The sequence below is a fragment of the Oryctolagus cuniculus genome, chromosome 4, assembly GCF_964237555.1.
Source record: "Oryctolagus cuniculus chromosome 4, mOryCun1.1, whole genome shotgun sequence".
NCBI classification, from domain to species: Eukaryota; Metazoa; Chordata; class Mammalia; order Lagomorpha; family Leporidae; genus Oryctolagus; species Oryctolagus cuniculus.
This window is the reverse complement of record NC_091435.1, coordinates 2,912,032-3,048,930: the sequence shown is the minus strand read 5'-3', so window position 1 is coordinate 3,048,930 and position 136,899 is coordinate 2,912,032. Positions and strand designations below refer to the sequence as shown.

Sequence of the window (136,899 nt, the reverse complement as noted above, 5' to 3'; positions counted from 1 at the left end):
TCTCCCACGTGGGTGCAGGGGCCCAAGCACTTGGGCACCTTCCACTGCTTTCCCAGGCCACAGCAGGGAGCTGGATCAGAAATGGAGCAGCCGGGACTGGAACCGGTGCCCGTATGGGAGCTGGCACTGCAGGCGGAGGCTTTACCCGCTGCGCCACAGCGCCCCCCCTTATGTAGTTGCATTGCTCTGCACAGGAGCGGTGGGGGCTGTTCCCCGTCTTCGGCTGCGTCACTGTCGGCCCGGCGTCTGCGTTGCTGTTTGCTGTCTGTGCCTTGTTCTTGTTGGGCAGGACGGAGCTTCCCGCATCGGGCTCGTGGGCCCGGTCCCTGGGCACGCATGTGAAGGGACCCTCTGTCCCGGCTCTCCTGTGAACCTGGAACCTTGATCCAACCCAGACTTGGTTTTTCCAGTTCTGTTTTGCTTCCAGCGACTCAGTTAGGACACTTGGAACGGGAAGCAGTCAGTCCTTTAACGGCCGTCTCTGCCTCGGCGGCTGCAGGGCCGTGAGCTTCGTCCTTTGAGTTGTGTGCGCCCGCTGGGTTACGCGGGCTGAGGAAGCCGTGCAGGGGCCACCTTCCTCCTCGAGGCTGTGCCCAAGTCACCGCCGCCTCCGTGACAGCTGGGTTCCCGCCGGCAGCAAGCAGCGGGGAAACCAGGCGCTGTGGCGCAGGCAGGATGGGAAGGGGCTTCTGCCTGCCTGGTCCAGTCGTGCAGGAAGGCGTAGCCAGCCCGGGTGGCGTGGTGGGTCCCTGCGCCACCGGCCCAGGTTCCTCCGGCCTCTGCTTTGCCCCTGTGTGTGGCGTTCATGCCGGAGCTGGTATCCAAACAACTGAAACAGTGTTGCTGCTTAGTAATTATTTGTCGAATAAACCGGTGAAGGATTAGTCCAGGTTGCTGCTGGAGCTCCAGCCATTACATCTGTATCCCAGCCAGGAGGAAGGGGGGGTTCTTCCTAGAAGGTCCTCACATCATTCGCTGCAGGGAGCGAGCAGAGGCTGCGCCTTCAGCACCCGGGTTCCTGGCTGAAAACCTGGGGCTCTGGGGACGTGGAGAGGAGGGCGCGGGGGAGCCTGCCTGCCCGGCTGGAACGGTCAGCCAGCCTGCTCACCATCCCGGCCCGCTGGGGGCGCCCGCACACACCGAGCCCCTCCGAGTGCAGGACGCGGACTGCGCACCTCTTCTGCTTCAGCCTTGCGCTCTGGGCGCTCAGAGCCGGGGGCGCCTCTGGGTCTCCCGCTGTGGGAGTCCTGGGGCGGGGGCACAGCTGGCCTAGACCAGGCCCTGGAGGGCCCCCATCTCTGCGCCCAAGGAACTGCCTTCGTCTCCACCCCTGCCCCGTGGCGGGAGAGTGGGCAGTGACCCTGGGCTGGGAGCTGTCTGCCCATCCCCCCCCCCCCGCCCCCTGAGCAAGCCACGCCCCCTTCCCCCCTAGGAGTGCCCTCCTCCCCTCCTCCCCAGCCAGGTCACCTGTAGCAGGCCTCTGCCCTGTTGTCTCTCAAGCCACGGTGAAGGCCACGGCCACTCAGGAGGCTGGGCCTGCTTGCACCGGGTCTCGGCTTAGCCTCCCCGCAGGCCCTCTGTCCGGGGGTCCGGGGGTCCGGGGGTCTGGGGCCCCGGGAGGGCGCTGCGCAGCCCCAGGCCTCAGCCGTGCCTCGTCTGGGCAGCCGTGCACTTGGGTTTCATTTCTGCTTCAGTAGTTGCTCTAATTGGAACTCTCCCTCCCTCCCAGCATTCCAGAGGCGTTGAGAATGGCACCAGCAGATTCAGGCTCCAGAAGCAAAGCTTGAACCACGAGAAGAACAGGCCCCTGGTAAGCCCCCCGCCATGCCCTCGCGGCCGCCCGCTCCCTGCAGGCTCGGAGGCGGCGCCCCGGCGTCTCCCGTGCGGCTCTCTCTGGACGGCAGGCTGCACTCTGTTAATCTGTTAATCTGACTGTTAATCACACCTGAACGCGGTTCAGCCACTCAACAACGGGCGCTGTCCCGGGCGGGGGACAGGGGCACCGGGACGCTTGGTCACCTGCCCTGAGTGCCCGGCCGTGGGGGAGTGGGCGTGCCCCAGGCCTGCTCTGAGGGGGGCCCGGGGGCAGAGCTGTGCAGGAAGTGAGGGGACAGCGTCAGGCCTGGCTGGGCGAGGTGAGGGGACAGAGTTGTTCCACCCCTCCCCCGCTTTGCAGCCGGGCACTGAGGCGTTGTGCACCTGCCTGGTGGGGGGGGGGGGCACAGTGAGGCCCAGCAGCCTCCCCGGTGGCTTGTGGGTGGACTCACGTCACCTCTGCCTGGCTGACCCCTCAGCCCCTAGGGACACAGTGGACCTGTTTTTTTGTTTTGTTTTGTTTTGTTTTGAGATTTATTTTATTTATCTGAAAAGTAGAGTGACAGAAGGAGAGACCGAGAGAGAGAGAGAGAATCTTCCATCTGCTGGGTCACGCCCCAGATGGCCACCATAGCTGGGGCTGGGCCAGGCTGAAGCCACGGGAGCCCAGAACTCCATCCGGGTCTCCCACATGGCCGCCAGGGACCCCGGCACCCCTCCGCTGCTTCCCAGGGGCATCAGCAGGGAGCTGGGTTGGAAGCAGAGCAGCCGGGACTCGAACCGGTGTCCTGGCACTGGGTGCCACTGTCAGCTGGGCTTAACCCGTCGCAGCACTGCCCGCTTTTTTTCCTTTATCACTTGGAGAAATGTATTCGTGGTGGTCAAAGCGCTACACCGGGGAAAACCGTACCGTGTGCTTTGTGGTCCTTGGGTTTGGGGCTGGCACTGTGGTGTCACACGGGCGTCGGTTCAAGTCCCGGCTGCTCCACTTCCGATCCAGCTCCGTGCTCATGGCCTGGGAAGCAGCAGAAGGTGGCCTGAGTGCTTGGGCCCCTGCACCGCGTGGGAGACGTGGATGCTGTGCCGTGCTCCCCACGTGCCTGTGTGTGTAGCGATTTCGTGTTTCGTGATTTAGGACCGACAGAGAGACCGACAGACAGCTGCAGAGCTTCCTTCGCTGGTCCACAGCCCCCAGGAACTCACTCCAGGTCTCCCACAGGGGCGGCAGGGACCCAGCCACTTGAGCTGCCACCTGCTGCCCACCAGGGTCTGCGCCGTCGGTTGCCAGAGCAGGGAACTGAGCCCAGGCACTCGGCCAGGGGGCGCGGGGTCTTCCCCGCGAGGTCAGACACTGGAGCCTGGCTGTGTTCTGACAGCCGCCTTGCCCTCGGGAACAGTGCACAGGCTGAGGCTCCACCCCCACGCGAGGTTCTGCAGATCCCGGAGGGGACCCTAGCAGGCAGATGGAAACCTGCCCGCCCAGAGGCCAGGAGGGGTGCCCCTCGCCCCCGGCCGAGCGCTTGGGAAATCTGCCAGGTTTCCTGCCCAGTCTCCTCCAGAAACGAGCGGCCGGGATTTGGTGGCAGGGAGCCTTGGCGGGGACGCAGGCCCAGGGCTTGCGCTCCACCGTGGCCCTTCCTGCTCACACAGGAGCAGAGGGTCTGGGCCCAGGGCCCAGGGTGGCCAGGCCTGTGGCCGCTGCCATCGCCACTCTCAGGTCAGAGCGCCCCCTCCTGGCTGAGGCGACTCCGCGCACGGTGTTGTTTTTCTGTGGCCAGCATCTCATCCAGGTCTCAGGAGTGCAGTTGTCAGGGGGTGGGGCCGCGCCCAGAGCCTGCCGCAGGGCCTGGGGGCGGCTGGGCCTCCGGTTCTCAAGCCCCCGGGGGAGTCCCGTGTTTAGCCAGCGCTGAGACCTGTGGATCTGACCCCCAGACCGGACAGCTCGCGTAATTCTTGCAGGAAGCGGGTAATCCCAAAACGCAACTGTAGCTCTTCGCTTCCGTATCCCTTCCTGGAATGGCCGCGGGGAAGCCGCTGGCGTTCACGCCTGGCATTAGCTGTCCCCGGCCTGGACCACCAGAGTGTGGTTAAACGTCAGGTTGCTAGTCAGAGGCGACCCTGGGCCCCGAGCTCGCACTGGCACTGCACCCACACAGGCTGCACCTGCCGCACCTGCCACTCAGTCCTGAATTTCTGGTTTTCGCTGGAAGAGAATCCTGAAGATCCAGGGTGAGGGCCCAGCCCATCACCGCTGCTTCTTCCAAAGCTGCGCTGCGTTCGGAATCCACGCGCAGAGGCTGCAGGGAGATAAATTCCGCGAAGCCAGTCTGGCTTCGTGGAGACTCTGAAGGTGTCTTGTTCATGAACTGTGGACCTCCGGCGCTTTCACGAAGGACTGAATTCACACGAACTCCACTCGAGGCGCCCCGAGGCCGGGGCCCCTGCGGAACGTCCGGATGTCGTGAGGGGCCTCAGGACGCTGACGCCCGGGGCCTCGTAGGGAAGTTCCGGCTGGCGTTTCCGCAGAAGTCACCTGCCTCCCCCCGGCCCCGTGAGGCCACTGGCAGCTTAGCCTCGCGCGTTTCTTCCCGGAGCAGAGCCCACAGCCACCAGGCTGCAGCAGACGGCTAAGCTTCCTTGGCGGCCTGTCCCAAAAGCCCAGTTTGGAATGAGGCGCGACTCCCCCTGCAGGCCACGCGGTGTTGAAAACTAAGTGGATGGCAAAAACTTTTGTACCAGAATAGACTCATCTTTTTTAAAAAAGAAAAAACAAGATTACTTATTTGAGAGGCAGAGTTACAGAGAGAGAGAGAGAGAGAGAGAGGTCTTCCATCTGCTGGTTCACTCCCCAGTTGGTTGCAATGGCTAGAGCTATACCAACCCGAAGCCAGGAGGCAGGAGCTTCTTCCAGGTCTCCCACATGGGTGCAGGGGCCCAAGGACTTGGGCCACCTTCTACTGCTTTCCCAGGCCACAGCAGAGAGCTGGACAGGAAGTGGAGCAGCCGGGACTCGAACCAGAGCCCCTGTGTGTTCCGGTGCCACAGGCGGAGGCTTCACCGCTGTGCCACCATGCCGGCCCCTGGACTCACCGTTTAATTCTGTGTTCCCCGCGCCATTGACCGCGTGCCCGTGGTGTTTCTGTGGGCGTCCTCACCTTCCTCTGTCACCCATGGCAGCCCCCTGCATTCTCTCACCTTTTCAGATTCCTGTCTCTGGGTGGGAGGACCCGGTGTGTCCGTGCTGCTCTGTGCTGCGCAAACGTGACCACGGTGGGAGACGTGGCCGTGAGGAGTGTGCCCTCACCCTCTCTCTGTCGCAGGACCCAGAGATGCAGTGCCTGCTGCTGTCGGATAGCAAGAGCTCCGCGCACGCCAGCCACATGGTCGTTCTGCCCGGGGACAGCGGGAGCGGCGTGGCCGCCATCAGCTTCCTGGGGGCCCTGAGGATTCCAGTGAGTGCCCCCCGGGGTGGAGGTGGGGTGAGGGCGAGTCCGTCAGCCATCTTGAAGACGCCATCCCAGCCCGGCGTTCCCCGGGCTGGTGAAGCCCCGGCGTGGAAGGCGGAGCAGCCGGGAGCTGCTGCCGCGGCCTTTACTTGCCCCCACTAGGCTTCCGTTGTTCTGAAAGGGGTTTGCTCTGGTTAGAAATGCAGTATTTCATGGACAAATAGGACTCTGGTCTTAAAGGGGAAAAAAAGAAAAAATCCGGCTGCTCTAGACCGGCACCTGTGCGACGGTGGCTGGGGAGCTGAGGCCTGACCCCCGACCCCCCACCCCCGACCCCCAAGCCCATCCTTCTGGGCACTCACCCGCTACCCTGCTGGCCCGGAGGCCTCGGGAGGGGGCGCGGACCTTGGTGCTGCTCTGAGCCCCAGCTGAGCCCAGCCCCGGGAAGTCCGTGCGGGTGCTTGGGAGGGGCCTGCAGCACGGAGAGGACCCGGCCCCGGGGCTGAGTGCCCGCGGGAGGACAGGCTGGCGGACACGCGCTCGGTCTGCCAGCCCCGCGGGCCTGCTGGGGGACAAGGGGCCACGGGGAGCACAGACACGGGAGGACGGGAGACTGGCCCGCAGGGAGGAGGAGGGAGCGGCTGTGCCGCGTTGGGGGCGGCAGAGCCGACGACTTCCCGTGGCTCCTGGTTTTTCCGTTCCTGACTCCACCACTCCCACAGCAGATAGTGGGGAGCTGCAGAGGGCGAGGAAGGCGGGGAGCAGCCTGTGCCAGGGAGCCAGGTGGCACCGGCTGTCCCAGGCGCGCCGAGGCCAGGCCATGCCCGCTGGCACTGTCACCTGCCCAGAGCGCTCCCACACAGCCCAGCCGCCTTCCCCAGGCCCTGCCTCAGGTTCAGGACAGAGAGTGCTAGCAGGGTCCGGGAGACACTGGGTCCCCGCAGCGGAGCCTGAGCCGGCGGCAGCCCGCGGAGAGCGCTGGGCCGGGCCCCTGGGGCAGCCTGAGGTTTGAAAACCCGTGTCCCTGCTAGCAGCTGGTGACCTTCTGCGCCACGTGGCGCTGGCTGCCCCAAATGCTGTCTGAAAGTAGGGCGCACACTGGCAATGCCATTGTGGGAGGCGTATGGAGGTGGGGGCAGGCTTGGGAGGCCTGGGCTGCCTGCCTGGCTGTGTGCTGCTCTGGGCATGAAGACAGCTGATTTCCCGGCAGCCCGGTGCGCAGGCCGGCGCCTGGGGGCACACAGCGACTCCCGCGCGTGTCCCCGCACGCCTAGGGCAGTGCCGACGCTTCAGTTTGCTCCATTTCAAAGCGAGAGGAATCGAATGTGCACCTTTGCCCCGTTTTGACGGGGGTGCCGAGCCCAGGTAGCCTGGACATGGGCGGGGGAGGGGCAGGTCCCAGTGCTCCTGGATCCCCCGCCCCTGCTGTCCTAATGGCACCTGCAGTCACTGTGCCACCGGTGCTCACCCCACGCCCATCTCAGGGGTCCTTCCCTCCGCTCGCCGTTGTCCCCCGCATCCCCTGCTGTGTGTCACGCGTGGCAGAGTGGCGGCCCCAGGCCTGGCGGAGCCGCTGCTGTGTTTCGGGGCAGTTGCGCAGTGCTCCAGGGAAGAGGACGCACTCGGACCCTGGACCACCCCCCGCCACGCCCTGCTCTGCCTGAGCTCCCGACCGGCTCATGCCAGAGAATCAAATGGCCGTGTGTTTCCACTGGAGAGAGAGGCCGACTCTCCAGCTCCAAAAGCCGCCGTGTGCTGGGAGTGCGTCCCTGCCGGCCACGTCTCCCGCCGGCTCGCACTCCTCCCGCCCTGGACAACAGGGCCGTGGCCAAGCCCGGCCAGGTCTGCGGAGGCCGGGCCAGCGGGCGGGCGCTGTGGCGGGTGAGGCCAGCCGGCCGCCTTCTCTTGCAGGGCGTGATCGAGTTTTCTCTGTGTCTGCTGTTCGCCAAGCTGGTCAGCTACACCTTTCTCTTCTGGCTGCCGCTGTACATCACCAGTGTGGGTGAGTCCCCCCGGGGCCCAGCCGTGGGAGCTGCCCCTCCTTTGCTCCTCGGCTGTCTGCAGCCCCGTGTGGGCCACACGGGTGCCTGGAGAGCCGTGCTCTCGAACTGCACACGGAACACAGTTCAACACAGAATTCAGCTCTCAGACTTCCCAACCGCCGGGGCCTCAGGGCTGGCACGTGGCGTCCCAGCCGTGGCTCCGTGGCTCTGTGGCTCGGGGCCCTTCCTCTTCTGGGGCCGCCCGCACTGAGCGGGGGCAGGGCCGCTGGGATCCGAGCCAGGAAATCCTTGAGGAGCTGACCCAGGCCCTGCTTCCTGGAGACGCACGTCTCCCCTTGCGGGGACGGAGGGGCGGGGACACTGTGGCTGGGGATGGGGACTGGGGGGGTGGAGCCTGCCCCTCCGCAGTGTGGGCCCCCTCCCTTGTGTGTGGCCCCCAGGAGAAAGGCGAGCGGGGATCAGCGACCCTCAGAAGAAGGGCTCGCTGCGTGGAGGAGTTGGAACCACAGGCTGATGGTGGGGGTGGCCGGGCCCACAGCAGCCTCTGGGCCCTGGGTGTTGGGGAGAGCGAGGGGGAGGAGAGCCCCTGCTTGTCCTTGTCTCCTGTAAATCCGAGTCGGCCAGCCATTGCCACGGGCCTGCGTCACGGTGTCGCAGCTCCCTGGTCAGCCAGCCACCCAGCCATCACCACGGGGCCTGCGTCACGGTGTCGCAGCTCCCTGGTCAGCCAGCCACCCAGCCATCACCACGGGGCCCGCGTCACGGTGTCGCAGCTCCCTGGTCAGCCAGCCACCCAGCCATCACCACGGGGCCTGCATCACGGTGTCGCAGCTCCCTGGTCAGCCAGCCATCGCCATGGGCCTGCGTCACGGTGTCGCAGCTCCCTGGTCAGCCAGCTATCACCACGGGGCCTGCGTCACGGTGTCGCAGCTCCCTGGCCAGCCAGCCAGCCAGCCATCGCCACGGGGCCTGCGTCACGGTGTCGCAGCTCCCTGGTCAGCCAGCCCCCAGCCATCGCCACGGGGCCTGCGTCACACTCGCAGCTCCCTGGCCAGCCACCCAGCCATCGCCACGGGGCCTGCGTCACACTCGCAGCTCCCTGGCCAGCCAGCCACCCAGCCATCACCACGGGGCCTGCATCACGGTGTCGCAGCTCCCTGGTCAGCCAGCCATCGCCATGGGCCTGCGTCACGGTGTCGCAGCTCCCTGGTCAGCCAGCTATCACCACGGGGCCTGCGTCACGGTGTCGCAGCTCCCTGGCCAGCCAGCCAGCCAGCCATCGCCACGGGGCCTGCGTCACGGTGTCGCAGCTCCCTGGTCAGCCAGCCCCCAGCCATCGCCACGGGGCCTGCGTCACACTCGCAGCTCCCTGGCCAGCCACCCAGCCATCGCCACGGGGCCTGCGTCACACTCGCAGCTCCCTGGCCAGCCAGCCACCCAGCCATCGCCACGGGCCTGCGTCACACTCGCAGCTCCCTGGTCAGCCCCCAGCCACCCAGCCACCGCCACGGGCCTGCGTCACGGTGTCGCAGCTCCCTGGCCAGCCAGCCAGCCAGCCATCGCCACGGGGCCTGCGTCACGGTGTCGCAGCTCCCTGGCCAGCCACCCAGCCATCGCCACGGGGCCTGCGTCACGCTTGCAGCTCCCTGGCCAGGGCGCCCCCAGAGCTCACTCTGCCGTTTTCCTAGATCACCTGGATGCCAAGAGAGCCGGCGAGCTGTCCACCCTGTTTGACGTGGGCGGGATCTTCGGTGAGTCCCACGGCGGGGGCGGTGCTGGGACCCCCTGGGGACAGCCAGGGTCTCACAGTACCCGAGCCGCCGAGGCCATCAGCCCGCAGAGGCCTGCCCGTCTTCCTGAGCCGGAGACAGTGGGTGGGGTGGGGGCCCTGGCAGGTGAAGGGGCTACAGCAGGGTGACTGAAGCCCACCCTGAGCCTGCCCCAGTGCCCCGGGGCTGTCACCTTCCCCAACAACCCTGGGAGGCCCAGAGCGGGGGTGGGGGGGGCCACCCTGGAGTTCTGCACCCAGGTCACACCTCGCCTGCCCCTCCCCCTTGCAGGTGGGATCCTAGCAGGCGTGATCTCCGACCGCCTAGAGAAGAGGGCCTCCACCTGCGGCCTCATGCTGCTGCTGGCCGCGCCCACGGTCAGCCCCGCCCCCACCCTGGGGGTGCTCCCGCCTGCCCCTCCCCCCAGCCTACCTGGTTCGCTGTGCTGTTCCTGCTCTTGGGCAGTGAGGGCCCCTCTCTGGTCAGTCCCCCGTCTGGCAGTAGCACTGTGAGCGGCAGAGGACGGAGGAGCGTGGCCTTGCTGTTTCCTGTGGTGACACAGTGACACTGGCGGTGACACTGCCACCCCAACCCTTACACTGTGACTCCTCACCCGTCTGCCTCCCTAGTCTGTGACTGTGCCCAGAACACAGTCAGGCCCAGTGCTTGGTCAGCGTGGCCCTCGCACACTAAAATGGTGACTGAGTGTCACCAGGCAGAGAAGCCGAGGAGGCCACGGGCCTCACACAGGGCCCCCAGGGAAGGCTGCCCAGCGCCGACCCCATTAGCCCAGGAGCTCCGTGGGGATCCTCCTGCCTCCTGCGGTCAGCCAGAGTATGGCCCAGGGATGCTGGCTGGGCTGTGGCCTGGGTCCCATGCTGGGGGTGTGGCCTGGGTCCCATGCTGGGGGTGTGGCCTGGGTCCCACTCTGGGGGTGTAGCCTTGGTTCCATGCTGGGGGTGTGGCCTTGGTTGCACTGGCTGGGGGTGTGGCCTGGGCCCACTCTGGAGGTGTGGCCTTGGTTCCATGCTAGGGGTGTGGCCTTGGCTGCACTGGCTGGGGGTGTGGCCTGGGTCCCCCGTCTCACCGTGTCTGCCTGTTCACAGCTGTATGTGTTCTCCACCGTCAGCAGGATGGGTCTGGAAGCCACTGTGGGTGAGTACCTGGAGCCTTGCTGCTTGCCCCGCGGCCTGGGGAGAGGGGGTGGGGAGTCAGTGAGGGAGAGTGCGGCCTGGGGAGAGGAGGTGGGGGGTTAGCCAGGGAGCGTGGGCTGCTGTAACCGGAGCAGGTGCCCGTCTGGGGCAGAGGCGGGCACTCCTGCCCCAGGCACAGGCTGGCTGTGTGCGGGTTTGCGAGCAGGTCGGGGGGTGGGGGCAGGTGCAGGCTGCCTGGTCTGGGCAGTGCCGAGCCCCGGGTGCCCAGAGCAGGCTGCTCAGGCCAGTCTGCACCTGGACACAGCCCTTGAGTGGCCCCTGCAGGAGCGCACAGCACCCGCACCCGCACCCGAGGTAAAGGCCAGGCCTAGGCTGGCTCTTGGGCTGCTGCAAATGGCCAACCCCCTGGCTCGGCGACCTGGGAGCCGGGGCAGGGCCCAGTCCATCTGCTCCCGGCTGGCTTCCATCAGCCACCGGGGCAGTGACGTCACCCTGGGGGACCAGTTGCACGCTCCCCGCCGACGGCACTGACAGAATACACCTCCAGCAGTAAGCCAGCGGTGGGCATGCACAGGCGTGGGTTGGGGGCGGTCCCAGGGAAAGTGACCCAGAAAGCAGCTGCCCGGGACTGTGTCGGCCGCCTCCTGTGGGCAGTGAGAGCGCTCGGGCCAGGTGTGACCGGCGCGCAGCCGTTCCACGGTCCCCGTGGGGCTGGCAGGACGGCGGCACCGAGACCCACGTCCTGGTGGCGAGAGCCGGGAAGCTGCCTGGAGTCTCCTGCCAGGTCCTGAAGCTTCGCGCAAAGGCCTGTGTGCGGAGAGATGGTCCCCGAAAGGCACGTCGTGGGCCCGCAGTGAGCGTGCCGTAGCCACTGTCGTGACGAGAAAGCCGCAGCCGGGTCCAGCTGAAGGGGGCAGGGCGGCCAGGTGCCAACAGCGGCTGCCGCCCCGGGTGGAGGAACCGGAGCCCGCACCTGGGCCCTCGGGCACCTGGTACTTGAACAGCGCCGGGCATGGCGGGAGGCCAGTGGCGCTGTGTGGCCGCCCTGCCCCCCCCCAGGCCGAGCCGCGCGGTGCTCCCAGGGTGCACTGCTCCACGCTCAGCACCCCTCTGCTTCCCACAGCCATGCTGCTGCTGAGCGGAGCCCTGGTCAGCGGGCCCTACGCGCTCATCACCACCGCCGTCTCCGCCGACCTGGTGAGTGCCCGGGCCATCATCCGCGTGGTCTCGGGCCCCTGGCAGGCCCACGGGGAGGAGCGGGGGAAGCTGGGCTCCTCCATCTCCATGTCCCGAGTCACAGACCCAGAGGGACAACCCCGCCCCGCCCCCGGCCATCTCTGCGTGGGGGGCCTTCCTCCATGGCCTTCATGCAGCCTGCTGGGGGCGGGCGCGAGCAGGAGACGCGCGTCCATGTGGGCGTGGCAAACTGCTAGGACCCACACCAGTCCCATCGGGGGCCGCCCTCGTGGGGAAGAGGGAGGATGAGCTTTTGCTGCTTTATCGGACTCTGAGAAAAGTGGGCTGGGGGTGGCTTCTACTGTGTGTGTCTCCCACGTGGGTGTTTACGCTCACAGCTTGGGCACAGTTTGTCCCGGGCGCTGCTGCCCCAGTTTCTTCTCCTTTTGTCGTCCTCAGTGGGTGCTGTTGACCCCGGCCTTGTGCCCCCAGCCAGGGCGCAGCCCTCGTGCCTGGGTCGCTCGGGCCCCTCGCCCTCCCCTGGCATGTGCTGGTATTGAAGCACACAGAGGGGTCTGGCACGCACCCCAGAGAGACCCCAGCTGCCGCCGCAGCTCGGGGCAGGGGCGGGAGTCGTTCAGCTCCCGTGCTGTGGTGCCCGGGCGGGGAGCAGCGCTCTGGGCAGGGGTCCCGGGGGGGTTGTGACTTCAGCGCCCTTGCAGCTTGGCTGCCCCGCGAGGCAAGCGAGGGGGGCCTGGGATGGAGCGGAGCGGGCTTTGCGATGGAAGCCATGCTGCGTGATGAACTTGGAGGCCGCCGTCCCCGGGCGGCCGGGCTCTCCCGCTTCTAAGCCGCTGAGACCTGGTTCACCTTGGTGTTTGCTCTCCTCCAGGGCACTCACAAGAGCCTGAAGGGGAACTCGCACGCCCTGTCCACCGTGACCGCCATCATCGACGGGACCGGCTCTGTAGGTGCGCAGACTCATCCTGGCCGACAGGCGCCCCGGCTTCCGGTTGCCTTGGGAGCGTCAGGGTCGGCTGACCTTCTCACACTGCGCGAGGTCAGCCCGGGGCGGCCAGCCTGTAGGGCTGTCCCGTGTGGCTGGGCGGTGTTGGAGGTGAGGCGGGCACAAGACCAGCTGGACCAGTTCCCCAAGGTCGGGGCTGCGGGCGGTCCCCTGGCTGCGGTCACCGTCCTGTCGGGAGGGGACACACGTACAGAAGGGGTGGTGCCAGGAGAAGCGTCCTCCCGGAGCACGCGGGACCCCGGCGGGTGGCGTGTTGTGGAGCACAGGAAGATGAGGACAGGCGGTGGGGGTTGCAAAACACCAGGCCTTCCCAGCCCGCCAGCCAGAGCAGGCCGTGGCCTTGGCCTTGCCCTTCCCCCACCTCTGCAAGCAGCAGTGACTGCTCCCCGCCAGGCAGAACCCCGCCTGCACCTGGCCCTGGGAGCCGGGGAGATGCCCCTGAACCTGAGGCGTTGGAGGCTGCGGGGTGTGGAGGCTCTGGGGCTGCAGCCTGGTGTCGCCCGGCCCCAGCACCTGACCAGGGAGCTGGGTGAAGGAGCTTGGGGTGGGTGGGGAGGCAGACTGGGGTCTCGAAGCAGAAAAACCAGTGATAGGTAGACCCGGGCGGCTCAGAAAACCCAGCTCAATCAGAGCCCGGCTCTCCTGCCGCCCTGGGGGACGGGCTGGTGTTTCCCCTCGGCTGCCCCCTGCGGCCTTGTGCTGGCCAGGTGGCGGGTGTCCACGGGACGTGGCCTTGTGCTGGTCAGGTGGCGGGTGTCCACGGGACGTGGCCTTCGTGCTGGTCAGGTGGCGGGTGTCCACGGGATGTGGCCTTGTGCTGGCCAGGTGGCGGGTATCCACGGGACGTGGCCTTGTGCTGCCCGAGTGGCAGGTGTCCATGGGACGTGGCCTTTTGCTGGCCAGGTGGCAGGTGTCCACAGGACATCACCTTGTGCTGGCCGGGTGGCAGGTGTCCACGGGAAGTGGCCTTGTGCTGGCCAGGTGGCGGGTGTCCACAGGACGTGGCCTTCATGCTGCCCAAGTGGCAGGTGTCCACGGGACATGGCCTTGTGCTGGCTGGGTGGCAGGTGTCCACGGGACGTGGCCTTGTGCTGACCGGGTGGTGGATGTCCACAGGACATCGCCTTGTGCTGGCCGGGTGGCGGGTGTCTATGGGATGTGGCCTTGTGCTGGCTAGGTGGCAGGTGTCCACGGGAAGTGGCCTTGTGCTGGCTAGGTGGCAGGTGTCCACGGGAAGTGGCCTTGTGCTGGCTAGGTGGCAGGTGTCCACGGGAAGTGGCCTTGTGCTGGCCAGGTGGTGGATGTCCACAGGACGTGGCCTTGTGCTGGCAGGGTGGTGGATGTCCACAGGACGTGGCCTTGTGCTGGCCAGGTGGCAGGTGTCCATGGGACGTGGCCTTATGCCGGCCAGGTGGCAGGTGTCCACAGGAGGTGGCCTTGTGCTGACCGGGTGGCAGGTGTCCATGGGACATGGCCTTGTGCTGGCCGGGTGGCAGGTGTCCATGGGACGTGGCCTTCGTGCTGGCTGGGTGGCAGATGTCCACGGGACATTTCTGGGTGCCCATTGCTGTGTTCCCGGCTCAGGGCCCAGCGTCCTTCCACTGCCCACAGCCTCCCAGCCTCTATGCTGCTGCCCACAGATGCCAGCGTGGCCCCTGCACGGGGCCTTTGCACGGCTGTGCCCTGGGTGTCCCCGCCCCGCTGCACAGCTCTGTACCCGTGTCTGCTCAGTGAGCCCCCCTCTGTCCACAGCACTTCCTGCCTTGGCTCTGTCTGGCCTCCCTCTGCTGGGGGAAGCTCCTTGGGGCTGGGAGCGGCCGTGGTGGTCTCTGCTGCGTCCCCCCAGCAAGAACTGACCCTCCGATCCCGGGCAGCGGGGATCTCAGGCCGGCCCTGGAGGCCGGGCTCCTCGGTAAGGAGCGGGGTCCACAGCTCCTCAGGCAGGGCCGCCCCCCGCATCTCAGGATCCCCGGCTCCGCACTCCGGCTGCCTCTCCAGGGCCGGCCGCTGTGCCCTGCGCCCAGTGCAGCCTGGGCTAAGAAGCTGGGCTGTGGCTGCTCCCCCTAGAGTCAGCCCAGGCTGGTGTGGGGCCTGGCGTGGGCCCAGTGTGGGGCCTGGCGTGGGCCCAGTGTGGGCCCTGACGTGGGCCTGGTGTGGGCTCTGGCATGAGGTCCTGGCGTGGGCTTTAGTGTGGGCCCAGTGTGGGCCCGGTGTGGGCCCGGTGTGGGCTCTGGTGTGGGCTCTGGTGTGGGCTCTGGCATGAGGCCCTGGCGTGGGCTCTGTGTGGGCCCTGGCATGGGCCCTGGTGTGGGCCCAGTGTAGGCTCTGGCATGGGCCCAGCCTGGGCTCTGGTGTGGACCCTGGCGTGGGCTCTGGCATGGGCTGTGGCGTGGGGGCCCTGGCGTGGGGCCTGGCATGGACTTGGCGTGGGGGCCCTGGCGTGGGGCCTGGTGTGGGCCCAGTGTGGACCCTGGTGTGGGGCCCAGCATGGACTTGGCGTGGGGCCTGGCATGGGCCCGGCGTGGGCCCCTTCACTGCACAGCTCCAGAGATGACTGAATGACGGACACCTTTCAGGGTCCCTCGTGGGGCTGGGGCCAGGGCCGGGACTAGGACAGGGCAGCCCAGTGCCCCCCATGTGGAGTTCACCCACCATTCTCGCTGGCCCACAGAGCAGCAAGGAAGCTTCCAGAAGCCTGGAGGACCTTGGAGGAGGGCAGGCAACTCGGGCCCAGTTAGCCGTGTGACCGAGAGGTCGCTGTGGATTTGTGACTCCCTCGGCTCGCCGGCTGCCTGAAGCTAATTTGGAGCTCGGCTGGCAGCCCGGTTGCTATTTTGAGGCAGAGGATCAGAGTTTAAGGAGAGGAGAAAGTACACAGGCAGGTGACGAACCCGTTTCCCTGCTGTTCTCTTAACGTGAGGGGGCAGAATCGCGTGGCTGCAGATGGAGGCTGTGCGTCCGCCCGGACATGGGAGGCAGCCTGCCAGCGCCACCCAAGCCGCCTACAGGGGCCCCGAAGCGGCCGCCGCCGTGGTCTCTGCAGCACCCATCCGAGCTCCCCCGGGCTAGTGTGCCACTGTCACGGGGCGGGCGCCCTGAGCCGTTACCATGGAAACGACATGCCGCTCGTCCCCCGTGAGCGCTGCCCAGCGAGGCCGCAGAGGAACCGCGCGGTGTCAGGAGGAATTGCTTCCCGCCAGGGTCCCCCGCGTGCGCCCGGGGCTGACGTCCACGCAGTGACGCGGGATGAAGGGAGGCCGAGCTGACACACAGCTGGCCAGGCACTGGTGGGCAAGTGACAGGGCAGGGGTCCACGTGGGCTGCAGTCCGTGCGCTTCCTACAGAGTGGCTGCCCACAGCCCTGCCTTTTCCGGGGTAATTTGTCAGGGACAGAGAGAGACAGAGAAGGAGCTCTGTCCCCGGGTTCACTCCCCAGTCGGCCATAATAGCCAGGCCCGGGCCAGCCAGGAGCCAGGAGCTTCTTCCAAGTCTCCCACACGGAGGCAGGGGCCCAAGCACTCGGGCCATCTGCTGCTGCCTTCCTCCCCGGGGTGTTAGCAGGGAGCTGGATTGGAAGCGGAGCAGCCGGGACTCGACCCAGCGCCCTGGGACAGGCCACCGGCACTGCAGGCGGGTGCCTAACCTGCCGCACGGCCAGACAGCCCTGGGCCTGGGATTTTCTCCGATTTCCTGTGTTTGAGGTAAACATGAGCAGGCCACCTGGGAATTCTTCTAAGAAAATACAGGTGCGCATCGCTGGGTGACTGGGACGCGTTCTGCGAAGGGTGTTGTGGGCAGTTGCGTCCGCCAGCGGTGTTGCTGCCCGGAGACGCCAGGCGGCGCGTGCTGGCCGTGGGTGAGCTCGGCAGGCACTGGCAACTCGCCCGGTCCGCGTCCACCGTGGGAGGCGCTCCTGGACCGGTTCTCGGGAGCTCAGCTTCAGAGGTAGGAGCCGGGTGAGGATTCTTCGTGCTCAGGACCGCGCTTGCACCCGAGAAACCGTCCCGCGCCTGTATCCGGCTGCACTCAGTCCCGGTGGGAACACGCACCGAGTGCGTGCCAGGCGTCCTTACACACGTGTGTGGGGGCTCTTTCCCTTCTTTGTTCCTGCATCTTTTAGAACTCGTTTGACATCATTGTAGCGCAGCGCTGTGGCACAGCGGGCTAAAGCCCCGGCCTGCAGCGCCGGCATCCCGTGTGGGCACCAGTTCAAGCCCCAGCTGCTCCGCTTCCAATGCAGCTCCCTGCTAATGGCCTGGGAAGGCAGTGGAAGATGGCCCAAGCGCTTGGGCCCCTGCGCCCGTGTGGGAGACTCGATGGAGCTCCAGGCTCCTGGCCTCAGCCTGGCCATTTGGGGTCCGACCCAGCAGACGGGCGATCTCTCTTTCTCTCCCTCTCCCCCTTCTCTGCAGTTCTGCCTTTCAAATAAATAAATAACCTGTTTTAAGTGTTTTTACTTGTTCGTTGGAGAGGCAGGGGAACAGCTACAGAGAGCCCCCCCCCCCCCCCCGGCTCACTCCCCACGTGTCCTCCGGGGCTGCACAGGCCAAAGCCAGGAGCTCAACCCGGGTTTCCACGTGGCTGACGGGAACCCAGGTGCCCCGCCGGGCTGTCTCAGCAGGCAGCAGGCGTCCGCGGTCAGAGCCGGGAGGAGAAGCGGGTGAAGCCCGGCGCTCCGGCGTGGGCCGCAGCGTCTTCCCGGAGCCCTGACTGCTAGGCCAGTGCCGGCCTCTGGGCTCTAGACCGCAGGGACGTCGCGCACTGTGCCAAGAACCCAGACACTTCAGGGCGTCTCTGCACACTTCTCCTGCAAGTACTGAACGCGCGCACGCGCACTCAGCGCGCACGTGCGTAGCTTCCCCAGCCACTCACGGTGCAGTGCAGCCCTGCCCCTCGCTCGGGGCCACTCCGCGGGCACTGCCCCGTGCGCGACCCAGGGCTCCGGCGCCTGGTTTTGACTTGGCCCAGCCCTCACCATCGTGGCCGTCTGGGGAGTGAACCAGTGGTTGGAAGATCTCTCTCTGTCTCTCTAACTCTCTCAAATAAATAAATATTTAAATATAAAATAAAAATTGATTTTAAAAATCATAATTAACCCTAACCCCAATGTATCTTTAGAAGTGGTTCCAGAAAAAAGATGGCACTGGTTGAAAACACACACGCACAGACTCGCACACACACACACACACACACACACCTGCATCCACATGCACACTTATACACACTCATTCACACACTCAAACACGCTCACATCCACACACACTCATACATTCACACACATGCATTCATACACACACTCATTCACACACTCATTCACACACACACACTCATTCACACACACTCATACATTCATACACACACTCATTCACACACACATACATGCATTCATACACACACTCATTCACACACACATACACGCATTCACACACACTCATTCACACACACATACATGCATTCACACACACACTCATTCACACACACATACACACATTCATACACACACTCATTCACACACACATACACGCATTCACACACACTCATTCACACACACACTCATTCACACACACATACATGCATTCACACACACTCATACATTCATACACACACTCATTCACACACACACGCATTCATACACACACTCATTCACACACATTCACACACACACTCATTCACACACACACGCATTCATACACACACTCATTCACACACATGCATCCACATTCACACTCACACTCACACCCTCACTCGCGTCCACACTCACACTTGCGTTCACACCCGCGCTCGCGCTCACACGCCCTGCCAGCCCTCTTACCTAGCGGTGTGAGGGAGGGTCCGTGTGCCGGCCTGGCTGGTGTCGGTTGTCCTGCCCAGAGCCCGCCTGACCCAGCCCCACGCCTGTGTGTCTGCCTCGTTGCAGGAGCGGCGCTGGGCCCTCTGCTGGCCGGGCTGCTCTCCCCGTCCGGATGGAGCAACGTGTTCTACATGCTGATGCTGGCCGACGCCTGTGCCTTACTGGTAAGGGCTCCCCTGCCGGGGCAGCCACGGCGGGGGCGGGCCCGGGGCCACGTGCCGCGGGAGGGGCAGCTCCGCTCAGAACCAGGCAGACTCTGTTGCCCTGTAGTCTCAGGGGGACCGCATAAGGTCAGGGGCACTGAGCGCCTTGGCTTTGGCCTCTGCCCAGTCAGCCAGTGAGGGCGTGGCCTGGGCGTGGCCTGGGGCCTCCCTGTGCCACAGCTTCTGTCTGTCTAAGAGGGCCAACGACAGCGGCGGTGGTGGTGATGGTGTTGGGTGTGGGGGGTGGTGGTGGTGATGGTGATGATGGTGATGGTGGTGGTGGTGGTGGTGATGGTGGTGGTGGTGGTGGTGGTGGTGGTGATGGTGGTGGTGGTGGTGGTGGTGGTGGTGGCTGTGGCTGTGGCAGGAGCTGAAAGAGATCATGCCCAGACCTGGGGAGCACAGCCTTGTCCCCCACAGCAGCCGGCAGCTGTCCACGTCCCCCACGGCAGCCGTCACTGTCTACTCGGGGAGCACACCCTGGGCCCCCACGGCAGCTGTCCACTCGGGGAGCACACCCTGGGCCCACGGCAGCTGTCCACTCAGCACGGCCTGGGCCCACGGCAGCTGTCCCACCCGGGCAGCGGCCTGAGCCAGGTCCCAGCCGGAGGGACAGAGCGAGTGCGGGGGCAGAGGCGCTGCCCCTCTCCTCGGGGCCCCTGCTTCCTGCTCCCCCTGTGCTGAGAAGGTCAGGTTCTCCCCAGGGAGAGGACAACACGGACGCGGAGGCCGTCGGACGCCTGTCCTCACCAGCCGCTCACTGAGAGCCACGTCTGTCTTCCTGCCTCACCAGAACAGGAACCCAGGCTTGAGCCCAGGAAAACTGAGTTGAGAATTCTAAATATCAGTGCTGCAGATTAAATGAAAGTCTTGTACCAGTTCTGTGGGGGCTGGGAACGGAGTCCCTGCTTGGGACCAGCACAGATCTCGGCTCAGAATCAGCAGGGCAACCAGCTCCGCAGGCCATTGTGTTTTTAAGATGTGTTTGTTTATTTATTTGAGAGGCAGAGTTACAGGGAGAGAGAGAGAGAGAGAGAGAGAGAGGTCTTCCTTCTGCTGGTTCACTCCCCAGATGTTCACAACAGCTGGGACTGGGCCAGGCTGAAGCCAGGAGCCAGGAGCTCCATCCAGGTCTCCCATGTAGGTGCAGGGGCCCCAGCACCCGGGCCATCTTCCACTGCTTTCCAAGGTGCGCCCACTCTGTCTCCCACTCTCTGCCACTCTGCCTTTCAAATAAATAAATAGATCATTTAAAAAGATGTAAAGAAAGGAACTGAACTAATGAGGGAAAAAGACACTGTCAACAATGGAGAGCCAACTTGAAAAACCACCCGGTGGAAGGTTCTGGAAATGAGAAGTGTGGAGTGTGGTCTTCGGCCCAGGAGTCAGTGGGCAGGTTGAGAAGGCCAGAGAGAGACCGAAGTGGAGCAGCCGGACGGGCGTCTGCCCAGAATGCAACACAGCAGTGCTGGGAACGCGAGACGCAGGCCGGGGAGCGGTCCAGCCGGAGCAGGACCTCTAGGGGCCAGAACGCAGGGGCTGGGCTGAAGCGCGATCTGGAGAGGAAGTAGCTAGAATCTTCCAGGCTCGGGAGAGGAACAGGCGCTTGGAGTCAGGAACCAGGTGGACACAACAGTGAGAGCGGAATGACAACACTTGAACAAAGACGCCCCCGCTGGTTGCCATGGCGATGGCTGCCCTGGCGATGGTTGCCGGGGAGGGAACCAGGGCAGAGGTGAGAAGCAGGGTGTCCCTAAGGCTGTACATGGAATAGAACCCGGCCCAGCAGTCCGGTTCCCGAGCAGAGCATGGTTTTGTGGCCGGACTAGTTCCACCTTAAACACGACCCGAACGCAGAGCCTGCTCCAGGGTCACAGCCCAGCCACGTGCGTGACCAGGCCCTCGGGCTGGAGGGCACCTTGGGGAGAGAGCCGCCCAGCCTGGGCGCTGCCCGCAGTGGCCGCAGCAGGTCTGCGTGGTGACCACTGGGCGCAGCGGCCGGCCACCCCGCCGGCAGTAACAGGCATCCTGTCTCTGTTGGCTGCAGTTCCTGACCCGTCTCATCCACAAGGAGCTGAGCTGTCCCGGGCCAGTGGCGAGTGACCAGGCTCCGTAAGTCCACAGTGAGACCCCGTCCTGGGAAGCCCTCCCGAGCAGAAGGGGCACACGTGTCCCGCCCTCCCTGTCTTCCAGTGACTGCCCCTCGGGGGCTGGCTGAGCTGTGGCCCCACCCCCAGCTCTGCCCCCTTCTCCTTGGCCGTGGGAGCGGTGCGTGGGTGTGTCCGTGTCCAGCAAGATGGCTGGTGGGGGGGGGGGGACGCTGGCTGTCCCCGGGCGGGGGGGCTGCTGTGTGAGTCCAGTGTCTGCCGTGACCCTGCTGTGCCGTCCTCCCTGCAGACTGAAGGAGCACTGACCGCCGAGTGGCCCCAAGGACAAGTTCAAGTACAGGGTCCCGTGTTGGGGAGGACGTTTGCCGTTGCCTTTTGCACACACACCCCGAAGACGTGCAGAAGCGACTTGAGAATTCCTGGTACTGTTCACACGACTCGTGGCGCCTGGGGAGCCGCTGCTGTCCGGCTGCCTTAACCGAGCCCGAGGGCGGGTGGCCCAGCCAGCCCCGGGCCCACACCCGGGTCCGTGACGGCCCCGTCCCCGTCAGGTGCTTCCGCACAGGGCGTCGGGAGCCGGGAACCTGCAGCGCGGGAGGAGCTGCGGGACCTGGTGCTGGCAGCTGGGAGAAGTGGGGACAGAATGCGGCCCCACTGCCTGCCCGAGGGGTCTCCACCTCCCGCCCGCCCGCCCTGAAGCAGCAGGCCTGGCCAGCTCCGAGCCACAGGAGCGTGCTGTCGCCCAGGGTCACCGCGTGGCTGGTCCACGTGGGCTCCGGGGCGCGGCAGAGCCCGGGGCGGGCTGTGTGAGGCCGCAGGGGGCCGTGCACTTGGCCTGTGTTGCGGGGCCTCTGAGCTCCAAATGGCTTTGGGTTATTTATTCAGACGCCAGGCCTTCCCTGGCCGTTTGTTTCCTCGGTTCTCTCGCTAAGTGCTCATCTGACCTTTGAAATAAAATGATTTTTTACAAAAACAAAACCAGACAAAACCAGAAAGCCCCGAGCGGAAGGCGTAGACGACTACCTGTGTGCACACATCCATCACCTCGCAGGCAGAGGCTGCGCTGGACACCGCGGGGCCTCGCAGGTGGAGGCCGCGACCACCGCTAACAGAGCCCCCAGCCCCCACCCGGCTCCCAGCGGCTCGACGGTAGCACAGAGGCCGAGCCCCGGGTTCTGCGGGCGGTGCGGAGTGGGGGCAGGGCTGCCGCGCGGCACTGCCCCGTGGGGGCTTCACACCCTCTCAGGAGCGGAGGCGGGCGGGGCGCGGGTTTGGGAAGATGGCTCCGAGGAGGACCTGGGCTGTGGAGACCACGCGGGGACACAGACCGGCGTGGAGCTGCCTCGGAAGCTGCCGTCACCGCGTCAGCGTCCGTTTCCTGAAAACAAGCTCACGCGTTTGCAGCTTCCTGCCAGGGCCGGTGCTGTGGGGCAGCAGGTGGGGCTGCTCCTGCGGCACCGGCACCGGCACCGGCTCAGGTCCCGGCTGCTCCGCTTCCCGTCCAGCTCCCTGCTGATGGCCTGGGAGGGCCGCGGCGGACGGCCCGAGTGCCAGGGCCCCTGCACCCACGTGGGGGACCAGAAGAAGCTCCCGGCTCCTGGCTTCAGCCTGGCCGAGCACAGCAGCCGCTGGCTTTTCCTCCTTCCCTTCACTCTGCCTTTCAAGCAGTCTTCAAACAAAAAGAGCAAAGAGGCGCTCTCGAAGGCCCTGAAGCTCACAGCCTGCGCCCGCCTCCACTCCCCCTCCCTCTCCCCGTGGTTTATCTGCAGCTCGCTGGGACCCAGGAACACACACTCGGCTCTGCCTGCGGACAGGGCGCCTGCGCGCCCCCAGCCGGACCCCTTCCCACGCTCTGTAGGGGCTGCTGGCCTGGGCTGCACATTGGGGAGGGGCTGGGGCCAACTAGGGCAGGGACAGCCCAGCCCCTGCCCTTCCGAGACGGGGCTGGCGGCGTGCCCGGCCCTGACCACCACGAGTCCTTGCTCAGGCCCCCCGGGGACAGAGGGCGACCCAGGGTCCAGGGCCTGCCCTGCACCCCCGAGCCTGCACAACCTAGGCAGCTAGGAGCGGGGGGGGGGGGGACGGGGAGCAGAGCTGAGACCCCCCAGGGGCTGAGGTCCTAGGCTCAGCGCGGGCTCTGCGGTCCAGGGGGCGGAGCCCACAAGCCCTTTGTGCTTTGAGGGCCGGCTTTCAAGGGCCCTGGCACAGAGCTGCACTTAGCACAGAAACTAGGAGGTCAGCGAGGAATCAGGCCCCTCGGATCACCAGCTGGTTCAAGGTCAGACGCAGGAACCCCCACTCTCCCCTCTGCCAGGACCACCCTGGCTGGAAGCCTCCTAGGAAACCGTGGCCTGGTGGGTGTGTCCAGGAGGTCATCCTGAGCTGCCACTGTCCCTGTCTCCAGGCCACCGGGCCACAGAGGGGGTCCCTGCAGGCAGAGGGCACGGTGGGGCCAGCCCTCGCCTCTTCCGCCAGCTTTGCCATGGCTGTCTCCACTCTGAGCCCACACCCCCTCCTGTCTACCTGCTGTGGGCACCCTCCCCCTGCCCCCCGTGTCCCCACACGGCCTCAGGAAGGAGGGTGCAGCGTCCCCCCTCCTTGCACTCACTGTCTCTGTAGGCTCCCGGCAGCCCTCCTGGGAGGAAGGGGGCCTGAGCATGGGACCAGGCTGCCCGTGGACCCCAGACCCTTGAGACCACGGGGGGGGGGGGTCTCTGAAGGGATACGAGACAAGAGAGGGAAGGAGAGGCCAGGCAGTGGTGGCCCAGGAGAGCCAGAAGCTTGGAAAAGGGCTGGGACAGGGCGATGGGAGGGCCTGCTAGGCCACGTGTCCTTGTGGGGGGCAACCCCTGGTCTGGGATCTGGGATCCGTGGCCCATGATCTGTGGTCCGTGGCCTGTGGTCCATGACCCGTGGCCTCAGGGCCCATGATCTGGTCTGTGATCCCGAGAGCCGGGCTCTGCCTCTGAGTGAGGGCGTGGGCGTGGGAAGCGGGGCCCAAGGTGGGCACAGGGAAGTGAGGTTGGGAATTAGGGAACAAGAGGCGTGGGAGCTGTCACAAATGGAAGGGCGGGGAGTGCAGAAAGCCACGGCAGGTGGCGAGGAGCAGGCTCAGCTCTGGTGGAGACAGGCCCCCAGCGAGGCCCACAGGCACGGCGAGGCCCACGGCAGCCCAGGCGGCCAGGGACCCGGGCGCTGCGCAGTCTCCAGAACACTGCTTCCTGCCACAGAGCGGGACAAAGGGCCCCACCCAGGCGTGGCGACCACGCCCCACGGCCACGGCCGCCACCCAGAACCCACGGAGGACGCTGCTCCCACCCGGGCTCTGAGCCTTGGGTTCGCTTTGGTTTCCTGCAGCCCGGAATCCTGCCGCCACCAGAGGGCCTCCCAGCCCGGTCTCAGCAGCCCCCGCGGCTGGAGCCGGCTCCCAGCGTCCCTGCTGGCCCACAGGCGGGCGCTCAGGGGTCCCTGGTGCCTCCCACCTCCAACCCTGGGCCTGGCTGCCTCCTACCACCACCACTGTTGCACACCAGAGGTTCTCCTGGCTTCCCGTGTCTCAGAGAAATCAGATGTGTGCAGCGGCCAGGGTGGGCCCTGGACAGAACAGGCAGGAGACTGGAGGGGGGGACCGGGTGGGGGGCAGGGGCGCAGGGTGGGGGCGGGCACTCGTTCACCACCCACAGCTCCGCACTTCCCACCAGCTCCTTCCCCGCTTCGATAGAAATGTGGAGAAGCAAGGTCATGGAGGGCGGTGTGCCCACGCTCCCTCGCTCCCTTGGGCGCACGCTGGCCAAGCCCCACCCCCAGGGCCCACAAAGCCAGGCTCCCTCGGGTCTGACCAATGGAGGCTGCAACAAACCAGCCTTCCCTGGGACTTTTTAAAATTTATTTTACATCTCCTTTTCCAGGGATTCTCAGCGATGCGGGAAATTAGGCAGTAAGCCCCTGGCGCCTCGCCCGGCCCTGCAGCCGCCAGCGCCCGCGTTTGCTGCCTCGCTCCTCATCCTCGTGGGTCATGCTGGGTATTTTCCAGTGAACGCTGGGAAGGAGCCACTGTGCCCTCAACACAGCCCCCCGTGCACCACGCTGGCTCCACAGGCATAACGACCGGGCGTGGGGCGTGACACGGCGGCACAGCCACACGGCACAGCCAGGATCGGGGCTGCCAGTGGCTTCGCCTGTGGGGGGGGGGGGGTACAGCAGTGACACGAATGCCTGGAAGGGTGACAGCGAGCCCAGGGCGGCGGCATCTGCCCGAGCCTGGAGCAGCCAAAGCTCCCACCCGCGTCACCGTTAGAAACCACTCTCGAAAAGCCAACATCCCTAGGATGCCGAGAGCAGAAGGCACGGCCGGCCCTCCCAGCCACAGGAGCCACCGCAGAGCTGGCAACGCCAGGGCCCTGGGCCTGGGTGCTGCCCAGGACTGGCACCTCCAGCAGTGCTCTCGGTGACGTGGGTGACCCCCTGCAGGACAGCCCCAGCTCCCTGCCAAAGCGTCCCTAACCACACACACTACAGGGCTCCCGGATGAAGCTGGGACGTGGCCCTGAGCTGGGACCCGTGCAGGAGCGTGGGTGCTGCCGGTCTCTGACCAGGTGCTCCGGCTGCAAGCTGGGAATGACCGGGACTCCGGGACTCCGGGACAGGCTCCTGCGTGCAGCCAGGGCGGCAGGGGGCAGCAGCTGTGTGTGCATTCCTGAGCTCGGTGGGGCTAACAGGAAAGCCCCCACCCCGGCACCTCTGTTGTCCTCTGTAGCTGTCCCCGCGTCCCTGCCAAGTACTCAGAACCCTCGTCGCCCCTCTAAGCACCTGCACTTCCACTGTCAGCCCATGTTCCGTGCTCGGGGCAGCACGTGGCCCTCCTGGCCCGGGCAGGGTCGCCTTGGAAGACCCTCCCTCTGTGCCACGGTGACTGGCTGCACCTCGAGACGAGCCCGGGACAGCCCTGCCCGGAGGCGTAGGGGTCACCCCAGGGGCAGGGAGGCGGCTATGCCCATCGGCAGCGTCACTTGAGGAAAGTGTCGCCTGTGAGCCAGCGTCGCTGCGGCCGCTGGGGTTCTACCAGGGCTGTGCCCCCCCCACTGTCGGCTGGGGTTCTACCAGGGCTGTGCCCCTCCCCCTCCCCCACTGTCGGCTGGGGTTCTACCAGGGCTGTGCCCCGCCACTGTCGGCTGGGATTCTACCAGGGCTGTGCCCCCCACTGTTGGCTGGGGTTCTACCAGGGCTGTGCCCCTCCCCCTCCCCCACTGTCGGCTGGGGTTCTACCAGGGCTGTGCCCCCCACTGTTGGCTGGGGTTCTACCAGGGCTGTGCCCCCCCCCCACTGTCGGCTGGGGTTCTACCAGGGCTGTGCCCCCCCGCCGCTGTCAGCTGGGGTTCTACCAGGGCTGTGCCAGGGCGAAGACAGAGCGGCTCTGGAGGAGGCATCACCAGCCCAGGGCCCGGCCGGGTTTGCACCGAGCAGCACGGGCGGAGCCGGGGTGGGGGCACCCTCGAGCCAGGGTGGCCACAGACAGCTCAGCCAGGTGCGTCCTGCGAAGTCTCACACCCACGTCCTGAGGCAGGATCAGGGTCGGGGAGAGGGAGAGACAGAGAGAGGGAGAGAGGGAGGGAGAGTGAGAGAGGGAGAGAGAGAGAAGAGGGGAGGGAGAGAGGAAGAGAGGGAGGGAGAGAGAGAAAGAGACAGAGAAAGGGAGAGAGAGAAAGGGAGGGGGAGGGGGGAGAGAGAGAGGGAGAGAGGAAGAGAGAGGGGGGAGAGACAGAGCGAGGGAGAGAGAGAGGGAGGGAGAGAGAGATGGAGAGAGGAAGAGAGAGGGAGGGAGGGAGAGAAAGGGAGGGGGGGAGAGGAGACAGAGGGAAAGGGAGAGACGGTGGGAGAAGGGGGAGAGAGAGGGAGAGAGGAAGAGAGAGAGCGAGAGACAGAGAGAGGGAGAGATGGAGGGAGAGGGAGAGAGAGAGAGGGAGGGGGGAGAAAGAGACAGACAGGGAGAGAGACACACACACATACAGAGAGAGGGACAGAGAGAGGGAGAGGGAGAGAAGGGGGAGGTCCTCCCCCAGGGGCTCACTCCCCAGGTGGCCGTGGCACGGCTGGGGCTGGGCCAGAGGAGCCGATCTTGCCGTTTCGCTGTCACATTTTCTGTAGGGCTTCGGGCGCACACACGATCACACTAAGGAAGCTGCCTTGTTGTCTGGCTGCCGAGAGCCCTTTTGTTTGTCAATCACAAGGATACGTTAAGTTTTCTGAGATTCCCCCATCTATTAAGATGATTCAGTCATTTGTTCAATGGTTATAAAAATATTCACATTTTAGGCCGGCGCCGCGGCTCACTAGGCTAATCCTCCGCCTGCGGCGCCGGCACACCGGGTTCTAGTCCCGGTTGGGGCGCCGGATTCTGTCCCGGTTGCCCCTCTTCCAGGCCAGCTCTCTGCTGTGGTCAGGGAGTGCAGTGGAGGATGGCCCAGGTGCTTGGGCCCTGCACCCCATGGGAGACCAGGAAAAGCACCTGGCTCCTGGCTCCTGCCATCGGATCAGCGCGGTGCGCCGGCCGCAGCGCGCTGGCCGCGGCGGCCATTGGAGGGTGAACCAACGGCAAAGGAAGACCTTTCTCTCTGTCTCTCTCTCTCACTGTCCACTCTGCCTGTCAAAAAAAAATATTCACATTTTATTTCTGTTTCTAAAAACGATTTGTTTAGTTATTTATTTGAAAGGCAGAATGACGGAGAGAGATCTTCCTGAACAGGAGTTTTTTCCCAGATGGCCACGACAGCCAGGGCTGGGCCAGGCTCACCTGGGTCTCCCACGGGGCTGCGGGGCTCCCAGCACTTGAGGTACCAGCTGCCACCACCCAGGTGCACCAGCAGGGAGCCGGGCGGGACGTGAGCGGCTCAGATGGCCCCTCCCGTGTGCAGGGGTCCCCAGGGGCCGTCAGTTTCAGGAACGTTTCAAATTTGCTGGCAGAGTCGTTCATAAAGCGCTTGTGTGCGTGAGAGTGAGTGTGTCAGTGTGTGCGCGTGTGTGAGTGTGTGTGTGAGTGTATGAGTGTCTCGGGTGTGTGTGGCCAGGGTGAGTGTGTGTGTGTGAGTGCCGGGATGTGAGTGTGTATGTGTGCATGTGAGTGTGTCAGTGTATGAGTGTATGGTGTGGTGTGTGTACATATGAGTGTCTCGGGTGTGTGTGTGTGCTGGGGTGTGTGTATGAGTGTGTGTGTGTGCGCATGTGAGTGTGTATAAGTTTCTTGGGTGTGTGTGTGTGCACCAGGGTGTGTGTGTGAGCATGTAGGTGTGTGTGCTCTGGGGTGTGAGTCAGTGTGTGTGAGTACATGAGTGTATGGTGTGTGTGTGTACGTATGAGTGTCTCAGGTATGCGTGTGTGTATAAGTTTCTTGGGTGTGTGTGTCTATGTGAGTGTGTGCTGGGAGTGTGTAGGTGTGTGTATGAGTGGAGTGTGTGTGCCTGTGAGTATGTGTGTATAAGTTTCTCAGGTGTGTGTGAGTGTGTGCTGGGGTGTGTGTGTGAGTGTTTGCTGGGGTGTGTGTGAGTGTGTGCTGGGAGTGTGTGTGTGAGCGTGTAGGTGTGCGTGTGTCCTGTGAGTGTGTGTGCATAAGTTTCTTGGGTGTGTATGTCTATGTGAGTGTGTGCTGGGAGTGTGTGTGTGAGTGTGTAGGTGTGTGTGTGAGTGAAGTGTGCCTGTGAGTGTGTGTGTATAAGTTTCTCAGGGGTGTGTGTGTGCTGGGGTGTGTGTGAGTGTGTGTGTGTGCTGGGGTGTGTATGTGAGTGTGTGTGTGAGTGTGTGCTGGGGTGTGTGTGTGAGTGTGTGTGTGAGTGTGCATGTTCATGCGTGAGTGTGTGTGCACGCGTGGGATCCTCCCTTCCAGAGAGGCGCTCGGTGCTGTCGGCCTCCCTCTCCGCGGCCTGTGCTCTGAGCTCTGAGTTCGCCCTCAGCCCCCGCCTGCTCCCCTGAGGTTCTGAGCTGCGACGGTTTATCATCGTTCAGTTCCAAACACTGAGAACTTTCCCTCTGCAGTGTGCCCGGAGTCGGGGTCTGTAGGGATATTCCACTCTGGCACGGGGGCTTCTGTTCCCCTCTGTCACGCTCAGAGGACTTCATCCGGGCATTCAGGCTTCGGGACCTGTTGCTGCTTCGCGGTCGGCTTTGCTAAATCCCCAATGTGCCTGAGGAGTGAGCCCGTGGCAGGGCTGGGCCGAGGCTCCCGCTCCAAGGCGCCCGGAAAACTCGGGGAAACGCGTTGAGAGAAAACCACGTGATGTCTAAGTTTTTGCACCGGAACGCGCTGATCTCGTCATCTGTCTCCGTGAGCTTCGGGAAGTGCCCTCGGGTGCACCCGGCCAGGTTTGCTGATTCTGCTAGAACGTTCCACGTCCCTACTGATATTGTTGTCAGCGTTACCTAGAATTAAGAAAAGCAGTGTGTTACCATCGCCTGCTGTGGGGCTGGCACTGTGGCGCAGCGGGTTAATGCTCTAGCCTGCAGGGCAGGCATCCCATGTGGGCGCCAGTTTGAGTCCCGGCTGCTCCACTTCTGATCCAGCTCCCTGCTGTGGCCTGGGAAAGCAGTGGAAGATGCCCAAGTGCTTGGGCCCCTGCACCCACATGGGAGACCCGGAGGAAGCTCCTGGCTCCTGGCTTCAGATCAGCCAGCTCTGGTCGCTGTAGCTATTTGGGGAGTGAACCAGCGGATGGGAGACCTCTCTCTCTCTCTCTCTCTCTCTCTCTGTAACTCTGCTTTTCAAATACACAAACATTTAAAAAAAAATAGTCTGGATACTGAAGTACAGATGGCCCAGCCACTGAGCAGGCTGTAGGGGCCGCCCAGGGTTCAGGACGAGTGTCCCCGGGTGACAGGCCAGCTTGCTCTGCGGAGGACCTGGGCAGCGGATGGGAGAGCGGCCAGAGGCGGCCACGGCCTCGCTCTCCAGCCAGCACCGGCAGCAGGAGCCTGAGGCCGCCTCGCCTGTGCTCTGAGCCTCTGCCTGCTGTTCCCAGCCCTGCAGGCACCCCGGGCCCTTCCGGGGTGGCCGACACCTGCTGGGGGTCCCAGCCAGCCTGATCCCCGGGAGTGTGCCATGCTGTTGGGTCATCCGATCACCCATCCCCCAAACGTCAGGGCCGGTCAGAGCTGAGCGAGCAGAAGCTGCTCTGGGACCGGCGCCGGCTCGCAGCCCCAGGGTCCAACAGGGAACTCCACAGGGCAGAGCAAGACTCCAGGGGGAGGGGGAGCTCTGGGGAGGGCAGCAGGGAGGGTCACAGGGTCACAGGGTATGAGGTCATGGGGTCACGAGAAGTCTTCACGCCCATGGTCACTTCCGCCGCCCCCCACCCCCGCTCTGAGTCCCACAGCCTCGCAGTTCTGAGTCCGGGTGTCTTGCTGGCGGGAGGGGCAGCGGCTGGCCCCGGGCCTCGGGAGGCCGGAGCTGGGATTCCTCCCCCGGACGAACCAGCCTCTTCCTAAGCGGTAGTGCTGCCACGGCGCTCGCTGCTTAAAAATAAACCAAAGTCAACCTTCCCGGGAATGCGGGGGCCGGCGTGTTCCTGCAGAACAAGGGGTGCCCAGGCCCTGGAGCCGCCCCAGGAGTGGGGGAGGGGCAGGGTCACAGGCCCCAGGCTGTGCCCGCTCACCGCCGCCAGGGCGGCTCCCCTACTTCTCAAACGAAGACCACGAGGCTCAGAGCCACAGCTGTCCAGCTGAGCCCACCCATGCCGCCAGCTCCTGTCCTGGGCACCCTCCTCTCGGACCCGGGTCCATGCACAAATCAGACTCCGCCTGCTTTTCCAAAAGGGACTTCTCTGGGCTTTGCAGGGACACGGGGACCTTGGCACTTGTGACACCGGCAGGGGGCGGCACTGACTCCCCGGTGGGCTGTCCCACTGCCCCGCGCACCTTGTCATCGGCCGGCCCAGGTCAGCGCTGGGGTCCACGGGGGCCTGTGGCTTGACGAGGATCTTTCCCAGGCTGAAGCTGGGGAGGCGGCGCTTTGCCAGCGCGGCCTGGAGACGAGGCCGGAACGGACCCGAGTCCCTGGATTAGTTCCCCATGCAGGCTGACAAACGTGGACTCCACGCCCCCCGGAAGCCGTGGGGGTCACCGCAGTGACTTCGGGTGGCATAAGCCGCTTGTTCCAGCGCGTTCTGTCTGCGTCAGGCTGAGGAGGACCCAGTACCTGTGCCTGCTGCACACGGCTCCCGCGTCGCTGGCTCTACACACAGTAACGGGTTCCAGGAGCGCACGGCCGGGCCACCGCACACCCGCGGCTCAAGCCCCCTTCTCTGGTATACAGTATTCCAGCGCATTGCAGCAAAAGCTAAAACCTGGGCCGGTGCTTTAGCACGGTAGGTTAACCCACAGGGGCGCTGGTTCAACACTCGGCTGCTCCACTTCCAGTCAGCTCTCTGCTGTGGCCCAGGAAGGCAGTGGAAGATGCCCAAGTGCTTGGGCCCTGCACCCACGTGGGAGACCAGGAAGAAGCTCCCGGCTCCTGGCTTCGGATCAGCTCAGCTCCGGCCTTTGTGGCCATGCGGGGAGTGAACCAGCAGAAGGAAGACCTCTCTCTTTCTCTCTCTCTCTCTCTCTCTCTGCCTCTTCTTCTCTGTGTAACTCTGACTTTCAAATAGATAAATAAATCTTTAAAAAAAAAAGAGAGAGAGAGAGATAAGGAAAATCTCAGAAGTTTTCTTTTAAAAAATAAATCTTCAAAAAAAAAAGAGTTGCTTGGTAGAGGGGGCGTGGCTGCTTCCGGGCAGAGCCATGGTCCCCTTGGCACTGCCTTCTGCGCGTGGCCCTGCTCTGCTGGCACAACTGGGCCTACCTGGGGCAGAGGGGTCCTCTCCCGTCCTGGGACTCCTCGAGGGCTGGGCTGTGTCTGCTGGGTGCATTGCAGGTGCATTGCAGGTGCCGTTTGTTAAGGAGTGAGCGAGTGCAGTGAGAGGTGGAGGATGGACCGAGCCTCTGTGGTGCTGTCTCTAGACATGGACACACACCCCCTTCCACCGCCTGACCAGTGGCAGAGGTGGCAGCCGGGTTCTGTGCCAGCTTCCGTCACATGCAGCCAGGACTAGGTGTGCTGGGGGTGGGGAGCCAGGTCTTCAAGTTCAGTGGGCACGGGCGTGTGAGGACGGCTCGGTCCTGAACCAGAGCCGGCTGCGCAGCGCCCCGCTGAGGGCCGGCAGCCAGCAGCTGAGGGGCCCGCCTGTCAGTGTGTCCACTCAGGGTCAGGGCCTGCCAGCCCCGAGCTCAGGCCGTGACCAGACTCAGACGAGCGCCGAGAGACGCAGAGACAGCCCCGGCTCCCAGCGAGGGGTGGGGAAGGTGCCTGAGGCAGAGGCACAGACCCTGTGCAGGGAAGAGGGAGGGGGCAGGCTGGGGGTGCCCCTCTGTGTGCTCAGCTTCATGGATGGTGCTGACCAAAGGGCCCGAGGAGAAGGCCTGGGTGGACGGAGCACAGAACCGGGTAGAACTTTCTAGGGGGAGCGTCAGACATGCAGTGCATGAAGAAATAAAGCGTCTACCTTTCCCAATACTCAGAGGCCTCGCTCCCTGGTGCCGCAGGACAAGAACAGGTGCACCTGGTGTGGCTCCTGACGGCCCCCGCGGAGCTGCTGGAGGCTGGGCGCCAGGTGGTTCACCTTCGTCGACGTCCTGCCACGTTCATTTCTGCTCACGACCTCTGACCCCTTCTCAATCAACCTGGTACCCAAGCACACACACGCCCACTGCCAGCGGGGGCACCTGGTTCGTGGGCAATCTTTTCAGGTTTTTTAAAAATATATTTATTTACCTGAGAGACAAAGTTCAGAGAGAGAGAGAGAGAGACTTTTATCCGCTGATTCACTCCCCAACTGGCTGTGTCGATCTGAAGCCAGGAGCCAGGAGCTTCCTCCAGGTCTCCCATGTGGGTGCAGGGCCCAAGCACCTGGGCCATCCTCCACTGCTCTGCCAGGCCACAGCAGAGAGCTGGGCTGGAAGAGGAGCAGCCGGCTCTGTATACCAGGGCTTCACCCGCTGCGCTGCAGCGCCGGCCCCAGCACAACTCCTACTTGCACACCACCTGGCTGCTTCTCCTGCCCGCGCCGGGCCTCAGGGTGCGGGGCCTTAAAAACACGGCCTCTCCCATTTCAGCCGAGCTTCTGTCATCCGCATTTCCATTTTGGGACAAGCCGTCAGTCACTGCCGCCCTGATTTGCACAGCTGATGGGAGACAGCTGGATTGTGGCTGCCGCCGAAGCAGGAACGCGAGCTGTCCCTGTGGGGTCCGCCCAGGCCTTGGGCAGCAGCTTGATCACCTCCCCTTGCGCTGAGGTGCTCGGCAGCCGAGGTTCCCACTGAGCCATGTGGAGGGACCCCCAAGGCAAGGGAGCTCCACCTCCCAGCCGCAGCCTCCAGCCACAGCCACGAAGCCCCCGGCCCCCGGCTGGATCCTGAACCTGCAGCCATCCGTGGCTGGAGGCAGTCAGTGCTTGGGTGCACACTTTTAAAATGCAGAGTCTCAGGTCCCCTCAAGAGCCTGACCACGGGGCCCCCGCAGCCGCATCCTCCCCAGACCCCCAGCACATCCCTCCGGGCATTGAGCCCGCTCCCTAGGGGGAGCCTCTGTGGGCTGAGGACCCGGCGCCCCCAGCTCCCCGCACCCGCTCCCCAGGGTTTGGAGCACCTTCCCGGGAGCATCTTGGCTCGGAAGAGAAGCCTGACTTTTTCTGGAAATCTTGAAACAATGTAGCTAATTTCACAGCAGTAGCTATCACTCTTCCAGCGAAACACAGTTGCGCAATTGCTTCTCCTGCCTACAAGTCTATAGGGTGACATTTCACACGCAACAGCCACCGGCAGCCAAGTCTGCCGGTGCTGGGGATCTGGCCGGCGTCTGCCGAATAGCAGGTAGGCAGCCACTTCCTCTGCAGACGCGGGCATCGTGAGCCGAACCCCCGTTCAGGTATCCCTAACACGTAGGCGAGACAGCAGCAGGACCCAGCCTCCCACCCCTCGCTCAGGGCGTCCCTGCCCGTCCCTCGGGACAGCTGGCCCCGCAAGACGCCAATCGCCAGACTCAAGCGGTATTTACTTCTCCAGTTGCCAGTGACATCCGGAGCGGCTCATTTCGGGGACTTCTGGGACCAGGAAGGGAATTCCAGGTGTTGAGCTGGAGTTAACCACCGCCTGTGGGGACACCCCCAGACTTGTGGGCACCCACCCGGCCCCCGTAAAAGTCCTCCCTAAAATCATGGCATCGCTGACCATCAAAGGAAGTTCACGGGCACCGCCCAGCCAGGAGCCTGGATGCGAGCCGATCACGCGCCTCTCAGCCCCAGTCCCAGTCTCCGAAACCTTCACCTCCAAGTCTCGGGGTGCCAGCTCCCCGCTCTGTGCTCTGCAATCGACACCCGCCTTCTTCCAGCCCCCCGCCCCGCTTTGTTCTGTGCCTCGGGCGACTGGACCCAGGCTCGGGGGCTCCAGAGCGACGCGGAGGGGTGGGGGGAGGTTCTCTGCTCCATGCCGCTCAGGTCCCAGGGGCCTGGGCTCCCACAGCCTGGCCTGGACACGGCCGACTCCTCGGTCTCACGCTTCCGGCCTCCTGTACTGGGAGAGAAGAATCAGGGCGTCTGGATGGAGGCAGCCGTGCTCATCCCCGGCGAGTCCTGGGAGTTCAGCCCCCCCCACCGACAGGGGACCTCGCTGGCGGGTAGCACCCCCACCCACCTTCAAATCTAGCTCTCAGGCCAAGCTGGGCCACACCGGTGGGCAGTGCACAGATGGCCTGGGGGGGCGGGGGTGAGAAGAGGAAGCTCCAGCCAGGCTCCCCTGCCAGCTGCACTCCCCGGGGGCTGGGCCCGGCCCACAGCCTCTGCCCCCCGAAACCTGCTCCCCACGCTCCTCCTGGGTCAGTGGGTGGGGCTTTTCTTGCCCCTCTGCAGATTACTCACATCATTCGCAGGCCACACTCAGTATCAGCTTAGAAATCAGTCAGCTGGGGCCGGCGCGGTGGTGTAGCGGGTAAAGCCGCCGCCTGCAGTGCCAGCATCCCATATGGGTGCTGGTTCTAGTCCCGGCTGCTCCTCTTCTGATCCAGCTCTCTGCTGTGGCCTGGGAAAGCAGTGGAAGATGCCCAAGTGCTTGGGCCCCTGCACCCACATGGGAGACCCGGAAGAAGCTCCTGGCTTCAGCCTGGCCCAGCTCCAGGTGTTGCAGCCATTTGGGGAGTGAACCAGCAAATGAAAGACCTCTTTCTCTCTCTCTCTCTCTCTCTCTCTCTCTCTCTCTCTCTGTCCCCCACCCCCTGTAACTCTGACTTTCAAATAAACAAACAAATCTTTAGAAGGAAGAAGGCAGGAAGACGGTGAACATAGCGTTCCCCGAAGTCCCGGCGGAATCCATGCTGACCTGCGCCCGCAGGCTTCCCTGTGGCTGTGCTTCTGCGCCCGACCGTCCCACTCAGCCCTGAAGGGAGCCAGCACCAAGCTCAGAGCCACGGGACATTCCACGCATGGACAGGAAGCCGGGCCACGTGCGCCGAGGCCCGTGGGGCGTGGAAGCGAGCGGGCACTTTGCTCTGGCACCATCATTGGCCGCCCACGGCTGGGCTTAGTGTGTGCAGACACGCTGTAGAGGCGACTCCACCCGCGTCCGTGCCTCCGGGGTCACCACGTGGCTGCAGGGCTGGGCTCCATGACCACTCAGGGCACGTCTTAGGACTTTGAACCTCAGACGTATTTGGAATTGTGTGCAGATATTTTAAGGCAATCAAGCCCACGACTGTAACATATTCAGGCTAAGGAATTAATGAATATTTGGGCTTTATGTAGCTGTGATGTGGGCCACTACATAAAAGATTTGCTTGCTTTTATTTTTTTTTCAATTTTGGGTCATTGATTTAGACGTGGGGCATTTCAGAGAAATCTAACTAGATTTCTTTTCAGTACTGAATCACTGTTTATGAGGCTATAATTACTTAGATATTTGGGAAATTTATCTTATTTTTTAAAAGATTCATTTATTTATTTGAAAGGCAGAGACAGAGAGAGGTCTGCCATCTGCTGGTTCCCTCCCCAGATGGCCGCAATGGCCAGGGCTGGGCCGATCGTAAGCCAGGAGCTTCTTCCGGGTCTCCCATCCGAGTTCAGGGGCCCAAGCACTCGGGCATCTTCTGCTGCCTTCCCAGGTGCATCAGCAGGGAACTGGATCGGAAGCAGAGCAGCCGGGACTCGAACCAGCGCCCATACGGGACACCAGCACTGCAGGCTTTACTCGCTATGCCACAGCGCCGGAATTAATCTCTGTAATTAATCACAGAACTGAAGCTTCCCCATGCAAATGAACTGTGTGCAAATGTGTACCTGCAGTGGGGCCGGCGATGTGGTGCAGCAGGTTAACACCCTGGCCTGCAGCACCGGCATCCCATATGGGCGCCGGTTCAAGTCCTGGCTGCTCCTGTTCTGATCCAGCTCTCTGCTGTGGCCTGGGAAAGCAGTGGAGGATGGCCCAAGTCCTTGGGCCCTGCACCCACGTGGGAGACCCGGAAGAAGCTCCTGGCTCCTGGCTTTGGATCAGTGCAGCTCCAGCCTTTGCGGCCAACTGGGGAGTGAAACAGCGGATGGAAGACCTCTCTCTCTTCTCTCTCTCTTTCTCTGCCTCTCCTCTCTCTGTGTAACTCTGACTTTCAAATAAATAAATAAATCTTTTGAAAAATGTATATATGCAGCTGAAAACGCTGGACGGTGGCTGACACGGAAGCCAAGGCCCCTCCAAAGGAGTTGCAGCGATTCAGCACTGGGATGGATTCAGGCTGAACTTCAAGGAAGGAAGGAGGAGTTATTCCAGCTCTCAAACCCGATAAGGCGAAGACGACTTTTTAAAGCTTCAGAACTGTGTTTCCGGAACAAAAGCCAAGGCTGGAAGTGCCAGGATCCTGGCATTCCACGCGGAGGCGGACAGAGAGGATTCTGGGCCAGCGCGTCTCTGAGCCTGAGCGTCCAGCACCGGCCTGGTGTCCACCTCCTCCCTCCCCACCCCCAGTGGTCAGCGGACCCCCTCCTCCACACCGAGCCCCTGCAGCACCCATTCCTGGGCTGCTGGGGCACGAGTGACGACGGGTCCCCTGCCCCTGCCCCCGTCCCCTGACCCCTGACCCTGCCCTGGGCAGCAGGTCAAGCACCAAAGAAGCTACAGAAGCCTTGTGGAGGTGACCTCCTGATCTTGGCCCAGCCACAGAGTCCCGGCCTGACCTCCAGGGAGTCGGCCGCTAGGGCCGGAGACGCTCCTGGGGGCCCCGGGGGCCGATGCGCAGTGGGAGTGGCTGGGCAGGGACAGGAAGGTGCGTTGGAGACCAGGGCAGCAGGCATAGAGGCCTCCCTATAAACTCTGCTTCCTGGCGGGCCCCAGCCTCCGCCCCCGGCCAGCCCCGCAGCCTCCAGGAAGCTCCGGGCATCGGAACTGGCCCTGGTCCTGCCCAGTCCCTCCCTCTCCCTGGCCATCCCAGCAGTCACCTCCCCTCCCCATAAGGTCCCCCCCATCCCAGGCTCTGAGCAGCCTCCTCTCTCTGTCTCTGTCTCTGTCTCTGCCTCTCTCTCTCTCTCTCCCTCTGTCTCTCTGTCTTTCTCTCTCTCTCTCTCTCTCTCTCTCTCTCTCTCTCCCTCTGTCTCTCTGCCTCTCTCTCTCCCTCTGTCTCTCTGTCTCTCTGCCTCTCTCTCTCCCTCTGTCTCTGTCTCTCTCTCTCTCTCTCTCTCTCTCTCTGCCTCTCTTTAACTCTGACTCACGACTGATCCTTCCAGTCACCTGGCAAAGCCGGATTCCGGGAGATCCTTTTGTCACTGCTGACGTGGGGCAGGCAGGCAGCCAGTCAGGGCCCCTGAGCTGCAGGCTCCCGCAAGCCCCGCCCCCGACCATGTGTAGTCTTATCTCCTACTTGTCAATCAGAACGCGCCCTGTCCCGGGATTCACCTGTTTCCTCCAGGGCTTGGGGAAGGCGCCACGGAAATGTGCACATTAAGGTGGGATGTTGTGGGGGCATCATACCCCCCCCAGCTGGCTTTGCACCTGTAGAGGCACCGCCTCTGACCTCAGACAAGGGGGGCTGGGAGGAGCTCTCTCTGTTCCCACCCCCTCCCCCGGGCCCACCACCCTCTCATGCCCTGTGTGGGACAACCTGCGACCCCATGTGCATGTGTGTGCTCGTGTGTGTGCTCATGTGTGCACATGTGTGCACACTCATGGATGCATGTATGTGTTGCACATGTATGTGTGTGCACGTGTGTGACCATTTTCTTGCCTCTTGAGTAACAGTGCCATTATGTGTGTCACACCCAGAATTCCTCCCTCTGCATGAAGATCTGGGGAAGCCTTGCAAACTGCGCCAGGGGGCCCCGTGTCCCAGTTTCATGCCACCATGCATTGCTGTCGGGGGGCCAGCGTATCCCACCCAGCCGTCAAAGGGACGTCAGCTGGCCCGTGGCAGCTCCTCTGAGTGACACACGCAGGCTGGTGTCACCGACCTCCTCACCACATTCGGGGGGCTCTGGGCCACAGCCGTAGCTCACAGAGCAGGACAGCCCAAGCTGAGCGTAAGTGTGGCTCCAAGGTGTGCGGGTGCACGTCAGCGTGTGTACATGCAGAGGCCTCAAAGAAGCCCAGGGAATGAGAAGATAACTACCAGGGCTGGCGCCTGCAGCTCCGCATCCCATATGGGCGCCGGTTCAAGTCCCGGCTGCCCCACTTCCGATCCAGGTCTCTGCTATGGCCTGGGAGAGCAGTGGAAGATGGCCCAAGTGCTTTGGCCCCTGTACCCATGTGGGAGACCCGGAGGAAGCTCCTGGTATTGGATCAGCCCGGCTCTGGCCGTTGCGGCCAACTGGGGTGAACCAGTGCATAGAAGACCTCTCTCTCTCTTTCTACCTCTCCCTGTAATTCTGTCTTTCAAATAAATGAAATAAATCTTTAAAAAGAATAAATACTTAAAATGCACCTGTTTATTTGAGAGGCAGAGGGACAGATGCTCCCTTCCGCTGGGGCCGACCGGGTGAGACTAGGGGTGGGGGGCCCCGAGCAGCTCTCCCATGTGGGTGGCAGGGACCCAGCTCCTGGGCCACCCGCCCTGCCTCCCAGGGTCTGTTTCCGCAGGAGCTGGAGGTGAGAGCACTGTTTGGTGCGTGGCTCCGGCACTGTTTGGGACCCAGACGTCTTCATCACCGTGGAGCAAACTCCCGCCCAGAGGTCTTGGCTACTGCGCCCCCTCTCCAGCTCAAGGAGGAACGGCTCATTCTAGAATCAGGGCAGGAGACAGACCAAGAGGAGCCTGGAACATCTCAGACAGCCAGAACGTAAGGAAGCTACAAAGCAAAGAAAAGGAAACCAAAACTGATAGCGACGGCGCCAAAGACGCAGTCGCGGCGGGGAAGGGCTCCCACGGCCACAACCGCAGCGATGGAGCGGCCCTAGGCTCCAGCCCGGGGTCACAGTGGGTCCCCATGAGTCCATGCTGGCACCAGTCAATGACAAGACACAGTGGAGGACAGGCAGAGTCCTGCGCGGGGAGAAGCTCCCCACCCTGCAGTCCAGGCGCCCGGTGGACACGGGCGGTGGCACGTCCTGCGGCCAGGGTGTAGGACGTAGGTGGGACAAGGTCTTGTCTCCGGGGTCTTCCTTCCAAACAGTGACCAGAGTCATCCCAGCTGAGCCGGCCAGATTCCCCAACACTGTCGGTCACCAGGAACCAGGTGGCGACACAGGTGCTTGGGTCCCTGCCGCCCACCCGGGACACCTGGCCACGTTCCTGGCTCCTGACTTCAGCCTGGGCCGGCCCGGCTGTTGTGGGGATCTGGGGGAGGGAACCAGCAGGTGGAAGACCTGTGTGTGTGTGTGTGTGTGTGCGCGCGCGCGTGTCTGTCTCCTCCTGATGGAAGTGACCACACACAACACAGCAGCAAGGAGAGGCTGAGGCTGCCGCGCGGAGCCCACGGCAGGCTGACTTCCCAGGGAAACACGGTTACTGCGGCCTTGGATCTGGAGCTCGGCCTGGGACCGGGGTCCGGCCTCTGGGCGTGCTGGCCTGCTCGCTGGCAGGGTCTGGGGCGGCGCAGGCCACCCCACGGGCAGAGGCAGGGGGCCCGTGTCTGTCTCTGCGTCTCCATGCACTTGAGGTCTCTCTCTCCTCGTGAGGCCACCGGGACTCAGTCCCAGCCGCCCCACTTCACACCTCCATCCAAGCTGACCGCGGCCAAAGGCCCCGCATCTCAATGCCGTCATCGCGTCACAGTTCCATTGCTCCATGAACTTCAACCTCCTGCCTGAGTGCGGTCCGCGCGCGCCCTGCCTCTGTCTGCCGTGAGCACCAGGGACGGAGCCGTGGGGAGGTCAGGAGCTCCAGGCTCAGCCCCGCAGCTCCTGTGTAAACCTGAACTTGACCCTCAGTGAGTGTTTACTGTAAAAGGATGGGTCGCAAGGACCCGGTGACTCGCAGGTGTCACTGTGGGGGGACGCCCGAGCACGGGGGTCAGGGCCGCAGGGACCTGGTGTGGCCCCCCGCAGGCTCTTGGGAAGGCCTGGGGCTGGCGGGCAGCAGGCTCCCCGCAGTCCTGGCTGCGTGGACGGCGTCCATTGTGGGGGCAGCAGGGGACACACAGACAGGCGGGGCTGAGTCCCTGGATCTGCTCATGGCTGAACCCAGACTCCCAAGTTCCGGGCACCTCCACCGGCTCCAGGGACCTTCCGGGGGGGGGGGGGCCGCGTGTGCGCCATCACATGGATGGAGACTTGCACTGGGAATCCCTGAGATGAGCTCGGACCCGTGTTCTCCCACAGCACCGCCTTCCCCGTGTGTGGGAGTCGCACACACTCGGTCTTTGTGCCTGGTGTATCGTGTGATGGAGACCTGCGTGCCCTAACGTGACGCTGTAACGTGTGGCCAGTGCCAACCCCGCTCTGCCCCGGCGCCTGGAAGAGGGAGGTGGACATTGGCCCTGGAACAGCCACGGTGACACCCACACGTGCCCCACATCCACAGTCACCGAGCCGCTTCTGTACAAAAGCCGGATAAATGGGGCCGGCCGGTCACCAGGGAGACGGCCGCGGAGAGTGGCTGGCCCACGTGGTGCCCCCGGGCGTGCTTGGCTGTGGGCCCCGGCGGGGCCGTGTCCAATCCGGAAGGCAGGAAGGGACGAGACCTGGGGTGTCTCCGTGCCTTGGTGTGGGGGAGGGGGTCCCCATGAAAGGGCAGAGCTGCCCCGAGCACCACCACATACGCACGGCTGGACGCCGCGGGTCGGGGGCACGATGGCTGTTGCTGGCAGCTCCCCGATGGGGAGCAGAGGTTTAGGGGGAGGGTTCACGCACTCCGGAGGGGGCTCGCCAGCGTCCTTACACCTCCGCTCCCAGGGGGAGAGAATCGCGAGCGCCATGGCAACGGGGATCTGGCTCAGGCCGGCTCTCAGCCCCGCTCACGTGCAGGAGCAGGCACATAGCCGCGTGTGGGCTGAGGGCTGGGGGCTTTGCACACCCTGCACCAGGTAGTCCCAAGAAGCCCCCAGCCCCCACCCCACGGAGGGGAAGCCAAGGCTTGGGGAGGTCCCGCAGGCTGTACGGGTCACCCAGCAGGCAGCCTTTGTGGGGCCCCAGCAGCACCTGCCACCGGCTCCCCGCGCACACAGCAGCTGCTCGGGTTCCTGTGCCCTGCCTCTCCCGTTGGCCTCCCCACAGCCGCGCCCCAGCCGCACCCTGGCCGGCCTCCCTGCCGCTGCCCCCCACCTGCAGGCTCTCCTGGGAACCCGGCCTGTGCGGGAAAGCGCCGGCTCCTCCAGGCTGCCCCAGCGCCGCAGCCCGAGGGATTGCTCCGGCTTGTTCTCCATGTGCCCCCGGGATCTAAGTCCCTCTTAGTGGGTGGAGCTCGGCTGTCTCATCCCCCGGACAGCCTCGTGCTGACCTCTGCCAGCGCCCGCGCTCGTCCCGGGGTGGGCGGTGTGTGACTGATTCTTGCTGGCGTTTCTGTCCCCGCTCCGTCCACCTGCACGGTCTCCCCCCGGCCCCCAGCCGACTCCCAGCCTCGGGCCCACGGAACGCTGGCTCGGGGCTGTGTGCGGTGGACAGGCCCGGGGACTCCCACTGGCCGCTCCAGCCAGACTCGGCCATCACAGCTGACGTCCCAGGCTTCCACCAGCCCCCTGACTCCGCCTACTGCCCCTCACCAAAATTCTCAGCAGAAGCATCTTCGGAACCCTCCAGTCTCTTTGGCCACACTGGCCGAGGAATGTAGTCCCCGTTCCTGGTCGGGATGAAGGGAGGGGCCTGGGGCACGCTGGACGACTCTGGGCTGCCACTTCTGACCCAGCTTCCTGCTAACGCACCTGGGACAGCAGCGGAGGACGGCCCAGTGCTTGGGCCCCTGCACCCACGTGGGAGACCCGGAGGAAGCTCCTGGCTCCTGGCTCCTGGCTTCGGATGGGCACAGCTCCAGCTGTTGTGGCCAACTGGGGAGTGAACCATTGGATGGAAGACCTCTCTCTCTCTCTCTCTCTCTCTCACTCCACCCCTGTCCCCTGCACCTGCCTTTCAAGTAAATAAAATAGATCTTTTTTTAAAGTTCATGGAAATGCACATGGAACTCGTGCATGGATCTCAATTTTTCTGCACCACAATAGACTTAGCCTTTTTTTTTTTTTTTTTTTTTTGACAGGCAGAGTGGACAGTGACAGAGAGACAGAGAGAAAGGTCTTCCTTTGCCGTTGGTTCACCCTCCAATGGCCACCGCGGCCAGCGCGCTGCGGCCGGCGCACCGCGCTGATCCGATGGCAGGAGCCAGGAGCCAGGTGCTTTTCCTGGTCTCCCATGGGGTGCAGGGCCCAAGCACCTGGGCCATCCTCCACTGCACTCCCTGGCCACAGCAGAGAGCTGGCCTGGAAGAGGGGCAACCGGGACAGAATCCGGCGCCCCGACCGGGACTAGAACCCGGTGTGCCGGCGCCGCAGGCGGAGGATTAGCCTAGTGAGCCGCGGCGCCGGCAGACTTATCCTTTAATTACACTTCCCACAAACACTGTGAAGTGTGCTTGTGTGATCTGTCACTCATGCGGGGGCGGGACTTATTAGCTTGGCTTTGCAGGAGGCAACGGAAGGACCAGACCCTGCTGGGAGGGGCACTTGCCCCCTCCTTGGTCCACATCAACCCTGGACTTGGGGGCTCTTCTGGGGAGGAGAGAGAGGGGCTCCAGCAGGAAGTGTCTCCCTCCTTTGAAGAGGTAGACACTGAAGAAATTAATCACAGACGCACAGGAGGCACGGACTGAGTTTACCAAAACACATCCGAGCTGCGGCCCCTACCGCCAGCACCGGTGCCTTTGGAAAGCGTGCCCAGGACTGGAAGTCATCCAGAATACATGGGACGCGGCCACGCTCTTAGGGGGCTACAGATCTGGGCCTGAACCAGCAACCCAGCCTGGGGCTGTGCCGGACCCAGCTCAGCGGGTGTCTCCTGGGTCCTTGGGCAGCCTGCAGTGGCTCCCACGGTCACCCTGGGCTTCCGGGTGCAGGAGAAGCTGCGAACAGAGCATCAGCACCCCAACAGGACCGTGGCCTTTAGCTGGGCCCGGGCCAGGGGCCACTACCGAGCAAAGCGCTCCGGTGACGGGGAGGAGACCGTTACAGAACAAGGACGCGCTGGTGAGCAGAGACGTCCTGGGCAGGGGCCAGAGGTCCTTCTCCAGGCGGGCCTGCCAGCCCGGCCCTGGGGACACACCGGGAGCCCTGCTCCAGCGTTCCCTGGCCTGCTCCCCAGACGGAAGCAGCTCCCTCTGTACCTGGACGACTTCCTCCTCTCTGCTCACCGCGGGGCGGCAGGGAGGGCAGCCGCAGACAGGGTGGGGCTGGGGTTACTGTGCACCTGCGTGACCTCGAGGCTCCCGAGGGGACCAGCCCCCGGCAGGCCGGCACGTGAGCTCACGGTGGGAGTGTACTGGGGGCAAGCCCAGCTCTTCACGCCGCTGAGCGAGGGCCCCCGGGGAGAGTGTCCGGCACACAGAGGCCAGCGGGGCCTCAGCGACCAGGTTAGCGTTCCAGCGAGGCAGGTGCAAGTGGCTGCAGCCGGGCCCAGCGCCCGGTGCCTCCAGGACTCGACCCAGCCAGGTCTGGAGGCTGCAGTGCCAGCTGGCCCTGGAAACGGGTGAACCCAGGGCGTGGCTGGGGCAGGGGCGCCCACGTCAGCGGGGGCAGCACCTGTCCTCCCTGGGCGGCCAAGGGGCTTTCCTAGGACTGCTCCTGCCAGCCAGCTCGGGACCAAAAGCTCTGCACTGGTCCCCACCCGACCTGGGGTCACCCTCACGGACGGAGCCCGGCCCTCGCCCTGACAAGTGCAGGCTCAGCGGGGAAGATGAGAGCCCGGCTGCCCGGTCCTCCCGTCGCGGCCAGGCCCCGGCTGAGGGCTGTGCACGCCGTGCCCCGGGCCCAGTCTCCAAAGACGCTTCCCGTCACTGCTGTCCCCACCCGGTCAGTGAGGAAGCCCGGCTGAGAGGGACTTGGTAAACAGCCCAGGGTCACTCCGAGAGGCAGGGCCACGGGGTCCCAGGGAAGAGCCCCTGCCCCCGCACCACAGTCCTGTGTCTTCTGGTCATACAGTGACACCTCAGTGGGCCGTAAGTGACGAGATGAGCCCAGGAGGAAAAAGGGGGGCGTTGCTCCCGGAAGAACCACAGAGAGTGGACAGAGAGTCTGCTGTCTGCAGGGTGCAGGGTGCAGGGCAGAGGTCCTGAGAGAGGAGGCCAGGAGGCCACCAGGGAGGGGACAGGAGGCCAGGGTGAGCCATGCTCACGGGTCACGGAAACTCTTAATGTGCCGCCTTTGGAAGTAAAGGGAAAAGCAGGAATGCTATTTGGGAAGTCACTCAGGGTCCAGGTGTGTCACCCTGGGAGGTCACACAGGGTCCAGGTGTGTCACCCTGGGAAGTTATGCAGGGTCCAGGTGTGTCTCCCTGGGGGGTCACACAGGGTCCAGGTGTGTCTCCCTGGGGGGTCACGCAGGGCACAGGTGTATCACCCTGGGAGGTCACACAGGGTCCAGGTGTGTCTCCCTGCGAGGTCACACAGGGTCCAGGTGTGTCTCCCTGGGAGGTAACACAGAGTACAGGTGTGTTTCCCTGGGAGGTCATACAGGGTACAGGTGTGTCTCCCTGGGAGGTCACGCAGGGTCAAGGTGTGTCTCCCTGGGAGGTCGCACAGGGTCCAGATGTGTCACCCTGGGAGGTCACACAGGGTCCAGATGTGTCTCCCTGGGAGGTCACACAGGGTCCAGGTGTGTCTCCCTGGGGGTCACACAGGGCACAGGTGTGTCTCCCTGGTGCGTCACTCAGGGTACAGGTGTGTAACCCTGGGAGGTCATACAGGGTACAGGTGTGTCTCCCTGGGAGGTAACACAGAGTACAGGTGTGTTTCCCTGGGAGGTCATACAGGGTACAGGTGTGTCACCCTGGGAGGTCACGCAGGGTACAGGTGTGTCACCCTGGGAGGTCGCACAGGGTCCAGATGTGTCACCCTGGGAGGTCACACAGGGTCCAGGTGTGTCTCCCTGGGAGGTCACAAAGAGCACAGGTGTATTTCCCTGGTGCGTCACTCAGGGTACAGGTGTGTCACCCTGGGAGGTCATGCAGGGTCCAGGTGTGTCACCTGGAGCTCACGCAGGGCACGGGAAAGCCACTGGAATGGACTGAGAGAAAGGAGGACCCTGGACCGGTCAGCTCCGGGAAGGCAGGACGTAGGTGTGGCCGCCGGGCCCGCCCTCGGCACCGGTAAGTCCTCTCAGTCCACGGAATGGCCCAGCCTCTCCGCCTCGTGTGGCCTGGACAGCTGCTGCTGTGTCAGCTTAGCCGTCCGTCACTCCCAGGTCCAGGGCAAGAACAGCCTCATGGAGCAACCAATTTTTTTTTAATTAAAAAATAAAGCAAAGCAAAACAAAACAAAACAAAACGCCCGGAGCCCGCTGCTGTGGACACAGCCGTTTGCTCCACCTGCCCGAGCCAGCTCCTCTCTGGGGGCGACTCCAGCGCTGCAGCCTGGCGTGCAGAGGGTGGGGCAGGCCTCGCGCTGCCCGGGGGCAGGGGCGGCCACGCCACGAACGCCGCATGGTTTCCGGTTTGTCCCCAAATGCATCTAAGCCCTTCCTGGAATAGGCATTCAGCCAGCGGTTAAGACGCTTGTGTCCCAGGTGCCACGCCCCGCGCCCCACGCCCGCGCCCCGCGCCCTGCGTCTGCTTCGGGGCCTGAGCTCCATAACCCCAGCCCCGCCCCAGGAAGCCAAGTCCTTGGGTTCCTGCCACCCACTCGGGGGACCCGGATGGAGTGCCTGGTTTCTGGCTCTGGCCTGGCCTGGAGCAGACCAGCGGATGGGAGCTGCTCTCTGTCTCTGTCTCTGTCTCTCTCTCTCAGACTGTGCGGCTCCCCGGCCTCCGTGCTCCTGGCCTAGTTCCGGGTTTTGGTGCCCTTCCAGCAAAGCCCTGCGATTCCATTAGCGGCCCCGATCTCGGAGATCTGGGTCACTTCTTTCCTTTTAATTTTCTGCTATAAATGACAGCCCATTAGTAAGCAGACAAGGAAGTCAGAAAAGCTACAGGAAAAGTCAACAGTGGTCTGGTTCCTCAGACACATAAAGCCGTCCTGGGAAGAAAGCACAAGGTCAAAGACACCGACCCCGAAAAAGCTTGTGAGATATGCAACAGTCAGGGGTACGTCCTCTTTCTTTTTTTTTTAAGTTTACTTATTTATTTTGAAAGTCAGAGTTACAGAGAGAGACAGAGAGGCAGAGAGAGGGAGGGAGAGAGCGAGCGAGCGAGCTTCCGTCTGCTGTTCACTCCGAACTGGGCCAGGACAAAGCCAGCAGCCAGGAGCTTCTTCCAGGTCTCCCACGTGGGTGCAGGGGCCCAAGCACTTGGGCATCTTCCACTGCTTTCCCAGGCCACAGCAGAGAGCTGGATCGGAAGTGGAGCAGACGGGACTCGAACCGGTCCATATGGGATGCCGGCGCCCCTGGCTGCTATGTGGCAATGCCAGCCCCTCCTGTCCTCTTCAAAAAGGAGCTAGTAAAAGTCAGTAATAAGATATTTTACACTAGCATCGAGGCGAAAGAGACGCATCTCTGGGGAAACACTAACGGCCCACCAACAGAGGTGCCCGACTCTCGTATAAACACAGAGCTGGAAATCAACTCACTTCCCTCGCGAGACGGGAAAAAACAGGACCCAGCCTCTCTCATGCTGGCAAAGTGCAGCCCAGGGACTTCTCGTGGTACGCTGTGGGGGTTGAATCGCCTGCAGGCCCCTCGGCGAGCTCACAAACCCACACGCACCTTCCACGGTGCACGCAGAGTAAACCACCCACGTCCACCCCCAGGCTTCCTCCCAGGAGCCAGAGCCGAGGGACAGCAGCGGCACGGCCTTCCGGTGCTGCCGCCGGGGAGACGCACGCTTCCCCTCCAGGAGCTGGCTTGCGACGCAGGCGCATGCGGCTGCAGGAGAGGCCAGAGCAGGGCCGGCTCCACCTTCTGACCTGCTTGGGACTTTGGCTCTTCCGGCAGGTTGTTGGAAAGGTTTACAACCGGCAGTAACTTCGTAATCACGCAATCGGTAAACGGAGCCAGGCTGAGTGAGTGTGCACCGATCACAGCGCCCGGAGCCCCCGGGAGTCCCCTCCCTGTCACCAGAGCGAGGGCACAGCCCGACATTGTCCAGGCACAGTCACCAAGTTCCCAGAAGGCTGACTCCGTCCCAGGCTCCCCAGCCCATGGGCAGGGCCAGTCAGCTTCTTGCATTTGTACCTGGATTTCGCACCTCCAGCGGCCAGGCCAGGGAGGTTCGGGATGCCCCCAGGGGACCCGCGGGCCATGTGGTGGACACAGAGGGGCGGCGGCTCCAGGATGACGGCAAGAGGCTGGAGCCAGAGCAAGGCCACAGCCCGGCAGAAGAGGACTGGGAGGAGGCATCGGCCCAGAAGGAAGACCCCCCCAGCCCCCGCTGTGCACCTGTGGGTCACGTGACAAGGCTCAGGGGCACCCGGTGGCGGCTCACACGTGCTGATGCCACGTTTCTGAGTGTCTGGGGGCGGGGGGGGGGTCAGAGCAAGGCGCCGCCCGGCCTCTTGCAGACCCCCAGGCAGGGCTGGGTTTGGCACCATCAGCTCCTCTGCACCACCGGCCCTCAGGAGCCAGCACCGGCCTCGCTGGTGCCAGCTCACAGCCGGCAGGCCGTGGCTCGTCTCCGCTTCCGTCATCAGCTGAGCCCACTCCTCCTGCTGGTTCTACTTCCCTGGCTCATCCCCGCCGTGGCCCACTCCACCCCAGGATCGTAGAGAGGGCTGCAGCCGCCCCCCAGCTCCGGCCCCTTCAGTGGGACCCCTGGCAGCCGGACCTCGGGCCGCCCCCATGCAGTCTCCTGTGCAGCCCCCACACAGAGCTCCCACTGGTCCTGTGCAGCCCCCCCACAGAGCTCCCGCTGTCTCCCCAGCCCTCCCTGACCCTGCGGCCCCTCCAGCCCCTCTGGCCACTCCCTCCCTCCACCCCAGCCATGCCAGGGCCCACACCAGGCTGTGTCTTCCCTCAGCTACACCCAGGGACCCTCTCCTCAGCCCCACCAGGTCCTTCCCCAGGGAACCTGGGCTGGTGCAGTCCCCACCCCGCATCCCACACTGCACCTGGGCCGTGTCTCCCTTTTGCCCCATCCGGTTGCTCCACCGCACCAAGACGCCAGCTCCTCTGGCCCGGGATCTGTGTGCTTTGCTCCCTCTGCACCGCAGGGCTGGGAACAGCCCCCAGCCAGGAGTCAGGGAGGCCGGGGTCCCTGGTCGGGGTAACCCCAGCTGCCTCGCTGACTGTCCCACCTGTCTCCCAAGCTGGGCAGGACACACACTCGGCTGTGGGTGACGCCCAGCCTGGGCTCTGGCCTCTCCCAGGGGCTTCTGAGAGGCCAGAGGACAGCAAGGGAGCCGAAGCCGCGAGGCACCTGCTGGCGGGGAGAGCTCCATGCTGGCTGCGGTTTTCTGGGGACACAGGATCAGAGCTGCCCACCCCCAGCCCCCAGGCCTCGGGGCTGCCCCCTTGGCACGCACACCTGCTCATACAGCAACCTCAGGGGCCCAGCGGGGGGGGGGGGGGCGTCTTCATCCTGTGAACCCCAGGTGACCGCCATGAGTGCTCCCTGCACACTCCGGCCCTGCCTCGCACAGCAGGAGTCGCTGAAGCCCACCAGGTGGAGGCGGGGGAGTGACCACTGGGGGCAGCCCTGTAGGGTCCGCAGGGGGATGCCCTGGGGAAGAGCCGCAGCCCCTTCGCAGACCGCGCGGGGGAGGGGGCTCTGACCCCTACGGCAGCCCCTCCTGGAGCCGTGCCCCAGGTTTCCCGCACTCCCCAGGGCGAGGGTCCCCAGCCGGCCCCAGAGATAAGGCTGCGTCCGGTTTCCTGGACGGGGACCCACGCGAAGGCGCTCATGCGTTTCCTAGACACAGCGCGGGAGGGGCAGGCAGCCCGCCGGGAGGCCGGGGCTTTGCAGAGCGCCCCCGCCCCGCAGCCTCTCACGCTCAACTTGGCGATTGCGGGCCGCGCACGGACCACCGACCACCGACCCACTGCGGGGGAACGTAGCCAGCGCCCGAGCACCGCGGGCGACACGGACGTCCGTCCCGCCCCGAGGGCGCTTAGAGACGGGCTGCGGGGGCGGGGGTCCGCGGGAAGCGGGGGGCGACCTACACCGGGGAGGGAGGGGGAGAGAGGGGAGGAGGGAAGAAGGGGGGGAGAGGCGGGAGGAGGGGAGAGGCCGGAGGAGAGGAGAGGCGGGAGGGGGAGGGGAGCGGCGGGGGCGCGCGGGCGGAGCCGAGCCGCGGCGCCGCTCCCGGGAGGCGCAGGGCGGGCTCTGGTTGGCTGCGGGCCCCGGCCCCGCACCGCCCCGCGCCGCCCCGCCCCCACCGCGCCCCGCCCCCGCCCTGCCCGCGGCGCGGCGAGAAAGTACAGTGAGAAAGTGGAGCGCGGCGCTCGGCCAGCATGGGCTCCGGCTCCTCCAGCTACCGGCCCAAGGCCATCTACCTGGACATCGATGGACGCATCCAAAAGGTAGCCCCCTCCCCGCGCGGGCCGCCCCGGGGTCCGCCCGCTGTGCCCGCTGCGGCCTCCGCGCCCGACGGCCGGGGGCGGGCTCTGCGGGGCCCCGTGCGGGCAGGTGTTCCCGCACCGCCCTGCGAGGGCCCGCGCCTTGTCCCGTCACAGGCCGGTAGGAGCGGCCTGAGATTTCCACAGGAAGGACCCCTCCCCCAAGCCGACCTCCGGACCCAGTTAGCGCCGCGGGACAGCCCCTGACCCGGTCCGCGGGCGGGGTCCGAGCGCGCGGGGGCCTGGCAGATGCGGGATGAGCGGCGGGAGCGCGGGGGCTGCGTGTAGCTCCGTCCCCGCGGGTGTCCCAGAGGTCTGCGTGACGCGGGGCCCGCCGGCCCCCCGGTGGAGACGGCGCCGTCCAGATGTCCAGTGTCTGGGTCAGGCCCTCTTTGTTCGCGGCTCTCCCCGTTCTAAGCTCCAGGGGTCCCTGGACCCCCCTGGCCAGCGGAGAGGAACTGTGAGAGAGCCGGCCTGGAGTGTGTGCGTGGTGGGGGGGGGGGCTTCTCTGCTCAGCTCCCCGAGGGTCCCGGACCCCTGGGCCTTCTCTGCTGGGCAGGTGCGCGGGCTGGGGCACTCCCTGATGCGCCCTAGGCCAGCTGTGGCAACAAATGGCTCTCACCCCTGGCCGGTCCCCTCCTTGAGCCTCAGAAAGGCGAAGGCAGCCCCTCCCCCACAGTAGACCAGGCAACTTCAGGGGCCGGTGATGTTGCTCGCTGGGGCAGGCAGAGGGAAGGGCCAGGCCCCCGGCTTCCAGGACCAGCCTGCTTTCTCCCAGGGAAGGACAGCACAGCCGCGACTCCCTGCCCCAGCGTGCAGGCACGCACACATGCACACACACGCGTGCATGCGTGTGCAACGCTAACATGCATGTGCGCTCGCTTTCTCTACCCCGCCAGCGAGAATTTGTGGGAGAATCTGCCACTCGGCCTTTTAGAGCGGCAAGATAAGAGGCCGTGGCCAGAGGGGCGGCAGCGGGGGGCTCCTCGGAACTTCCAGGCCTGCTTGGCGGCGGTTGGAAGTGGAGCAGGTGCACGGCGAGGAGCTGAGGCCTGCAGCCGGCGGCTGGGTGGTCGTTGAGGGTTCGTAGCTTTGCACAGTTGACATGGGGAGCTCAGCCTGCGGGCCCGGGAGCCGGGGACAGGCTGCGCCCTGGGAGGGGCAGGTTTGGTGCCGAGTGCAGGCTCCCCCACCTCTGTTCTGCCTGGCCTCCCTGTCTCAGAGGGGATGGTAACGTCGGCCCCCGTGATGGGGAGCAGGTGAGCGGCGGGTCTGCAGGAGGCAGGGGCCTGGGTCTCCCCTCTCCTGGTGGTGCTGCCATTCCGTCCCCGGCTGCGATTCTGTCCTGTCGTGCCGCGGCTGTCACCCTGAGCTCCCGGGAGCAGCCCTGGGGAGCGAGGAGCGGGACTCTGGGACCCTGACTGGCTGCACACCCAGCAGCGCCCTGGCTGGCGCGCCTGGCCGGGCACTTCCTTCCCCTGCAGTCCCAGACGCTGGGTGAACTCAGAGGCTCCCGGCAAGCGGCCGTCCTCTGCGTCTTCTCTCCCGGCTAAAACCCGCGTTTCTCCCAAGGAGAGGTCGGGGCGGGGTGGGGGGCAGGCAAGCCTGTGGCTCCTGCCTTGTCCTGGAACCAACCCGGCTTGTGCCAGACTTCAGAGACAGGAGGAAGGAGCTGAGGGAAGTGGCCTGAATGGGGAGAGTGCCCTGTGCCCGTGACCCCGGAGGCGTCACTCCCAGGGCGCGGAGCAGTGACGAAAACTCCAGACACAGCAGGTGCCGCATCCCCAGCCGAGTCCACAGTGGGGACCAGCGCCGGGAGTGGGGGCTGGGTCTGTGCCGAGGACACGGTGGGGGGGGGGCGTCTGAGCCGGCAGTGCGGGCAGGACCCCGAAGTAGCCACAGGCTCCCGTCCTGCAGTCATCAGACTGAGGGCTTCTGCTTCACACTCCGGCCTCTGCTCACTCAGCTATGTGCCTGCTGCTGTAGGGACTACATGGGACGAGGCTCCGCCAACCAGCCGCCATGTGGTCACTGAGTGTGTCCGGGGCCACCAAGAACACCCCCCCGGCCGAGCACCCATGCTAAGCACAGTCTTGGGTGATGTTGCACGCTGGGGCAGGCAGAGGGAAGGGCTTGGGGGGACACTGCAGGGCCTGGGCAGGTGAGCAGAGCCCATGGCACCCCCATGTGTGGGGCCGGGGCAGCTCAGCAGCTCCCCTCCTCTGAGAAGGGTTGCTTTGTGGGGGAGGACCTGTGTGCAGGCCTGGGGGCGGCATTGGCGTGGCCTGGGCCAGGAGCTGCCCAGTGGGCCGAGGGTGGCCTCACCGGCCAGCAGTGTCTCCCTCCTGACCCCCATGGGGCCGTGCCCTCCAGGGCTTCCTGGAAAGGTTCTGTGTTCTTTGTTCAGCTTCCCTGGCCTGGGGGCGGGGAGGGGACCGAGGAGCCATGGCCTCAGCCCCTGGCTTTCTCCCGCATGGACAGACAGCGCTCAGCGGAGGCGGCTTGCGGGGCTCCTGAGGCAGGAGAGTGGCTGTCAGGGGCTTGGGTTTGGTGAGGAGCCACATCTGGGCCAGAGCCTCTGCTGTCGCGGCACTGCGTCTGGGGGCCCGTCTGGGACGGTGCACCCCCCTCGGCCACTCCGGGCTGCCGAGCTTCGCAGCTGGGACCCAGGTCCAGGATGTGAGCTGGTGCTGTGTTCCTGGCCCGACCGGGAGCAAGTGAGAAAAGCCAGAGCGAGGAGCAGTGTCGGCGCCCGTCCGTGTCCGCAGGGGCGCGTCCCCGGCTCAGTGTCGGGCCTGTCTGTGTCCGCAGGGGCGCGTCCCCGGCTCAGTGTCGGGCCTGTCTGTGTCCGCAGGGGCGCGTCCCCGGCTCAGTGTCGGAGCCCGTCCGTGTCCGCAGGGGCACGTTCCCTCCGTGGCTGCAACCCGCCCACGGTGGCTCCACCCAGCGGGAGCCCAGGGCTCGGTGCCCACTCCCTTGCCCAGTCTGGTCCTGTTGCTCCCTGGGATCCAGGTCGTCCTAGGGTCCCCGCCCCCTGCCCTCTCCTCCCCTCTGGCCCAGGCCCTCCCACTACACCCAGCCATGTGGCTTCCTGTGCCCAGCGGCTGTGGTCTCTGGCTCCAGGCCCTGGGGACCTTGTTCCCCACTTCCTGTTGCTCCTGTGTCCCCCCCTGCCCAGCTGTCCTGCTCTTCTCTGCTGTCCCATGCCCACGCCGTGGCCTTGTCCTCGTGGCCAGCACGGGGCCTGAGTCCCACCCGGGCTCACGGGCCCTTCCCCCGTCCTGTCCCTCTCCCGACAAAGGGTTTCACCTAGGAACGTGTGCACCTGCCGCCTGCCGGTCTCCACTCACCTGTGCAGGTGCGTCTCTGTCCACTCTTGTCACTGCCGAGTGGACGGCGGCTCTCTTGGCCGCCTTCCGCAGGTCCGTCCATTGTCTTGCTTTGACGTGTTTCTGACTGATGGTCTTTGTGTAGCTGTGGAAATGGTGACACACACTCATGGAAGCCAGGGAGCAGGAGGGGAGGGCCCTGCACTCGCGCACGGGGTCCTGGTGGAGCAGGGGGCGCCGATGGCCGGCTGGGGATGGCGCCGCCACCTGTGCCCGGGGCAGAGCTGAGCTGGGAACATTCCAGAGAGTGTCTCCACCAAGCTGCCAGCCATGAGGCCTGTCTGCCCGCGGGGCACGGCAGGGGCTGGCTGAGGAAGGACTCCACTCTGGTCCGAACGCGGCCGAGAAGTCGGGGAGCAGCCGGCCTCCCCCTCCTCCCATCCTGGGGCCTGGGGGCCTCTTAGGGGAGACGTTTCCAGCATCCCCAGGCCAGGGAGGGGATGACCCAGAGCAGAGATGTCACAGGCTGGGCACAGAGTCAGCTCTGTGCGTGAGGCCCACGCGGCGCCCAGGGGTTCCTGGTGCCGGGAGCCTCTGTGTCCTCAGAAAAGCGGCTGGGTGGTGGCGCCCCGGCGGTGAGCGTGCAGCTCATGTGTGTCTAGGGCAGTGGGCACGTGGGGAGGCTCGGCGAGGCCTCCCGGCTCCGGACACGTCTGCACCCCTGGGCCCGTCCGTCGGAGGCCCTGGCTGCGGCTGTGGCAGGTGTCATCCTGCCGCTTGGCTCTGTTCGGCGGCCCTGTGCCAGAACAGCCAGAGGCAAGGCTGGGGGTCCGAAGCCCCGGGGTCCTGCTGCCTGGGGCCTGGCAGAGGCGGCCCCTGTTGGAAACAGGGAGGCAGGGGGTCTCAGCAGGCCACCTCGTGGCCTCAGAAACGCAGGCAGCTGTGGTGGCAGGAGGAGGGCAAGGGTGCGGAGTCCCGGTGCGCAGCACAGAGACCGACAGGCACAGGAGAGGCAGCGATGCAGTGGGAGGCCGAGGCCGGTGCCAGCAGCAGGGCCGCCTCGGGCAGCAGCCGGACAGCCCAGTAGCGGAGGCTCGGCCTGCGACCTGTTGCAGCTCCGATGCCCGGGGCTGCCAGGTGTGCCCACCGCCTCTCCCAGCGTGAGCGGCGCTCCCTGACGCCCCCCACCAGGTGGCTGGTGAGCTGCACTCGGGAGCCTTAGCGAAGTCCTTGGCCAAGAGGACTGGGAAAGTCCCCAGAGCATCTCAGCCCGGCCTGGGCGCGGAGCTGCCACCCCGCAAGGCTCCCGGCTCTCCAGGGGCCCCGGGCTCCCGGGCTGTTGGCACCTCTGCTTCCCAGGGAGCCCCAGGGAGTGGCTGCAGGTGCCGTGGGAGTGTGGAGGGCGCGGGCGAGTGGCCGTGGTGCCGTCCCCATGTGGCCACCCCGGGTCCTTGTGTACCCCCAGCGTGCTGAGTGTGCTCTTTGCCTCCCGCCTGCCCGTCCCGCCCCACCCCTGCCGCAGCCCCCGCCTTGTTCCCAGACCCCAGAGCTGGAGCAGACCCGAGTCTAGAAACAGCCAGAGGGGCAGGCTCGTCCATTGTCTGGCTTTAGATGCTCCGCCCCCCTTCTTTTTTTTCATTTAAAAGCCTGTGGTAAAATCCACACGACTCAAAATGGACCACGGGGCCATGTCCACGTGCGCAGCTTGGGGACACTGGGCTCCTTCACGCCGCCCCAGGACTTCTTAGCTGCTGGGTGGAAGTTCAGCTTGGCCCCCGGACTGCCCTCTGCCCGCCCCCGCCCCGGCAGCCCCCACTGGCCCGTGCGTCCTCTGGGGACCTCCTGGAAGTGGGTGCACATGGGGTCCGCCCTCCAGGCTCGGCCTCAAAGCAGGAGCTGGGGTTGCGTCCGGCCGCGGCTGAGCGGGGCTCCGTGCTGTGAACGCACTGGGTCTTGCTCACCGGCGCGGAGCGGGCGACTCCCTGGCCCTCCCGGGGTTGTGAACGCTCAGCTGTTTCCCTGCTGGCTTCCCCGTCGGCAGTGGGTTCCTCGCGGCACCTTCTCCCCTCTCCCTGGTTGCAGCCGCGCTGGCCAGTGACAGTGCCGCGTCCGTGACCCTGACCCCGGGCACTGGAGCTGTGACGTCGTGGCTGGGAGCACAGACCCCCGGTCAGTCTGGCTGCCCTTGAACCAGCAGCTGTGTGGCCCTCGCTGGGTGAGTTCCCCTCCCTGTGTCTTAGCTGGGGAGGAGGGAGCATCCACCGCACAGAGTTTGGGAGACGGGATGCATTCATTTATTTAAAAGTGATTTATTTATTGGAAAGGCAGAGTTAGGGAGAGAAAGGTCTTCCATCCGCTGGTTCACTCCCCAAATGCCCAGAGCTGTGCTGATCTGAAGCCAGGAGCCAGGAGCTTCCTCCGGTCTCCCACGTGGGTGCAGGGGCCCAAGCACTTGGGCCGTCTTCCACTGCTTTCCCAGGCCACAGCAGAGAGCTGGACAGGAAGTGGAGTGGCCGGGACTTGAACCGGTGCCCATATGGTCCTCAACCCCCCAACACAGGCCCCTGACTGCGTGCCTGTTAGCCAGGCCGGCCCGCAGCAGGTGCAGAGCAAACATCGTTATCGTCTGTATCGTCTGTTACTGATCCACGCTGTGGGCTCGCGCAGCCAAATCCTGTGCCTGGCTGGGAGACACGGCCCTGTGCCCTGGGCTGAGTGGCCCAGCAGTGTCCTGCCGTCCCTCCCAGGGTGGGCCCACACAAGCCACCTGTGACACCAAACACACACACCACACATGATGCACCACACCACACATAAAACACACCACTGTGATACACACCACACATCACACGCACCACACGTGATACACCACACCACACATAACACACACCACATGTGATACACCACACCACACCTAACACACCACACAACACATAACACACACCACATGTGATACACCACACATTGCACACACCACACGTGATATACCACACATCACACACACCACACGTGATATACCACACATTGCACACACCACACGTGATACACCACACATTGCACACACCACACGTGATACACCACACCACACATAACACACACCACACGTGATACACCACACCACACATAACACACACCACGCGTGGTACACAACACCACACATAACACACACCACACGTGATACACCACACCACACATAACACACACCACACATGATACACCACACATCGCACATACCACACGTGATGCACCACACCACACGTCGCACACACCACACGTGATGCACCACACCACACATCGCACACATCCACCATACCCCTTGCACACCACACACAGTGTACCATACCACACATGGCACATATCATACACAGATACCACACACAGCACATGTCACACACCACACACTTCATACACATGTGACACCACATGCATCACACAATCCACATAGCCCACACACACCATTTGCCGTATGCTGTACCACACATCATACACATACTACATACATCACTCATACACCACATGTGATACCACACTCATCACACACATGACACCCTACACATCATACACCACAGGGATCACACATACATCACATGTGATGACCATGTCTAACACATGCGACACACATGTGACACACCACACCCCAAACCCCACACACAGCACTGATAAACCACACCACATGTCATACACCCCACACATGCCATACACATCACGTATGACATACCACACATGTCACACACATAGCGTATACATCACACACAGCACACCTGCAAACGCCACACAGAGGCAAGGGTGGCTGGTGCTGGCAGGGACAGGAGGAGGTGCTGCCGTGACAGGCCGGGCTCTCCCCCGCTGCCCCTTACACGTTGTCACATGTTGGGGTCCCTGGTGACGGAGCCCACAGCCCACCCAGACTGTGACGCTGTTTCTCCCCAGGGGTCTCCCGCCCAGCCCCTCCCCTCCCAGGGCCTCCCCAGGGGTCTCCCGCCCAGCCCCTCCCCTCCCAGGGCCTCCCCAGGGGTCTCCCGCCCAGCCCCTCCCCTCCCAGGGCCTCCCCAGGGGTCTCCTGGGAGCAGGTGCAGGAGCAGCCGCCACGCTCTGGTCCCCTCCCAGCCTGGGGTCTCCAACGCAGCCCCAGTCGTGTCGTGAGCCGCGGCTGCGTCCTCAGACGGGTGGGCCAGGGAGCCCAAGACCACCCCGGGGCCCCCGGACACATCTCCACCTCCTCCCGCTCCGGGCGCCAGACTCGGCTTCTGGCTCCAGCCAGAAATAGCAGGTTGAGGGGGAGGCCTCTGCTCGGGGCCAGGCTGTGTGACACAGGTGCCTCGTGTCATAGGGATGCCGGCAGCACAGTGCCCGTGTCACGCGTGACACACGTCCCAGACATGGCACCACCAAGCAGATACCCCGATCTGTAGCAGCCTCTTCCGCCTGCCTCCGGTGGCCGCTCCTGCCTGGGCGAGGACGAGGAGGGACGGGAGGGTGACTGGGGGCACCGCCGTGGGCACGGCCCCACCTGCGCCGACGCCAGGGCCCGTCGCCGGCACCCGGACCTCCCTGGGCCAGCAGAGCCAGGCTCTGTTTCCCTAATGAGATTTCAGAGCAGTACAAGGCAGAGGGAGACGCCAGGGACACAGACGCCCCCTCGGGCTCTGCCGCTCCAGGCCCCTCCCTCCCCACCCCCTGCCACCACCGCGTCCTGCCCCTGACCGCTGCTGCCCATTGACTGTGTCTCCCAGATCTGGCCGCCTCCAGCCCCCGTCCCTCCCTGCGCGCCTGGTTTCCCGGGAGAGACGTCACAGCCGGACACAAGGTCGTCCTGGGGGCGGTGGGCCTCGGCCGCAGGGCAAGTGGGGACCAGGCAGTGGCATGGGGCACGTCCCTGAGCCGGGGCGGACAGGGGCAGGGCAGCTCTGCCCACACCTGAGCCTTGAACGCATCCCCTAGATTGTGACCTTGGAGGGCTGGTCTGGCACTTAGGAGACAGCCCTGGGCTGCCCGTCCTCTCCCACGCTGCCCAGAGGCCAGAGTGACCAGCCTGCTCCCCGCTGACCGTGGGGGTCCCTACGGGGCCTCTGGCCCTGCCTCGCCCATGCTGCCCGGCACCTCTGCACCAGCTGCAGTCTCGCCCTCACCGTGAATGACCTGTCCAGCCTGTGGCGTCACTCCATGCTCCGCCCTCCCAGGAGGCCCAGGAGTGCAAAGCCACTGGGACTCCCTGCTCTGAGCTGGGTGGGGGGAGAGAGTTGGGACTGCAGCCCATGGTCCCCCAGCACCTCTCCCTCCCCCGTCCTGGGGTCCCAGGCGGGGGCCGTCGCTCCCCACACAGCAGAGACAGTGATGGGAGCAGCGGCTGTGCCCTGGCTCGGTGGCACCACATGGAGCCCGTCCAGCACCCATCTTGTCCCCCTGCTTTCTCGACTTTTTTTCGGTCCCTGGGATCTGTTGTTCGTAACAGTGGAGACTGACCTCAGACACCAGAACAGGAAAAAGCAAAGAGAGGAACCGGGAGCAGACAGCTGCGGCGGTGACGGAGCAGGCCGGTGGTTCCGAGGGCCCAGGGGCCGGCGGGGTAATGAGCCCTGGGCGGGGGGGGGGGGGTGCCGGACAGCCCTGGTGGCTGAGACCCCTGCCCGGCCATGCAGAGCAGTCATCCCCCAGCCCACTCCAGCCCAGGCCACAGCAGCAGTTCCGGGGCCAGGGATGGCCCTGCCTTCTCGAAGGGTCCTCTCTCTACTCCGCCCCCGCCGGCCCCTCCTCATGCTTGCCTGGCTTCAGACCCCTCCCCCATGCCACCCTCTGAGCACAGCTGTCAAGGGCGTACCTGTTCTGTGGCCCCTGTCCCCCACGGTCACCAACCGCTCTTACAGCAGAAGCGGCCCCCTCCCATTCTGGAGGATCGAAACCCAAGTCAGGGGCCTGGGCCGGGGCGCGGGGCTGCTGGCCACTGCTGGCTTGTGGCCACCTCACTGCCATCTTGGAGGCGAGCATGCTCAGATCCCCCCCACCCTGTTCCCTCTTTGTACGTCAGATCTCTCTCTGCCTCTTTTTTTTTTTTAATGCTTATTTATTTAGTTGGCAGAGTGACACACACACATAGAGAAAGGAGAGAAAGCTCTAACCACTGCTGGTTCGCTCCGCGGATGGCTGCAGACAGCCAGGTCTGGACCAGGCTGAAGCCAGGAGCCAGGAGCTCCATCCGGGTCTCTCATGTGGGCGCAGGGGCCCAGGCACTTGGTCCATCCTCAGCTGCCCTCCCAGGGGCATCGGCAGGGAGCAGCCAGGACCAGAACCAGTTGCCAGCATTGTAAGTGGCGTTTTAACCGACTGCGCCACAACGCCGCCTCCTCTCCTCCCTCTTAAACAGGACACTTGGGGTTACGCTCAGGGCCCACCCAGATCCTTAATTCAACCCCACACGCAGGGAATTTGCTGTCTCTGGGGGTGGGAGCCTCCGGCGCCCCCTCCCTGCTTGGCCGGCGGGTCGCACACTCCTGGCTCACAGGTCCCCAGATGCAGCAGGTGCAGGGGTGGGGCCCAGACTTCCCCTCCAGGCCGCTGCACCTGCTGCTCGGAGGTCACCCTGCCCTGTGCCTGTTGCTGTCACCGCTGCCCCGCCCCCGCCTGCCTGCTGCACAGAGCGGGGGGGGGGGGGTCTCGCGCCTGCGAGTACTGCCGCACATTTTGGTTGCACTTGCTGGCGCCGCGATCTCGGGTCCTTTCCCTGCAAATACTTGTTGATGTCCCCGTGTGCTTGGCCCGAGAGGAGGACCCCAGGGAGGAGCTGAGCCCGCGTCCAGAATCTGGGACCTGAGTGCTGACCGTGGAGAAGCCCACCCCGACCTCAGGGGACACCCAGTGCAGCTGCAGGCCACGCACGTGCTGTGTGGACTGGCCCTGGGTTCCCTGTGTCTCTGAGACACAAATGAATTTGCTGTTCGGACTCGGGTCCCCTGATGCGTGTATTCCAAAATCCAAAATCTGAAACACTTCCGGTGGCAGGCATTTGGGGTCGGGTCGCCCAGCTGTGTTTGACGGATGCAGATGAGTGTGGGGTGAGGGGAATTGGCTCCCAGCCCTGCGGCGGGGGAGAGGCAGGGCTGGACGTGAGCCGGGGGCGGGCGGCAGCCCCTGTGTGCTGGGAGTGCCAGCATCCCGGGCCCCAGCAGGGGCTGGGCCTGGGGGCCCCCGGCACCTGTGGGGGTGGAGAAACAAGGCTTGGAGGTGTTGGGAGACTTGTCTAGGGCGGAGGGTTTGTGGGGTACAGACCGGCCTCGGGCCTCAGGAGGCTGCACCGCCACGCTGGGCTCTGTGCCCCACTTCCTGTCTGATCTGGGCCATGCTTGCGTGCCGGCCGGCTGGCGAGAGCAATCCCCAGACCCAGCTGAAGGCCTTGGCGCAGACTGAACTCGGGCCAGGAGCGACGCCCCTCCACAGTGCAGCTTAAGGATCCAAGGCCGTGTGTGTGGCGGGAAGAGGAGAGGTCGCAGTCACATGTACACACACCACACACACAAACTACATGCATGCATGCATGTGCACACCCTGTGCATGCACCACACCCATGGACACATGCACGCACCATGCAGAACTGCCACGCCACGCGCACGTGTGTGCACACACATTCACAGACACATCATGCCACTTGCACACGCCATGCACAAGGAGACACACCTCGACACATCGCCTGCACCACACACGTGCACACGGCGCACTTGCAGGGCCCGAGACCCTCCCCGTGGGCATCTCACCCCCTCCTTCTCTTGCCGTGTGCTGCTGACCGTGTGCTGCCTGGAGCCCGGGAGTGCCTCGGGCACGCGTGACGGTCGGGAGTGGGGGTGGCGCCGACCCTTCTCTTTCCTTCCCAGTGCCGGTCTGAGCCAGGAGGGAGGGGTCCGTGTGCTCGAGGGACCCACACTGAACACGTGGTGGGGAACGGGCCTGCAAGTCACTGCCCGCGAGGGGTCAGGTCAGGGAGGGTGAGCTGGCGTGGGGTCAGAGGTCGGGGCAGGGGAGGCGGAGGTGGGGGTGGGGCGTCACCGCAGGCTCCTGCCTTGTGCCGCTTGGGAGACGGCACCTTCACTGAGCTATAAGTGGTCGTTTTGTTTCTACTTTATCTTTTTTCAAATGCAGTGACCGGAAAATATCTCCTAAATTGGGAAGGGAAATGAGGCCTAATACAGATTTTATTTTAGCAAACAAGAGAGCCGTGGCTGTGTGGCTCGGACGTAAGCCTTAACGTGACGTTCTCATTAGGGGTCCTGTGGGCAGAGCCAAGCTTGGGGGGCAGGGAGGAGTGGCCTGGAGGGGAGGGGCGGCCTGTAGGGTCCTCCTGTGGGGGGGCTGTAAGGTCCTCCTGTGGGGGGGCCCATGGGGTCCTCCTGTGGGGGGCTGTGGGGTCCTCCTGTGGGGGGGGCTGTGGGGTCCTCCTGTGGGGGGGGCTGTGGGGTCCTCCTGTGGGGGGGGCCGTGGGGTCCTCCTGTGGGGGCCGTGAGGTCCTCCTGTGGGGGGGGCTGTGGGGTCCTCCTGTGGGGGCTGTGGGGTCCTCCTGTGGGGGGCTGTGGGGTCCTCCTGGGGGGGCTGTAAGGTCCTCCTGGGGGGGATGGCTGCGTCTGGGGAACGGGTGCTGAGTGTGTGTATTTCTTGGTAGCAGGAAAGTAGCAGAAAATGGCCCGGGTTTGGGTTTCGGTTCCTTCCAGCACATTTGACTCATACTCAGCACTTGCAATGCTCGGTGCAGGAACGGCCAGGGGAAACCCGCTGGTCACCCCCCAGTACGTTTCCCAGCCCCCTGGGGGGAGCCAGGCTGTCCCTGGGCGCAGGTGGGACCGGCAGGCTGGCCCAGATACTCCGGGCCGGAGGGCGGGCTCCTCGCCGAGCTGTGGCTTCCAGAAGCTCCTGTAAAAGCTATAAAAACTGAGTCACAGCCCAGGACAAAGTGAGAGGAATCTGGTTCGTGTTCCCTCTGGGGGAGGAGCTGGACCAGTTTTCCTCCCGAGAGTGCAGTCGGCAGTGAGTGTCCATGCTGTGAGAGCCGGGCACGGAGGGGTCACACGGCAGCCCGGGGCTGAGACGGCCCCGCCTCCCTCACTCCCGGGCAGGTGCACACGGGAGGTGTGTGTCCATCACGGGGTCACACGGCAGCCCGGGGCTGAGAAGGCCCCGCCTCCCTCACTCCCGGGCAGGTGCACACGGGAGGTGTGTGTCCATCACGGGGTCACACGGCAGCCCGGGGCTGAGACGGCCCCGCCTCCCTCACTCCCGGGCAGGTGCACACGGGAGGTGTGTGTCCATCATGGGGTCACACGGCAGCCCGGGGCTGAGAAGGCCCCGCCTCCCTCACTCCCGGGCAGGTGCACACGGGAGGTGTGTGTCCATCACGGGGTCACACGGCAGCCCGGGGCTGAGACGGCCCCGCCTCCCTCACTCCCGGGCAGGTGCACACGGGAGGTGTGTGTCCATCACGGGGTCACACGGCAGCCCGGGGCTGAGACGGCCCCACCTCCCTCACTCCTGGGCAGGTGCACACGGGAGGTGTGCCTCCATCACGGGGTCACATGGCAGCCCGGGGCTGAGACGGCCCCGCCTCCCTCACTCCTGGGCAGGTGCACACGGGAGGTGTGTGTCCATCACGGGGTCACACGGCAGCCTGGGGCTGAGACGGCCCCGCCTCCCTCACTCCCGGGCAGGTGCACATGGGAGGTGTGTGTCCATCACGGGTCACACGGCAGCCCGGGGCTGAGACGGCCCCGCCTCCCTCACTTTGGGCAGGTGCAACATTAACCCCGGGGCCTGGCACCGGGAGCCCCTGAGCTCTGCAGGACCACAGTGGCCAGGCCAGGCCCCGCCCCCTGTCTTTCCCCCTCCTCTCTGAGGATGAGGACGCCGCTGAGGGTTGGCCCAGGCCTGGCCTCAGTCACCGATGGTGGCGTGAAACTCGGACACGGATCCAGCCTCCCTCCGTGGCCAGGAAGAGGGCGCCGACAGCAGAGGGAGGGCAGGCTGGCCCGTCAGCCTGCCGATGTCTTGCTATTCCTGCGTGGCCGAGCCCGTGGACCAGCCCGGGCCGGCACCCACGTGCCCGCTGCGTTCCTTGCTTGTTGCCTGTAGCTGGTGCCCAACACGGGAGGTCAGAGGCCGGCGCCCACAGCCCGAGCCTGCCTTCCCAGGGACCTCCGGGTCCATGGAGCCTTCCAACTGTGTTCTGTGGAAACGTCCAGAAACACTGGTGTATTGTAGTTAAGGCCACGTGTCCTGCACGCCCCTTACTCGGGAAGATGTCTGTGGAAGGGTCAGGAGGAGGAAGATGGCCGGCGGGGGCCCCAGGGGCCCGAGCTGCCCCTCACGGAGCTCCCACGTGGAGCAGGTGCTTGGTCCGCCCAGCTGGGCCTCCTGACCCACAGGGCGAGGTGGGACTGTCCGTGCTTGAGCCGCAGCGCCACAGCCTAGCACCTCAGGGCCAGGCTGGTCAGAGTAGGCGCCACCGAGCCCTGTCTGACTCCTCCCCGCATGCCTGGAGCAGTGCACGACCCCAGCACCTGACCAGGGCGGCCCTGGAGACTGGTGGTGGAGCAGCAGGGTTGCGGCAGCCCAGGGCCCACCCGGCTGGAGCAGGGGTCACTCTGCTGACCAGCGCCCTAGCCGCCAGCCCCCGGCCTCCTCTGATGGCCAGCAAGCTGAGTTTAGGACTCACGTGGTCTCAGCAGCTGAGCGCTTTTTCCCGAGTAAATTGTGCGTGTAAGAGAGGTTGCTTATTGGGATCCATTTGCTTTGTAAATTCCCACTGGTGGCCCCCCACCAGGAGCTAGCAGGAACGGGGATGCGGGGGGACAACGCAGGCGCAGGCTGTGCTCCCAGCATCCCTGTGCTTCATGCGGTCACGGGGTCCCCAAATCCAGAAAGCCCCACCCCGAGCACAGGGCCGCTCGCCGTCCCAGGGCTCCTGTAGCCGTGGAGACCGAGTGGCTCAGCTGTCCCGGGTGTGAGCGTCTAAGAGGCCGTTAAGGAGGCACCTGCAGGATGCAGCCGGGGCTGAGCTTGGCCCCCGGCCCCGCCCCGGGAGCACTGGCCGAGCTGGACGCCTCCTGCCGGGCCCCAGCCAGGCCCCCTGCACCTGCTTTGAGTCCCGAGGCCCCGCGCCGTCCTGCCCACCAACCAGAGGCCCCGTTGTGGGGTCTCGCAGGTGCATGGAACTCAGGAGCTCTGTGGGGCCTGACCCCGGGGACGTAAGCTCCTGCCGCAGGGGCGGGGCGGGGGGGTCCTCGGCTCCTCCTCTCCCACCCGCGGGCCCTTGGGGCCGCCGGGCACACGGGTGCCTCCTGCCCTGGAGGGACCCACACAGAACCCGGAAGCGCCTCCCCGTCCCCTCCCCAGCGGGCTGGCCTTGTCCCCTGTTCTCCATTCTCCCCCAGATGTGGGCTGAGGCTTCCCACGTCTCCCTGGCCCTCCTGGGGCCCCCCCCCCCCGGGCTGTGTGCTCTCCCCTCCCCCGCTGTCGGCTGATTTCCTCCTCTGCTCTGCTCGGCTGAATGCCAGCGTGTTGTTCCCAATAAAAACGGTGAAGCCGTTTTCCTCCCATGAGCCTTTTATGGAAATGCAGCTCCCGGGCTGCTCTTATCAATCCTGGAGCCCACAACTGCTCCCTGGCTGTGAAAGCCTGGCGAATCCTCGGGAAAACGCAGGAAATCGGGAAGAAGATAAGACAGCCCTGCAGCCAGAGGGGCCGGCACCAGCACGCAGGGCCTCCTGGGCGCGTGTGCTGTGCGGGAGCACGTGTGCTGTGCATGTGTGCGTGTGCTGTGCGTGTGCGCATGCTGTGGGTGTGCACATGTGCTGTGTGTGTGTGTGCATGTGCTGTGCGTGCACGTGTGCTGTGTGTGTGCACGTGTGCTGTGTGTGTGCACGTGTGCTGTGTGTGCACGTGTGCTGTGCGTGTGCCCGTGTGCTGTTCGTGTGTGCGTGTGCGCGTGTGCTGTGTGTGTGTGCGTGTGCTGTGCGTGTGCGCATGTGCTGTGTGTGTGCACGTGTGCTGTGTGTGCACGTGTGCTGTGTGTGTGCACGTGTGCTGTTCGTGTGTGCGTGTGCTGTGCATGTGCCCGTGTGCTGTTCGTGTGTGCGTGTGCGCGTGTGCTGTGTGTGTGCGTGTGCTGTGCGTGTGCACGTGTGCTGTTCGTGTGTGCGTGTGCTGTGCGTGTGCGCGTGTGCTGTGTGTGTGCACGTGTGCTGTGTGTGCACGTGTGCTGTGTGTGTGCACGTGTGCTGTTCGTGTGTGCGTGTGCTGTGCGTGTGCGCGTGTGCTGTGTGTGTGTGCGTGTGCTGTGCGTGTGCGCATGTGCTGTGTGTGTGCACGTGTGCTGTGTGTGCACGTGTGCTGTGTGTGTGCGTGTGCTGTGTGTGTGCGCGTGTGCTGTGCGCACACACATGTGCTGTGTGGGAATGTGCACGCGTGTCCGTGTAGCCAGCTTCTCTTGCCCAGTTTGTACCCTGATGAGTTCCACGCTGCGCTGCGCCAGCAGCCGTTTCCAAGACAGCATTGACACACCGCGTTCCAAACCCGGTTCTGCGCCAACGGGGAGTCCTGCCGCCTCACCGTTTACCAGGGCTTCGCTGCGTCCCGGATCCGACGCAGGAGGAGCGCCCCGGGGGCCCGGGCACTGACCGCTCTGCTAGTGACCGCCAGCTGCCACGCTGCGGCCAGAGGGCTCCTGGGAGTCCCGGGATGGCTTGGCCCTATGGAGATGCATCCTTCTTTAAAAAAAGATTTATCTATTTATTTGAAAGACAGAGAGAGAGACAGAGAGAGAGAGAGAGATCTTCCATCTGCTGGTTCACTCCCCAAGTGGCTCCAACAGCCAGAGCTGGGCCAGGCGGAAGCCGGGAGCCAGGAGCTCCATCCTGGTCTCCCAGGCGGTGCAGGGCCCGGCACTTGGCCGTCCTCCACTGCTTTCCCGGATGCCTTAGCAGGCAGCTGGGTCAGAAGCGGAGCCGCCGGGACTCCGCCTGGCACTCAGCGGTTTGCCGGTGTCGTGGCCGCACCCACCGCTGTGCGTGTTGTTACCGCGCCCTGAGGGCCAAGTGTGCCCAGCCCCCGTCCCCGCTCCTCCCTCGGCAAGGTCCTCGCACCCCGGCGGCCGTGCCGTCAGCGTGTTTGAGCCAAAGTCTCGGTGCCAACAGCAGGTTTGCGGGCAGCCACAGCGAGGACACGGAGCCGCTGGGGCCTCTCACCCGGCCTCTCCCAGGGACAGCGTCTCGCAAAGCCGTGCTGGAGGACCCCCCACCCCGGCTCGCTGCTGCCCCGATTTCTGGAACCCTTCTGAGTGTGCGTTTGCTTCCACGCAGCGCGGTCGCTGTGCAGGTTCCCTCCCACAGGGAAGCTCGCGTAACCACACCCACCACACGTGCCCGCCGCCCCAGCCCCAGCTGCTGGTGGCCGTCAGTCCCTCCTCCCTCACTGAAATTCTGTCCCGAGGACGTGGTTAGCAGGGTGGTGCCGTGTGGAAGCTTCGCCATTGACTTCTCCCACCTGGCAGAGTGCCACGGGGCTCCGTCCGGGCGGCTGCGGGTCTGAGTGACGTCCAGGGAATGGGTGTGGCCATGTTCCCTCCCCCCCGCGGGGTCTCCCGGCACTCCCTCCATCCGGCTCTGCCGACTGCAGATTGATATCCCTCGCGTTTGCCTTCCGTCTCTCGGAGCCTGGTCTGGCTGTTTGTGAGACCCAGGACCCCTGGTTTTGGGGGGTAGGGGGAGGTTTCTGTAATGAGCCTCATCATCAACTCATCAAGTTACAAGAGTGAATGAGAGGCCGGCGCTGTGGCGTAACGGGTAAAGCCGCTGCCTGCACTGCTGGCATCCCATGTGGGTGCCGTTTGAGTCCCGGCTGCTCCACTTCCAATCCAGCTCCCTGCTGTGGCCTGGGAAAGCAGTGGAAGACGCCCCAAGTCCTCCACCCATGTGGGAGACCCAGAAGAAGCTCCTGGCGCCTGGCTTCGGAGCGGCGCAGCTCCAGCCGTTACAGCCATTTGGGGAGCGAACCAGAGGATGGAAGATCTCTCTTTCTCTCTCTGTAACTCTGCCTCTCAAATAAATAAATCTTACCAAAAAAAGTAAATGACACCGTGACGAAGGACTTGGCGGGTGAGAGCGGTGGTCCCTCCGGCCGTGAGGCCAGCTGGGAGGGGCAGGGCCCGGGCCCCAGGCACCCAGATGGAGGGAGAGGTCCTCCCTCCGCTCGCCCGGGCGGCGGCCGTGTGCAGTCACCTGGGAGGACTGGGGTGAGGAAGACTGCTCAAGATTCGGCTCTCAGAAAGCAGCCGGACGCCGGAGACGACAGCGGCGCAGTCATGTGTGCCCAGTGGCCGCCCGCAGCCCGGCCTGCCCCGCACAGGTGGCCTCGGAGCGGCTTTGAAAGGTGATGGGGACGTGCTCCGTGGTTTGCAGAGGGCTCAGCCGGCCTGGCCTCCCAGCCCTGCGCTGGCCTTGTCAGCCTGGCTTCCCAGGGCTGTGGCTGCACCGGGTGGGGGTGGGGGCGTCGCCAACCTTCCCTGCCCCCGCCAGCTCCGCCCACGCGCTTCCTCTGTGCCACTGGGCTTTGTTCCTTCCCGAGCCCTGATTGCCATCCGGCCTTCCGATGTGAACAGGACGCCGGCATCTAGAAGAAACCGCCGTGGCCGCCAGCCGCTGGCTTCACGCCAGTCCGGGCCAGACCCTGCCCCAGCGAGAGATTTTCCCAGCAGCTGCAGGGCCTTGGACAGCAGTGGAGCAGCGCCCTGGGGGTCTCCTCTCCCTGTCCAGGGACTGGCGCTCAACCCAGACCTGGAGGGGCGGGGGGCTGCCACACTCTGCCCCCCGGCAGCAGCTCTCCTGCCGGCTCCCTCCTGCTCCGCCGAGGGCGTCACCTCCTGCCCAGCCCTGGGCTTCCAGGCTTGGACTCAACAGAAGCCGACACGAAAGGGCAGCTGGGCAGAGACCTGAGTGGGCACCGTCACACCAGAGCCCGAATCAGCCTGTGCCGAGTTCTGCTCCCTGTGTCCATCCTGGCTGCTCCGTGGCCTGGTTGCCCACTGCAAACTGCCCTCTGTGGGAGCCCAGCTCGTGCTGTGCCCCGGGCAGCGAGGAGGCCCGGCCCTGGGCAGTCCTCCTGCTGTGGCCCCTTGGTCACCTGCCTGGAAAAGGGAACGGCGGAGAGCAGAGAGCAGATGATGGGTATGAAAGACCAGCTTTTCTGAAGCTTCCTTGTTCTCCAGGTTGCAAACACGCGTGTGAGCTGTGTCTGGAAGGGGCGCGCAGCTTTACATACATGCTGGAAAAGTCAGAGGTGCACGGGACAGAGCGGAGCTCAGGCCCCCTGTCCAGCCAGCATGGCGACACTCGGCCACCGCGTCCAGGAGCAGCCTGGGCGGCGGATGGGATGGACCGTGGGCATGAACACAGGTGGACCAGGACGCACAGACGGGCCTAGGGGGCCGGGGCTCTGGGGTGTGGCGTGCTCCAGCCCCTTCCCTTCCTAGTGCCGGGGTCAGAGCCCACCCCGGCCACAGCATCCTGGCATTGTAGGAAGCTCGGCCCCTTGTGGTATGCCACTGCCCCAGACCACCCTAAGCCCAGAACACGGGCTCCTGCAGCTCCCCGCTGGGCCTCTCGGATCCCAGGAAATGCAGACGGTCCAGCCAGGAAGCCCGGAGCTTCGGCGACCTTGGGGGTCAGGAGAGCGGCAGGTGGCAGCTGAGGGGACGCGGACACCAAGGGGAGCCTTGAAATCCAGCAGTCGAGGCCCCGCCCCCCAGGAAGGAGGGGGAACCTTCCTGGAGGCCCCACAGCCCCGCCTCCGCGGGAGGGGCCGCCCCAGGTTTCCACTGAGGACACGTGTCGCCCCCAGGACGTCTCCACTGCCTGTTCCTCCCGGGGTCGCTCCCAGCCCCGCCGCACACTTTGCGTGGGAGTGACACAGCCACGTGCCGGGCGGAGGCCTGGGAGCGCGGGGGAACTTGGGGCCCTCATATCCTGTGCCGTGGGCTTACAGGAAGTACCAAGCCCGGCCACGGCCGCACCTCCTTCCCCGGACCTGGAGAGCCCAGCCCACTGCCGGGCACAGCGTGGGGTCTGATACTGGGTGGTGACTGCTCCCTGTGGCAGAGCCGCGGCGCCCAGCGCTGGAGTGAGGTCTTGCAAGAGGCCGCGGGCTCGGCAGCCGCGCGTGGGAAGCCACTCTGCTCGGTGCGGTGCTGGCCGCCGGCCCCGGTTCCTCGCTGTGGCTGCAAGAGGCGGACAGTCTGTCTGTCCTGCTGAGCCGAGGAAGGCCGTGGCCAGGAGGGCAGCCGTGGTCAGGCGCTGCCAGTCCCAGGAAGCCAGGGCGGCCGGCTGTCCCCACGGCAGCCCCTCCCCCACTCTGTGCAGTCACTCCCTGGGGGATGGGCACGGTCACTGCTGACGGCCAGGACCCGCGTCTCTCGCTGAAGTTCGCAGTTCGTGGGAGGGAGTGTGACCGGGCCGTCGTCGTGGGCGGGGCCGGGGCCGCCGGCAGCCTGGGCACACGCATGGCACCAGCTCCCCGGTCATAGCAGACGCAGGCTGGTCACTGCGGCCCCCCCGAGTCTCACTCCTGAATCCCCACGGGGAAGGGGAGCCCCAGGGGGTCCCAGCCCGGCCGCGTGACTGCCGGGGCAGGAGGCTGCGACCCTGCAGAGCCCTCGCTGCTGCTGTACGACAGTGGCCGCGGTGCGCGGAGCCGGGGTGGCAGGGACGCTGGGCTCTCCTGTCCTTTGATTGACAGATGCCGCTCGCTCTGAGTGCAGACCCCTCCGGGCCGCCGTTGGAAGGTCCAGGGCGTCGCAGTCCCTCTCAGACGAGGCCGGGCGTCCAGCCAGACGCTGCACTAGGTGGCTACTCGGAGCTCCCTGGAGGCCGCATCCAGGTCACCGGACTTTAGGGGCCAGCGGGAACCGTGCGATCTCTGGCCGCTGAGACGTCAGAGAAGTGAATTTTGTGCTGAGTCAGCCCCGCTCCTAAAGAGTCTGAGTCGCTCCCTGCTGTCCTGAGGCCGCAGAGCTAGGTGGTCAGACGTGGGCGGGGCCGATGCAGGTGGGCGGGCCGAGGCAGGTGGGTGGGGCCGAGGCGGATGGATGGGGCTGAAGTGGATGTGGGTGGGAGCCAAGGCAGATGTGGGCGGGGCTGAGGCAGTTGTGGCCGACAACCCATTTACAGAGTGGTGAACTGAGGCCACGGCCAGGAACAGAAACCAGGGACAAAAGCAGTGACTGGTTAAGCTCAGGACCTCGACCCCCGACCCGTGGCCTTGTCTAGAACATAGCCCGGTATCCACAAGGCGCTACTCTGAACGCACGGTGGAGGAACTGAACACGTGGGCCTCGCGGGAGTCGCGGTCAGCCTGCGGTCCAGCTGGGCTGTCCCGGGCACTGGTGCGTCCTTGGGCGCCTCAGCCTCCTGCGTGATGTCCCAGGACTGCAGGTGCCTGGTCTCACACGGGCAGCACGGGGGCTCCCAGACAAGGAAGTCCCCCTGGGGGCCCCTGCGTTTCCCGCGGAGCAGCCAACAGCGCTGCCGCCCCCTCAGGCCTGGGCTCAGCGTCTCGGCCGCGTGGAGAGGCGGGGTCTGCGCCCAAGCCCCTGGAGCCGGGCGGCCGTAGCACGCCTGTGTTCCCTCAGCCTTGCTGCCTCCGCGGCTCGTGTCTAAATCTCAATTGAATCTGCGTTGGCTCGCCTCCTTTGTTTCTGGATAAAGGGTTTGCAGCATGAGTTAGCGCGTGGACGGAGAGGCCTGTGCCCTCCCGCTGGCCGCAGCCGCCGCCCCCTCTCCCCCAGTCACGGGTGGGCTCTGGGCACCACCGCATGCCCCGCCCCATCTGCCTCGGCCCCGCCCACACCTGCTCCCCCCACCCAAGGCGGATTCACACCGCAAAGGCGCGTCCTGGCTCCCAGGTGTAAGGTGACCCCGTGTCAGGGGTGGACGAGGGGCCCAGGGAGGGCGTGCAGGAAGCAGTGGCCAGGGGAACCGAGTCCTGCACCTGTGCTGGCCATCAGTCCTCCCAAAGGCGGTGGGCTCTGCGCTCCAAGACCCCCGGGCAGCCCGGGCTCTGGGCCTACATAAACCCACCTGTCTTCCTGTCTGGGAGGCCGGGGCCCTGGCGACAAGGCTGGCCGGCCCAGAGGACTCGGCAAACATCGGGCCCTGAGCAGTGGGCATCTCTCCCGCATCCGGCTCTCAGGCCGAGCCTGGCAGCAGGCGCCCTCCCCAGCACTCCCCAGTGACAAGGTACCTTGGCAGGTGACTCCAGGGTTGCGAGAAGTCACTATTTCACGCAGGAGTGTGTGTGGGGGCAGGGAGAGCCCACAGGGGAAACGGGCATCGTTTAAAAACGCAGCATTTCAGTTTACAAAGACGAGAGTTAGGAAGAAAGAGAAAGAGCCTCCTTGCAGAATCAGAAACCTTGTTGTTCTTGCTGTTGAAGATTTATTTATTTATTTGAAAGGCAGAGTTACAGAGAGGCAGAGGCAGGAGAGAGAGAGAGAGAGAGAGAGAGAGAGAGAGAGAGAGGTCTTCCATCCACTGGTTCACTCTGCAAATGGCCACAATGGCCAGAGCTGGGCTGATCCGAAGCCAGGAGCCAGGAGCTTCTTGCAGGTCTCCCACGTGGGTGCAAGGGCTCAAGGACTTGGGCATCTTCTACTGCTTTCCCAGGCCATAGCAGAGAGCTGGATCAGAAATAGAGCAGCTGGGACTTGAACCGGCGCCCATATGGGATGCCGGCACTGCAGGCAGCGGCTTCACCCACTATGCCATAGCACCAGCCCGAAACTGTTGTTTTTAAAGATTTATGTACTTGAAAGTTACAGAGAGGGAGAGAGAGAGACAGAAAGGAAGAGAAAGAGGTCTTCCGCCTGCTGGTTCACTCCCCTGATGGCCGCACGGCCAGGCTGGGCCAGACTGAACCCAGAAGAGCCAACCAGGCTCTGCGGAGAAAGTGGCACCGTCAGAGCGTGTGGTGGGGACGGGGAGGCTGCAGCACTGGGTCGGGCGTCACCAGGGCTGTGAGGGGACGTGGATGCCACAGAGGTCAGGGACCAGACGACGGGTGGCACCGGCGCACCTGCCCGGCAGCCGTGCTGCAGGAGCCAAGGGGAGCGACAGACCAGCACACACAGGCGCGTGGTTTGTCTCTCTCCGCCCCCACCACAGCACACGGGAAATGGTATTAGTCACAGAAAGCCTCGGCGTGTGGAGGAAAAAGTCTGTTTCCTTTGTTTCACTGTTTCTAAATAAAGGAGGAAGCTGTGGAAAACCAGTGTGCTGGAATATAGCCGCCCCTCAGGCTGGCTCCCCGCCCAGAGCCCAGGGCCCGCGCTCATCAGCAAAGAGCACTACAGGCCGGCACTGTGGCGTAGTGGGTAAAGCCACCACCTGCAGTGCCGGCATCCCATGTGGGCACCAGTTCAAGCCCTGGCTGCTCCACTTCCCATCCAGCTCTCTGCTGTGGCCTGAGAGAGCAGAAGATGCCTCAAGTCCTTGGGGCCCTGCACCGGTGTGGGAGACCTGGAGGAAGCTCCTGGCTTTGGATCAGCCCAGCTCCGGCTGTCGTGGCCATCTGGGGAGTGAACCAGCGGATGGAAGACCTCTCTCTCTGTGTCTCTCCCTCTGTCTGTAACTCTGCCTCTCAAATAAATAAAATAAATCTTTTTAAAAAATTTAAAAGGGCACTGCAGCCACAAGGCACGGGCACGGCTCTGTCATGTGCCATCCCATGCACGGTGCAGTTCAGTGGAACCTTACCTGAGCAGGACACGTCCCAGGATGCCCCGTGGGCGCCTGGAGCAGGGGGTGTCACAAACCTATGCCGACCGTGTGACTGTCTCAGCCCTGCAGGTGCATTCTGTGGGAAAGTTCACCTGTAACTTAGGCACAGCTCAAGGTTAGGGACAGTACTGAGAATGACTCTAACGGTGGCTTGATGACATTGCCAGCGCCGTGAGTGCTTTGCCGTCACAGTGTGGCAGCATTAGGGTTGCTTGGTTACGGGCCCTGTGACACTGCCGCAGCTCACCGGCCGCCATGTGCAGAACATGCGGGAACACGTGTGTGCACACGTCGCGCAGAGCGGGGATGCCTGTCCCAGCCTGGACACGAGACACAGCCGGAGGTTTCCTCACGGCACCTCATGGCTCGTTTCTGTCCCGTGCTTCCAGATCGCTGGGCAGTGGGGCCCTGTTTGGGGCAGGGGCAGGCGGCTGCTGTGCTTGGAACCCCCTCCCTGGGGGATTCTGGAGCCCAGATGTGCAGCCGGGACCCCCGGGGCCGAAGGCGCTGACGCCAGCCACAGGCTGTCCGTGTGCTCAGTGCCTCGGCCGAGTGTGTGGCTTCCCATGGACTCCGAGGACTGACGGCTGCTTTGTGGTCTCTCTGGTCCCTCCCCGATTGTCTCAGTCCCGCGGTTCCCAGATGCCGTCGCCGTGAGGCAGCCTGTGCGGAGTTAATGAACTTGAACGTGTCTTTCTCACACCGCGGCCCCAGGAGGCCACTGCAGAGGGGCTGTGATGTGTACACGATGCCCGGGCTGTCAGTCCTGCCTCACACGTTACGAGTGACAGGCCACCCACAGGGGACGCAGTCGGAGCCACAGAAACAGACAAGACGGGTGTGCTGCACCCAGTGCGCGATGCGCCGGGCGGCCGGCCCCTCCCCCACGCCGCCTCACCACGTGCGGCTCCTCTGTGTTGCAGGTGGTTTTCAGCAGGTACTGCAATTCCAGTGACATCATGGACCTGTTCTGCATCGCCACCGGCCTGCCTCGGTGAGTGGCCCCCGCCGGCCCCACGCCCGGGCATCCCTGGGAAAGCTGTGTACGAGAGGGGGTCTAGGAGGGCCTGGGGGCTCACCCTCTGCACCGGAGCTCTTCCAAGTCAATAAAGCAAACGCCAGAGGAAGCTGGCCCAGGCCCCGCCCTCTGGGGGGGTAGGGGAGGGTGGGGTTCAGCAGGGTCACCTCTGAAGGTCGCGGGGCTCTTGCCTTTCGCTGGCCGGCTCCCCTTGGAGAAGAGAGGGTGGCTGTGCTGGGATCCGGTCCCCAGAGCATCTCTCACCCAAAAATCCAAACTGAAGCTTTCTGAGTGCTGGGCTGACCCTGCAAGTGGGGAATCCCCGCCTGACCGCGGGTAGCGCGGTGCAGTCAGCACGCAGGGCACTGAAGCGAGTGGCAGCCTTAGCTGCCAGCTGACAGCCACGGGTGAGGGCCGGCTTCGGCACAGCCGTGCAGACATCGTGTGGATGCCACACCTCAGAGCACCGGGGACCTGGGGCCGAGTCCAGCTCCGCCTCTGGTTCCTGCGGGTGCACACGCCGGCACGTGACGGCTCGGGCGCTTCCGTCCCTGCCTCCCACGAGGAGACCCAGCGCCAGTTCAGAGCTCCTGGCTGCAGCCTGGCCCGGCTCCAGCTGTTGCAGGCATTTGGTGAATGAACCAGCAATGGAGGATATCTCTCTCTCTCTCTCTCTCTCTCTCTCTCTCTCTCTGCAGTTCAAAGCGAAACAAGTAATAAATAGATGGTGTTTTTGAAACATAACTGAGTTTCATGTTTAGACTCGGGTCCCTCCCTGACACCTGTGGATGTGTATCAGCAAATACTCCAAAGTCCGGGAGAAAAACCCCGGATGCTCTGATCCCGAGCGTTTTGGACGAAGGGCACCGGGCCGTATCAGCTTCTAACTCTGAATGTAAAGGGCGCCCAGGACCGGGTGGGCCCGGCCTTTCGTGAGAGTTAGGGTCAGGGTGGGGAAGGCAGGAGGCAGGGTCGGGCGGGGAGCTGCTCACAGGCAGGTGAGCCGAGCTCGGGGCGGGGGGGGGGACACGCAGGCCTGGGTGCAGGGGCGGCAGGGCCCCCAGCCCCCGGGGGGTGCACCTGGCAGCACCCCTCCCGCCGCGCTCAGAACCACGCTCCGGCTCCGGCTGAGCCCCCCCGCACAGGTGTGGAGGCCGGGCAGCTCGGCTCCTGAGGGCCCCGCAGGTGACAGGCTGGGGCAGGGCTGTCTGTGGGGGCCCTGGAGGCCCCGCCCCGAGGGAGGTGCTCCCTGTGCCCGCTTGCTCCGGCTCTCTGTGTCAGGCATCTCCGGGCGCTGAGAGCACAGGCGGCTTCCTGGGGACACCCGGGGGGACGCTGACGTAGTGGCTGTCTTTCAGGAACACCACCATCTCCCTCCTGACCACGGACGACGCCATGGTCTCCATCGACCCCACCATGCCTGCCAACTCCGAGCGGTAAGCGCTGGCGCCCCGCCTCGCTCTGCGTGGGGCCCTGGTGGGCCTGCCCCACCGGCCCTGGGAGGGTGTCTGTGGCCGGTCTTTACGTGCCCCCCCACTCTGCGTGGGGTCCAGGGCCCCTGACGAGACATTGCACAGGTGGGGAGGCTGAGTGACAGGCGGTAGAGCCAGGCCCCAGGAGACTCCCCGGCCAGAGCCCCGGGGCTGGGGGTGGGGGCCTGGAGTGCTCACACCCCTGAGGCCGGCCCCAGTGTCCCACAGTGAAGTGTGCCGGAAGGTTCTGCACACAGAAGCGGGGAGGCGCACAGAAGCAGGGACAGCCCCCTGTGCACCCTCCTGGGGATGCGTCGGGTGGCGAGGCCGCCCTGTGGCCGGAGGAAGGCCGCCGAGCAGGGCCTGGCAGGTTGGCGGCCCCTCGGAGGTGTCCACCCCGCAGGTGTGGCTGGGCGAGGCGAGCCGTGGGCCGTGGGCTGCCTGCTGCCCCTGCTCCTCGCTGGCCTGCCCTCTGCTCTGGGGACGTCCAACAGCCTGAGCCCCGGGAGAAAGCGGGCACCAGGTGGCCCTCGCATGCCCGTAGCTGCCCTGACGGGGTGGGCTGGAACCCCCACCACCGAGGCTTATGTCCCAGGAGCCACCCTGTGGCCTGGCCTCGTGGTGCGTCCCCCCCCCCGCCTGATGGTGGGGGGGCTGCTCGCCAACCACACGGCGGTGCTGCTGCGGCTTCGGCACAGAGACTGTCTGCAGAGGACAAGCCGGGCAGGCCCGGGGGCGGCTCACCTTGGCACCCTACCTCGCCGGCCCCTTAGCAAGACAAAGCCCCCCCAGCCCAAGGGTCCTGAGACGGAGAGACGGGGTGGGAGGGAGTGGGAGCCAGGGACAGACAGCGTGGGATAGGCTGGGGTGCGGAAACAGCTGGGGTGTCCTGGGTGGGTGACACAGACACAGACGGGTGCTGCAGGCATGGACGTGGCCCTGAGTGCGGCATGGGTGTGGACAGATGGGACGAAAGCTCAGGAGCGCCTGGGGCCCCCTAGGGGTCTCTTCTCTGCCCTCTGCCCTCTGCCCTCTGCCCTCTCTCTGCAGCCTTGCCTCCTGCTCCCCAGGTCCGCCCTGCCCCTGAGTCTCAGTCCCCTCCACAGCCTTGCCCCACTGCTCTGCAGGCCCCGCCTGCCCTCCAGCTGCCCCGCTCTGGCTGCAGCCGGCATCCCGCCACGGTCCCCGCCTCCACAGGGCACCCTCTGCTAGGGCGAGGGACATCGGGAGCTGGGTGGGGGGCTGCTCAAGGCCCACCTTGTGTGGCAGCACCACCCTAATGTCCAGGGAGGGTCCTGCAGCTCCAGAAGAGATGGCCTGGGAACCAGGCGCCGCCTGCGTGTGCTGACAGGCACCTGCCACTCACACACCACAAGTGCCACGGCCACGCCCCTCTCAGCTCCGTGTGGATAAGAACCCCCATGCAGATGTCCAGGCCTTGCCTGGGACCTAATCCAGCTCTCAGAGGAAAAGCCTGGGAAACACAAGGGAGCCCTGGACCCAGGAGGACAGCCCCGCCCACAGCCGCGCCTCCGCTTCCCGGAGGTTTGGCACAGAGGCTCCACCTCGCCCCTGCCATGGACCTGGGACGGCCCCGTGTGCTGGGTGCGCTGGGTGCGCCACGTGGCTGGTGGAGCCGTGGCCCCCAAGGGCCTGAACAGGGCCGTCTGCAGCACCTGCGTTGGGCTTTTCTCGACACTGCCTCCCGGCCGCAGGGGCTCTGGTCCGAGCACCTCCAGCTGTCGTGTGGTGTCCTCGGCGGCCCTGTCTCCCAGGGAGACCTTCTGCTTCCTCCCTGCTCACCTCAAACCCCAGTCCTGGCATCTGGCACCTCCCTGAGGACGCGGCTAAACCCAGCGCCGGGCTCCCGGCTCAGGGCGCTCCCTGCTTTGTGCCCCGTGTGGAGGATGATGGGACGGAATGGGCCAGTGTGTGCCGGTCAGAGGGGGCCGTGGAGCTGGGGCTGGTCGCACGGGGTGACTGGTGGCCGAGCAGCGCCTGGCTCCTAGTGGCCAGCAGGTGCAGGCAGGCGCTTCCTGACCGGCCACACCTGCGGGGCCCGAGCCATGGGAGCGGCATCCTCTTTGGTGGCAGAATGTTCTGGACCCTGGCACGCACGCTCCTTGACCACCCTGCCCCTCCCTTTCTGTCACTGCTGCTTCAGGACCTCTGAGGGGGTCACGGCTCCGGGAGACCCAGTCCAGGCGGTTTCGGCAGTGGCCACGCCCAGCCTGGCACCTGCTGTGCCGTCTCCACCCCCTGAGAGAGGCCTCGGGGCCCAGGCAGCGAGAATGCAGGAATCAGCAGAAGCAGCGAGACCCCGGGTTTTGCTGAGACCCCAGAGAGGCGAGATTTCTGCTCCTTGTGTGGCTCAGCTCCGGAGGCCGGAGCCAGGGTCCCCCAGACGCCGCGGCAGTGGAACGGCCCCGAGAGGCACGGCCACCGGAGCTGGGAGCTGGGGCATCTGGAGCCCCGTCGGCATCCCCGTGTCCGGTGTGGCTGAGGTTGCGCCGTCCCTCTGCCCAGCAGAGCTGGCTGGGCGGTGTCCCCGCTGTGTGTCCCGGGGGAATGCCCGGGGCAGTGCAGGTGCACGTGTCCCCGCCCGGCTCCCACCACAAACTCCCACTCCCCGGTGGAGCGTTTGCCACTCACCTTGTGTGGGCTGGGGGAGGGCCCTCGTGTGGGCGGACAGCTGCCTCCGGCTTTGCCCGGCCCAGCAGGAAGGAGAGCGCTGGTCTCCTCCCCCTTCAAGGGCACTAACCCCGTTCTGGGACCCGGCTCTCAAGACCCCATCCAGTCACCTCCCAAAGGCTCCACCCCCAACCTGCCACACGGGGCCCCGATGTGGGGATCCATCCGCCCGACAGGTGCCTTCATTCACCCTGTGCATTTGGGGTGGGGGGCAGCGGGTCTCAGACTTGCAGACCAGAGCAGCAGGGTCCCCCCCATGGAGAGGCGCGGGGCTGTTCTGTGTGGGGGCCGCGGGGGCAGGGCATGGGCAGTGAAACCCCGAGGGGACGTGTGAGTGCCAGGGCCTGAGGCTTCCCTGGTACCTGGGTCTCTTCTGAGCCCAGAGGAAGGGGTGCACCTCTGCAGGTGGCCCCCAGGCTGCGGCCGCCCTCGCCCGCCCCCGCAGGTGCAGCATCTGCGTCCAGATTTCTATTTTACCAGACTGCAGGCTGGAACAGCCAGGAACTGGCCCGAGGGCCCTGTGGGCCCTGCCTCTTCCCTGCCCGTGCCCACTTGGCCCTCCCCGCCTGTCTGCCGGGGGCACGTGCGTGTAACCTCGCGTGTGCCCTGCGTGAGGCCCATGCGGCCTCCCATCCACCCCGGGTCTCAAGGCTGACATCATCGAGATGGGACCGAGTTTCCTCCCTGGGGGCTTGGACAGAGCCAGAGAGGGGCGGGCATTGGTGCCCGCTCTGACGCAGGGCCTCACTGGAGTGTTACGGGAGAGGCGGCGGTGGTGTGCAGGGTGCACCTGACCCGGCGCCCCTGGGTGCCCTGTCTTCTGTCTTGCAGCACCCCGTACAAGGTGAGGCCCGTGACCGTCAAGCAAGCTTCCGGTAAGGGCCTGCTGGGGCTGAGCGTGTGTCGGGGCCCTGGGCGCCCCCACACCCGGTGTTCCTGCCTCCTCGCAGGTGCTGGGCCCCCCACCTTCCCCGGGTTGCTGGAGGCAGCCTGTCCCACCCCGCTATGCCCTGGGCACGTCACACACAGTCGGGGGGTTGTGTATTTAATCACACTCACATGTGACTTATGCATAGTAAAATGCTCCCACCTTCAGGCCCACCGTGAACTCAGTGTCTGGGCGGGATCCCCAGGAGAGAGGTCACGGGGGTGTCACCCCTTCTGTGGCACATGTGAGCCAGGTGTGTGCGGGGTGCGCAGGCGGTGGTGCTTGGGAGGAGCTGCACACCTAGGAGGCCACGTGCACCCCAGCAGGGAGTTGTGGGGCCGCATCCGCCCGACAGGTGCCTGCACGCAGCATTGTGGGGGGCATGGCTACGAGTGTGTGTGGAACTCCGTGTAAGCACTCCACCCACCCGGCACGTGTGCAGGGTCTCCATGCCAGTCTCTGGCCCCCATTCCCACCGCGCTGTCCGTCTTGGTCACTCTGGCCGGGGGGCAGCGATGTGTTTCCCTGGTATTTCCCTGGCGATGGGCGTCGGTCAGTGCTGACCGTTCATCCGGGTCCTCCCGCGATGGAGTGTGGCTGAGCTGCCTTGCTGCGTGTCCGTGAGCCGTGCGGGGGGCTCACACGCCTGGTCACACGCATGCTGGGAACCTGTTCTCCGACGCTGTCATTCAGGAACCGTGGTTCTGATCCTGATTCTGGTTTATCCCTGGGGTTCTGTGTTTTGGACCCTAAGAAGTCCGCATCGCCCGGAAGTCGTCAGGATGTCAGCTGCTGTGTTTGCCTCCGGGATGCACTGGGTGTTCGTCTCTGGCTGTGGCACGGAAGCCGAAGTTGGTTTTCCTTTGTGAATTTCCGCTTTCCGTCTGTCCACATGGGGGCGTGGAATAGAATCCTGGAGCTGCGGAGCCTGCCTGTGTCTGTGCCTCAGTTTACCCACGGACTCCAGGGGCTGGAATGTTTGTTGTTTTGGTAGAGATGTTAGAATAAAATATGGGTTTAACATATTCTAGTGTAAAAAAAAAGCTTACCAAGCCCTTGACTTAATTGTAAATGGGATTTTTTGCATTACTGATTTTTTTCTGATATATTTGTTTATTTGAAAGGCAGAGGCAGAGAGGGAGAGGGAGAGGGAGAGGGAGAGAGAGAGAGAGAGAGAGAGAGAGAGGTCTTCCATCTGCTGGTTCACTCCCCCAGTGGCCACAACAGTCAGGGCTGCCTCATTCCCCAGATGGCGGCAATGGCTGAGACTGGGCCAGGCCAAAGCGAGGAGCCTGGGCTCCATCCGGGTCTCCCAGGCAGGTGCAGGGGCCCCAGCGCTTGGGCCATCGCCCACTGCCTTCCCAGGCCGCGAGCAGGGAGCTGGATGGGAAGTGGAGCGGCCGGGACTGGACGCCGGAGGCAGCGGGGAAGCAGGGGCCCCGCCTGCTGCCCCAGCGCCAGCCCCTTCGCGCTGTCGGAAAACGAGCCCCGTGCTGTTTCCTCGGCTTTTCTCCCGGTGCCTTTGCCCTCCCAGCCTCGCCGGCCGTGGCTTGCTCACTGTCCCACCCCTGCCCCTCCGGGCGCCGTGGACTGGAAGTCCCGTGGCGACTCGAGCGCTGTGCCTGGGGCTTGTGGGTCTGGGGAGGGAGACGCCGGGGTCAGGCTGTCCACTCGGTGTTGCTGGCTGCTCCGCTGCGGGAGAGCCGGTCCCTCCCGGGACTTTGTGTGGCAGCTTTGACCTCTCGGGTGTGGGTCGTCATCTACCCTCGACCTCTGGTCCGCGTCTGCGTGTCCGTCCGTCCAGTAGCGCTGCGTCTTCACTGCTGTGGGTGGGGAGAGTGAATACCTTACGAGCGTCGGCTCTTCCGGTTCACGCGTGTCCTAAACCCCTTACTCGCGTTTCCTTTAACGTCCCTCGAAAATGTGTTTATAAATGCGGGTGGAAAGTTCTGGAATGTGCACCGTTGCTGATTTCATCTCTGAGTAGCACATAATTTCAGTGCTGCTACAGATGGTTTTTTAAGGTTTCAGCCTTGCGCTCGTAGGAAGACTGCGGGCTGAACCGGTCAGGAGGTCCTTTGTGCGCCGCCTCCTCACTCAAACGCCGGCCCCTTGGACGTCTTTCCGCTCTGTTCACACGTCCCGCTGGGCCAGGCGTCCAGTTCAGCAGAGGACCGGCGCCGGAGCGGAGGTGGATGCTGGTTCTTGGTCTTGGGGGAAGCGGAGGCAGCGTCCCACCCCCAGCTGAGCCCCCGGGGGCTCCCCGCTGCCCCCACCCCCGCAGGCCGACGGCTCCGTTTCCGGTTCGCTGACAACTTTAACTGAAATCGGCCCTGAGTTTCGTCAGCCGGTTTTCTGTGCCTGATCAACGCTGAATCGCGCAGGTGGGTTTTCATTGCTGAGCTGCGTTTGCAGCGTGAACTCCACTTGGCTACGGCGTGTTTCCTTCCTGTTTCAGATTCCGTTTTTGGGTATTTCTGTGTTACTGGGGGATATTGGCCCACAGCTCTCTCGCGATGTCACCCGGTGTGATGTCACCTGGTGTCTGTCCTGGTGACGCCGGACAAAGCGCGCCGGGACGGGGGCCCTGCTCCTCCGTGGTCCAGACCGTCTGTGTGTGGTCGACACTGTTTCTGCCTAAGCGTTTGATGAACTTCGCCAGGGAACCTGGCTGTTCCGGGAGCGCCTGCGTGCGAAGGCCTTGAAGTACCAATTCAGCGTTTTCGATAGAAAGTTCGTCCCGTTGGCGGCTCCTTGAGGAAGTCGTGTTCATGTCTGAGCTCCTCTGGGGACTGATCGATCCCTTGATGCTTGGAAAGACACCCTGCTGTTCCTGTCTGCGCCTGGAGGGTCTTCAGGCCCCGCCCCCTCCCCCAGGGTTGTGATTGGCATCTCCCCCTGCCCCCTTTGTCCAGGGACTTGATTGGCATCTCCCTTTGTCCAGGGTTTGTGTTTTTTGTTTTGTTTTGTTTTGTTTTGTTTTGTTTTGTTTTGTTTTTCTGACAGGCAGAGTGGACAGTGAGAGAGAGAAACAGAGAGAAAGGTCTTCCTTTGCCGTTGGTTCACCCTCCAATGGCCGCCGTGGCCGGTGTGTTGAGGCCGGTGCACCGCGCTGATCCGAAGCCAGGAGCCAGGTGCTTCTCCTGGTCTCCCATGGGGTGCAGGGCCCAAGCACTTGGGCCATCCTCCACTGCACTCCCTGGCCACAGCAGAGAGCTGGCCTGGAAGAGGGGCAGCCGGGACAGAATCCGGCACCCCGACTGGGACTAGAACCCAGTGTGCCGGCGCCGCTAGGCAGAGGATTAGCCTGTTGAGCCGTGGTGCCGGCCTGTCCAGGGTTGTGATTGGCATCTCCTCCCCCCCCACACCGTTCGTCCAGGGATTTGCTTGGCATCTCCCTTTGTCCAGGGTTTTGATTGGCATCTCCTTCCCCCGCCCCCTCTGCCAGGGTTTTGATTGGCGTCCGTCCCTCCCAGGCACCCCCCCCGTGAGCCTGCCCCCCCAGGGAGTCACCAAGTCCATTGCTGCCTTTCCCAGCCCCCAGTTTGTTTCTCTCATTGGTTTGTTCTCGCGTCTTCTCTTCCAATCCCCTGCTCTCCCCAGGCTTAGTTCGCTGTTTTGCTCGGCTCCCGCAGTGGACATTCAGGTCCTTGATTTGGCCCTTCCTGTTCGTGTGCTGTAAACTCCAAGCCGGCGTCCGTCTCAGTGAGCTCGGTCTCATACGTGTTCGAGGGTCGTGTCTGGTTTTCACGCGCTCACGCCGTTCCTCACCCCGTGGCTCCCTCCCCGAGCCATGTAGCATGTGTGCTCGGGTGTTTCCCGTCACTGGTATGCAGGTTAATCTCACGCTTGGGAGACACGTGGCTCGTCGGGTGCTTATCGTCTCACTAATCAGGCAGACCGAATCCAAGCTCTCTCATTGCCATGTTGTGGGGAGGCCTTATTTTTCTGTTTCTCTATCTCCGGGCATTCCTATTTCTCCTATTTTACTTCTATCTACCAGAATTCCTATTTCTCTCATTTTACTTCTAAACTTCTGTTTCTCTTATCCCTGCGGCTTCCCGGCGCCCGCCCCGAGGCTGCTTCTCTGCGCCTCGCCGCCCTGCGGCGGCTTCCCGGCTTTGCGCCGCTTCAGCCAGCACTTCTCTCATCTGCGCGGCTTCCCGGCGCCCGCTCTGCGGCGGGTTCCCGGCTCTGCGCGGCTCGGCTTCGCGCGCACACTCCGCGGTCTCCACGCCCTTTGCGCCTGCACCATGGTCTTCGCGCCAGCCTCGCGTTCCCTATCTATTCACGCCCCGTGCTCTCTCTGCACGCGGCAGCTTCCGCGAGTCACACAGCCCAGCTCACGTTTCCACCACCGGCATTCAGTCCAAGTTCCCCGGACTAACCTGGCGAATTCCAACCTGGCGGCCCACGTCTCTGTCTCTGGTTCCAGATTTTCGCCTTTTGCTCCCCGGGCTGACTTGAAGAATTCCAAGCTGGCTTACGTCTCCGCCTCGGCCTGCCCCCGCGGCTTCAATTTCCCTAACATTTTTCTTCCAACAACAATATTCCCCTCTCATTTCTCCCGGCTTCTCCCCACAGTCCGCATCCGAGTCCAAGCCTCCTCCAGGTTTCACTTTCGCTTTCAGTCTCCTAGCTTCCCCTCCATAGTCCGCATCCGAGTCTATGAAAGCTTTCACTTTCGCTTTCAATCCTAACTTCTTTCCCACAGTCCATATCCGAGTCTATGCCTAGGCTTTCAATAGCTTCTTCCGGCACCTAGGCTCTTTGCTAGTCTCTCTCTCCGGTATTTTCCCACTTCTTCCCATTTCTTCCTTCCTAAGTTTCCTATCCGAGTCACGGCACCATTATGTCGCTCCCCCTCTTCGTGGAGGAACGACACAGGACCCTGCACTGTTCTTTTCGTCTGCTCGGCCCTCCCCGGGTTTGCTGCTGGTTCTTCCCGGGTTGGCTACTGTCCCTTCCACCTCCGTGGAAGGGCAGTTCCCCCTGCCACATTCCCCACTTCCGCGGGGGAGCGGCACACCGCCGGCCGGCTCTCTCGGGGGCTGCACAGGTGTTCCTTCAGATAGATGTTCCTGGTGCATGTTGTCTCTCTCCTCCTTATAGTCCTCTTCCACCAATCCCAACTCTGCTACCTACACGCCGAGTACGCTGCTCTCCTCCAATCAGGAGCAGGTCCTGCAGCTTGTCAAGTTGGTGAGAGGCAGCTGGGTAGAAGCTGTTTCCTCCTCTCCCAGCGCCATATTGTGGGAGAGCAGATGCATAGAATAAGTCTTAATTCCAGTAACTTAGTCTAGTCCGGGTTGCTCCCCACAGGTTGGGGTGCCAGATTCTGTCCCGGTTGCCCCTCTTCCAGTCCAGCTCTCTGCTGTAGCCCGGGAGTGCAGTGGAGGATGGCCCAAGTGCTTGGGCCCTGCACCTGCATGGGAGACCAGGAGGAAGCACCTGGCTCCTGGCTTCAGATCAGTGCAGCGCCGGCCTTAGCGGTCATTTGGGGGGTAAACCAATGGAGGGAAGACCTCTCTCTCTGTCTCTCTCTCTAACTCTGCCTGTCAAAAAAAAAAAAAAAGTTGAAAAGTTCATGGAAAATGCATATAATGAAAAAACTGCACATAGATTTCAAGTTTGTTTTACTCCAAAATATAGTTATCTTTTTAGAAAGATTTATCCATTTATTTATGTGAAAGGCAGAGTGGCAGAGAGAGTGGAAGAGGCATAAATCTTCCACCGACGGATTCATTTTCCAAGTGTTTGCAACAACCAGGGCTGGGCCAGGCCAAAGCCAGGAGCCGCGAGCTCCGTATCCAGGGCTCCCTCTGGGTGGCGGGGACCCAGGCACTCGGGCCGTCGTCTGCGGCCTGCAGGAAGACGGATTGGAAGTGGAGCAGCCGAGACTGCTGCCAGGCACGTGGAGATGGGGTGCCGGCGTCCCAGGCAGAGCTGCACCTGCTGTGCCACGGCATCCACTGCTGAACGTCCCTTTCAGCCCCGTGTCCCGTGGGCCCCCCGTCCTGTCTGCGTGCCTCCTGCCACGTGGCTCGCTTCCACGTGTGTCTGGACCCCCACAGCGGATTGTCACTTCTCGCTTCCGGCCATCGGCGCGTCGTCGGCCCCACTTTGGGTGGCTCCAGCCTGGCACCTGGCGCCGTCTTCCCCCTGCCTCGTGGGTTTCCCAGAACATTCCTCGCAGGGCCGGTCTGCTCCAGCCTTGCTGTGGGCGGGGCACCTGCTCGCCGTGCGGCATCTCGGCCTCTCTTCTCTGTCTGCTTTCAGCTGGCACAGCCGCTCAGGGCCACCCGGTCACCATCTCTCTGCCCCAGGGCGGCCTTGCTCTGCAGCTGCCCGAGGCTCCCCTCCGCCACCGGCGCCTGGGGGATCTTTCGGCGTGGCTTCGCGGATCTCTGATTCTGTAGTTCTCATGAAACCTGGGCGTTTCTTTCTGCCTGGGTCTCCTCCTGGCCGCAGCCCTGGGCCCTCTGGGTGGTGAGCGCCCATTAGCGCTCCATCTCCATCACCACGCAAGGGCTGCTCTTCGCTGTCCGGCTGTCTCCGGTGTCTGGGTGCAGCCTCGGTTTCCCAGCCATCTGCAGTGTCGAGCTGCGGCTCCTCCGCTTCGGGGATGTTCCGTCTCGGAGGCCGCTGTCCAGCGCAGGAGCCCCACCGGGCTCGCCCAGTCCCCTGCGGGCAGAGGCACAGAGCGGCCACTCTGCCTTCTAGCATCTGTGCTCAGCCACGCCTCTGTCCACAGCTCCCTCCTCTCTGTCCTGCCTCAGTCTCTCCCTGTGGGCAGACTGCTCCCCTCCCCCCACCCCCCATCAAACAGAGTTGGGCTGCAACCTCTGCTGCCCTGGAGGCCTGCTTTTTTTTTTTTTTTTTTTTTTTTTTTTTTTTTTTTTTTTTTTTTTTTTTTTTTTTTTGACAGGCAGAGTGGACAGTGAGAGAGAGAGACAGAGAGAAAGGTCTTCCTTTGCCGTTGGTTCACCCTCCGATGGCCGCCGTGGCTGGTGTGCAGTGGCCGGCACACTGCGCTGATCCGAAGCCAGGAGCCAGGTGCTTCTCCTGGTCTCCCATGGGGTGCAGGGCCCAAGCACTTGGGCCATCCTCCACTGCACTCCCGGGCCACAGCAGAGAGCTGGCCTGGAAGAGGGGCAACCAGGACAGAATCCGGCGCCCCGACTGGGACTATAACCCCGTGTGCCGGTGCCGCAGGCGGAGGATTAGTGCTTTTTTTTTAAGATTAATTTTATTATTGATTTGAAAGGCAGAGTTAGAGAAAGAGGTAGAGATGTCTTCCATCCGCTGGTTCACTCCCCAGATGTCCACCATGGTCACAGCTGGGCCGATCCGAAGCCAGGAGCTTCCTCCAGGTCTCCCACAGAGGTGCAGAGCCCAAGCACTTGGCCATCTCCCACTGCTTTACCAGGCCACAGCAGAGAGCTGGATCAGAAGTGGAGCAGCCGGGACTCGAACCGGCGCCCGCTGTGCCACAGCACTGGCCCTGGAGACCTGTTCTCATCTCACAAGACTGGTGCTGGAGGCCTCACCCCGGGACCCCTCAGTGCTACCGAGGCGCGATCCCCGCCCCAAGCTCCTGGGTGGCCACCACGCATTCTGCCTTCTCTCTGGAGCTCGGGCGCTTGGAGACGAGGCGGAGAAATGCCAGGGCGCGAGCTGCGCGGCAGGGCTCCTCTGCTGCCGGCTTTGTGTTCCGGTTAATCGCCTGTATTTGCTGGGGAGACAGAGAGCTCCCATCGGCCGGTTCACTCCCTAATGTCTGCCCACGTGGGGCTGCACCAGGCTGGAGCTGGGAGCCAGGAACCCTGTCCGGGTCTCCCGTGTGAGCGCCAGGACCCAACCACGTGAGCCGTCACCGCTGCCTCCAGGGTGCCCGCTAGCAGGAAGCCGCGGGGGAAGCGGAAGTGAGGCTTGACCACAGGCCCGCGGCGTGCGGTGGGGGCGCCCAGCGTCACCGGAGCCTCCGGCCAGCTGCCCGCCCCAGGCTGCTAACTGCAGCGCTTGCTGAGTCGGCGCCGGCTAAGCCACGGAGAGGGCGGGGCCTGCCGCGGAGAGGGCCAGCCTGGCGGGCTGTGCCTTGGACCGAGCCCAGAGTTCCCACGGGGACGGCTCCCCGAGTTGGCGCTGCCTGTCCAGGGGGTGTGACCCGGAGGGGCCGGGCCCAGAGGACCAGTCTGCACCTGGCCGTGCACTCCCAGCATCAACGGTGGTGAAACCTGCCCCAGCGCGTGAGGGGCAGAGGTCACGGCTCTGCTGGCCTGAGGACCAGCTTCCTGAAGGCCCAGACCCCAGCACCCTGCCTGGGAAGGGGCTTTGGGGACAGCGACAGGGCCCAGAGCTGCCCCGGGGTGAGCATTGCGCCAGGAGGTGACCAAATGTGTCTGGAGCCCAGCCTCGGTCCCACAGAGACCCAGGGACACCGGATGGGGAAGTGAGAAAGAATTCACGTCAGTTTAAATCCACTTCAAGGAGTACACACGGAGCCATCGCTAGCCGGGTCACTGCTGGGCGGCCATGGCCACTCTCCCAGTCACTCTGACAGGCGGCCATCACCACTCCCAATCATTGCTGGGCAGCCATGGCCACTCTCCTGGTCACTCTGATGGGTGGCCATGGCCACTCTCCCAGTCACTGCTGGGCGGCCATCACCACTCTCCCAGTCACTCTGATGGGCAGCCATCACCGCTCTCCTGGCCACTGCTAGGTGGTCACGGCCACTCTTCCGGCCACTTCTGGGCAGCCATGGCCACTCTCTGGGTCACTCTGATGGGCGGCCATGGCCACTCTCCCAGTCACTGCCGGGTGGCCATCACCACTCTCCCGGCCACTGCTGGCCGACCATGGCCACTCTCGGTCCACAGTGTCTCCCAGGCTCAGCCCCTCGTGTGCTTTCTTCCTCTGTCTCCTCCCGGCAGGCGCCGTGTGGCTCGGTGTCTGGCTTCTGTCGCCCAGCCTGACGTTCTCGGGGCTCACCCAGCCTTGGCAGGTGCCAGTGCCGCTGAGCCGTGTCCCCTGGTGGGCGGAGCTCCGTGTGCCCATCTGCCGGTCAGCTGCTGGACACGTGGGCAGCTTCCACTCGGGCTGTGGTGAATGGGCTGGTGGGAAGTGCTGTGTGCAAGTTGTGTGAGTGATGCATCTCGAAATGAGATGTTGTGAGATAGGGAGTGGGTCAATTACGGAATCAATTCTCGTTTTACAGTCTGGCCACCTTGCAGGGATGGCCCCAGAGAAACACTGCTCGTCCACAGCAGAGCGCCCTGACGCTGGGGACCCTGGGCTGGCCGGGCCGGGAGGACGGCCCCCACCTCCACTGATGGGCACGCGCCCAGTTCTCTGAGCTCGTCTCCGCCCTGGCTCCGCCCACTGCCCACTCTCGCCCCCGTGAGCTGTGTGCCTGTCCTTGCTCGGTGTCCCCGTCCCCCCTCCCTCCTGGGGCACTCAGCTCCTGGTCTCTGAGTGCCGGGCGAGGAGCCCCAGACTTCGGCCTGGGGAAAGCCGCCCTGCACGGCAGGCATCGCCGCTCCCCTGCAGAACGGGGCTCGGCACGCGAGCTCCCAGGGTTCCTAGGAGCTCCCGCGGTTCTCAGCAGGGTATGTGAAGTACCCGGGGCGGGGCCAAGCCCCCCCCCTTAAATGCTGGCTGAGGGGCTTTTCCCCAGGGAGGAGTCGCACAGAGGAGGGCCAGAATCTGAGCGCAGCGGTGTGTAACAATGTGTCTCAGTAATCGCCCCTATTTTTAGCGCCCTTGGTTGTGAGTCTTGTAGCCCAGCCTTAGTCATCTCTGCTCGTGTTATTTTTAAAAGATAAAGGGCACAGGATGCAAAATGAAAAGCAGGGGTTTCTGGAATTGCCTGTCCAGGCTCCCCTGGGTGCTGTGGCCGTCGGAGGCGCGGTGGCGGGTGGTGGCTCAGGCCTTCGTAGCCAACGCACCCCACAGGGGCTTTGTGTCGTGGGAACAGTGACATCCAGTCGTCGCCACATGGGTCCAGCGTCCAAGCCGCTCTGTGTTCTCCCCGGCCTCAGGAGAGCCGGACAGGCCGGCCCCACGTCCCCGTCCTGGCCAGCCACGGTGAAACGCACGCATCTCCCCTGTGTCCTGAGTTATTCTCTCTTTTTTTCTTTAAGATTTACTTATTTATTTACTTATTTGAAAGTAAGAGTTACAAAGAAGAGGCAGAGAGAGAGAGAGAGAGGTCTTCCATCCGCTGGTTCACTCCCCAAATGGCTGCAATGGCTGGAGCTGGGCTGATCCGAAGCCAGGAGCCAGGAGCCAGGAGCCAGGAACCAGGAGCTTCTTCCAGGTCTCCCACATGGGTGCAGGTGCCCAAGGACTTGGGCCATCTTCTACTGCTTTCCCAGGCCACAGCAGAGATCTGGATAGGAAATGGAGCAGCGAGGACTCCAACAGGCACCCATATGGGATGCCGGCACGGCAGACGGCGGCTTCACCCACTATACCACGGCGCCAGACCATGCCCTGAGTTTTGATAAAGGCACTGCTGCACGTAACCACCATGCCAGGCAAGATAGGGACCATTTCTGCAACCGGGACAGAATCCGGTGCCCCGACCGGGACTAGAACCCGGTGTGCCGGCGCCGTAAGGCGGAGGATTAGCCTAGTGAGCCGAGGCGCCGGCCTCTACATGCCTTTTGTTAAAAGTATTCATAATTTTTCCTGGTTTTACTGGAAACAGGCTTTTCCTAGCTGTCCAGTTGCTTGCTGCCAGTTTGTAAAAATACAGTGGATTTTGTCTGTGGGCCCAGTACCTGCTGACCTGGCTGCTGGACGCCGGGGAGTTTCCGTAGCGACAGCCAGGACGCTCTGCGCATCGCCGCCTTCTGGGCGTGGTTTCCAGCCTCGCGTTCCAGGCTGCGGGGCCTTTGCTGCCGCTTCCCACCTTGCCGCACTGCGTGAACCCCAGCGCCGCCTGCGAGGCACGGGGGCGGCGGCCCTGTTGCCTGGGAGCCGGGTGCCCAGCGGAAGCCCTGGCTTCGCGTGTGTTCTCTATCAGGTGGGAGGACCTCGTCCATGCCCCCAGTCCTCGTTCCTGGCTTCTGTGGTCAAATTCTTTGGCGAATTCTGTGCCACACCCTATCAGACGTCCTGAGTGTGCTGAGGGTTGAGAAGTGTTGTTGTATCCCTGCCTTCCAGGGACGCGTGTCCTGCGTTGTTCCTGTCCTTTGTGCCCTGCTGGGTGATGGCGGGGTTTTCTCCCTCATTCTAGCGAATGGCGAATTATGTTGCTCGAGTCTCAAGTCTTGAAGCAGCCTTACTTTCCCCGGTACATCGACATGGACTCCGGGAAATATTCCTAGGAAAATACTTGGGAAGAAATCTAACCTCTCACCGCCGGCATCCGTCAGCAAGCACACAGGGACTCGTGGTCGTCAACCGGAGGGCGCAGTGCTCGGCCTGGTGTGTGTCCGGGGCGCATGCTCAGTCCCCCGCAGCCCCCGCTGCGGTGCCACCCAGGACCGTCCTGCCCCCGACTGCCCCCCGTGCTCCCTTTGGTCCACCCCACCCCCCGCCGCAGCCCGTGCCTCCGCCTGCTGGGCTCCCGCAGAGCCTGGCGGCTCAGGTCGGCCTCTCTGCCTTGCCGGCTGCTCTTCGGGTCACTCCGTGCCCTCTCCTGGCCCTCGGCGCCCAGTGACACCCGGTTCTCTACGTGCACCGCGCTGGCTGGCTGCCCACCTTTGACGGCCGTCCTGGTGGCCTCCGGGCTGTGGCGGTCAGCAGGGAAACTGCTACAGGGACGTTTGCAGAGTGCTCGAGTGTCTCGTGGAAACGCCCCGGAGCAGGACCGGGGGTCTCAGAGAAACGCCCCGGAGCAGGACCGGGGGTCTCAGAGAAACGCCCCGGAGCAGGACCGGGGGTCTCAGAGAAACGCCCCGGAGCAGGACCGGGGGTCTCAGAGAAACGCCCCGGAGCAGGACCGGGGGTCTCAGGTCAGAGTGTGTGTGGTCTGCAAGGGGCTGCCACACTGCCGGCTCCGGTGACCGGACAGTGTGCACCCCGCCAGCAGCCCACGCGGGTCCTGGCAGCCACATGCACCCACACTCCCCTGAGCAGCCCACGCGGGTCCCTGCAGCTGCACCCCCCACCAGGGGCCCCCACTCTCGCCTTCCTGATGGGGGCGCTGCAGCCTTGCCACTGTCCGCACTCCCGATGCCCGAGCCCAGGGCCGAGAGCAGCTGCCCGCAGGCCTCCGCCCTGTTCAGACCTTTGGCCCACCGTGTAACCGCCCGAACTTCCTGCCGTAGTGCAGACGCAGCTGCGCCTCACGTGTCCTGCAGCAGCAAGCTGCCCCTCCCCCAGCCCGTGAGCCGCCACCGTGCACGTTCCAGCCACGTGCATTTTAGAGCCACAATGCGGCATCATGATTTTGGCTTTAAACGGGGGTTGGCTCTGAAGCAATCGTGGGGAGAAGCGAAGATGACGTTCCAGTGGCTGCCCACGCGTTTGCCATTTCCGGTGCTTTTGTTCCTCTGTGTGTCCCAGGCTCCCGCTGGTCTTAGCTCCTTCAGCCTGAACGATTCTCTCTCCTTCCACACTTCTCACCGCGCCGCGCTCTGCCCTCGCTTATCAGCACGGGCCTCCTCTCGCCTTCATTTTTTAAAAACATTTATTTATTGACTTGAGAGGCAGAGATACAGAGAGAGAGAGGTCTCCATCCAATGGTTCACTCTCCAAATGGCCGCAGTGGCTGGAGCTGGGCTGATCAGGAGCCAGGAGCTTCCCCCAGGGTCTCCCATGTGGGTGCAGGGGCCCAAGCACTTGGGCATCTTCTACTGCTCTCCAGGCCACAGCAGAGAGCTGGATGGGAAGGGGAGCTGCCGGGGCCTGAACCAGTGCCCATATGGAATGCTGGTCCCGCAGGTGGGAAGGCTTAGCCCACTGCGCCACAGCGCCGGGCCCTCGCCTTCATATTTGGGGCGCAGGTATTTTGGGGGGCCTAGAATTGCGCATACACAGTCCCTGCCCTCTTGAAGAAGTCGGTTGGCTCTGTCCTGCCTCTGTCTGACCCCGCGGCCCTGTGCGGAAGTGCCTGCCGCCGCTGCTTCCCCAGTCTCCGGGGTCCTGGTCGATGTGTTTGTCCTCCTGGGTTTGCGAGTGTGGGATTTTCCGAGCGTGCGTGTTCGGCCGCTGTTGACGGGAAGGTTTCTCGCAGACCCCTCCTCGCGTTCCTGCGATGGCGGGCGTGTCCGGGGCTCGCTGTGCTTCTCCTAAGCCTTCTGTCTCTGCTTTCAGATCGGGCGACTTCTGTTCATTTGTGCCCAGTTTCCGGGGTTTTTGGTTCTGCTGACTCCAAGCTGCTGTGGGCACGTTGTGATTCTTTAAATTTCAGATACTGTATTTCTAATTCTAAAGCTTTGGCTTGCGCCTCCTCCTTAGATTTCTCTCTTGAGATGCCCCCTCCCCCTGTTTGCTGTTTGCCGTCTGCTACCGTCTCTTCGTTGGCGTCTCTGGACGCTCACAAGCCTTGCTCTGCCGCCTTCTGGGGCGGAGCTGGACCAGTGGCTCCCGTTTCCAGCTTCCTTGCAAGTCTGTTTGATCGCAGGGACCCCGGCTCCTGCCGTCCTCCTCTGAAGAGCGTGTGTGTCTAGGAGTCGGTCAAGCCACTGCCTGCTCCCTCGGACGGTGGAGGCTGGGTTCTGAGCCGTGCTCCGGGACCTTCAGAGCGAGTGGGGGGCACGGGGGCGGCAGGCAGCCTGAGGTTTTCCCAAGCTCCCCTGCCCGGATCGGGCTCAGACTCCAGCCAACGTCCGTCCCCCCGCGGTAGCTAAGGGCCCGCCCCGCGCCCTCCTGCTGCAAAGCCCGGATCCTCAGAGGACTTGGGGCTCCACGGTTTCCCCCTCTTCTCTGACAGCCTCCGCCGCGGTCCTCCGACACCGCTGGTGCACCTACCCTGCTCCGAGCGCCAGCCCCCTGCCTGCTGAGTCACCCGGTCGCAGAGCCCGCTCAGTGCCGAGTCACCCCACGTGGGAGGCGAAGCCGGCGCTTCCTGAGGAGCAGAGCCTAGCTGCGCGGCTGCACCGACGCCAGCCCAGTCACCGCCGGGCGTGCTGGCCCCCAGGCTTCTCCTGGGGCAGGGGTCGGCCGGCTGTGCTTTCTTTCTCTTGCTGCAAACTTGACAGCCGAGTGTGACCGTGAAGATGCGCGGAGGCAGCCGGACCCTTGGTTTCCAAAAACGCTCAGGCTCTGCTGCTCCGTGCGGATGCCCTGGCACCTGTGCCACGAGCCGCGCGCTCACGGGGTCAGAGTTTATCCTGCCGAGTTGTTCCCGGAACTGGGCTCGTGAGGCCGGCTCGCACAGAGGCAGGAATCCAGACACTTTCCCAGCTAAACTTTCCCACAGGGTATCCGGTTACGGGGACGGGACACCGCCTGGCCGCAGATCCCACCAGCACTCACACTGCTGGTTCCCACACTGGGCTGCGCCGGGAGGGGCTCAGGCGCACTTCCTCCCTGCCCGCCCCTCCCCCAGCCCGCGCGCTGTCTCCTTCCTCTGCGGGAGTGGGAGCCCGGCTGGGGTCTGACGGTGCCTAGATGTCACCTGCCCATCGCAGGTCGTGGGAGCGGCACCTGGACGGCAGTGAAGCCCACAGCAGGGGTGCAGGGCTGCAGAGGAGGGGTGCAGGGCTGTGGCGTGTGTGGGGCTAGAGGCGGACGCCCTGGCTGCCCTGGGCTTGGCTCCCCCCGCAGGCACGGGCAGCATGGGGAGGAATCCCACCCGGATGTCTGAAACCGTGTGGACCACAAAGCACCCACCCCTCTCCAAAGACGAAAGGTGGAAAATTCCATCCGGCGCCTGCTGCCCCCACGAGGAGCCGTGTGTCAGGACAAGGCCCTTGCGGCCTCCTCCAGAACCCCCGGCGTGGGCCTCTGTCCTCTGTGCCCTTGCTCCCCTGGTTATATCCGAGTGCCAGACGCGGGTCCCCCGACGTGCCCCTGGCCGGACGCACACGGCCGGGCTCCTGCGCCTTTAAGAAGCGAGGCGAGGTCGCCGTTAATCATATAACTTTATTGTGCTCTTGGGCCCTGGAGGAAGCATCCTCCCAGTCCCAACGTCTGGTTCTGGCGTCCATAAACCGCAGGGCCAGCGACAGCTCCCCGAGCTCGAACGTCCTCTGCCAGCTGCAGGGCTGCAGAGAGCAAAAGTGGGACCGGAGGTGAGTTCACCCCCCTCGCTCCCCAGGGGGAGGCCCCCGAGCCCCCACGCTGCCCACAGGAAGCTGCCAGCCCTGGCCCCTGGGAATCTCGTATCCAGGGCCGCGAGCGCCTGTCTCTCTGGGGCCGGGGTCGTGCGTTATTTTTCCCTGATGCTAACACAGCACCGCTTCCTGAGGGGCCGGCGGACCTGCCTGGCTGGCGCTTTGGGAGGGAGGCGACGTCGATCGCTAGATGGCTTCTGGTTGGGACTGACAAGGGGGTTCGTGCTGGTTCCATGTCTGTCCACCCCACATGGACGTAACAGCAGCTGCAAGCCAGGAAGACGGGGATGTGGGGATGGGCTCCACCCCGTGGCCTGGTGAAGGGGGTTGGGCTCCACCCCGTGGCCTGGTGAAGGGCATGGCTGCCGTGTGGATGCCCACGCTGGCGTTCGAGGGTGCCCTCCCTCAGCCCACGCGCCGGGGCCGCGTTTTCCCAGAGCTGCCCTGTCTGGATCAGCTCAGGTGTGCAGAGGGCCAGGGTCCTGTTCCCCACGGCCCAGGACACAGAGGACGCCTTGTGTTAACAGGATCCCTGGCGTCCGAATGTCAGGTTTCACGCCAGGCCGGCTGCACTGGGTACGCCGCAGGTTCATCTGAAACAACTTAACAATTCCTGGAAGCGATGGGCAGGGCCGACAGGCCGGGTCTCGGGAGGAGCTGGGGAGGCACCCGCAGGCAGGGCGCCCGTCCTGCCACACCCACGGCTGAGCCCTGCCCGGGGAACCTGGGGCCGGCAGCCCCATTAGATTCGCATCCATCCCCCTGGGGCGGGGCTACCCCAACCCCCTCGGCTCTGTGAGGGACAAACCCTGGGCCCCAGGGTGGCAGATCCTCGGCCCCACCCTAAAGACCACAGCCAGGCTCCGCAGCCCTCCGGGATAGCGTAGAACCGAACTGAGCCCTCTCCTGCCGGGAGGGGACCGCGGCAGCTCCGGTGCCTGCCCGCATGTCATGGGGGAGGCCCCCAGTGCGGTCAGCCGTGCGAGTCAGGCCTGTGTGGCCAGCAGCTGCCCAGACTCGCTGAGGCTGCCACGCACCTGCTCCGAGCCCTGCTGTGAGGACGACCCTGGGGTGTCCCGGCATTCGCCGACAAGGGTGCCAGGGAGTGCGGCGGAGCGTGCGTGGGTCCAGGCTCCTGGGCACGGCCTCCTGTGGTCAGCTAACCTCCTGCGATGGCTGTGTTCAGAGAGCGGCTGTGGGTCCCTGCCCGCCGTCCTGCCCAGCGCACGTGGCTCCTGTGGGTGTCCCTTCCTCCCACCCTGGTCTCTGCTCCGCCCATTTCTCTCGAAGACCCGGAGGCCTGGAGAGGCCCTGCAGACGCACTCGCGTCCTCCATGACGCCCCACGCCCTGCCTACAGCTGCTGAGGCCCACGCCCGAGAAGACCCTCAGAGCGAGACCCCTGAGTGTGCTTCTGGGCCAGGAACCCCGGTGGGCCCTGCAGCCGTGGGTGGCAGCCGAGGGGTCCTGTGTCCTGTCGGGTTTTGTTCATGGTCTGTGCTGGGGCCATTGTTGACGTTTGCAGCGCAGAGTGGCTTGTTATCCCCAAACCTGGGACTTTCAGGTTCCCTGAGGTCCCCCAGGTACCGCGGGGACAAAGAGCTCATTGGGGACATTCATGCAGGAACCCCTGCTTCTCAGCCTGGAGGCAGTGCCCGGAGCTGGCCCGACCCCCCCACTGACCATGTGCACGTGGGGGCAGTGAAGCGAGACAGACGTGCCAGGCAGAAGCTGTGACTGACAGACAGAGCCCGTGACTGACAGGTGGAGCCCGTGACTGACAGGTGGAGCCCGTGACTGGCAGACGGAGCCCGTGACTGACAGACGGAGCCTGTGACAGACAGGTGGAGCCCGTGACTGACAGACAGAGCCCGTGACTGACAGGCGGAGCCCGTGACTGACAGGTGGAGCCCGTGACTGACAGGTGGAGCCCATGACAGACAGAGCCCGTGACTGCCAGAGCCTGTGGCTGACGTGGGCTGGCGCTCCCGTGGGCTGGGCTCCATCCTGAGCTCTGCCTGTGCACCGTCTCGCTGTCGGTTTTCAGTGTGAAGTCCCCAGGGAGGAGGCGTGGCCGCAGCAGGCGTGGCTGTGCAGGGAGGGGGAGGGGCTCCGGCTCGGGAGCAGGGCTGTGCTGGGGTCGTGTGGGTGTCGCTGGCCTCTGCTCGGGCATCTGGGGAAAGAACGTACACCCCATGTTCCCCAAGGAGATGGATCATCCACCGTGCCCGCGGCAGAGACTGCGCAGGCGCCGGTGCCTCCACCCGGGCTGTGGCCCCCTGGGTGTTCTCACCGGCACCTTGAGCCCTGCTGGGGGCAGCTGACGGCAGGCATGGGCTGCACAAGGCTCGCCGTAGCCCCCGCGCGGACCACAGCATAAATGCCGGTCCTGGCACTGGGCTGGGAAGAGACGGGCTTGGAATGCAGCTGCTGGCGTGAGAATCTGACAGAGCTTGGCGGGGTCCCACCTCGGGGGCCGGGGAGAGTGCTGCCTTGTCTGGCTCCACTCTGTCGTGAGGCCGGCGTGGGCCCACACGCAGCCGTAAAAGCAGGCATCAGCGAGAGGCCTGCCCTGCCGGGGACACCTCGCGAACCCTCAGCCCAGGAGCGCAGCCAGGGTCTGGCAGAGAGAGGCTGTTCTGTCCCCAGCAGGAGCCCTCACGCTGCCCCTCTGTGGCCACGCCCACTTCCCTTCTGTTCCCCGCCCACCCTGTGACCCCAGCAGCCATGCATCTCTGCTCCCTTTTCAAAATTTTTTTAAAAGATTTCTTTATTTACTTGGAGGTAGAGTTAACAGAAACAGAGAGAAAGAGAGAGGCAGAGGCAGAGAGATACAGAGAGAAGTCTTCCATCTGCTTGTTCATTCCCGAAATGGCTGCTATGGCTGGAGGTGGGCTGATCCGAAGCCAGGAGCCAGGAGCTTCTTCCAGGTCTCCCACGTGGGTGCAGGGGCCCAAGGACGTGGGCATCTTCTACTGCTATCCCAGGCCATAGCAGAGAGCTGGATCGGAAGTGGAGCAGCTGGGATTCGAACCGGTGCCCATATAGGATGTGGGCACCTCAGGCCGGTCCCTAACCTGCTACAGCATGGCTCCGGCCCCCCTTTTCATAATGTTACTGTGGCAAGAATGTTCTGGAAGCACAGGCCTCCGGTAGGTAACTTTGGGGACCAGCCGGACCCGTCCGTGCTGTAGGCGTCAGTCTCATTGCTGTCCATGGCCGGGCAGCGTCCCCGTGTGGAGGGACCACAGTGGGCTGCCTCAGCCGTGCCCGAAGCCACGTTTCCATGCGGTGCGTCTGATGTCTTGGGTTTCCCTGGGGACGTCCTCACCGGCCTCTGAGCGTCTGGAGGGCGTCCTGCCGCCTTCCTTTCTGGCTTGGCTCCGTGGGGTCAGAGAGCCCGCGCTGCCTCGTGTCGGTCACTTCACTGAGCTCCTCGTGGGCCCGGCGGGACCAGGTGGGCTTGTGCCTGATTGAAGCCACATGTGTTCCACTGTCAGCGTTGATTGATGGACTCCGCCGTGAGCCTTGGGACGTCGAGGCCGTGAGCTCCTGGAAGCGCGTGTGTGCTGCTCTAGGGATCTCAGAGTGAGCCGGCCCTGGGCTCCCCGAGGCGGTGGGAGCCGTGGGAGCCCCTGGTGCCCGAGCCGCCGGCTGGGACGCCCCCTCGGCTGCCGTTTTACTTGTGTGGTTCCAGAGCACAGAGCAGAACACCTCTCTGCTCGCCAGGTCGCGGGAGGCCAGGGCTGGGGCCGTGGCTCTTGGTCCGTCCTCGGCAGCTTTGAGCTCGCGGCTGTTGGAGTGCTGGGGAGGGAGACAGAGGGAGACAGAGGGAGATGGAGGCCCGCGCCACGGCTTAGTAGGCTAATCCTCCGCCTAGCGGCGCCAGCACACCGGGTTCTAGTTCCGGTCGGGGCACCGGATTCTGTCCCGGTTGCCCCTCTTCCAGGCCAGCTCTCTGCTGTGGCCAGGGAGTGCAGTGGAGGATGGCCCAGGTGCTTGGGCCCTGCACCCCATGGGAGACCAGGAGAAGCACCTGGCTCCTGCCTTCGGATCAGCGTGGTGCGCCGGCCGCAGCGGCCATTGGAGGGTGAACCAATGGCAAAGGAAGACCTTTCTCTCTGTCTCTCTCTCTCACTGTCCACTCTGCCTGTCAAAAAAAAAAGGGGGGGGGGGAGATGGCGTCCTTACAGGCCCAGGTCCCCGCCGCCCCGGGGTGGGGGCACACGGGCCAGCCTCCTTCCTGGGCCCAGGGCGTTGCTCCCGCAGCTCCCCTGGGGGGGCCCTCCTGGGGGTCCAGAGGCAGCGGGCAGGAGCAGCAGGAGGTGCTGCTGTGACTCGGGTCCCTGGTCCCTGGGGGCGTGGGGGTCCAGGGGGTGAGTCAGGAGCCGGGTCTCGCTGTCCGGCCCCAGGAGGAAGCTGCATAACTGACGGACGGGGCGGAGGCGGGAACCGGAAGTGCTGTCGGGCCCCGGGGCCCCCGCTTGCGAGCTCCGGGGACGTGAATCATCGGGCCTCGGGCCGGCGACACGGGGCGGTCTCGAGAGCTTGGTTGAGATTCGTGAGCCGAATTTGTTTTCTTTTGGTGGAATGAATGTCGGTTCATTGTAGACGATCCAGACGACAAGGGCGAAGCTGAAGTCCTGTGTGTCGCTGCTCTCCAACAAGTTTTCCCTTGACTTTAGCACCAGACACGCGCGTTCTGAGCCGCTGTTTCTCCCAGCGGGGGGTTCCCGGTACCAGGCTGACATCGCTGTCAACCCCTAGGGTGGCCGAGCACTTTGTGTGGACACGCGTGATTCGTGCCTGGAAACGCGTCGCTGGGTCCCAACATGGGACATTTTGAGTCTCTGAGTCCCTTTGCCAAATTGGATTCCCGGGCCTGGCCAGGTCCCGCGTGTGTTGCTCCTGGTGGGCGAGTTCAGGCCCACACCTGTGTGGATCCTTGGGGCCACACGGCCTTAGCCAACGGCCGGTGGGGTGCGGGAGCCCTCGCTCCCCCAAGGCCAAGAATCGCCATGGAGAACGGCGCTCTGAGCTCCTGCCCGTCTGTGGGCCTGGTCAGGGCCCGGGGGGAGCGAGGCGGCTGCCGGTCAGCCTGGGACTGGAGCCTCACAGCCCCGGCCGCCCAGCCCAGGTTCACGGGCCAGGCCACAGAGGAGCAAACCCGCCGCACCCCGCTGTTTCCTCCCTGCAGCCACCCTGAGGACGCGGTGTCTGGCACCGGGCACCTGCCTGGAGCTCACTCTGTCACCATAATTGCCCCCCATAAAACGGGCCCGGACGCGAAGGGAAAACTTCCCGTTCCTGGAGCCCCGGGCCTGCCTGCGGTGTGCGGCCGGAGCCGGGGACGGGGTGGGGGCCGTGGGCGGGAAGACCCTCCCGGGGAGGCCCGGCGGGGCGGGGTGGGCCGTGGGTGGGAGGACCCTCCCGGGGAGGTCCGGCCGGGGCGGGGTGGGCCGTGGGGCGCTGCCGAGGGCCGTGCGCGGGGGTCCGGAGGCCGGGCGGGAAGACCCTCCCGGGGAGGCCCGGCCGGGGCGGGGTGGGCCGTGGGCGCTGCTCGGCCTCCACCTGTCTTTGCTCTTTGCTTCGTAGAGAGAGAGGAGCTCGTGCAGAGCCTGCTGGCGCAGGTGGCAGAGCAGTTCTCCAGGTAGGCGACACCTTTTTCCTTTGCTTTACGGGAAGGAGTTACAGAGAAGGAGAATCAGAGACGGGGAAAGGTCTTCCTGCTGCGGGTCCACTCCCCAAACGGCCACCACAGCCAGGGCTGGGCCAGGCCAAAGCCAGGAGCCGGGAGCTTCATCCGGGTCTCCCACGTGGGTGCAGGGCCCAAGCACTTGGGCATCTTCCACTGCTTTCCCAGGCCACAGCAGAGAGCTGGACTGGAAGTGGAGCAGCCGGGACTCGAACCAGCACCCATATGGGATGCCGGCCCCGCAGGTGGCAGCTTTACCTGCTACACCACAGCACGGCCCCTGGAGTCTCCTATCCCTCTTCCTGGCAAAGGTGGCCCCTCGCTGTGTGGCGTGGGGGCCGGGCGTGGCCGCGTCGCCTGCCTGCCTGGTGCACCGTGGAGCCGCTCGAGTGGAGGGCAGGCTGGCCTGGGTGGGGTCCGGAAAACGCTCGCCTGACCGCAGGGCCCACGCCCAGGGGTCGCCCCGGAGCACGGCCTGGTGTGGCTGCGGCTCTGCTGGGAGGCAGTCAGCGTCTCTTTAAAAGCCGCCTCCCCCGCGGGGCCTCCCCTTCTTCCGGGCCGGGCCCCCCTCTCTGCAGTTTCTGCAGCTGCCCTCTCGGGCCACAGGCCTGGGGGAAGGGCACAGGGACCCACCGATTTCTAAGCCCACGCCTGGGTCGAGGCACCCGGGGAGTGACCAGGGCCCGGGACAGGCTGGGCCGGCTGGAGTCCAGCATCGGAAGACCCCATCCTGCCCGGCAGTGCCACCCGCGGGCAGGCCGGGGCGCTGTCGCCGTCCTGGGAGACACAGCCGTGGTGTCTGAGTCTCTCCCCCAGGGACGCCCTGAGCCCACCCTCGTGGGCCTGCGCTGGCCGGGCGTGGCCCTGGAGCCGCTGTCTCACCTGCCGTCTTCTCCCCAGAGCATTCAAGATCAACGAGCTGAAGGCCGAGGTCGCGGACCACCTGGCAGCCCTAGAGAAGCGCGTGGAATGTGAGTGCGTGTCGTCCTCTCCCACTTGTGTCCCAGCCTGTGCTGGCGTGAGCCCTGTGACAGTGACGGACAGGAGCCTCGCGTGACAGTGACGGACAGGAGCCTCGCATGACAGGGACAGACAGGAACCTCACGTGACAGTGACAGACAGGAGCCACACGTGACAGGGACAGACAGGAACCTCAGGTGACAGTGACGGACAGGAGCCTCGCGTGACAGTGACGGACAGGAGCCTCGCGTGACAGGGACGGACAGGAACCTCGCATGACAGTGACGGACAGGAACCTCACGTGACAGGGATGGACAGGAACCACACATACAGTGACGGACAGGAACCATGCGTGACAGGGACGGACAGGAACCACACGTGACAGTGACAGACAGGAACCACGCATGACAGTGACGGACAGAAACCTCACATGACAGTGACGGACATGAGCCACACGTGACAGGGACAGACAGGAACCACACATGACAGTGACAGACAGGAACCACATGTGACAGTGACGGACAGGAACCTCACATGACAGTGACAGACAGGAACCACACGTGACAGTGGCAGACAGGAACCACACGTGACAGTGACAGGAACCACACGTGACAGTGGCAGACAGGAACCACACGTGACAGTGATGAACAGGAACCATGCGTGACAGTGACGGACAGGAACCACACGTGACAGTGACGGACAGGAACCACGCGTGACAGGGACAGACATGAACCTCGCGTGACAGTGATGGACATGAACCACGCGTGATCATGATGGACATGAACCACACGTGACAGTGACGGACAGGAACCTCGCATGACAGTGACGGACATGAGCCACACGTGACAGGGACAGACAGGAACCATGCGTGACAGGGACAGACAGGAACCACACGTGACAGTGACGGACAGGAACCTCGCATGACAGTGACGGACATGAGCCACATGTGACAGGGACAGACAGGAACCACGCGTGACAGTGACGGACATGAACCTCGCGTGACAGTGACGGACAGGAACCACACGTGACAGTGACAGACATGAGCCACACGTGACAGGGACAGACAGGAACCTCGCGTGACAGTGACGGACAGGAACCACACGTGACAGTGACAGACATGAACCACACGTGACAGGGACAGACATGAACCTCACGTGACACTGATGAGCATGACCCATGCGTGACGGTGCCGGGGTCGGGGGCCAAGGCAGACGCGGCGTCTTTTCTCTGTGCGATGCCTGCAGATCTTTGATGTAAACCGAGGCTGGGACGGCGACAACTCGAACATCTGTCTCGGGCCAGCCAGGCTGACGCCCTGACGCCCTGACGCCCTGACGCCCTGACGCCCTGACGCCCTGACGCCCTGACGCCCTGACGCCCTGACGCCCTGACGCCCTGACGCCCTGGGGCGCTGACGCCCTGACGCCCTGACGCCCTGACGCCCTGACGCCCTGGGGCGCTGACGCCCTGACGCCCTGACGCCCTGGGGCGCTGACGCCCTGACGCCCTGACGCCCTGACGCCCTGACGCCCTGACGCCCTGACGCCCTGACGCCCTGGGGCGCTGACGCCCTGACGCCCTGACGCCCTGACGCCCTGGGGCGCTGACGCCCTGACGCCCTGACGCCCTGACGCCCTGACGCCCTGACGCCCTGACGCCCTGGGGCGCTGACGCCCTGACGCCCTGACGCCCTGACGCCCTGACGCCCTGACGCCCTGACGCCCTGGGGCGCTGACGCCCTGACGCCCTGACGCCCTGACGCCCTGACGCCCTGACGCCCTGACGCCCTGGGGCGCTGACGCCCTGACGCCCTGACGCCCTGACGCCCTGACGCCCTGACGCCCTGGGGCGCTGACGCCCTGACGCCCTGACGCCCTGACGCCCTGGGGCGCTGTGGGCGCTGAGGGCGCTGTGGGCGCTGTGGGCGCTGAGGGCGCTGTGGGCGCTGAGGGCGCTGTGGGCGCTGTGGGCGCTGTGGGCGCTGAGGGCGCTGAGGGCGCTGAGGGCGCTGTGGGCGCTGTGCGCGCTGTGGGCGCTGAGGGCGCTGTGGGCGCTGAGGGCGCTGTGGGCGCTGTGGGCGCTGTGGGCGCTGAGGGCGCTGAGGGCGCTGTGGGCGCTGTGGGCGCTGTGGGCGCTGTGGGCGCTGTGGGCGCTGTGGGCGCTGAGGGCGCTGTGGGCGCTGAGGGCGCTGTGGGCGCTGTGGGCGCTGTGGGCGCTGAGGGCGCTGAGGGCGCTGAGGGCGCTGTGGGCGCTGTGCGCGCTGTGGGCGCTGTGGGCGCTGTGGGTGCTGTGGGCGCTGTGGGCGCTGTGGGCGCTGTGGGTGCTGTGGGTGCTGGCTGAGGACGTGGAGCCAGGGCCCTGGGCACCAGTGACGGCGTTCACACGCCGTGTGCCCCCACCATCGTTAGGGAGACGTCGCTGGCTCCCAGCCACACGCGGAGAGCAGAGGCCGGGTGAGCGGAGGGGTCCAGCCTGTGTGGTGGGTCCGTGGCCGAGAGGCCCAGGTTCTGGGGGAGAACGGTTGGGTGCTCAGCCTCTGTGCCGCCGTCCGGCGCGAGGTGGCCGGCGCGTGGCCCCCACGTCCCAGGCAGGGTGCTCTGTCGGTGCCCAGGCCGGGCTCGCGTCTGTTAGCAGGAGCTGAGTGAGCAGAGCCCGGGCAGGGGGCCGGATGGCGCCAGCCCCAGAAAACCTGGGCGCCTGGCCCGGCGTCGCTCCCCAGAGCCCTCAGTTTTCAAGAAAAAACTCACAATCGCGAGAAGCTGGATTCGTCTGAAATAAGCCGAAAGGCGACTCAAAACTGGGAGTGGAAGATGGGTTTGTTTGCTGCAAAAATATTCAGAATCCACACGCAGCTTTTTCCCAGCGTGCGTTTCCCGGGGGCTTAGGAAGACCCCTCACGCGCACCTGCGCTGGATCCGCTGGCACTGCCCGGCCACGGCACTGCCCTCAGCTCTGCGTCCCTGTGGGTGGGGGAGGCCGCAGCCGGGCTGAGTCACCGCTCAGCGCGTTCAGCGTCTGTGCCGGCACAGCACGCATCACTGCCCGCACCCCCGGCTGCAGAGGCCCGGGCGGCTCGGCTTCGGGAGGCCACAGTGGCTGCAGGAAAGCGTTTTTCTCTAAAGCGTTTCTGGGCAGCTCCTGGGAGCAGGCCCGGTGCTCACGCAGCAAGGACAACGTCTGGGACGCACGCGGAGCCGGGTGCCGTGAGGACCGCCCCTGCCACACGGGGCCCCCGCGACACTGACAGAGCCGGCCGTGTCCCTGCCAGCCCAGCCCCAGGGAGGCCGGAGGAGTGTGCCTTCCCAAGCCTGCTCCAGCACCCAGAGCTCACCCGCCAGCTCGGTTCTCGCGAAGAGCCCAGGTGTGGGCAGGGCCCCTCCCCCTGGAGGCGCTGGAGGCCCCGCTGCCCCCTCCCCCAGCGTCCCCACCAAGTCACCTGACCCTGACCCCAGGATGGCCCCAACTCAAGACCTCTGGCTGACCGTGGGAGCTCCGGCCAAGCACCATTCTAAAGAAGGCCCCGTGCACAGACACCAGGCGGACACCCATGAGCAGGAGGACACGTGTGTGCAGACGGCAGCTCCACACGTGGCAGGCGAGCTCGGCTCCCTACCAAACCCGGAGAGCAGAGGCCTCTCCAGACTCCGGAAGGGTTTTGGCCAACAGCACAGGAGACCCTGCCCGGTGCCCGCCCACCCATACGGGCGCGAGGCGTCACGGAGGCCCCGCATGGCCTCCTCCAGCTCCTCGGCCCCGCCCCGGCTTCTCCTCCTCCGTCGTCTCCTGCCCCCAGCTCCAGCATCTCCGTCTCTTCCCAGGAGCCATGCAAGTTGAAGATGCAATTCGTTCATTAATTGGCAGACTCTGTTTTATGTTTTAAGATTTATTTATTTGAAAGGTGGAGTTAGCGAGAGGCAGAGGCAGAGAGAGAAAGATCCTCCATCCGCTGGTTCGCTCCCCAGACGGCTGCAACGGCCGGGCTGGGTCAGGCCGAAGCCAGGAGCCTCCTCTGGGTCTCCCACGTGGTGCAGGGGCCCAAGCATGTGGGCTGTTTTCCACTGCTTTCCCAGGCCACAGCAGGGAGCTGGATGGGAAGTGGAGCAGCTGGGACTTGAGCCGGCGCCCATGTGCGATGCCGCACCCTGGGCAGCGGCTCTTAGCGGCTGTGCCACAGCGCCGGCCCCGGTTGTCAGCACCCTTACAGAGAACAGGGTGGACCTACGCGTGACTAGGAATAGCTGGGGCGTGGAGTGACCGGCGCACCTCCCTGAACGTGTGCTGGCTCTGCCTGTGTGGGAGCCCAGGGGAGGACGGAGGCCACACGACCGCGCCCAGAATTCTCCGGAGCTGGCTCCCTCCCCAGAGACAGGGTGTCCCTGCACACACGTGGCTCACCTGGGAGTCCCCCTTCACCCAGCAAGGGCAGGCTCCCTGCCGAGGTCAGCGTAGCCCGTGCTCCCTCCAGCCATGGCTGCCCTGGGGACCGGCCCCAAGGGGTGCAGTCAGGGGCTTGTCTCTCTGTGGGGTAGGGAAGGAGTCGGGCCGGGAGTGTCCAGGGAGCTGTCCTCACGTCAGCCTGCGGGTGCCCACCTCCCACCCCAGCTGAGCAGGTGCAGCCTCCGGGTGCTGAGCCCCACCTGGCCTGGGTCCAGCCCTCTCCTGGGGCCTCCGGGTGACCCTGGGCCGCCAGCAGCAGCTCCCCCACACCGAGCGTGCACGAGCACACGGGCTCTCCCCAGGGACGCGCACCGGTGCTGAGTCTCAGGGAGACGGCCCAGGTGTCCGTCCAGGAAGGGAGCAGAGGAGACTCTGGGTCCTTGCAGGTGGAGGTGAGAGTCGCCTGCAGCCCAGGGCAGTCACTGTAGCTGGACCCTGGAGAGCTGCCCAGCCCAGCTTCTCAGGACAGCCCTGCCCTGCACGGACCACTGTACCTGGGGCTGCCCCAGTAGACACTCTCACACGTGTGCACACACACGTACGTACGTGCCCGTGTGCTCGTGTGCACTGGCTGTGGGTGAGCTGCCTTGCACGGGACCTGTGTTAAGTGGAGCACCCTGGTTATTCCGCACCCTTAGAAACGCACCTCGGGGCCGGCACTGTGGTGTAGCGGTAAAGCCGCTGCCCGTGGTCCTGGCATCCCATATGGGCACCAGTTCAAGACCTGGCTGCTCCTCTTCTGATCCAGCTCTCTGCTGTGGCCTGGGAAGGCAGTGGATGATGGACCAAGTCCTTGGGCCCCTGCACCCACATGGGAGACCTGGAAGAAGCTCCTGGCTCCTGGCTTCAGATCGGATCAGCTCCGGCCATTGTGGCCATTTTGGGAGTAAACCAGCGGATGGAAGACCCCCCCCCTCTGCCCCTCCTCTCTGTGTGTAACTCTGACTTTCAAATAAAAAAATAAATCTTTAAAAAGAAAGAAGCACACCCCTTTTGAATCGCGCGTAAACCTCTCCTCTCCTCCCGCCTCCCTGCCTGAGCTGTTCCGCCGTCCCCGGGCGCCCGGGGTTCTGGGCGTTCAGTGGTGAGTCCGTGGACAGGCAGCGCGCAGGCGGCCCCACGTCCTGCCTGGAGACTCAACTCCTTCCTTCCTGGTTTGCTGCTCCCTGTGCCCTTTGGACTGCGCCTGGGCGTGGGCCAGGGCGGAGCTGACCCCTGGGGGCAAAGCTGACCAGGGTTTGTGCCAACAACCCAGAGGCCTCCATGCGGGGCCAGAGTTTGTCTTCTCCGTGTCACTGGGTCAGTGGGCTTTCTGCAGGCTCTGGAGCGAGCGCCGTCCTTGGCACAGTGTGGGAGGCAGCTTCGCCCTGCCCGGCCCAGGCAGCCCGAGCCGCGTGTGAGCCGTGAGCTCGGCCGCCAGGATGGAGCGGCTCAGGCCCCGGCTCCGCCCTCCCGCCCGCCACGGCCTCCTCGGCCCCCAGCGTCTCTCCCAGAAAATCACTGTGAGGTTTTCCTGCCGGTGGCTGTGGCTCGCAGAGGGTCACACAGACCCTGGCAGAGTCCAGGAGGACGAAGCAGGCCCGGACAGGAAGTGTGGGCTGGACTCCAGCTCCGGGCAGTGCTGGGGGGCCAGAGGAGCCTCTGGTCCGAGCCCACCTGTAGCAGGAGCGGTGGACAGAGACAGACCGGGGCCTTACAGGAAGTGGTGTTTTATTGTTTAAGCCGGCAGGTGGAGCCGAGACAGGTGCTTCCTTCTGTGTGGGCGTGGCTTCTGTCTCCCTTACGTGGCCACATGCATGCATCTGATTGGAGGGGAGGGAGACACCGGAGAGGGTGGGCAGGTGATGGATGGAGGGGAGGGAGACGCTGGAGAGGGTGGGCAGGTGATGGATGGGGGGGGAGAGGGTGGGCAGGTGATGGATGGGGGGGTGGGCAGGTGATGGATGGGGAGGAGACGCCGGAGTGGGTGGGCAGGTGATGGGGGGGGGAGAGGGTGGACAGGTAATGGATGGGGGGGAGAGGGTGGGCAGGTGACGGATGGGGGGAGAGAGTGGACAGGTAATGGATGGGGGGGAGAGGGTGGACAGGTAATGGATGGGGGGGGAGAGGGTGGGCAGGTGATGGATGGGGGGAGAGGGTGGGCAGGTGATGGATGGGGGGGAGAGGGTGGGCAGGTGATGGATGGGGGGGAGAGGGTGGGCAGGTGATGGATGGGGGGGAGAGGGTGGGCAGGTGATGGATGGGAGGAGAGGGTGGGCAGGTGATGGATGGGGGGAGAGGGTGGGCAGGTGATGGATGGGAGGAGAGGGTGGGCAGGTGATGGATGGGGGGGAGAGAGTGGACAGGTGATGGATGGGGGGAGAGAGTGGGCAGGTGATGGATGGTGGGGGAGACGCCGGAGAGGGTGGGCAGGTGATGAATGGGGGGGGGGACACCGGAGAGGGTGGGCAGATGGCTGAGACAGCTGGGAAGGGGAGGAGGTAGGACGTGGACAGGGTGATGGGGTGGACAGCTGGACGGACAGACTGCATGAGGTCGATGCTCGGGAGGCATGGGCGGGGGAGGGAAGCCGGGAGGACGCCCCCAGGAGACCCCTGAAGTGAAATGAGTCTTCCCAGACGCGCGGGATCATGGGTCACTTCTTAAACGTTCTTCGAGGTGCTTGGTCTTCCCTCCTCGCAGCCTTGTTTTCAGGCCAAGAAAGTTAACCGCGAAGCTCGGGAGCTGCAGCCCTGGGTCTTGGCGGGTGGGCGTGGTCAGCGCCTAGGACCCTCCCCACCTGCCCGGCTCCTTCCACATCTGTTCACTTTCCAGAATGTTCTGCCTGTCACATGTCTGCTGCGCTCGTCAGCAAACCGCAGGCAGGCGGGTGGGGGTGGGGTGGGACCCTGCAGCCTGGAGGCCGCCGTGTGCGAGCCAAAGCCCGGTGCTTGGAAGGTGACCGGTGAGGTTCCACAGCGTCTTCAAGGTCCTGGGTGCGAGAATGCACCCTCCAAGGGTGGCGTGGACTTTGGCGAGTCAGCACCCAGGACAGCGGCCGCACTGGCCGCCGGGCCCAGGTGCAAACCGCCCGCGCGCCCCCGGAAAGCCAGGCCCTCGCTCGGCCTCCAGCCCTGCAGGTTTCTCGGATGCCCGCCCGGTGCGGGTTCCAGCCGGGCTGCCTGGACCAGTGCCCTGGAGCTGCTGCGCTGCCTGGGGAGGGAGGGGACTCGGAGGAGCCGGCCGGATCCCAGCTCTGTGTTTCCTTCGGAAGCCGCTGGTGCTTATTTTTAGTAGCGATTCGGAGCCAGGCTTGCTGGGAGACGGGCTGGAAGGACATCGTGGGCAGCGTCTGCGTAAAAGCTGAGGTGCGATTGCAGAGTCAGAGCTCCTGGCCCCTCCCTCCCAGAGCAGCTCTCATCCAACAGCCTCTGGGAGGCTGCGGGAGGCGCGGGCTGCCGAGGGTGCCGCTGGCCGGGAGGCGCGGGCTGCCGAGGGTGCTGCGTCCGCCACCACGTGCCTCCGCGGCGGCCCGGAGCAGACGGGGCCAGAGGCGCCAGATGTGCCCGCAGCTGCAGGTCCTTGGTGCCTCCTGGTGAAGCTCCCAGGGGACCCTAACATGAAAGGTTTTACCCTAACGCGGCGTTGATCCTTGCTGCGTGCGGGCGCGTCGGAGGCGCGTCTCCCCCTTTCCTTTTCTGTCTGGGATAAAAGACGTCTCTGTCCCATGTCCCCGGCCGGTGCGTAGGGGTACAGAGGGAGAAAGCAAGAAGCGGGTACCAGAGTTGGGGCCCACAGAGGGGAGGCGGGGTGTGGCCTCGGATCTGTGGAGACGGCACAGGCGGGCACCCTGGTTCCAGGCTGGCCACGGGCCGTGCCTGCCAGGGCAGAGCCGCGTGGCTGAGCCAAGTGGGGAGTGGGCAGCCTGCACACAGCCGGTTTCTGCCCAGGACGCGGAGCCCCGGTTGGGACCCCTGTGAGGTCCGTGTAACTCCGTGCTGTTTCTTTTTGTCCCCAGTGGAAGGACTCAAAGTGGTGGAGATTGAGAAATGCAAGAGTGACATTAAGAAGATGCGTGAGGAGCTGGCGGCCAGGAGCAACAGGTGGGCCCATGTGGGCTGGCGGGAGGGGCTGTGTGGCTCCCATCTGCTCCGGTTCCGGTTCGGGCTCCGGCTCAGTCGCGTGGCTCTCTGGCTGGAGGTGGCAGATGGAGGCCAGGCAGGTGGCCTCGGGTGCCAGGGGGACCTTCCCGGGGAGCCCAGTGTTCCCAGGAATTTATCCAGCTTGAGAGAAGTCAGCAGCCATTTCGAAAGAGAACAAGGACAGGAAGAAGGATTTGGCTTGAAGGGGGCCCACGTCCTGGCGCCGGCTCACTGGCGAAGACCCCCACGGCACTGGTGGCCACAAGAGAATTGTGGACGACTGTCACCTGCTCAGAGCCGGGGCTGCTCCTGGGGTCAGTGAGCCTCCGGGAGCGTGGGGCAGCCGACACGGCCGACTCAGTGCTCACAGTCGACAGGGCACAGTGCGGTGGCAGCGCTGACCTGCGGGCAGGGTCGGCACCCACGTCCTGGTGTCCTGGTTGCTCCTCGGTGCCTGGGGGATGGCCCGGGGATGCCGCGGCTCCTCCCTATCCCCGATGCCACTTTTGCCGTTGCTGGGGGTGCCAGTGAACCAGAGCCGCCCAGTGCAGGCGCCGCCCACGCCCCCTGGAGATCAGCCCCTGATTTCACGCACTGGGGGCAGCCTGCCTAGCGAGTGAGCCAGCGGCTTGGGAGGCGTGTGGGGGCAGGAGGGGCGTGGCCAGCTGGTGGCCCCTGGAGGGCCTGGCCTGAGCCTCCCTGGGGTGTGGACCAGGGCACATCCCAGCATGGTTCCCTGTCAGCTAGCTGTCTGAGCGCCTCCTGTGTGACCTCAGAAGTTGTGACTGAGCTGTTGCCATGTGGGAGGCTCTGAAGGGATAAGACGAAGCCCCCATCTGTGACGGCAGGGGAGAGCCCAGAGGCCCACGGAGGTGCCCACCCCCACGCTGGCCCCTGGCCCTAGCCCGGTGCCCAGCCCCTGGGCAGCTCCAGCAGTGGCTTCGCGCCCCGGGCAGTGTGGGCAGCGGCCCCGACAGGGCCCGTGGGTGCAGGGGCGTGGGGGCCGGGGCCGTCTGTCGTGGGGCTGCAGGCTCATTGGAGGAGGCGCTCCGGCTCCCTTTCCCGGCGAGCACGTTCTCAGGGTTCACGGTGGCATAGACGCCGGGCAGGAAGATTGCCCGGTGCCCGCCAGGCTTTCATCCCCAGCCGTGGGCTGTGGCAGTGCCCCCCATGGGTGAGAGGCAGGTGCACGGGTCCTCCCGCCCGGAGCAGACGGGGCCAGAGGCACCAGGTGTGCCCGCAGCTGCAGGAGAAGCAGCCCCAGGGTCGTGCACTCTGGGCAGCAGCCCCCCCCCCCACCACGTGCAGAACAGGGAGCACCAAGCACCCGATAGCGAGGACAGCAGGGTCGCCTGCCATCCAGTGTGGGCCCGTGGCGCAGCCCGGCGTCCCGGCTCGAGGCTGGTGCAAACGTGGCTTCACCAGGACGGGGTCCACGGTGCAGCGGAGTGATCCCCTCCCACGATGCCGGCCTGACGGGAGCACGTTCCAGCCACGGGTGGGAGCGGGAAGGAGAGAGAAGGCATCGGGCGAGGCTGAGCCCAGCCCTGAGCCGACCCACGCACACGCACAGCGCGGCAAAGCCCGGGTGTTGGAGCCCTGAGTCAGGGACAGCGTGGGGGTCGTGGCTGGGCCGGAAGGGGCTGCTCTGTCCTGAGACTCAGTCATTTCTGTGGCTTTTCCCTCCCTCGGGGCAGGGGAGCCCAGGAAAGCACAAACAAGCCCGGAATAGAAAACCCACGGGGCATCTGCCCTGGTAGCCGGCGGATGCCTGTTCCCATGGCAACGGCGCGGCAGGGTCGCCGCCCCGAGGCAGGGTAGAGAGGGTGGGATTCCGCAGTGGAAGCTCCTGTCTGTGCGGGCCGCCCCAGCTCAGGACACGCGCCTGGGCCTCTGGTGCCCGGGGTGACCGTGAGGGGCCTTTGTCTGTCTCGTGACTCACTTGCTCCGTCTGTCAGAGCCCCCCAGCCACACCGGGGGCCCCAGCGGCTCCGGGCACAGTTGCTGGCCCAGCGCCAAGGACAGGATGCCGAGAAAGCCGTTTGGAGGGCTTCTGGCCTCAGAGGAGTCGGTCCGTCCCTTCCTGGGGCCCGGAGGCCCCCACAACTAACCGCCGCCCCCACGGCCCCTGTTAAATCGGGACACAGTCCCTAGTTTAAAAGAAAAACCTTTCAAATACTGCGTTGTGATCTTTCCACTGTAGTATCACGAACAAAGCAGAGAGTACAGTTAGTGCGTGTGCAGCTCACGGGTGCTTCTAGAAGGCCCCCATCCACCGAGCGTGGGCTTTCCTCACAGCTCGGTCTGGCCCGTGCGCGAGGTGGGGAACCTTCCGTGCCCTGCCGTGCCCGTGCTGATGGTCTCGTGACGACCTGGCTCACTGCCCGGGAGGGTCCTCGGGCGGCGTCCGGTGTGGTTTTGTGCTTGGAGGACAGCCGCTCACCCGTGACGAAGCGAGGGTCTCTGTGCACGGGGGCTTTGCTTCTCCCTGTCGTCGAGGGACCCCTCACGGCAGACATCCGGGCTTCGAGGATTCGCGGGTCTTCCTTTCCCGCGCTAAAGCTTCAAGTGGCTCTCCCAGGAGGGGGCTGCATTGACAGGCGGCCTGAGCGTCGCCGTGTCTGGTTCCCTGGGTGCGCGCCCCCGACGCCGGCGGGGTGAAGCTGCAGCAAGCCGGACGCGCCCCCACCCTGCCCTCCCCCTGCCGAATGGGGAGATGCTCGGGTCCACTGCGGTCCCCAGGCTGAGCTCAAGGGCGGAGGGTGGTCCCCCATCCAGGGCACGCTGCGCTCTCCCGGGGGTACGCCCTGATACCGGGGCGGGGGAAGCAGGGTCAGGTGGAAACCCCGCCTGTGCCCGCCTCCATCCATCGCCAGGGACCCGGCTGACGCGAGCTGTGGCCACGGCTGCACCTGGCTCCCATCAGATGCCGTGAGCTCTGTGAGTGGTGTCAGGTGGAAGAGCAGGCGGCTGCGGGGCACGGCTGGCCCCGGTCCGGGCATGCCCAGGAACGTTCCGGAAGTACCACCATGCCGTTAGCAGAAGAGAGCTCGAGGTGCAGGCTTTGCGGGAGAGAAGCGAGGGCTCGGGCTTTGCAAGCTCCTCCCGTGTCTGGGTCTGGGTCTCGTGGGGCGTCTGACTGTGGCACCCAAGAGGTTTCTGAGAAACTCCGAAGTGGGGCCGCCGACGTCCTGTGTGTTCCCGAGCCGAATGGGCACCCACGGTCCGGGGGGGGTGGGGGTGTGCTCAGGGCTGGCCCCTGCCTCGGTGACTTCCTGCCCTAACCAACAAGGCCAGGGGGGCGGGGCTTGTTTGCCGGGTCCCTGAGAACACCAAGCTCATCGTACGCTGTCTCTTTAGGACCAGCTGTCCCTGCAAGTACAGCTTTTTGGATAACAACAAGAAGCTGACCCCTCGCCGTGATGTCCCCACGTATCCCAAGGTGAGATGGGAGTCACGTCCTGGGGCCACGCCCACCCTGGCTGTGGGCGGTGCCTGATCCTCAGGTGGACACGGAGACGCCACTGCTCACAGCGGCCCGCCTGGCCCCGTGGCTGATGTGGTGTAGTGTTTGTGCTTGAATGCGGCTTTTGCCAAGATTGATTTTATTTATTTGAAAGAATGGTAGAGAGAGACGGGGAGAGACAGAGAAAGAGAGGTCTTCCATCCCCTGGTTCAGTCCCCAAATGGCCTCATCAGTCAGGAATGGGCCAGGCCAAAGCCAGGAGCCTGGAGCTCCGCCCGGGTCTCCCACGTGGGTGCAGGGGCCTGGGGCTCCACCCGGGTCTCCCACGTGGGCGCAGGGGCCTGGGGCTCCACCCGGGTCTCCCACGTGGGCGCAGGGGCCTGGAGCTCCACCCGGGTCTCCCACGTGGGCGCAGGGGCCTGGAGCTCCGCCCGGGTCTCCCACGTGGGCGCAGGGGCCTGGAGCTCCACCCGGGTCTCCCACGTGGGTGCAGAGGCAGCACTTGGGCCATCATCGGCTGCCTTCCCAGGCTGTTAGCAGGGAGCTGGACTGGAAGCAGAGCAGCTAGGGCTTGAACCAGATAGCTGATACGGGATGTCGGCGTCACAGCTGGTGGCTTAACCTGAGCCCTGACGCCGGCCCCAGGCACTCAGACGTGTAACTAAATTTTTGGAAACACATCCATCAGCTCTGCTGCCCCTGAACAACGCAGGCGTCTTCAAAAAGTTCACGGGAAACCATGAAGAAACTGCACGTGGATTCACAATGCTCGGCGCCCAGATGCGCTTACCTTTAACTGCACCTTCCCCGGGCTTTGGAAGCTGCTCATCGGGGCTTCTCTGCACGGGCGTTGTCTCAGCTGCAGGGGACATCGGGGCCCTGGGCGGGCAGCAGAGCGGGGAGAACGGAGCTGGGTCTCTTGCAGGCAGCCATGGTGGAAGGCGAGGCAGCAAAGCTGTGGCTGTCTGCCTTTCCCCCACCCACTCTGTGCTGGCGCCTGGACGGCAGGGGCCCTGTGGGCAGGGGCCTGGGCGGTGCACACGGCAGGGCCACCTGCAGCTCTTCGTCCCAGCTCCCGGCACGGAGCTTCGGGAAGCCTCTGCGGGCTGCAGTGCCCGGCGGTGGGTTCCGAGCCCCTCACCGCACGGCCTCCGCGGTTTGCAGGTGGACCACTGCCTTTTTCTGTAGGAAAATAAGACTCGCGCCTCGGCTCCTGCTGCCCCAGCCCAGACCCACTGGAGAGCGCCAGTCCACGCCAGCTGCTTTCCACAGAGCAAAAGGACCTGGCGCACTCTGAACAGCAAACACTGCACTGCCCCCTGTCGGAAGCGTGGCCTTCCAGGATCAGTGTGGTGCAGCAGGTTAAGCCGCCACCTGCGGTGCCGGCGTCCCGTATGGGCACTGGCTCAAGTCCTGGCTGCTCCATTTCCAATCCAGCTCTCTGCTGTGGCCTGGAAAACAGCGGAAGATGCCCAAGTCCCTGAGCCCCTGCACCCGTGTGGGAGATGGGGGTGGAGTTTCTGGGTGTTGCAGCCGTCTGGGGAGTGAGCCACCAGTAGCCTTCATTCCTGCCGGCAGTGTGACCCAACGCTGGTGACTGGTGGAGCCAGCCCCCGGTGTGAGGTCAGCAGGTGCCGGTGTGAGGTCACAGCACAGGCTGGGGTTCCCGGCAGCCTCTTCGCTAATGCTTGCATTTGCGCCGGGAGGATTCCTCTCCCCGACTTGATTGCGTGGCGCCTCCTGTCTGAGGCTTGTTGAGTTGTCGTTTGTGGGCAGCTAAATCCGTTGTTTCTGGCTGCAGAGTTCTATACATGTTTTCAAGATTTGTTTCATTTTATCTGAAAGGCAAGGTTAGAGCAAGGGAGAGACGGACACGGGGAGCTCGTCCATCCGCTGGTCACTCCCCAAACGGCCGCCGAGGCCAGGGCTGGGCCAGGCAGAAGCAGGAGCCTGCAGCTCCATCCGGGTGTCCCAGGGGTGCAGGCGTGGTGAGGGGAAGCGAGGAGAAAGAGGGGAGGGTGTGGGGGGCACAGGCCTGGGTCCCGGCTCACGGCAGCCCCGTTCCTTCCAGTACCTGCTGTCCCCGGAGACCGTGGACGCCCTGCGCAGGCCCACCTTCGACGTCTGGCTCTGGGAGCCCAGCGAGGTAAGCGGGCGGCACCAGGGGCCCCTGCTGCTTCTCTCCGTGCCTTTCCCGCCGGGACAAACCCCGACTCCCCGGATTTCTGACGCCGAGGAGGGGGCTGGCTTCTGCCGCAGCTGCAGGGGCACGAGGCAGCACCGCGGCTGCGGAGCCAGCCGGGCCTCCGTGGGGGCCTCTGCCAGGCACAGCACCCCAGGCAGTGGCAGCAGGGACGCGTGCGCCCGCGGTGATCCTCCAGCTCTTCCCCGGTGCTTAGACGGAGATCGCTTAGTGTCATCATCTGGTAGCAGCCGCGCCGGCCCTTTCTCTCCAAACCCACGGGAAGGAAGAGGTCTCACACCGACACCAGGCCCGGCTGCCTTCAGCCAAAGCCTGAGGGATCGCCCAGGTCGGCCGTGACTCGGAAGGCAGAGCCGGGCACCTGCTCCTCCACCGAGGTCACAGCTGCGGCGCAGACGGCAGGAAGCAGGGCGTTGGTGACGCGGGGCTGCCGTGCGGGGCCGGGGAGTGCCCTGAGCACACTGCTGTACACACGTGCCCCCCCCACCCCGCGGCAGAAGCCCTGGCTGTGCAGCCTAGCGAAGGCCACTAGCGGCCACCGTGGGGCAGGACCTCAGCGAACCCCGGCAGGCTGTCGTGGCCGGCGAGGGGTGGAGCGTCACAGAGAAGCGGCAGAACCACTCGACCTGGCTGCTCCTACTGGGGGTCCATCGTACCCCCATCAGTGGCCCAGGGCTCGGGCTCCTGCCTCCTGTAGGTCAGCCAGTGCCACTTCTAGAAAGATCCCAGTCCCCAAAGTCATTTTGACCTCAGCCTGCTGGGAGGAAGAGCAGCTGGGGCCCCTGGTGGACGGCCCTGCACGGAAAAGGCCCTGGCGGTCATTCCTGCCGCCCTTGACCATGGAGCCCCTCCACCCCCACCCCCAGCACAGCGCTGTGTGCAGCCGGAGCCGTGAACATCGGCCAAGGTGGGAGGAGCCGCGTGGCCACAGCAGCAAAGCGGCCTCTGTGTCCCCTGGGAGGTGGCCGGCGGCTCCCTGCAGGGGCACTCGGCTTCTGCGAGGCTTCTCCCCAGGGGGCCTGCTGAGGGCTTCCAGTGCTCCCAAAAGGACCTCGCTGCCCGCAGTGAGGCGCCACGCGGGGCCGGCAAAGCTGGAGGAGCCAGGACGTTGGACGCATGAGTGACAGATGGCGGAGACACCTGGGACCCACCCAGCCTCCCGGGGCAGCTCACGGCTCACATCTCTGCACCAGCAGCTCTGTCCAGCACCCAGCCCCTCCCCGCTCTCGTCCCCCTGACTGTTAGGGCCCCTTCTTGGGGCTGTAGGTCTCCCACGGTCTCCATCACGCAGCCCGCTCGGCCCAGGGCCCAGCACGGCATCTGCAGCTGCCCGGCCCACACTCAGGCGCTCACCGGGGCTCAGGGCTATGAGCCCAGAACAGGTGCCACCGCCTTCGCCGCAGAAGCGGCACCAGATGGTTCCGTCTGCCGACCGTCTGCCGACCGTCCTCACCCTCAACTCTGATCCCACAGGGAACGTTTCAGCCCTCGGGTTGCCGTGAGCGGCATTGGGCTGCGGGGGCGGGGGCGAGGGTGACCAGGCAGCAGACACCCGGTCCCGAGGGCCCGCGTCCAGGATGGTGGGGACCGGCAGCTCTCTGCATCGAGGCCCCGGGCTGGGTGGCCAAGCAGCAGCTGAGCAGGGCGTGGGAGCTGGCCCTCCCATCCTCAGGCCGGGTCCTGCTGTCGGACACCTGCTGTGTGAGGGGCTCCCGGACACCTGTGCCCTGCACCTGAGCTGCCCCACAAGGGAGACGCGCGTGTGTGCGCTCAGCAGGCTTTGTCCCGGCCTCGCACACGGGACCTGGTGCAGGTGGATTCTTTGATACCACGGAATTCTCTGCTCCCGGGGCGTCGGGACGGAGCAACGTTCCTGCCCTCCTGTGGCCTCTCCCTGGCTTGTGGGCACTCACAGGGTCAGCTGCGTGTCTGTGTCGCGGGATCAGAGCCTCCTAGGGGCCTCACTGACATGGTCACGTTCAAGGCCCCTGGGGTCCCGGCTCCAGTGCTGGACGTGGGGGTCAGACCGAGAGTGCGTGCAGGTTATCTGGAGAGCACCGGGAGTGAACTGAGCCAGCAGAGCCGATGGGGGCGGGGAGGGGCAGGGCGATCGCCAGGCAGGCCGGGAGGAGCGAGCACCGGCAGCCAGGCGGGCCTGGAGCCCCTCTGCTGGGGTGTCCGTGACACAGGCCCAGGAAGGAGGACGGCACCACCTGCTCCTCCCCTCCTAAGCCCCTTTCTGGCCTGTGGTGCGAGTTCAGGGGCTGACGGCAGCCACAATGCTAAGCATACGGCAGTGAGCCCCTGCTGGTGAAGGCGGCGAGGCGGCCGCCCGTGGGGACACTTGCTGGGGACACTTGCTGGCTCAGCAGCTGCCAAGTTACTAAGATGCAGAAGTCCTTGGGACACCGGGCTCGGCTTGTACCTCCGCAGGGGCCATGGCTCGGTGCACAGCGTGCAGAGGTGAGGCTGTTGGGAGGCCAGGCCCCCTCAGGGACAGCCCACCACCCCAGCAGGTGGCCAGCAGCAGGGGAGGACACAGGCAGGCTCAGGTGTGTGGCCTGGGCAGAGCACATGCCCCAGGGGCTGCCCAGCTCCCCCCCTCTGTCCAAGGCCGGCTGCGTTCAAGGTCTCGAGTTTTCAGGTCGCTTCGGCCCCCCCTCCAACCCCTGCCCAGTTAGCACCAAAGCCCTGGGTTATGTTTAAATCCATCTCATCTGTGACCAAATTCTCTTCGGGATTGAAAACAGAGTCTGCCTCGCCTGGGCCGGGCTGTGTGTAGCAGAGTGTAGTGGGGTTAGGGTTAGAAGGAGGGAGTCGCCGCAGAGACCCACCCCCCACGCTGCAGTAGCATGAGCCCCTCCCACCCACCCCCAGCCTCGGGACCCCTGTGCTCCCCTGAGCCGGATTCACCGTGTAGAAATGGATACGGCAGTGTTCGGTGTGGTCATTCGGAGTGGGGCCCGTCCTGCCCACTGCCCAGGGGACCGGCCACTCTCTCAAGCCCCCACATCCTGTCTAGGCTCCTCCTCCCAGGACTCGCCACTCAGGTTTCACACTGGGGGTGGGGGGGCCGGGAAGGGGGAGAGCTCGCCAGCCGTGAACCAGGCCTGCCACGCTCCCGGGTCACCCGGCCGTGTCCCCCAGGCCTGCCACGCTCCCCGGTCGCCCGGCCATGTCTCCCAGGCCTGCCACGCTCCCGGGCCGCCCGGCCGTGTCCCCCAGGCCTGCCACGCTCCCGGGTCGCCCGGCCGTGTCCCCCAGGCCTGCCACGCTCCCGGGTCGCCCGGCCGTGTCCCCCAGGCCTGCCACGCTCCCGGGCCGCCCGGCCGTGTCTCCCAGGCCTGCCACGCTCCCGGGCCGCCCGGCCGTGTCCCCCAGGCCTGCCACGCTCCCGGGTCGCCCGGCCGTGTCCCCCAGGCCTGCCACGCTCCCGGGTCGCCCGGCCGTGTCCCCCAGGCCGCGCCTGCGGGCTGCTGACCCCCGGCCTCCCGCAGATGCTGAGCTGCCTGGAGCACATGTTCCATGACCTGGGCCTCGTCAGGGACTTCTGCATCAACCCCATCACGCTGCGCAGGTGGCTGGTGAGTGCGCGGGCCGCTCTCCGAGGGGGCGGCATTGCCTGCAAGGTGGCCCGGACACGCAGCCTGTCCGTCCTTGTGCACGGCGCCCTTTGTCCCAGAGCCCCCGTCCCAACGCGGGAGAAACAGGGAGAGCCCGGGAGGACGGGGAGGCCGCTTGGTCTAGAACAGCGGGCAGCTGCGAGCACGTGGAGATGGAGTGTGCGAGTGTGGGGGCCGCACGTGAGGGGCGTGCAAGGTGCGAGTGTGAGTGTGCGGTGAGTGTGTGCAGTGTGCAGGGTGCCTTCACGGCGGCGCAGGTGTGGCGCTGTGTCTGAGCCGGTGCCTGAGCCGCAGGGTGGACCGTGCACCTGCAGGGCCGGTGGTCAGCTGGCTGCTCTGGGCCCCGCAGCTCTGTGTGCATGACAACTACAGGAACAACCCCTTCCACAACTTTCGGCACTGCTTCTGCGTGGCGCAGATGATGTACAGCATGGTCTGGCTCTGCCGGCTCCAGGTGGGTCCCGCCCCCACGCCGCCCCCAGTCCTGGGGTGGGGAGCTGCACCTGTTCCACAGGACAGCAGAGGCTGGGGGTCCCCAGCTGCTCCTCCCTCTCCCAGGGACCCCCATTGCTGTGCACCCCATGGGTGAAGCCCTTCGTGGTTAACTGAGCCCTGGGGACCCCACCGCCTGCCCCCATGGGCTGGGTGGCCGGGAGGGGCTGTGGCGAGCCCGTGTGCCCACTCCCCATGCCAGCGGCCGGGTGAGGCAGTTAAAACTCGCACCCTGTTTCCTGCCCAGGAGAAGTTCCCACCGCTGGATATCCTGACCCTGCTGACGGCGGCCATCTGCCACGACCTGGACCACCCGGGCTACAACAACACGTGCGTGCTGCCTCTCAGGGGCCCCGGCCGCTCAGCCCTCGGCCGCCTCCCTAGGACTTTGTCCTGGGCTCCAGGCCTCCCCTAGCACGAGCCGTCAGGGCCACCAGCACGGTGGGGCTGGCCCTGGGGTCCAGGCTCAGTGGGTACGCGGCACCTCCCGTCTCCGTGAAGCAGGGGGCTTTGCCTGTGCGTGACACACGCAGACACACACACGTGTACACTCCCACTCCCACACACACACCCTGCCCCACGGCTCCCTCCTCCTGGGGCAGCCCCCGGCAGGAATGAGGTGAGGGCAGGGGCTACAGATGAGCAGACCTGGGGAGGGGTCCTTGGAGACCTGGGGGGGGTGGGCTGAGCCCCGCAGGACACGGCTGGCCTCCAGCCTGTATCGGCTGTATTTGCTGGCCACGGGACTGGGGGCTGCGTCCCTCGTGGGCATCAGCTGTGCCGAGAGCCCGAGCAGGCGTTGTCGGGGCCCGAGTCACTGTCCCGTGGTGCCCCCTGCTCCCTGCTGCCCCTCCTGGACTTCTCCCCCACTTCTGCAAGAGGCCATGGTAACTTCCAGCACGGGGTTCACAAGCGGCCCCTGTCGGGCAGGACTGAGAGGACGTGGGGGCGCCGCCCGGGCCCGGGAGCCGCTGCGCGCAGGGGAGCCAGCAGAGGGGCCCCGCAGTGCTGCCGTCCGGCTCTGGCCTGAGCCTCCCCCGCCGCCTCGCTGCTGCAGGTACCAGATCAACGCCCGCACGGAGCTGGCCGTCCGCTACAACGACATCTCGCCGCTCGAGAACCACCACTGCGCCGTGGCCTTCCGCATCCTCGCCCGGCCCGAGTGCAACATCTTCTGCAACCTGCCGCCCGACGGCTACAGGCAGCTCAGACAGGTGCGCGGCGGGGCCGTGCCCCCGGGGGTGCTGGCAACCCGCCTGTGCCCTACCCCAGGGCTCCGCGGAGCCCCAGCAACGGAGCCTGGGCCCTCCCGACGCGCCGTCCCACCGACCCGCACCCATGGCCTTTTTTTTTTTTTTTTAAAGATTTAGTCATTTATTTGAAAAGCAGAGTTACAGAGAGGCAGAGAGAGAGAGAGAGAGAGAGAGAGAGAGAGCGCTCTTCCATCCACTGGTTCACTCCCCAGATGGCTTCAGTGGCCAGAGCTGAGCTGACCTGAAAGCCAAGAGCCAGGAGCTTCCTCAGGCCTCCCACGTTGGTGCAGGGGCCCAAGGACTTGGGCATCTTCCACTGCTTTCCCAGGCCACAGCAGGGAGCTGGATCAGAGAGGAGCAGCCAGGACTCGAACCAGCGCCCACATGGGATGCCTGCCCTGCAGGCATCAGCTTTACCCACTATGCCACAGCTCCGGCCCCCCCACGGCCCCTTAGAGCAGCCCACATGTGGCTTCTCTCGTGGCCAGCCCTTTGTCCACTTTGCCGCTGGGGAAACTGAGGCTTGACGAGGTCAGATAGCGCTCCCGCGGGCGAGCAGGCCCTGGACAGACACGCGTGCTGTCCCCAGCCCCCAGAGCTGGCCACTGCCCCATGCGGGCATCTCCTCCATGGCACTTCGGCCCATCAGAAACAGCACCCCCCACTCAGGGGCCCGCTGAGCCCCGGCTCCACGCTGCACCCTCTGGCGTTTGTGGGGGAGGAGGTCTCGGGGTGACCCCGGGAGAGGAGGAGTGGGGTGTACTTGGAAGGTCGTCTTGGCACACACCCTTAGGTCTCCAGAGACTCCCCTGAGGCCCAGAGGGAGGGCACAGATACGAGGGGTCGAGGCTGCAGTGATGTGGCACGGCCCTGCCCCTGCCCTCAGTGTGGACGCTGGGCCTCCAGCGCTGTGAGGGAGCCGCCCACCCCCACCCCCGGGGCCTGAAGCATCAGAGCAGGTGCACCCCTGTGTTTGGCACGCACGGGGGGGGGGGTCAGCACCCCAGGGGGCCGTCGTGGGGGGCTTCCCCCAACGTGGGATCCTCCACCATGGAGCTCCTGTGTCAGGTGCCCCACCAACTTTAAGACGAGACTTTTGGGGTGTAGTCGCCCTGGTAGTTTACAAAGATTTTGGCTTTGAGGATTTTGAGGGGTAGCAGAATAGATCATTAATAACACAAGTAAATCTTTACCCAAATTGCTGAATTCAAATGGAATGCTGCCCCCCCATACACATCTGGGATTCCCTAAATTCCTGACGTGGATTTTGTGTGTGATACTTGGGGGCTTCTTGTTTTGGAAACGTAGAACAGCACAGCCGATGCCGAGTTGTGCTCTGCAGATACCGTGGAATGGAGAGACAGTGGGGTGGGGGTGAGGACAGATGAGGGATGGGTGGGTGGTCATGGTTTCAAATTAATGCTGCTTTTCCTGAGCCAGTTTGGCTAACAAGGCAGTGAGCTACTTATTTTTTAGAGATTTATTTATTTATTTGAAAGAGTTACAGAGAGGCAGGGAGAGAGGTCTTCCATCCGCTGGCTCACTCCCCAAGTGGCCACAGCGGCTGGAGTGGGCCAGGCTGACGCCAGGAGTCAGGCACTCAAGCCGTCTTCCGCTGCTTTCCCAGGTGCATTAGCAGGGAGCTGGGTGGGAAGTGGAGCAGCCGGGACTTGAACCAGCATCCATGTGGGTGTCAGCATCGCAGGCAGTGGCTTTACTCGCTACGCCACAGCGCCAGCCCTATTTATATTTTTTAAAAACTCACTGCTTTCTCATTTTAAAAATCATTAAGTGTCGTTAGCTGTGTTGAGACTTCACTCACTGCCAAACCGTAAGCACATGCATGTCACGTGCAGTTAGATGACAGGGAAGACCCCTGGGAGGCCAGTTACTGCCCCACCCCCCTAGGAGCTGGGGACAGACCACACGCGGGGCTCCGCCAGGTCCCGGGGCGTGGAAGCAGGTGCCGCAGATTCTCCCAGAACGTCCGAGTGCCCTCGTGGACCTGGGTTGCTGCATCGAGGGGAGATGTCGGCCGCACAGCCGAGCCCGGCCAGTCACGGGGCCAGACCTGTGGCACGAGGGCACCGCGCCCAGTGGCAGGCTCGCAGCCTGGGCACAGCTGTGGCAGGGTGAGGTCGGCTGCCTCCTGGCGTCCTGTGAGCACTGGGCTGCGGGCTGGGGCAGCGTCCTGGCAGGCGGTGAGGACTCCCACTGCAGAGAGCCCAGGCCCAAGTCCCAGCTCCGGCACCCGCTCCTGTCCCTGCTGACGCAGCCCCGGGGAGGCAGTGGTGAGGGCTCCCGTGGTCAAGTCCCTGCCACGCGCGTGGAGACCCGGCTTGCGTTCCCAGACCCTGGCCCCGGCCCTGGCCCTGCCCCAGCCGTCATCTGGGGGGACAGGGACCCCAGGCCTCAGCGCGGAGCCCGAGTCAGCGCTTTGCTCTCCCCGCCCAGGGCATGATCACCTTGATCTTGGCCACGGACATGGCGCGGCACGCCGAGATCGTGGCTGCTTTCAGAGAGAAGCTGGAGGACTTCGACTACAGGAACGAGGAGCACACAACGCTGGTGAGTGGCTGCTGCCGACGTGGCTTCCAGGGCCCCTGCTCCTCCAGCAAACCTCGGCGGGGCCTGCCCTGCACAGCTGCCCTGGGGCTGGGGTGCTCCTCCCGCGCCCTGCCCCCTTCTGACTTGTGGGGGCCACCTGGGTGGAGGTCAGGCCTCTCCCACGAAGGCACAGCCCCCAGAACAGGAACCGCCAAGGGCCAGCCCCCAGGGACCCAGCAGGACCCCCGCCCCAGCCAGCCTGCGTTTCAGGGCTGTGTGGCCAGAGGGGGAGGGGACCTCACGCTTGACCTTCCCGGGGTCTGCCTTTCTGGGGAGAGAAACAGGCGGACGTTCCGGGGCCTCCAGAGGAGGCTCGTGGGGTTGGGTCCTGGCCAAGGGCACGCCCTGTGCTCGGAAGTCGGTTGTGTGACAGGGACACCGCCGCCTTCCGTCAGCAGGGAGGGTGCCCAAAGGTGACGGGATCAGGGCTGGCGAGGGGCGGGGGTTCTGGCACGGGGTCACCGCAGCGTGGAGCTGGCTCAGGGCCCGAGCCCTCGGCTGGCACTCGAGACCTCGCCATGAGACAGCAGCGGCAGGTGGCCAGTGTCCCTGTGGTCCAGGGCGTGTAAAGGTCTAGACAAGGAGGAGTGGGGACGGGCAGGGTGGGAGGCGGGGCCCGCGGAGGAGACGGAGAGGGCAGCAGGCGGGGGCGCGCTCAGCAGTGGCGCCGGGGCCCGCGGTGCAGCCCAGAGGCCAGAAGAGGCTAAGGGCAGCTTATTAGATCCCACGTAGTCTGAGCGAGCCCTGCACCGAGGAGAGCCGAGAAGCCATGGCAGAGGCAGGCTGGGCCAGTGCAGTCTGCTCTCCTGCAGGGACTTGGAGCCAGAGCCGCCCTCGGCCAAACCACGTCCCCCTCCCACGGGAGGCCACAGGCAGCTCCAGGGCCACCCTCGAGGCCACGTGACACGTGACACGTGATCAGCCCTGGGCGGGGAGGTCAGGGGTCCCAGGGACGGCCAGGATGCCAGCCCTGCAGGGCCAGGCTGCAGGCCATTACTGGGCTGGGTCCAGGGGGACGCTTTGGCCGGCCCTGCGGCCTGAGCTGTGAACTTCCTGAAGTACAGGTGGCCGCCCACCCCTGCCGGGCAGGAGGGCACCCAGCCTCCAGGAAAGACGAGGAGGTCCACTATCTAGGGAGGGCTCCCAAGAGGGGGCAACCGGACGCGGAGCGGTGCCGCAGGGGCCATCACTGGGGCCAGGAAGGCCAGACGAAGGGGCCCCACCCGGCCGGGGCCCAGGAGGAGCGCGCTGAGCCACACGGCAGGGGCACCTGCGGGTACAAGCCCAGGCATCCCCGCCACACACACCCAACCGCCCAGCAAATGCACAAGGTCCAGGAGCCGAGGGCGGAGCCAGGGCTTCCTCTGATGGCCTGCAGAGTTGGGTTCTGCCCGATGGACACCCAGCGGCCAGCAGGGCCCGGCTTGCTTCTGCCCCTGTGTTCGGGCACAGAGGAGCTGAGGCCGGCGCCCCGTGAGCTCTCACAGGAGGGTCCGCTCCTCGCTCTGTGTCTCTGAAGCCAACTCCCTCAGTGCCGCCGCCGGGGCCCTGTAGCCGTCGGCTCAGCAGGTGTCTCCCAGCTCCCTGTTTGAACCTGTGCCTTTGGCCGATGCTGTCCCTGGCTCATTCGCTCGCTAGCTCTCTCGCTCTCTCGCTCTCTCGCTCTCTCTCTCTTCCTGCGTCTCCATAAATCAGGAAGCTGTTTCTGGGATTTGCAGTTTATGGTTTTTATGCAAAGTAGCGTGAATCTGCTGCTTTGGGGTGCAGGGTGTCCCCTCCCCCCACCCCAGGAGGCTAAGACCCAGGTACCCTGCTGGAGCGCGTCCTCCCTAAAGTTGGCAGAGCTCGGTCCCTGCCGCCCGGGGCCCCGACGAGCCCCTGACGCAGGGCCCCGCCCCCTCCCCTAACTTCCGGCACCTCCATTCCAGCTGAAGATGATCCTGATAAAGTGCTGTGACGTCTCGAACGAGGTGCGACCCATGGAAGCCGCCGAGCCGTGGGTGGACTGCCTGTTGGAGGAGTACTTCATGCAGGTGACAGCCGCAGGGATCGGGGCCGTGTCCGCAGGAGCCAGCCGCGGGGACGGGCCAGCCTCCGGAGAGCCCTCCCACACGCGGAAGAGCCGATGTGGTTGAGGCGCACGGCTGCCTCCATGGGGCCGCTGGTTCCCGGGCCGACTTGTCAGGCTTAGAAGTCAACCAGCAAGAACTGGGGGCGGGGGCGGGAGAGAGCTCGGGCTGGGGACACCCAGCCGTCCGCTGGAAGGCTGAGACAGAGCGGTGGGGCTCGGCGCCAGCTGGGGTTCTGTCCCGGGCGGCCTGTCCCGAAACGCATCCTCGTGGCTCCTGGCTGCGCGCCCGGCAGGGACCGGTTCGTGGTGAATCCCAGATCGGAGTCCCTGCTCCGCTCGCTCCCCATCTAATTTCCTGCTGACACACACCCTGGGAGGCAGTGGCGATGGCTCAAGTCCTCAGGCCCCTGCACCCACATGGGACACCTGGGTGGGGCTCCAGGCTCCTGGCTCAGCCTGGCCCGGCTGCAGCTGTTGTGGGCTTTTGGGGAGTGAAGGAGTAGATGGAGGACTTCTCTCTGCCTGTCTCTCTGTCCCCGTGATTGCCGGCGGTGTGGCCACAGCTGTCAGTTGCCGGCTGTGTGGTGGTGGCTCGGTTGGTAGCCGGCTGGCCGGCTGGTTTGGGGCCTCCTCCAAGACCAGTGGTGTTCCCTGCTCTCAGATCTGGGTCCGGGGCCATCCCTGTCTCATGTCACATCTTCTGCCTCCCCCAGAGTGACCGCGAGAAGTCGGAGGGGCTCCCTGTGGCCCCGTTCATGGACCGAGAGAAAGTGACCAAAGCCACAGCCCAGATTGGGTTCATCAAGTTTGTCCTGATCCCCATGTTCGAAATGGTGACCAAGGTGAGACGTCACAGCAGGGAGACGTACACATCCGTGCTTGCATGCACGGGCACACATGACACACACGTGTGTGCACACATGACACAGGCACACGTGGACACGTGTGTGCAGACACACATGACACAGGCACACATGCGCACACATGCACACATGACATACACATCCGCAGGCACACATGGACACACGTGTGGGCACATGTGACACAGGCACACATGGACACATATGCGCAGACACACATGACACAGGCACACATGACACACACATGCACACACATGCACACATGACATACACATCCGCAGGCACACATGCGCAGGTACACATGACACATGTACAGGCACACGTGGACACATGCACAGGCGCACACGACACACACATGACACAGGCGCACATGGACACGTATGTGCAGACACACATGACACAGGCACACATGACACACACATGCACACATGACATACACATCCGCAGACACACGTGGACACACATGTACAGGCACACGTGGACACATGCACAGGCGCACATGGACAGGCAGGCACACATGACATACACATGCGCAGGCACACATGGACATGCACGTGTGCAGGCACACACATGAGCAGGCACACATGGACACACGCACAGCCTCAGAAGCCTGCTCCCACTGTGGCCCCAGAACTGTTTCCCCCGCCCCTGCAGCCCTGCCCCATCCCCCACACTCCCGGCCCCTCCCTCTGCAGCCCTGACCACCAGCGGGGTCCTCTGCCCTGGGATGGGCGCCCCCAGCCGTTAGCCCCGGGCTCCAGGTCCCATCTCGTCACCCACCCCAGCCTTCCCTTCCCATATCATCCCCATCCCCTCCAGCGCCCAGAGCTGCCTGGGGCACCTGCCCAGACCCTCACCTCCAGACACCCCCCACCCCTGTGCACAGAACAGACCCGGCCCCAGGCCTCCCCTCTCTGAGCCAGGCCAAGGCTGCAGAGCCTCCCAGCCCCTCCCCCTGCCTCTGTGGCCCCCAGCTCCCTGGATCCTCCTCCAGCCCCTCCCAGACCTCCACAGCCTCCACCTGCTCTCAGGCGTGGGAGGGGCCCATGAGGGAGGGGCAGGGCCCACTGAGAGCAAGGGGCACAGGAGACAAATGGGGTGGGGGCACGAGGGTCCCTGGGGGTGCGCTGCGCACCGTGGATGGCCCTGAAGGCCCAGGCCTGACGCCCGTGGGTCCACAGCTGTTCCCCGTGGTGGAGGAGCTCATGCTGCAGCCGCTGCGGGAGTCCAGGGATCACTACGAGGAGCTGAAGCGGAGAGACGACGCCACGGGCGAGGTGCGTGGCAGGGGAGGGTGGGGAGGTGTGCGGCACAGCAGGCAGGGGAGGTGTGGGGAGGTGTGGGGAGGTGCGTGGCAGGCAGGCAGGGGAGGGTGAGGAGGTGCAGGGGCACGGCAGGCAGGGGAGGGGTGGGGAGGTGCGTGGCAGGCAGGCAGGGGAGGGTGAGGAGGTGCGCGGCACGGCAGGCAGGGGAGGTGTGGGGAGGTGTGGGCGCACGGCAGGCAGGGGAGGTGTGGGGAAAGGGTGCCTGGCACAGCAGGCAGGGGAGGTGTGGAGAGGTGCGCGGGCACGGCAGGCAGGGGAGGTGTGGGGAGGTGCACAGCTGGCAGGCGGGGGAGGTGTGGGGAGGTGGGGCACGGCAGGCAGGGGAGGTGTGGGGAGGTGCACAGCTGGCAGGCAGGGGAGGTGTGGGGAGGTGCACAGCTGGCAGGCAGGGGAGGTGTGGGGAGGTGGGGCATGGCAGGCAGGGGAGGTGTGGGGAGGTGCACAGCTGGCAGGCAGGGGAGGGGTGGGGAGGTGCGTGGCAGGCAGGCAGGGGAGGTGTGGGGAGGTGGGGCATGGCAGGCAGGGGAGGTGTGGGGAGGTGCACAGCTGGCAGGCAGGGGAGGTGTGGGGAGGTACACGGGCACGGCAGGCAGGGGAGAGGTGGGGAGGTGCGTGGCAGGCAGGCAGGGGAGGTGTGGGGAGGTGGGGCATGGCAGGCAGGGGAGGTGTGGGGAGGTGCACAGCTGGCAGGCAGGGGAGGTGTGGGGAGGTGCACGGCACGGCAGGCAGGGGAGAGGTGGGGAGGTGCGTGGCAGGCAGGCAGGGGAGGTGTGGGGAGGTGCGCGGGCACGGCAGGCAGGGGAGGTGTGGGGAGGTGCACAGGCACGGCAGGCAGGGGAGGTGTGGGGAGGTGTGGGGGCACGGCAGGCAGGGGAGGGGTGGGGAGGTGCGTGGCAGGCAGGCAGGGGAGGTGTGGGGAGGTACGCGGGCACGGCAGGCAGGGGAGGGGTGGGGAAAGGGCGCCTGGCACAGCAGGCAGGGAAGGGGCAGGGAGGGGCCAGCGGCCCCAGGAGGCCAGGGGGGCACAAGGCCATCCACCACAAAGCCTCCGAGTCGCTCAGGAGTGGCCGCTGGACAGGGACACAGCAGCCACCCACATACACGGCAGCCGGTCCCCCCTCCCCGTTTGCAGAGAACCCATGTGCCTTCCAGAAAGGGTCAGGTTCCCAGGCTCAGAGCCCGCGAGCCGCCCTGGCTGTCAGAACCTAGTGTGTGCAGATCTCCCGCCCAGAGCCTGCCAGGTGCCCCACAGATGCCAGCGGCCCCGCCCACACAGGCCCCGCCCCTCACGCCTTGTCCCAGGTCTGGCCTTGCCCGCGTGATCTCACTGCCCAAGCTGAAACGTGCCCACGTCCACTGCCCCCCCCCAGGTACTGGGCCCCGGCTGCCCTCGGCATCCTGCTGGCCCTGAGCTGGTTCCCTGGTCCCCTGTGTCGGGCTTGTCTCCCCCAGCTGCACCCAAGGCCAGGCATGCAGTGGCGCCCAATAAGTGCTTAGCAGTCAGGTGTCTGCCAGGTCAGAGGCTTTGGGAAGGCCCAGAGGCCAAGAGCAGGGGAAACAGGGGTGGGGTTGGAAATGAGCAGGGGGGTCTCCCCAGGACCAGGGGTCTCCCCACCACAGGGGTCTCCCCAGGACTGGGGGGGTCTCCCCACAGCAGGGCGTCTCCCCAGGACAAAGGGGTCTCCCCTCTGCAGGGGTCTCCCCACAACAGAGGGGTCTCCTCTCAGCAGGGGTCTCCCTACAGCAGGGGGGGTCTCCCCACGGCAGGGGTCTCCCCTCGGCAGGGGGGTCTCCCCTCTGCAGAGGTCTCCCCACAGCAGGGGGGTCTCCCCTCAGCAGGGGTCTCTCCACAGCAGGGAGGTCTCCCCACGGCAGGGGTCTCTCCACGGCAGGGGTCTCTCCACGGCAGGGGTCTCCCCTCAGCCGGGGTCTCCCCATGGCGGGGGGGGGTCTCCCCACAGCAGGGGTCTCCCCACAGCAGCACGGTCCCAGCTCTCCCAGCTGTCCCGGGAGCCAGGGCTGGCCAGGAGGGATCCTACGGCCTGCTGCCCAGACCCGGGGTGCTGCCACCCTGCCCCCGATGGACAGGAGAGGCCAAGCCTGAGCCAGGCCCCTGTGGCTGTGCCGGCTGCAGCCAGTGGAGCGCCTGAGCTCCGGGTCCAGGCACCAGGCGAGGCCCGGCCATCGGGGACAGCCACATGGGCCCAGCTCTCGTGAGCAGCTCGCGGGTGGGGCTCCGGGCTGCAGAGGCAGGACCTGGCAGGCACCTGTGTGTGTGGGTGTATGTGGGTGTGTGTGTGCAGGCTGTGTGTATGGGTGTGTGGGGGATATGATGTGCACTGTGTGGTGTGTATTATGTGTGTGGCGTGTATAAAGGTGTGTGTGTACAATGTGTGTTGTGTGCATGGTGTGTGTATGTGTGTATGTATGATATGTAGTGTGTGTGTGCAATGTGTGCATGGTGTGTGTACACATGTATGATTTGGTGTGTATGGTGTGTGTGCATGTGTAGGTATGATGTGTGTGTTGAGTGTGGGGTGTGTGTGTACAATGTGTGTTGTTGCATGGTGTGTGTATGTGTGCATGTATGATGTGTGGGGTGTGTGTGGTGCGTGTATGCATGTGTGATTGTGGTGTGTATGCATGTGCAGGTATGATGTGTGTGTTGAGTGCGGTGTGTGTACAATGTGTGTATGGTGTGTGTATGCATGTATGATTGTGGTGTGTGTGCATGTGTAGGTATTATGTGTGTGTTGAGTGTGGGGTGTGTGTGTACAATGTGTGTGTGGTGTGTGCGTGTCTGTGTATGATGTGTGTGTGTGTGTGTGTGGGCACAGGCATCTCAGCGCCCCACTGGCTCCCTGGGCTCCCTGGGACTGACGCAGCCGCTCTGCTCCGCCCTAGGGACCGGAGAGGACGGAGAATTTGACATCTGGGAGCACGGAGCGATCCACCCAGAAGAGCAGGGATGTGCACAACAGCCAAGGTGGGAGGCGCTGAGTGATGGCGACCCCCCCCCGCCTCCCCTGCCTCCACCGCCCCCGCCTCCCCTGCCACACACCAGGCCCCGGTGGAGTGGGGGAGGGCAGGCAGGCGCGGGGGCAGCCAGCCCCCCGTGTGGTCCCGTGTGTTTGCTCCGTGTGGAGGTGGCGCTCGGGCCGAGGGCAGGGGGCGCCCCCAGCTCACAGCAGAAGTGACCGTGGGGGCCAGCTGGGAGCAGCTCCGCTGAAGCACCTGCGGCCGGGCGGGGTTTGCCCTGGCGCCCTGGCCCCACCCGCCCCGGGGTTGTCTTAGCAACCGCACAAGTGCCAGGCGTGCCAGCATTTCATTTCTAAGTCAGAACATTTTTTTGTTTGTGTCTATGTATTCGAGAGACAGGCAAGAGCCCCGTCCAGGGTTCACTCCCCAGATGCCCAAACGGCCGAGGCTACGCTAGGCCGGGAGCCGGGAACCGACCCAGGTGTCCCCGGTGCATGGCAGGGCCCCGGCCACCTGTGCCGCCTGCACTGGCTCCGGGTGCGCACAGCAGGGAGCTGGGACGTGGGCGTCGTGACCACAGCCAGGCAGCCAGCCCAGTGGGGTCTGGGAGGGGTCGCTCTGGTTCCACAGTGCCTGGCCGGGGTCCCTGGCGTGTCCTGGCGCCGCCTGTGCCGTGGCCTGGGTGTGAGCCCACGCATGCCCAGTCGGGCCAAAGCCTACCCAGGCCCTCCTCTCCCCAGCAGACCGCGCCTGAGGACGGCGGGATCCGGAGGCCGAGCCTCCGCCTGCAGCTTCCAGAACCACAGGAACTCACGACGCTGTACAGAACTTTTATTTTTGAACTGTCTTTTAGATAATATATTCTTATACGGAAATCGGGCTTGGCTTGTTCTCTGCTGTGTCCCTGGGGGCAGCCACCCGGCTGGGGGCGGGGGAAGGTGTGGTCCCTGGGGGGCCGGGACCCCTGCAGCCTCCTGTGCAGGGCGGGGAGGGGGTGGTGGAGATGGGCCTGGTGTGGGAGTGGCCAGGACGCCTGCAGCCTCCTGTGCAGGGCGGGGAGGGGGTGGTGGAGATGGGCCTGGTGTGGGAGTGGCCAGGACGCCTGCAGCCGCGTGTGGGGGAGCCCAGTGTCCTCTGCCTCCCCCACCTCCCTGGCCCCCCCTACCTCCCCCTCCTCCCCCACCTCTCCAGCCTCCCCCGCCGACCCACCCACGAGTGCTCACGTGGCCGGCCAAGGGCGGAGTCTGTCTGCGGGGAGGCGGGGCTGCAGCATCCATTTGATTGGAGCAGAGGCTGTCACTCCACTGCAGCGCCCTCCCCTCCCCTGCCCTTCCTGCCTGTTTTGGGGACAGGCACTGGGGATGTTCTGGGTGGCCTTTTCACCCCCAGGAGGCCCCCGGTCAAGCTTTGACCCAGGCTGGCCTGAGCTGCCCCTCGGGCCCCTCCCCACGCGCTGGGACGGTGGCGAGCTTCTGCCAGCGGCCTGACCGTGAGAGCCGCGTGGACATTCCGTGGTGCGTCGGTTCCAGGTCCTCGGCCTCCGCCCCCTCTTGGTGAATTCCAGAACAGTGCATCCATCTCCACTCGTTCACTTCCGGCCATAAACCCCTCCCCACCTGCACCCAGCTCAGCCTGCCCGGGGACTTCCTGCTGAAGCCAACACGGGCTGCCGCTGCTCCCCTCACCCCTCACCCCTGCCGGCCCTGGCTTCTCTCGGCCGGGTCCTTGGCAAGGCCTCCCTCACGTAGCTGGGCCCTCATCCCCACGCTTCACAGAGCCCACGTGCACACGCACACTCACATAGGTACACGTGTGGCATGCCAACATGACCCGTGTTCACACGTGCTTGTGTGTACACATGCATGGGCACATGTGTACGTATGACAGTCACACACACACACGTGTGGACACACATACCACACCCCTGCACTCCGCACTGCACTGCCTCTGGCTTTGGGCAGGGAGCCAGGTACGGGGAGAGGCCACCTGGGCGGCAGCTCTGGTGGGAGCTGGTTCTGTGTGCCCGGAACCTACCCCCGGCGCATCCACGCGTGGGGCTCAGTCAGCGGCCGCCCTTGTCACTGATGGCCTGGGCTGGGTTAGAGGCGCCCGCGGCCCAGCAGGGGAGGCCGAGAACACACACAGCTCCCCGCCCTCAGCAAGACCAGCGAGCTCGTGGCCCCAGGGGCTCCAGGCAGACAGGGCCCCAGGGCCAGTACAGCCCCACAGCGTGACGCCCCTCACATGGCCAGCCCCACCTCCACCTGTTCCCTTAGCGTGATGGACGGCCGTGCCAGAGCAGAGCCCCGCATCTGGAGACGGGTGACAGCCATGCTCCGAAACACGACCGGCATGGCTGCCACCCCCTACGCAGCACGGCGGCCCAGGCCCTCGGCTGAGGGGCGGCGCTGTCCCTGGGCAACCAGCCGCGGCCTGAGGCCAGCCATGCCCTCATCACCTTGCCGTCCTGTCCTTGTGGCTTTCCTCCCGAGAGCAGGGTGCAGGCCAAAGTCAGACCCCACAGGTCCCAGCCCCTCAGCCTCCTAGATGTCCCCCGACAGCCTGTTGCCTGGGACACGCAGCTCCCGCCCACCCAGGTCTCTGGCTGAGAGTTGGGCTTTGACCAGCAGGTGAGGAAAGAAGGAAGCAGAGACGTGGCCGCCCCGGAGGCTCCCCGTGCTGGATGCCCCCGCCCTGCCTGCCCGTCTTGGTCCAGCTCGCCTGCCCTGGCGCCCTGTGAGAGTGGGAGTGACAGGGGCTGCCTGTGACCTCCCGTGCTGCGCGTGACCTGGCTGCCTGGCCCACTGCCCCAGGGGGCGCCAGGGCCACCCTCGGCCCAGAACCCGGGGCTGGACAAGGCTCTGTTCTGCCTCGCTCTGCCCACGGATGGAGACCATCACTGTCATGGGCCATGCTGGGCGTGGATACAAGAGTCCTCGGGTCATGCCCGCCGCCGGCCTCCCAGCCCTGGCACGAGACAGGAACCGGGGTGCAGGTCCCCCCACCGCTGGGTTGCCTCTGTGTTTGGCAGAAGATCTCCCAGGGAGCGAGACCTCCTGTGGGAGCCACAACCTTGAAGGGGCAAGACCCCAGCTATGGGCGGAATCCTGTCCCCAAGTATTCCAGGGGCAGGGATTGAAGAGAGAACCAAGGAAACAGAAGGCTGGGAAGTGGGCTCTGACCTGACCTGGCAGGTGTCCGTTAGAGAAGAGGAGATGAGGACATGGACAGGCACAGAGGGAGGACCACGGGACAGAGGACACGTGGGCACAGGGGGAGGACCACAGGACAGAGACAGGACACGTGGGCACAGAGGGAGACCACGGGAGAGGACACGTGGGCACAGAGGGAGAACCATGGGAGAGAGGACATGTGGGCACAGAGGGAGACCACGGGAGAGAGGACACGTGGGCACAGAGGGAGACCATGGGAGAGAGGACACGTGGGCACAGAGGGAGACCACGGGAGAGGACACGTGGGCACAGAGGAAGACCACGGGAGAGGACACGTGGGCACAGAGGGAGACCACGGGAGAGAGGACACATGATTACAGAGGGAGGACCACAGGAGAGAGGACACGTGGGCACACAGACACAGCAGGACACTGAGTTTCCCAGCAGAGGCGCTGCCCAGGCCGGCGTCCCCTCTCCCCCCTCCTCCCCTTCCACAAAACCTATCCAGCTGCTGGCCCCCGGCACGTCCGCCCCTCAACCCCGGCTGTGAGCTCCAGAGCCCCTGGAGGGCACCAGGTCACGGCTGGAGTGCCCGGCCCCAACCACGTTGGAAGAGCCACAGAGCGAGCCAGAGCCGGCCCTTTGCTGCTCGCCTCCTGCCTCCCTGCTTCCTCCTCCCCCCGCCCTTTGCTGATCTGCATGGAATGTGCCCTCCCCCTCCCCCCTCCCCCTCCCGGGTTGGGCCCCCCCCCCCCGCCCCCGTGACAGTATGCACCTGGACTCTGGGAGGGCACTGGCGGAGGTGGGGGGGGGGGGGGTCCGAGGCAGACACTCTCACTCTCGGTGGGGTCAGTGCCCTCGGGAAACCGCAGGGAGCTGCAGAGAGCTTGCTCCCCCCACAGCCCGCCCGGATTTGCATTCCCCACTGTGCAGGACTGGGAGACCCCGGGGCCGCTCAGGTCGCACCTGCTCTGATCTTGTTGCTGATGAAGGCCGCGCCCGCCCGCAGCAGTGTCCTGGGCGGGGGACTCAGCACACGGGGGCAGCTCTCATCTCCCACCCCCTCCAGGGGAGCTGCTCTTGGGGCCAGGGACAACGCAGGCAGCCCACTCGCGCTGAGCCCAGCCCACCGCCCAAGGACTCAGAGGGTCGTCCACTGTCACTTGCTGTGACCGCAGGCTCGGTGATGTCAGCTCTCCCTGCCCCCCTCCCTCATGGGCAGTGAGGAGACCGAGAGCCGAGCTGGGCAGAATGGAGGAAACTGTCACGGTGACCCCGCCCCGGCAAAGGGAAGGGTCCCGGGGGCGCCCCAGAGCCCAGATGGCCTGGGAGGGGCTTCCAGGGTGCGCGTCCTGAGTGGGAGACCTGACCCCTGCAGGGGCAGCCCCAGCTCCTGAGTCCCCTCTCCCCCAGCAGAGCCCCCCCCCGCACCCCCTCCCACGCTCCCACCCCTCACTCCTCCAGCTCCTGGGAAGTGACAGTGAGTGACAGCAGCTGGGGGAGCGAGTGTTCCCAGAATTCTCGGGACAGGAGGAAGCGGGGTCGGGCGATGCTCCCGGGAGCGCGGCAGCCTCTGTCTGCCGCTCCGTCCGTCCCACACCCACGCCGGCTGCGGCTTGATCTGCTCGGCCCCTCCAGAACTCGTGCAAAATCTAAGGGGTGGCGGCCCCTCAAGGAGGCGTCGGGCCGGGAGCAGAGGGGGCTGTGAGGAGGCCAGGCTGCCAGGGCCACCGTTTAGCCTCGAGGTCGTCCCAGGGCCTGGGTGCAGCTCCAGCTTCCTGTCAGTGCAGACCCCAGGAGGCAGCAGGGGGTGGCTCAGGAAACCCGGCTCCTGCCACCCATGCCCTGAGCGGAGCCCTGGCTCCTGGCTTCAGCCTCAGGCCCAGCTGCCGCGAGCCTCTGAGCCCTCCCCTCCTCCTCCCTCCCCCCTCCCGCACTGGCCTGCCTGCCCCTCCCCCTCCCCTCTCCCCCTCCCTCCCCCTGCCCCTCCCCCCCCCCCCCAGTGCAGAGATGCAGTGGAGACCCTGGTGGCTGCCCCCTCGTGGACTTCCAGCCTCCAGACCCGGGGCCACGTGAACCTGTCTCCCTTGTAGAGTGCCCGGGCTCAGCCTCTGCTCCAGCAACAGAGCCCGGACAGGACGGCTGCCCACCGCTGGCGCCTCCAGGCCCAAAGCCCCGTCCGTCTGTCCAGCGTCTGCGGCGAGTGAGTCCTGACCCCTGCAGGCGGCGTGCACTGCGCAGGCCCTCAGAGAAACGCAGGGGTGCAGCACTCACCTGCGTGAAAGCCTGCAATTAGGGGCTCTGCACCCCGCGCCCAGTGCCAGCGCACGGAGCAGGGTCGCTGGGTTTCTGAGGGCGGGGACAAGAGCGTGTCACCAATGGAGAGACCGCAGACAGACAGAGCCGTGCACAAGCGGGAGAGAAGTGTGTTTCAAGGACGTTTAGTTTTATTGAAAAACGTCCACTGGAAATAAAGGAGGGGCCCGCGCTGTGGCGTAGCAGGCAGAGCCACCACCTGTGACACCGCTTCCCACAGGGGCGCAGGTTTGTGTCCCGGCTGCTCCACTTCCTATCCACTCTCTGCTGTGGCCTGGGAAAGCAGTGGAGGATGGCCCGGGTCCTTGGGCCCCTGCACCCGCGTGGGAGACCTGGAGGAAGCTCCTGGCTCCTGGCTCCAGCCTGCCCGGCCGTTATAGCCATTTGGGGAGTGAACCAGAAGAAGTTAGACTTCTCTCTCTCTCTGTCTCTCCCTCTCTGTGTCTGTAACTCTGCCTTTCAAATAAATACAACAACAACAACAAAAAAATCTTAGGGCCGGCGCCGCGGCTCACTAGGCTAATCCTCCGCCTAGCGGCACCAGCACACCGGGTTCTAGTCCCGGTCGGGGCGCCAGATTCTGTCCCGGTTGCCCCTCTTCCAGGCCAGCTCTCTGCTGTGGCCCGGGAGTGCAGTGGAGGATGGCCCAGGTGCTTGGGCCCTGCACCCCATGGGAGACCAGGACAAGCACCTGGCTCCTGGCTCCTGCCATCGGATCAGCGCGGTGTGCCATTGGAGAGTGAACCAACGGCAAAGGAAGACCTTTCTCTCTGTCTCTCTCTCTCACTGTCCACTCTGCCTGTCAAAAAATAAAAAAAAATTAAAAAAATCTTAGAAAACACAAAGTCCACTAACCAGTGTTAGTTCCCAGGTGGGAACAACCGGGCAGAGTCGCGTTGCTCACCGGGGCGCACACGGTGCCTGCCACCCTCACCTCGTGGTCAGAGGAGCCCCACCCCAGCCTGGCCTTGGCAGCCGCTCCATCGGGTCAGCCTGCAGCCCCTGCCTGGGGCTCTCTGCCCAGCTGTGCCCCGAAGGTGCTGGGCAGTCCCCACGGCCGAGCCCCCGGTGCTCCCTTGGGTGCGAGACCATGATGAGGGAGTGGGGCACCGCGCCCACCGTGGGTGCAGAGCCGGCAGCTTAATTCCCCAGAGCTGACCTTCGACTTGAACCCAGGGCGGCCAGCGTG

The 136,899-nt window shown here is 64.9% G+C and overlaps 2 protein-coding genes across 11 annotated transcripts in view; both read left to right on the top strand.

Annotated features, from left to right (window-relative positions):
* The window catches only part of SLC37A1 (solute carrier family 37 member 1), a 61,441-nt gene extending 39,911 nt beyond the window's left edge, over positions 1 to 21,530 (top strand). For both annotated transcript variants that reach the window (XM_070073119.1, XM_070073120.1), the window contains exons 10-20: positions 1,730 to 1,810; positions 5,136 to 5,267; positions 7,173 to 7,263; positions 8,953 to 9,015; positions 9,325 to 9,410; positions 10,140 to 10,188; positions 11,311 to 11,384; positions 12,256 to 12,334; positions 18,308 to 18,405; positions 20,492 to 20,556; positions 20,842 to 21,530. In XM_070073119.1, the coding sequence (XP_069929220.1) occupies positions 1,730 to 1,810; positions 5,136 to 5,267; positions 7,173 to 7,263; positions 8,953 to 9,015; positions 9,325 to 9,410; positions 10,140 to 10,188; positions 11,311 to 11,384; positions 12,256 to 12,334; positions 18,308 to 18,405; positions 20,492 to 20,556; positions 20,842 to 20,857 (834 nt within the window). In that variant the 3' untranslated portion in view covers positions 20,858 to 21,530. The remainder of the gene's footprint in view (positions 1 to 1,729; positions 1,811 to 5,135; positions 5,268 to 7,172; positions 7,264 to 8,952; positions 9,016 to 9,324; positions 9,411 to 10,139; positions 10,189 to 11,310; positions 11,385 to 12,255; positions 12,335 to 18,307; positions 18,406 to 20,491; positions 20,557 to 20,841) is intronic.
* Positions 21,531 to 49,468: 27,938 nt separating this feature from the next.
* On the top strand, positions 49,469 to 131,096 carry PDE9A (phosphodiesterase 9A). 9 transcript variants are annotated; one of them, XM_070071790.1, is made up of 19 exons: positions 49,469 to 49,624; positions 73,712 to 73,782; positions 75,165 to 75,242; positions 78,801 to 78,844; positions 99,725 to 99,779; positions 100,725 to 100,795; positions 109,219 to 109,303; positions 112,703 to 112,784; positions 114,880 to 114,954; positions 118,509 to 118,595; positions 118,984 to 119,088; positions 119,374 to 119,456; positions 120,184 to 120,340; positions 122,834 to 122,947; positions 124,915 to 125,019; positions 125,771 to 125,899; positions 127,099 to 127,194; positions 130,147 to 130,228; positions 130,962 to 131,096. In XM_070071790.1, exons 1-19 carry the CDS (start codon positions 49,556 to 49,558, stop codon positions 130,973 to 130,975), a joined length of 1,602 nt encoding a protein of 533 aa, XP_069927891.1. In that variant the 5' UTR covers positions 49,469 to 49,555; the 3' UTR covers positions 130,976 to 131,096. The 9 variants fall into 9 exon arrangements, with proteins under 9 accessions (XP_069927891.1, XP_069927894.1, XP_069927893.1 ...); XM_070071791.1 differs by having other exon boundaries at positions 49,470 to 49,624; positions 130,965 to 131,096; XM_070071793.1 differs by lacking the exons at positions 99,725 to 99,779; positions 100,725 to 100,795 and having other exon boundaries at positions 130,965 to 131,096.
* The last annotated feature ends 5,803 nt before the right edge of the window (positions 131,097 to 136,899 follow it).

Coding starts and splice junctions, on each gene's coding strand:
- PDE9A (XM_070071790.1), top strand. CDS start 49,556: ATGGGCTCCGGCTCCTCCAGCTACCGGCCCAAGGCCATCTACCTGGAC. Junction 75,243..78,800: donor ATGCCTGCCAACTCCGAGCG/GTAAGCGCTGGC, acceptor TCTGTCTTGCAG/CACCCCGTACAAGGTGAGGC. Junction 114,955..118,508: donor GGCTCTGGGAGCCCAGCGAG/GTAAGCGGGCGG, acceptor GGCCTCCCGCAG/ATGCTGAGCTGCCTGGAGCA.